General features: G+C 48.2%; 1 protein-coding gene and 1 pseudogene across 1 annotated transcript; one reads left to right on the top strand and one right to left on the bottom strand.

The window, feature by feature from the left end:
* Positions 1–15,405: 15,405 nt before the first annotated feature.
* On the bottom strand, positions 15,406–78,757 carry LOC147097016 (keratin, type II cytoskeletal 8-like). Its single transcript, XM_085972748.1, has 10 exons — positions 78,501–78,757; positions 33,895–34,215; positions 33,459–33,667; positions 30,865–30,925; positions 30,677–30,772; positions 24,125–24,289; positions 22,357–22,482; positions 17,882–18,102; positions 16,540–16,595; positions 15,406–15,701 (listed from the first exon to the last, which is right to left on the bottom strand). The coding sequence occupies exons 2-10, from the start codon at positions 34,171–34,173 to the stop codon at positions 15,541–15,543; spliced, it is 1,374 nt and encodes a 457-aa protein (XP_085828874.1). The 5' UTR covers positions 34,174–34,215; positions 78,501–78,757; the 3' UTR covers positions 15,406–15,540.
* LOC147097017 (uncharacterized) lies at positions 62,117–63,077 on the top strand (annotated as a pseudogene).
* Positions 78,758–133,035: the final 54,278 nt, after the last annotated feature.

Below are 133,035 nucleotides of genomic sequence, written 5' to 3'. Positions count from 1 at the left end.
TCACAAAATGAGCAATGCTTACATTTTAAATTTCGTCCCTGAAGCAACAGCTTCCAAATCCCGCCCAGCTGCTCCGAATAGTCAACCAGTTGGCTATGCACCGCCCATCGCAATCCCATTGGCTACCCCTCAAGACAGTCCCGCACTCGATTGGCTGATGCGGCTGTCAATCAACTGCGACATAACGGTCGCCGTTCAAATCCACTCGCGCCAGTTGACAGAGCAGCTGCTGACCTTTCAAACCGTGGTTGAAGTGAGACCGCTTGGCGATAATCAACAGAAATCACCACTCCACTTACATTTAATGCATTTTGTTACTAACCCGACGCCCAAGGGGGAGAAATTTGGTATCGCCCTGCTTGGGGCGCTAAATTTTGAAGTCGTGAAAAATTAACACCAGGCGCTAATGCATCTGAGTTTTCCCTAAATTGCAACTCGCCAAGGCTTCTTCGGCAGCACCTCCCAAACCTGCGACCTCTACCACCTAGAAGGACAAGGGCAGCAGGCGCATGGGAACACCACCACCTCCAAGTTCCCCTCCAAGTCACACACCATCCTGACTTGGAAGTATATCGCTGTTCCTTCATCGTGGCTGGGTCAAAATGCTGGAACTCCCTCCCTAACAGCACTGTGGGAGCACCTTCACCACACGGACTGCAGCGGTTCAAGAAGGCGGCTCACCACCACCTTCTCAAGGGCAACTAGGGATGGGCAATAAATGCTGGCCTTGCCAGTGACGCCCGCGTCCCATAAAAACGAATTAAAAAAAAACTCACATCCACATCTCATGCCTTGCCTATAACCACAGCTATTCAACTACGGCAGGCACATCTCCCAAACACATAGCTGGACTCTGACTCTCAGACATTCGTTTCTCTTGCAAGCCAAGATGGCTCACAATAGGAGGGCGCAGCAGAGAACAGGCAGGGGTGATGCGCAGCTCCAGCAGCTTTCAGACCTGGAGGAGCGATTGCTGCGACTCATTGGGCAGCAGGTGGTGGACGCCGTGGCCATTGGCAATGTCGACTCCCCTTGGGGGGGCAATTATGGTATGTTCATCCACTCTCCTTCTCTCATCCCACTTCCCCCTCACACCACAAGCCTTTCCCACTTTCCAGCTCCTGATACTGTCTGCATTCCTTTCTCCCTTCCTTCCCCACTTCCCTCACCTTAATGCGAGTCTTGTGCCTTTATGCTTTCAGAGAATCAGCAACCAGATGATCAGCCTGTCCCTGAGCCTACCACTGAGAGTGAGGAAGGAGAAGAGGAAGAGGAGCAAAGCACGCGTCACTGCATCTCTCACCCGCAGGCACCACCTCAGATACTGGCACTACGTGATCTTTAGAGGCAGGTTTAGTAGAGGGGTCTGCACTGGGGACTAGTGGGCTGCAGCAAGGCCAGGGGAAAAGGGTAGCTCAGGAGCCAGCTCCCCAGAGGGCGAGTTCACGCACGAGTTCACGCTGCACAGGACTCCAATGAGGACCTCGAGGGGGAGGCGTTCACAAGAAGGGTGATGGCCATGCACTCCGAAATGATAGGTGCAATGGCAAGGGTGCCCGCGAGCCTCTCGGCAATGGTAAGGAGAGTGGAGGAGTCCGCCTCCAACAATGCACAGAACTCTGCACACACCATGGAGCCCATCATTTCCACTGTGCAGAGGATGCTGGACTCCCAGAGAGACCGTGCGGCTCCAAACCTCACGACGCGTGTCATGGGCGATGTGGCAGCTTCCACTGCAGCACAGGCAGAAGCGACGCAACTTAGTGCTGTCATGCAGGCAATGGTTGGTGGGATTGAGTCTCAGACTGCTCTCATGCAGTCCCAGCTTGATGCCACGCAAGCTCTGACTGCTGCCATCGTCGCTGGGTCCACCACAGTCCACCGGGGATCTCATGGTGTCGCAGTAGGCCAGCAATCTGTGCTGCAGCAGATTGCTAGGGATGCTGAGGTGCTGCCCCGGGGAGTGGCAGTGGGTCAGTGGAGCAGGAACCTGCTGTCCTCTCTCTTAAGACAGCATTCCTGATCCCACCACTGCCACTCCGCCATTGCACTTGTCGCTGCCTGTCATCCAGCCAGCCCAGACTGCCGCCGCCCAGCCTGAGGTGGTGCAGTCTACAGCCGGGCTTTCCAGGCCCAGAGCTGGTCGAGGGCGTCCTGCAAGGCCATCTGTAGTCTCTGGCACCGACACTCAGCAGCCTTCCACCAGCCCTGCTGCAGCCACTGGGGCGACACTACGTAGGAGCAGTAGATTAGGGAAAGGCACTATAAAGAGGGGAAGTAAGGGTTTGCACAAGGGTGATTAGTTAATATTGTTGCTGCATATATGTGGTTGCCGAATTTGGATAAATTTATTATTGGAATGTTGCAGATTGGAGGCTGTGTCTCATTTTAGCTTTGGGGTGTGGTATGGAATGAGAAGTTGATGGACTGATAGGGACATGCTGAGCAACCGGGAAGTGGCCTCAAATTCATTGGAACCGTAGTCTGATGAGGCGGTCACGGACCGCACTTCCACAAGGCCGATTGAGTGGCAGCCTCGTCCTCGTCCTCCTCATCTCCTTCTTCCTGAGGTGGTGCGGCTATGCCTGGTGGCAATGGCTGGGCCCTCATGATGGGCAAGTTATGCAGCATGCAGCAGACGACGACGAAAAGGGACACCCACTCAGCCGAGTACTGGAGGGCTCCTCCCGAGCGGTCAAGGCAGCGGAACCGTTGCTTGAGCACTCCGATGGTCTGCTCAATGATGTTCCTGGTGGCAGCATGGCTCTCATTATATGAGTGCTGGGCAGGAGTGTTGGGGTTGCGGAGGGGAGTCATGAGCCAGGTGGAGAGCGGATAGCCCTTGTCTCCCAGCAGCCTGCCGCGAGTTTGATGTGGTGGCTGGGACAGAGCTGGCACACCAGTCTGGCACAGGGTGAAGGCATCGTGGCTATTGCCAGGATAGCGGGCATTGATGGTGAGGATTTGCTGTGAGCGGTCGCACACTGTGGTGATTATTCTTGTTTTATAAGAAGCATTGTAATTGGTTGCCTGTTTTCCTGCCTTGCGATATATGCTGTAAACTTATTGGTTAGTTGATTCCATGTGACCTGTGGTGGCCATCTTAAATTCAGTTCTCTACAGTTTGGTTGAGACTGGGTGCTCAACATGTACTTGCTGGTTTTTTAAGGTTAATAAAGCCTAGCTTTTGAAAGGCAATCTACTCTTTATTTCAATTTATTAACCTTTTGCTATAATGGAACGATATCTTCGACCGGAACGATTTAATGCTGACCCTAATTCTGCAGGAGTGGATGATCAATGGAAACATTGGTATCGTACATTTAAAAACTTTTTGGGTGTGTTGGATCAGCAATCTCTAAAAAAGTTGGATATACTAATCAACTACATTGCTCCGGATGTGTATAAGTATATTTTGGACTGTGAAACTTATGAATTGGCTATTGCTATGTTGGAAAAAAAATTTGTTAAACCCAAAAATGAGGTATTTACACGTCATCTTTTATCTGCCCGTAGGCAGCAGGCGAGAGAATCCTTGGATGCTTATTTACAAGCACTCCGGCGCCTTGGTGCTAACTGTAATTATAAGGCCGTGTCTGCAGAAGAACATAAGGAAGAGTCGGTACGGGATGCATTTATTAATGGATTACTGTCTAGATCAATTCGTCAGCGGTTATTAGAAAATAAGACCTTGGATCTTAAGAGTGCTTTTGAGCAAGCCTCTACATTGGATTTGGCTCAGAGAAGTTCGGATTCTTATGCTCTTTTTGATCAGCCTGCGACCGTGGTTTCGGCAGTTCCGGATGAAAGGGAGTTACGTGGATTTAATAGGAGTGGTTCACCAGATTCCGAAACAGTTTCTACTTCGGCAGCTGTTGCCTCTAGGATTCAGAAGTGTTATTTTTGCGGGAACGTCGGGCACTCCCGTCTGAAGTGCCCTGCCCGGGAGGCTGTGTGTAGTAAATGCGGCAAGGGAGGTCATTACGCACGTGTTTGTAAATCGGTTGCCTCCTCTGCGACCATTCAGCCTTTAGATAGGGCGTTTATTGCATCAGTTTCTGCCGCCTTTTCCCATGGCCTAAACAAAGCTATAGTTATGGCCCAAGTTAATGGGTTAGAAGTGAAGGCCCTTATAGATACGGGCAGTACTGAGAGCTTTATAAGTCTTCAGTTTGTGAAGGAGAAGCGTTTGAAAATTTCGCCTGTTTCCTATCAGGTGTGTATGGCTCAGACGACTCTCACCTCACAAGTAGCTGGTTGCTGCTTTGTGAAATGAATTCTCCTAGGTAATACGTATACTGATATACGTCTATCTGTTCTGCCTAATCTCTGTGCGGACATTTTGATTGGTCATGATGTGCTTCAATTACATGAGTCCCTCAGTCTTTCTTTCGGAGGAACCAAGCCACCTTTGTCTATTTGTGGATTAACTTCTTTATTCATTTCTCCATTATCACTTTTTTCCAATTTGATGCCGGACTGTAAGCCAATTGCTACCAAGTCAAGAAGGTATAGCAGTCAGGATAAAGAATTTATTAATTCTGAAGTTCAACGTCTTTTATCGGAAGGAATCATTGAACCTAGTTTTTCGCCCTAGCGGGCACAGGTAGTTGTCACCACTAATGAGAGACATAAGAAGCGAATGGTGATAGACTACTCTCAAACTATTAACAGGTATACTCAATTAGATGCGTACCCCCTGCCTAAGATTGATGAGCTTATCAATAAAGTATCTCAATATAAGGTTTTTAGCACTATTGACCTAAAGAGTGCTTATCATCAGATTCCTATCGTTAAGAGGGACAAACCATATACGGCCTTTGAAGCTGGCGGAAAGCTGTACCAGTTTTGCCGAGTACCATTCGGTGTTACTAACGGTGTCGCCTGTTTTCAACGGGCAATGGATGCTTTTATAAGTGATAACTCTCTCTCTGACACCTTCTCATATTTAGATGACATCACGGTGTGTGGCAAATCAAGGGTGGAGCATGATTTTAATCTAGAAAGATTCCTTCAAGTTGCGGAAAAAGTTGGCTTAACTTTTAATAAAGAGAAGTGTATCTTTTCGACCACCGAGGTAAATTTACTGGGGTATATTATCTCGGGAAACAAGATTAAACCAGATCCAGAATGGTTGCGACCACTGATTGATTTACCTTGCCCTACTAATCCTAAGGCCTTGCAATGAGTTGTTGGACTGTTTTCTTATTATTCTAATTGGATTGCAAACTTCTCACAGAAGATCCGGCCCCTTATTCGGGTTACGACATATCCTCTATCATGGGAGGCCAGGATGTGTTTTGATAATCTTAAAAAGGATATCCTTGGAGCAGTTGTGCATTTTCTTGATGAGCAGGTTCCCTTTGTGATTGAGACGGACGCTTCCGATTTTGCAATTGGGGCTACCCTGAACCAAAATGGAAGACCTGTGGCCTTTTTCTCACGTACTCTGAGCAATAGTGAGCAGAGACATTCATCAATAGAGAAAGAGGCGTACGCAATAGTAGAAGCACTGCGTAAATGGAGACATTATTTATCTGGGCGACATTTTACGTTAGTAACTGACCAAAAATCTGTGCCCTTCATGTTTGATGTCAAACATTTCAGAAAGATTAAGAATGATAAAATAATGAGGTGGAGGATCGAGTTGGCATGCTACCATTTCGATATAGTCTATCGTCCGGGGAAGGATAATGTTGCCGCTGATGCGCTGTCGAGGGCTTATTGTTCTGTGCTTCATGGGGATATGCTTATTAATCTTCATAATGCTTTGTGCCATCCTGGTGTTACGAGGATGATACACTTCGTACGCAGTAAGAATTTGCCCTTTTCAGTTGAAAACGTCAAGCGGATGACTTCGTCATGCTCTGTCTGCGCCCGGTGTAAACCGAATTTCTTTAAGCCTCAACGAGCTCATCTTATAAAGGCTACTTCTCCCTTTGAACGCCTGAGCGTTGATTTTAAGGGGCCCCTTCCTTCAACGACTCAGAATCGATATATATTTACTGTTGTGGATGAGTTTTCAAGGTTCCCTTTTGCTTTTCCTTGTGCAGATGTATCAGCTGCTACAGTTATTAAATGTCTGACTCAACTTTTTGTCATCTTTGGGATGCCTGCGTATATCCATTCGGATCAGGGAAGTTCTTTTATGTCTTCCCAGTTGAAGGAATACCTCCAGAGTCGGGGAATTTCTACTAGCAGAACTACCCCGTATAATCCCCAGGGTAATGGACAATGCGAATGATACAATGGGGTGATCTGGAAGGCAGTTATGTTGGCTTTGACATCCCGGAACCTTAAGAATACACAGTGGGAAATGGTACTGCCTGATGCCCTGCATTCCATTAGATCATTGCTTTCAACGGCTACTAATGTGACCCCCCATGAAAGGCTCTTCAACTATCCGCGGAGATCCACTACGGGATATTCGGTACCTTCATGGCTTACTATGCAGGGACCTGTGCTGCTCCGACGCCATGTTAGACTGTCAAAGTATGATCCTTTAGTGGAGGAGGTGGAGCTATTGGAGGCAAATTCCCAATATGCTCACATTCGATTCCAAGATGGGAAAGAAAGTACGGTTTCAGTTAAAGACTTAGCTCCTTGTGGTGGCCAGCCCTCTCCTGAGGACATTAACAATAGCCATAATTCAGATAATGTTGATGTCGTCACAGATACTACGAATATTTCCAATCCTATTGCAGACACTTACAATTCTCTTAGTCTGCCCCCGATGGATGTTCATGACCCTCCCAGTCTACCTTCTAATGGGACTTCCAATCCGGAAACCGCTGATAATCGGGATATTGATAGCCTCCCTGCAGAAGATATTTCTGTGTCTCCTAGTGTGGGAGGGCAAGGAACTCCACCAAGGCTAAGAAGGTCGACACGAACAAGATATCCGGTCGACCGATTAAAAATGGACTTGTAAAATAATTAATAATTTAATAGTAAAATTTTAAAATTGTTGAAGGCATTATACATGTATTGCTCTAGTCATAAATACTAATTGTAAACTGTAAAGGCTACCTAGGTTGAAGTATATTTTAAAAGGAGGGGTGAATGTGGTGATTATTCTTGTTTTATAAGAAGCATTGTAATTGGTTGCCTGTTTTCCTGCCTTGAGATATATGCTGTAAACTTATTGGTTAGTTGATTCCATGTGACCTGTGGTGGCCATCTTAAATTCAGTTCTCTACAGTTTGGTTGAGACTGGGTGCTCAACATGTACTTGCTGGTTTTTTAAGGTTAATAAAGCCTAGCTTTTGAAAGGCAATCTACTCTTTATTTCACACACCAACTGCACATTAAGTGAGTGGTAGCCTTTACGGTTACGGAATACCTCAGGATTGTTACGGGGTGCCCATAGAGCGACGTGGATGCAGTTAATGGCGCCCTGCACCACGAGGAAGCCCGCTACCCTGGCAAAGCCACATGCACACTGGCGCTGCTTCTCTCTGGTGATGGGGAGTGTTTCGAGAGACTGGTCTTAGCCTACATCAAAGCCAGTGTTCCTGCCTCTCTTGACCAACACCAGTTTGCCTATCGTGCAAACAGATCAACGGAGGATGCAATCACAACTGCTCTACACTCGGCACTGAATCACCTAGATGGTAAGGAGACCTACATCAGAATGCTGTTCATAGACTACAGCTAAGCATTCAACACTATCGTCCCCAACAAGCTGGCCACCAAACTCCAAACTCTTGGCCTGAACACTTCCCTCTGCAACTGGACCCTGGACTTCCTAACAAACAGACCCCAGTCTGTCAAATTAGGTAACCACACCTCCCCCCCCGACCCTGAACACGGGGGCCCCACAAGGATGTGTGCTGAGCCCCCTCCTCTACTCCCTCTTCGCCCACGACTGTGTGGCTGTTAATGGTTCCAACACCATCATCAAGTTTGCGGATGACACCACGGTAGTAGGCCAGATCACCAACAACGATGAGTCAGCCTACAGGGAGGAGGTCCAGCATCTCGTGAAGTGGTGCGCCGATAACAACCTGGCCCTTAACATCAAGAAAACCAAAGAAATCATTGTGGACTTCAAGAAGTCCAAAGGCGGAAGTCACACCCCCATCCACATCAATGGGGCTGTGGTGGAAAGGGTGGACAGCTTTAAGTTCCTCGGAGTCCACATCACGGAAGACCTCTCCTGGTCCCTCAACACCTCCTCTCTGGTGAAGAAGGCCCAGCAGCGCCTTTATTTCCTAAGGAGGCTGAAGGGATGTAACCTGTCACCCCTGATCCTCTCTAACTTCTACCGCTGCACTATAGAAAGCATCCTGACAAACTGTATCACAGTATGGTATGGCAGCTGTAGCTACTATGACCGGAAAGCCCTGCAGCGGGTAGTCAAAACTGCCCAACGAATTACCGGCACCCGGCTACCGACCATAGAGCACATATACCAGAAACGCTGTCTACGGAGGTCACGGTCCATCATCAAAGACCCTACCCACCCCAGCCACAGTCTGTTCGCCCTCCTGCCATCTGGGAGACGCTACAGATGCATTCGCACCCGTACGACCAGATTTAGGAACAGCTTCTTTCCCAGGGCTGTCATCCTACTGAACTCCACAAATAAACTCTAAAGCCTGCACATCTGCCAATGCACTTTATTATGGTTATGTTTATGTTAATATACTACAAGCCAAATGTATGTTGAATGTTTAAATGTCTTAATCCAAATGTACACTCTCGGGAGCCGCAAGCCTACATTTCGTTGTACTGCACTTGTGCACTAACAATGACAATATAAGTTGATTTGATTTGATTGATTTTGATTTGCACACTGGCGCTGCTTCTCTCTGGTGATGGGGAAGGAAATGTAGTCCCTTCCCCTTCTGCAGAGAGCATCTGTGACCTCGCGGATATAGCAATGGACAGCGAACTGCGAGATTTTCGCTATATCTCCTGTTGCACACTGGAAGGATCCGCTGGCGAAGAAATTGAGGGCGACGGTGACCTTGACTGCCACTGAAAGAGCTGTGGTGGTCCTGATGTGAGGCTCGAGGTGTGGCTGCAGAAGATGGCAGAGCTCTGTGACCACCTCCTTGCTGATGTGGAGCCTTCTAACAAACTGATCCTCAGTGAAATTGATGTTGGAGAAATGCTGTCGGAATACACTGGGAGGGCAAGGCCTCCTGTTGAGAGCCCTGTTGGCCCTCCTCCCTCTGGCCACATTTTCCAATCATTCTCTCTGCCTCCGCTGCCTCAGACGTTGACGCTGGAGGCGAGGTCCAGTGCCCGTACAGCCCCCATTGAAGTATGGAAATGTTGCACTTTCAAATCTCGCCAAAATGAAAGTGAATAATTTTTCTGAGCCAGAACACTCCTTCAACTGAAAAACGCTGAAATCGCTCAAAAGGCCTGTTTGGCTTTGTCAAACTGACAAGGCAGCAGTCTTTGCCGACTAAAAATAAACCCGATGCTGACTCCTTTTCAATAGCGCTCATCCGACGGCAAACCGCCTCCTCTACCTGTCACTGTTAACAGCAGGGGGCGAGAGTAAGTTTCTGAGCCGGGGCGCTGCGCAGCCTGATGACGTCACGATCTCCAGCCTCAGGGGAGCGTGGCGCTAGTGGGTACCGCCACCGCAAACCTCCGCTTCAATTTCGCGGGCGTCGGTACTATCGTCGCGCCAGGTTGCTAAGCCGGTGGCGTCCCGTTAGTGCCTCCCAGAGGTGCTACCGGGAGGCGCAAAGGTACCCAATTTCTCCCCCCAAGTATTTAATTTTTTTAAAGCTTTTTGGGGAATGTGGCATTTTTATAAACAATCCCTGCACCTCACTGCCAAAATTAGAATTCCGTGGAAACCCTCCAACATTTAAATCTGGCGAAAATTGATGGAGTTTTAAAATCTGCTATTGGGAGCTGGGTTTGCATTGGAGGAGCAGCCTGAGACTCACTGCCGGCACCATGAGGAAGCCCGCTACCCTGGCAAAGCCACATGCACGCTGGCACTGCTTCTCTCTGGTGATGGAGAAGGAAATATAGTCCCTTCCCCTTCTGCAGAGAGCATCTGTGACCTCGCGGATATAGCAATGGACGGCGAACTGCGAGATGTTCGCTATATCTCCTGTTGCACACTGGAAGGATCCGCTGGCATAGAAATTGAGGGCGACGGTGACCTTGACTGCCACTGAAAGAGCCGTGGTGGTCCTGATGTGAGGCTTGAGGTGTGGCTGCAGAAGGTGGCAGAGCTCTGTGACCACCTCCTTGGTGAAGCAGAGCCTTCTAACAAACTGGTCCTCAGTGAGACTGATGTTGGAGAAATGCGGTCGGAATACGCTGGGAGGGTAAGGCCTCCTGTTGAGAGCCCTGTTTTGCCGAAGCGTCTGATCTCTGGGCAGCAGTGTTCTCACTGGCAGCTCTCAGTAAAAACCTCTGGCTTTTCCCGCGCTTCCTTCACTCTGCATTTCTTACATTCGCACAAAGAGCCATTTGCTCTGAACCCATGCTTTGAGCACACCACACTCCTACCCGGCCATGGCCCAGAGCATGCTCACCTCCTCCAATCCACACACACTGACCGCACTACGTCAGAGCTGACAACCAATCAGATGAAATTCTCTCCCCGTCCCCAGCTGGACTGTATCCTGCGCTCTCTGCAGCCGCTCGCGCTTTGGCCGTTGGGCCCCTCCCCTCCCCCACTCCAGCTCGCCACTGTGCGCGGCCTGGGAATTTAACTGCGCGGAACCTTACAGATCACTGCGCGGCCGCGCACCTTCAAGGGAATATTGCTCCTGACTCCCCAAAGCCTTTCCACCACCTACAAGGCACAAGTCAGGAGTGTGACAGAATACTCTCCACTTGCCTGGATGAGTGCAGCTCCAACAACACTTAAGAAGCTCAACACCATCCAGGACAAAGCAGCCCGCTTGATTGGCACCCCATCCACCACCTTAAACATTCACTCCAGCGTACCATGGCTGCAGTGTGTACCATCTACAAGATGCACTGCAGCAACTCGCCAAGGCTTCTTCGACAGCACCTCCCAAACCCGTGACCTCTACCACCTAGAAGGACAAGGGCAGCAGGCGCATGGGAACACCACCACCTCCAAGTCACACACCACCCTGATTTGGAAATAAGAACATAAGGACATAAGAAATAGGAGCAGGAGTAGGCCATACGGCCCCTCGAGCCTGCTCCGCCATTCAATAAGATCATGGCTGATCATCGACCTCAACTCCACTTTCCTGCCCGATCTCCATATCCCTGGATTCCCCTGGAGTCCAAAATGTATCTATCTCAGCCTTGCATATACTCAACGACTGAGTAGTCGCAGCCCTCTGGTGGAGGGAATTCCAAAGATTCGCAACCATCTGAGTGAAGAAATTCCTCCTCATCTCGGTCTTTAATGATCCTATTTCTTATGTTCCTTAGATAAGGAGACAAAAACTGTGCACAGTACTCCAGGTGTGGTCTCACCAAGGCCCTGTACAATTGTAGCAAGACTCCCTTACTCTTATACTCCAACCCCCTTGCAGTAAAGGCCAACATGCCATTTGCCTTCCTAATTGCATGTTGTTCCTACATGCTAACTTTTTGTGTTTTGTGTACGAGGACCCCCAAATCTCTCTGAACACCAACAATTAATAGTTTCTCGCATTTAAAAAATATTCTGTTTTTCTACTCCTACCAAAGTGAATAACCTCACATTCCCCCACATTATACTCCATCTGCCACCTTACTGCCCACTCACTTAACCTGTCCATATCCCTTTGCAGATTTGTGTCCTCACAGCTTACTGTCCCACCTAGCTTTGTATTGTCAGCAAACTTGGATACATTGCACTCGGTCCCTTCATCAAAGTCATTTACAGTGTATAGATTGTAAACAGCTGAGGCCCCAGCATTGATCCTTGCGGCACCCTACTAGTTACAGCCTGCCAATCTGAAAATGACCTGTTTATCCCTACTCTCTGTTTTCTGCCTGTTAACCAATCCTCTATCCATGCTACTGTATTACCCCCAGCCCCATGAGCCCTTATCTTGTGTAATAAACTTTTATGTGGCACCTTATCGAATGTTTTTTGGAAATCCAAATACACTACATCCACTGGTTCCCCTTTATCTACCCTGCTAGTTACATCCTCAAAAAACTCTAATAAATTTGTCAAACACGATTTCCCTTTCATAAAACCATGTCGACTCTGCCTAATCATGTTATGATTTTCTAAGTCCCCTGATACCACGTCCTTAACAATGGATTCTAGCATTTTCCCGACGATTGATGTCAGGCTAACTGGCCTGTAGTTCCCTGTTTTCTCTCCCCCTCCTTTCTTTAATAGCGGTGTTAAATTTGCTACCTTTCAATCTGCTGGGACCATTCTAGAATCTAGGGAATTTTGGAAGATCACAACCAATGTTCCCTGTGGGCTGCGCTTTGTTCTGCGCGGCCTGTTTCTTTCAATGTGCGGTCCCTTTAAATTTCTGCGCATGCGCGGTATATAAAAGCCGGTGAGCGGCCTGCATGGGACCTTTCAGAGTACTGCACGACCTCATACCTATGTAATTGGCTTTATTTAAGTTTAAGACTCTATTTTGGGATTTATCGCTGTTCCTTCATCGTCACTGGGTCAAAATCCTGGAACTCCCTCCCTAACAGCACTGTGGGAGCACCTTCACCACACGGACTGCAGCGGTTCAAGAAGACGGCTCACCACCACCTTCTCAAGGGCAACTAGGGATGGGCAATAAATGCTGGCCTTGCCAGCGATGCCCACATCCCATGAATGAATAAATAAAAACAAATTTAAAGAAAAGTATTTCGATCAAACAGGATAAGAGGGCAGAGAATAATTAAACTGGACCAAGAAGGGGAAGGAGAAAGAATAAGATGGGAGGACAGGGGGAGACAGATGGAAAGGTAAATGAAGAGGTGGGGGTAAGGGAGGGGGTGAATGAGGAGGGGAGAGGGAGGGGAAGAGACAGAGGAGGAGAGTGGGAGGGAAAGGTTGCAATACCATTGGAATGTTGTGACCACACATCGGGGATTGGAGGTCATTTTGACTTTGGGCAATAGTGTAAAATGGCCGATATTGAATCAGCTGCCCGTTCTACATCTCTTCCCATTTTCACTTCCATTGCCTGTTATTCTTCTCTTCTTCTTCTTAGGCAGTCCCTCGGAACCGAGGATGACTTGCTTCCACATTAAAAATGAGTTCTCAGGTGACTGATGAGTCCGATGCGGGACCTACAGTCTCTGTCACAGGTGGGGCAGACGGTGGTTGAAGGGGCGGGTGGGTGGGGTGCTTGGGTTGACGTGCGCTCCTTCCGCTGTTTGCGCTTGGCTTCCGCTTGCTCCCGGCGAAGAGACTCGAGGTGTTCGGCGCCTTCCCGGATGCTTCTCCTCCACTTTGTGCGGTCTTGGGCCAGGGATTCCCAGGTGTCGGTGGGGATGTTGCACTTTTTCAAGGAGGCTTTGAGGGTGTCCTTGAAGCGTTTCCTCTGCCCACCTGGGGCTCTCTTGGCGTGCCGATGGCCGATATCGAATCAGCTGCCCGTTCTACATCTCTTCCCATTTTCACTTCCATTGCCTGTTATTATTACTTGCTTCAGAGATGACAATGTAACCTCTTTCAGCCAGTTACAACAAACACAGCTAAAGGCCATACCGGTCCCAAATTTCCTCGCGGTGTGACCGGCACATCTGGCATTAATTGGCACTGGAGTGCTGCAGAGATTCTAGTAGGACCTGAAAACAGTACTTTTAAACTTACTGCTCAGAACATAAGACTGGCATTGTGGGTCAGGTGCCAGTGATAGAAACTGCCTGATTTTCCTTTCCAGTTCTAAGTTTAAAATTACCCCCTTGGCCTCCACCCAGAAGAGGAGCTAGTGCCAGTATCCAATTGGGCATACGGTGGGTGGTGGAACTTCCATCTGCCTGAAACATGGCCCATTATGTCACAGGAGGCAGGGTTGGCAGCTGGGCCTTCACCTCATTGCTCCTGCCTCGCTTCTGCCCAGCAGTTTGGCCGCTGAGAAGAATCTGGTGTCCAGGTCATGGGACAAAAGTGGGTCCCACTAGGGTCTCCAGGCCAGCGTCATGACCTAGAAGGCCTTGGAAGTGAGTATAAACATTTGTTTTTTTTTTAACATTGGCCCTCTTCCGAAGAGGGCAGATCAAAGGTCTCTCAGGAACTTTGAGTGCGGCCAGCAGCAGCACACACACGTGGCTGACTGGCACTGCACCTGCCGCTCCCCTCTTCCAGCAGGTGTCAAAGCTGTGCCCATACTTGCATGGGCACCCGCTGAAAACATGTAAATATGATGACCCCCACCATGACACCAAATGGTTCAGTGGGTTCAGGAGGGGAGGTCAGCTCTTATGCCCTTATAATGACCCCAAAGATTTTTTGGGTGGGTCACCATTTCGGTGAGCTAAGCCAAAGGATATTCGCTAGTAAGTATATATATAGCTTCACAAAAATAAATAACTAATTGACAATTTGCTCCCCAAGTTTGCATTTATGCTGCTCTGAGCTGGTTACTGGGAGGTGAAGGAGAGTGACTTAGCGATGTGGCTGCCACTGATTTTTTTCCTCCCCTCCTGTGACAGAAGTGCCTGGGCCTCTGTACATTTTTTTTTCCATTGCGGTACGACCGAGATTGGAAAGTCAGTGGTAAGTGTGGGAGTCACAGACACAAACTCACATCCCACCATTCCAGTGCACTGCATGTTGGTGGTCCAGTGTGGGGTCCATCCTGTTCTTTCTTGTGTACAGTTGTGATTGAGTGACTGGCAGATTCGTCGTTGGTGTGAAGCTATTTATTAAATTTAATATGAAGCACAAAGTGTTACACTAGAGGTGTACCCATGTGGTAGCAATAGACAAAGTGTGGAGAACACATTTTACCCGTCTATGTCGCTTCACTACACAACAAAGCGGCAACTTTATGTAAGGTCAAACAACATGAAATTGCAAGATTACCCATGAACCATTAACACTCATGTCACTTCAAGAGCGAATATTACGGACACAAGAATTTCTATCAAGTAAAAGCCCACATCCAGCCAGTGGTTAAGTCAATGCTTTACATCATGCTTCTCATTCTTCCCCTCATGCAATGACTGCAAACTTTTTGTTTTTAATATTCTGCTCAGAGAACTCTATGCTCACTTATTTTGAACACTTGGGGTATTGACTTTGTTTTTCTGATATGATTCTTACCTACCCATGACGTGACCGTTATTACTTTGATGACTTATATCATGATGCAGGGGAAGGACTTTACGCAAGGGACTCATTTATTGACCCAGACTTCATAGCAGGAGGAAAGATGGCCTCTGGCAACTGAGATGACTTAATTAAGTAAACACAGGAAGGCTCTGAGCAAAGAAATAACTCACAGTAATTAAATGGAGAGAAGAATGAGTTGGTCTAATTAATATAATGAAAGGAAGTTTTTTTTATTGCTGTGATCAGTTTCCATTCGATACAAAAATGAAAAGAGTGAGAGATAATGAGATAGGGCACCATCAGTATTTGCCCACAGCTGTTGGCTGTTGGTTGTCAGACTCTTTTCAGCGGACATGTCTTTGAGTTGACTGGACAGTCTTGACCATGACAGCCTTCTTTGCGATCGAACCTCGAGGGGCTTCGTGAACAATGGCTCCATTCACTAAGGATTCGTGATTTTCACTTGAAATACTTCTGGAATATGAGGAACTAGAGCCTCCATAATCTAGAGGGAAAAAAGCAGAAAAGATTATACAGGCAGAAATCCATCTCCGAAGAGAAATAAAAACTTACTTTTGTTTCACTTTTATGCAGGTACTTGGGTACAGTTTCTCTTCTGTCTTTTGTACACGAATCCCCCTTTTTGTCCACCTGACACTTGAAGCTGAAAAGATGGCCCATTCCCAGACTCTCAGCAATGCCCCCTACAGCCGGCCATCAGGAGACACCAGCGACCACCTAGGTTTCACCCTCCTTGATTTTTCCTCCCTCTCCTCACAGTGTGGGAAGAGACCATAACCTCTGCTCAGCATCTTCCTGTTCAACATGGTTCAGATTGGGAACTGACCAAAATGGGATTTGGGTCTGTGTTCTCTCCAAGGCAATAAGCATTGGTGCTCCTTCAGATTTCTTCCACATACTTGAACTTTTCTGAAGACAGTAGGGCAACATCCTGCGGTACAATTCTATAACTGGTAGTGCCCCTCCAGTAACCTACCAAATTGCAAGGCTGGACAGTGAATGTTGGCTAGTCAACCTTGGGACCTATCCGACACAAGACTGATTGTTTCCTCACCCCGTACGCACTTCCATCAGGCGTAATTGGATAGAGCTCAGGAGTGGGAATTGTGGGTGATTTTTCCCACCATGCCTCAGGGACACTGAGCTCATGGTGCCAATCTGTGACACCCTAATTTAGATCAGTTATGTCAGAACAGCCTGGGGACCAAATCTGGAACCATCCTTCCTTGCGTGCTTGTTTGGCTCAGTACTACACCAGGTTTGACTTGATTTAATCAAGGAGCTGAGTGAGCTGAATTCTAATACTTGAGCAAACAACTTACCATAACTTAGTGGTGTGGTGTTAACATGAAGAATTGCCTTCTGCTGCTGACCAATCCTGCAAGTAAAAGTTTATGATATAAATAAATAGGGCCTGACAATTACTGCAGTATTCGAACTTGTTTCAAGGAGCAATGCAGTCACACAATATTTTTGCCAGCCAAAAATCTCCTGACTGCCACCAAACTGGATTTCCTAAACTTGGGCTCAATAAATTTCTGCTTTGCACACTACTTCTACAAGATGATATATTTTTTTTTTTAAGTGCTGCTGTTCTGAATATATCCTACTCGTAAAGGTACCTCAGCTCGTGAGGTATAGCTGATATGCTTGAAGTTTGTTTGACTAGGCGTATCTGCCAATTTAACCATTCTTCTGCCCCCAGTCTACTGGTACAGGCACAATAGAATATAAGACCATAAGAAATAGGAGCAGGAGTAGGCCACACGGCCCCTTGAGCCTGCTCCGCCATTCAATAAGATCATGGCTGATCTTCTACCTCAACTCCACTTTCCCGCGCCATCTCCATATCCCTTGATTCCCCTAGAGTCCAAAAATCTATCGACCTCTGTCTTGAATATACTCAACGACTGAGCCTCCACAGCCCTCTGGGGGAGAGAATTCCAACGTAGGTCCATAAGGCAGGTGAGACTATGGCTGTGCCACTTTTTGCCTACAATCGGCCTCTTATCTCAATGGGTCATGGCAACATAGGGAGGCTCTCTACTAACCTGTCCTGCCAGAAGAACAGGGTCAGAGCCCGTGTGTTATATCAGTGCGACATCAGTGTATTCTCTGCATCGCCATAACTTCACAGAATATCCCTCTGTGCCATGGAACTGCAACATCTGGATTCGATGCAAGCAACTGTACCAGGCCAGTTATGAAGAACCTGAAGGGGTAGTGGTTGCCATTCTCTGAATCCATGTCTCCACTGAATTGCAATAAAGACTTGCTAGATAGTGCGACAGATAAACACATCACTGGGTGTATGGAGTTACCTTGTGGCTTTAAACCCAAGTAGGTTTCATTTTAGGGACAATATTTGAAATTCATATAACTTGGGTAAAAAAATTGCAAAAGATAAGGTGACAGGCCTTTAGTTGAGATCAAGGCAGTTTTAGAATGTACACTATTCTAAGTTTTTTGGGGAACTGAGCTTGTAATTGAATTGTGATGCAGAATTTAATGATGGATCCCTGAAGTAATATACTATAGTGTGCAACTTAATCATAAATATGCTCTTTATAAACACGTTTATGATTTGGTTATACACAGTTTCCTGAGAGTGAAACTTTTTCAACAACCTTCATTACAAATTTTTTCCCCCAAAATGTCCTGTACCTGCTCTCCTCTCCCTCCAGCATTTTCCTGTAGGTGGCAATTTCGAAATCCAGGGCAAGCTTGACGTTCATTAGTTCCTGGTATTCGTGCATTTTCCGGGCTATGTCCTGCTTGGCTTTGAATATGTCCTTCTCTCGTTCAGTAATCTTAGACTTGATGGTTCTCAGAGTTATCTCTCCACGTTCCTCAGCTTCAGTGATTGATGCTTCCAATGCAATGCGCTAAACGGATTTTTGTTTGAAAAATAAAATGTTAGCGAGGGAAATTACGTGTTCGATGAACAATAATTGCTCATAAACTGCTCAATTTGATGCAAAAAAAGGCAAAAGCGAATCCATACTGTATTTTAATAATGTTTTACCACTGAAAAAAATAAAGCCCGTGACTCCCCTAATAGCTCAATGGGGAAGTGGACCATATGGTGTGGTACTGAGCCACACAGACCATAAAGGTTCAAGATCTGATCCCTGGTCTGTGCTGAGTTACTTGATCTCAACTGGGGCAGTGGTGGGGATAGTGCAGATGCCCTCAAATTCCCTAAATAAGGAGCAAAACATCAGCTAAGGTTGTATGTTCTCCAGTGAGCCTGTGTGTGTCGAACCTCGGTTAGACCACACTTGGAGTACTGCGTGCAGTTCTGGTCGCCATATTATAAAAAGGATATAGAGGCACTGGAGAGGGTGCAAAAAAGATTTACAAGGATGATACCAGAAATGCGAGGGTATACATATCAGGAAAGGATGAGCAGGCTGGGTCTCTTTTCTCTGGAAAAAAGGCCGAGGGGTGACCTAATAGAGGTCTTTAAAATTATGAAATGTTTTGATAGAGTGGATACAGAGAGAATCTTTCCACTTGTGGGGAAGAGCAAAACTAGAGGCCCTCAATATAAGATAGTCACCAAGAAATCCAATAGGGAATTCAGAAGAAATTACCCAGAGAGTGGTGAGAATGTGGAACTCGTTACCACAGGGAGTGGTTGAGGCAATATACTGTAGGTGCATTTAAGGGGAGGCTAGATAAGTATTCACGGGAGAAGGGAATAGAGGGTTACACTGATAGATTTAGATGAGGAAAGACGGGAGGAGGCTCGAGTGGAGCATAAACGCCGGCATGGACTGGTTGGGCCAAATGGCCTGTTTCTGTGCTGTAGATCCTATGTAATCCTGTGTAAATCAGGCATTAGAGATTGCCCTGGTCACTATGCGTGAAGGCATTCAGAAGATTTCCTTTGTTCAGTATTTATTTAGAACTCGAAATGGTGAACAGAGAAATCTTCACAAATGCATTTACAATACCAGGAGTAATTCTTGACTCCTGGTGAGGGCAAAAATCAGGCTCACCTGTAATGGACTCCATGATCTGGGCTCATATAGAATAGCCTTCAGTACATGTAAATGCCACCTTCTGTCTGCACAAAAAGGTACTGGTGGCTGGACATCATGAAAGGTGTGGGTAGCTGAGCTGAGCTTATGTAAGTGGGTGCTGAATTTGCCAGCACACCTGCTCTGAACCAGTGACATACCTGCCCATTCCCACCCACCATATAATAAGCGAGAGAGGGGCGAAGCATGAGACCGCATATGGGCATGTTCACAAATGGGACGGATATGGGCGAGCATATAATAATTAACAATAGTTAAGTTGCGTTGATGAGCCTGGGATAATGCACCATGATTCAGTATTAACAAGGACAATGATGACCATGAACCTTTTCGACCTGCAACGAGACCAATAACCTTTTAAGACCCATAGTCACTTTTGGTGTCAGTGCGCACTGCCTGTCTACCTTATTTCCTGTTGTCACACTGTGTCAACTTTTCACATTATAAATTCCACAATCATGCTGGATTTCACCCTCCCATAGAAACATAGAAGATAGGAGCAGGAGTAGGCCATTCGGCCCCTCGAGCCTGCTCCACCATTTAATGAGATCATGGCTGATCATCCAAATTTAGTACTCTGTCCCTGCCTTCTACCCATATCCCTTGATCCCTTTAGCCTTAAGAAATATATCTAACTCCTTGAATATGTTTAATGAACTGGCCTCCACCGCCTTCTGTGGTAGAGAATTCCACAGGTTCACCACTCTCTGGGTGAAGAAATTCCTCCTCATCTCTGTCCTAAATGACTCACCCCTTATCCTTAGACTGTGACCCCTGGTTCTGGACTCCCCCGCCATTGGGAACATCCTTCCTGCATCTAGTCTGTCTAGTCATGTTAGAATTTTATAAGTTTCAATGAGATCCCCTCTCATTCTTCTAAACTCCAGCGAGTATAAGCCAATCGACCCAATCTCTCCTCATTTGTCATTCCTGCCATCCCAGGTATCAATCTGGTGAATCTTCGCTGCACTCCCTCCATGGCAAGAACATCCTTCCTCAGATAAGGCGACCAAAACTGCACACAATACTCAAGGTGTGGTCTCACCAAGGCCCTGTACAACTGCAGCAAGACATCCTTGTTCCTGTACTCGAATCCTCTCGCTACGAAGGCCAACATACCATTTGCCTTCTTAACCGCCTGCCGCACCTGCATGCTTATCTTCAGCGACTGGTGCATAAGGACACCCAGGTCTCGTTGCACTTCCCCTTCTCCCAATCTATTGCCGTTCAGATAATAATCTGCCTTCCTGTTTTTGCCACCAAAGTGGATAACCTCGCATTTATCCACATTATACTGCATCTGCCATGCATCTGCCCAATCACCCAACCTGTCCAAATCATACTGGAGTTTCTCGGCATCCTCCTCACAGCACACACGCCCACCCAGCTTTGTGTCATGGTGGCACTGTAATGCTTCATTTTGGCCTCTCCCAGCTCCTCGGCCTGTACTGCAGAGAAACTCCTATGCTCCAACCAACTCTATTTCTCTGCTTATTAATTTGCCGTAAGTTTTACGTTTTAACAATGAATAATATCAAATCAAAGTATATTTATTATATAGAAAAATAAGGACAAAATGCTTGACTTTAAAATGGGAACTGAATAATTCCTGCGTGCCTTGGTCCAATTATCCTGACGACTGTACTTGGTCTTGACTCTAATCTTGACCCCTCCATAAGCGCCACCACGAAAGATCAACTGGTACTTTAGAAATGTCCAGACGTCTCCCTCCAAAACTCAGATGTCAGCTGCGGCTCATTGGGAATTTAAATCAAGCAGACGGGCATCTATTTCAGCTAACATTTTCCAGTTCTGACGACAGGTCACCGACCTGAAACGTTGACTCTGTTTCTCTCTCCACAGATGCTGCCCTGGCCTGCCGAGTGTTTACAACATTTTCTGTTTTTATTTCAGATGTCCAGCATCGGCAGTATTTTGCTTTTGCATGGGGGGTTGGAGGGGCGGAAGTGGAGAGAGAGCAAAAATGCAGCACCGTGAAGCCATGTTTCATCAAAGCCGACAGGATAGGCCAAAAAGGTAGTGGTCAAAAAGTATTGGTGGCCTTTGAATTGACCTCCTTTATGGTGCAGATGGAACTTCTGGCCCTCTCCAACTCCAGTGGGAATGAGTCATAGAGTCATAGAGTTATACAGCACAGAAAGAGGCCCTTCGGCCCATCGTGTCTGCGCCGGCCATCAAGCCCTGTCTATTCTAATCCCATTTTCCAGCACTTGGTCCGTAGCCTTGTATGCTATGGCATTTCAAGTGCTCATCTAAATGCTTCTTGAATGTTGTGAGGGTTCCTGCCTCTACCACCCTTTCAGGCAGTGAGTTCCAGATTCCAACCACCCTCTGGGTGAAAAAGTTTTTCCTCAAATCCCCTCTAAACCTCCTGCCCCTTACCTTGAATCTATGCCCCCTTGTTATTGACCCCTCTACTAAGGGGAAAAGTTCCTTTCTATCTACCCTATCCATGCCCCTCATAATTTTGTACACCTCAATCAGGTCCCCCCTCAGCCTTCTCTGCTCCAAGGAAAACAACCCCAGCCTGTCCAGTCTCTCTTCATAGCTGAAGCGCTCCAGCCCAGGTAACATCCTGGTGAATCTTCTCTGCACCCTCTCCAATGCAATCACATCCTTCCTATAGTGTGGCGACCAGAACTGCACACAGTACTCCAGCTGTGGCCTTACTAGCGTTTTGTACAGCTCCATCATAACCCTTTGCATCATCATCATCGGGGCAGAGACCTAGCATTACTGGGCCTTGCCCCATCTCTGGGGCTCCAGCAGGCAAACTACAACTGGTCACAATGCCCTTAGAGATGGGAAAATTGCCTGTGATTCCCACTCCTGATACAGTGACCCGCACTGGAAATGTGCATGTGTGGACAGAATTGGCCGTGTGTGACACTCTTTAGTTGAATAAGTTTCCAGCGCACACTGTGAACAAGAAGAATGACCACTTGGTCAAGGTACCAGAGGGTGCATGCTGCCTGTGCCATCATAAGGGAGGCAGTGCCTTCTGGAAATGAAGGCAAACAATTGGAAAAGGAGCAGCAAGTGTTTGGTAGGAATCGGTGTTGACGTAATTACCTGACCCTTAAGGGAATCTATTTCAGAGTTCAATTTCACGATTCTCCTGCTTGTTTCTGTAATGTCAGTTTTGATGAGACGCAGATCATTGTCATATTTTCCAGTGGACTGAGACAGTTGATTGAACTGAATGATAGAAATATCAAAGAACATAACAACGTAAGACAACAGGGAATCAGAAAAGGCCAGTTAGCCCGTCAGTTTTGTTACTTCTAACACACCCAAATGAGACAGCACCTCCCAAAATCCGCGACCTCCACCACCTTGAAGGACAAGGGCAGCAGGCGCATGGGAGCACCACCACCTCCAAGTTCCCCTCCAAGTCACACACCATCCTGACTTGGAAATATATCGGCCGTTCCTTCATCGTCGCTGGGTCAAAATCCTGGAACTCCTTCTCTAACAGCACTGTGGGAGCACCTTCACCACACGGACTGCAGCGGTTCAAGAAGGCGGCTCACCACCACCTTCTCAAGGGAAATTTGGGATGGGCAATAAATGCTGGCCTTGCCAGCAACGCCCACATCCCGATAATGAATAAATAAAAATAAAAGGCCGAGCACTATTTTCACTGTCACAATCTCTTGCCACCTGAGGGATGTGAATAAGCACAAGATTTCTTCGAGGAGATTAATCCAAACTGATTATAGAGATCATTTCACGCGGGTCCGTGGATAGAAGTGAGTGTGGGTCGGAGATGGGGCCCAATTTTCCAACCCTGGCTCACTGCTAGCGAGGTTCTACGCCAGCAGTGGAGCCTCGTGAAATTATCCCTCCTGACCACATATTACATGCATTTGCCTATCTTCCTTTGCAAATTCTGGGCCCACTAACTTGAGTGATGCAGTGGAATAGAACATTTTCCAAGCAGGGGCCGATAATACAGCCCCATTGCTGATTCAAGTGCTGCATTTGCCTGTGCACAACTGGGCTAATCTCGCCCGACAACCTAAGGTCAACTCATTTGCATCATTTGCCTGGCGCTCTCAGCATGTGCGCTGGGAGTGGGAGGGCCAGATTGTCAGACACCAGCAGGCAGTGGTTGCCTCTTGTGTGCTCAGCTATTTTCCGGCATTGGGGGATAGGGGACACGGGCAGGGTGGCACAGTGGCACTTGGGCACAGTGACATGGCACCCAGGAAGAGCAGCAGGCAGGGATGGCTGGTAGCTTTTCCATAATACGGCCTCCTCTTCAGCACCTGTTCCATCTGGGCTCTGTGTGGCTGTAGCGCAACTCAGACATTCCAGCTACGTTATGGGGTGGCTACCTAATTTAATAGAAAGTCCACTTTCTGCTCACCATCCCTAATGGGTCGCCCTGGGCACATTGTAGGCCTCCAGCCTCCGTATCCCAATTTCCAGGGAACCAGTGCCAGTGTGCTTCAGTGTATCGAGTGCCTGCCATCAGATTATCGGCACTCCCATAGTCCGGTACAAGTTAGGCTTATGTATTGCGTGGTTAGATGGAGAGTAGAAGCTCCCGCTATCCTATCCCAATAACGTGCCTCAGCCTCAATCTCAAAAGAGCAATGCCTACTGCATCAGTGTGGCACTTTTCCATTTCTTACAACAGCTATCCTGTCGCCTCTTTGAGTGCGAGTGCCAATTTGTTGCCAAATTAGGAACAATGCCTTAACAGCCGACAGAGAAGGCTTTCACCCCATCAATCTGAGCAGCACTGAACCCAGGTACCAGAGGTGAAAGGCCAGGGTCTAATCCACTGCACCTTCTCATACCCTCTGGATTTTACCTCCCTGTTTTATTTTACCTTGGATTTGTACGTAGCCTGAGCCTCATCACGACCCTTGAGTGCCAAATATTCGTACTGTTCTTTCATGTTAGCGACGAGCTCGTGAAGGTCCAGATCACGGGTATTATCAAGTTCAACAGTGACAGCAACATCCTTGATTTGTGCTTGCAGTTCATGGAGTTCCTTATGTATTGTTAAAAGAGAAATACATTGATTAGGAACGAAGAAATCAAACATAAGAAGCAAACTAAAATAACTACAATACCAGGTAATCATAGCGAGCATGTATCTGAGAAGTAAGGTTCCAGGTTTGATCCCTAACTCCTGATTGAGCTGATCTCAGCTTGGCCCATAGTGGGGCCACTGTATTTAGGGTCAGTTGGCCCCGATTTTAACTCCAGGCGGATTCCCCGCTCAGGCCCGAGTTAAAATTACGGTCGGGTCTCAATGATGTCATCGGGCCGCAACATGCATATGTAAGGAAGGACCCCATTGGCTCCGGGCGGGAGTCCTTGCTGCCCGCTCAGGAGAGCGGATTAAAATTGCAGATGTTGCGATCATGGCGGCTTTCGGACAGGCAAGAGCCAGGGCGATTTTAACTGCCCACCCGCCAGGTAACTGCTGAGCGAGTAGGGTTAAAATCGCCCCCAAAATGTGTCCAAGCCAGGGTTTCCGCTTCTGATCGCTATTCAGTAACCTTTACCAGAAAGTGCTGGAATGTGAATGTTAGATGAAGACCGGATTGGGCCACCCGTGAAAAATAACATGGTGCCGCTCACTCTCCAAGCCATCACATGGAGAACGGTTTTTGGTTGAGGTAACGGCAGGCTGCTATCACCTACAGAACTGCAGCCCAGCATTAGGCACTGCTTGCTGGGAGAAAGGGGAAAAAGAAGAAAAAATTGTGGGAAATTAAGATTCCAGGTCATTTCATGAAGGCAAACATGTGTAGGAGAAAGGTAGGGTGTTGAAGGTGGGGAGTGATGCACAGCTTCAGTGAAAGAATTTGGAAAGAAACATCTGAGACTTCTGCCCAGAGACAGTGAAGCAAATGTTTTTTGATTGGCTCTTGGGAAAATAAATAAATGATCATATTCCATACCCACTGTAGCTGGATAAATAAATCTTTCTATAAACTATCACTGTTTTCAAATTCTCAGGAAAAACAAAGTAAAACTTAAATTCCCCCCGCCTTGTCTCTCTTCCTCTGAGACCAGTCGGGAGCAGTGTGGTGAGACCGGTATAAAAACCGGAGAGAGGCGAGGCCCGAGACCAGTCGGGACCAGCGGGAGCAGCAAGGAGGAGCTCGGGAGAAAACCCGGCGACCAGCGAGGCCCGAGACCAGTCGGGAGCAGTGTGGTGAGACCGGTATAAAAACCGGAGAGAGGCGAGGCCCGAGACCAGTCGGGACCAGCGGGAGCAGCGAGGAGGAGCTCGGGAGAAAACCCGGCGACCAGCGAGGCCCGAGACCAGTCGGGAGCAGTGTGGTGAGACCGGTATAAAAACCGGAGAGAGGCGAGGCCCGAGACCAGTCGGGACCAGCGGGAGCAGCGAGGAGGAGCTCGGGAGAAAACCCGGCGACCAGCGAGGCCCGAGACCAGTCGGGAGCAGTGTGGTGAGACCGGTATAAAAACCGGAGAGAGGCGAGGCCCGAGACCAGTCGGGACCAGCGGGAGCAGCGAGGAGGAGCTCGGGAGAAAACCCGGCGACCAGCGAGGCCCGAGACCAGTCGGGAGCAGTGTGGTGAGACCGGTATAAAAACCGGAGAGAGGCGAGGCACACCAACTCAGCAGCGGGGAGAGAGGTAAAAAGTAATCAGTGTGTGACGTCACCAGGGAGCAGGTAGGTGATTGGTTGGTGAGTATTTCTCTTTTTTCAATACAAGCTTGAATTCTGTGGTGTTAAATTTCTGTGGTGTAGTGGGGATAGTTGGTAAATAAAGCGCCCTAGAGCATACCTGTAACTGGGGTATTGAATAAATTTTTAAAGAAATTAAAGGGGTAAGTCATGGCAGGAGAGTTCAGACCCGTGCTCTGCTCCTCCTGCTCTATGTGGGAAGTCAGGGATGCTGCCAGTGTCCCTGATGACCATGTGTGCAGGAAATGCATCCAGCTGCAGCTACTTGTAGACCGCATTGCGGCGCTCGAGCTGCGGGTGGATGAATTTTGGAGCATGCGCGATGCTGAAAGGCTCGTGGATAACACGTTTAGCGAGTTGTGCACGCCTCAGGGTAGGGCAGCACAGGGGGTGACCATCAGGCGGAGCAACAAAGGCAGGCAGGTAGTGCAGGGAACCCCTGCGGACATCCCCCTTTCAAACAAGTATACCGCTTTGGATACTGTTGAGGGGGATGACTCACCAGGGGAAGGCAGCAGCGGCCAACTTCCTGGCACTGGGGGTGCTCCTGCTGCCCAGGAAGGGGGGAAAAAGAGTGGGAGAGCAATAGTGGTAGGGGATTCTATAGTAAGGGGAACAGATAGGCGTTTCTGTGGCCGTAGACGTGAATCCAGGATGGTTTGTTGCCTCCCTGGTGCCAGGGTCAAGGATGTCACTGAGCGGCTGCAGGGCATTCTGGAGGGGGAGGGAGAACAGCCAGTGGTCGTGGTCCACATTGGTACCAACGACATAGGTAAAAAGAGGGATGAGGTCCTGCAGCAAGAATTTAGGGAGCTAGGTGAAGGATTAAGGAGCAGGACCTCAAAGGTTGTAATCTCTGGATTACTCCCGGTGCCACGTGCTAGTAAGTATAGGAATAGGAAGATAGAACAGATGAATGCGTGGCTAAAGGGATGGTGCAAGGGGGAGGGCTTTAGTTTCCTGGATCACTGGGTCTGCTTCTGGGAAAGGTGGGACTTGTACAAGTCGGACGGTTTACACCTGAACCAGGGGGGAACCAATATCCTTGCGGGGAGGTTTGCTAGCACTGCTGGGGAGGGTTTAAACTAACTTGGCAGGGGGTTGGGGTACAGAGTGGAGCTATAGTAGGGGGTGATTTACGGCCAAATACAGAGGGAAAAACAAGTCAGCTGGGAAGGCAGAGCAAATATGTGAAGGCAAAAGAGAATATGGCAGGGCTGGAAGGCATTTATTTTAATGCAAGGAGTCTTGCAAATAAGGTGGATGAACTGAAGTTGTTGTTGAACACATGGGAGTACGATATTGTTGCTATCACGGAGACATGGTTGAGGGAGGGTCAGGACTGGCAGCTCAATATTCCGGGGTATAGAATCTTCAGGCGAGACAGAGGGGGGTGTAAAAGGGGAGGGGGTGTTGCAATATTAATTAAGGAGTCAATTACTGCTGTAAGGAGGGATGATATATTAGCAGGTTCCTCTAATGAGGCCATATGGGTAGAACTTAAAAACAAAAAGGGGGCAAGCACTTTGCTGGGAGTGTACTATAGGCCCCCAAACAGTCAGGGGGAGATAGAGGAACAGATATGTAGGCAAATCTCCGAGAAGTGCGAAAATAATAGGGTAATAATAGTGGGGGATTTCAACTTCCCCAATATAAATTGGGACAGTCAGAGTGTGAAAGGCTTAGAGGGTGCAGAATTCTTAAAGTGCATCCAGGAGAGCTTTTTGAGCCAACATGTAGAAAGTCCTACAAGAGAGGGGGCGGTACTGGACCTAATTCTGGGGAATGTAGCCGGGCAAGTGGTGGAAGTGTCAGTAGGAGAGCATTTTGGCGACAGTGACCATAATTCGGTGAGATTTAAGGTGGTCATGGAAAAAGACAAAGACGGCCCGGAAATAAGGGTTCTAAATTGGGGGGAAGGCCGATTTTAATATGATAAGGCAGGATCTGACCAAAGTGGACTGGGAGCAGCTGCTTATAGGAAAATCCACATCAAAACAGTGGGAGACTTTCAGAAGGGAAATAGAGAGAGTACAACGCCAACATGTTCCTGTAAAGGTCAAGGGTGGGACCAACAAGCAAAGGGAACCTTGGATGACAAGGGATATACAAAAATGCATTAGAAATAAGAGGGGGGCTTTTGGCAGTTACAAAAGACTAAAGACAGAAGAAGCCCTAGAGGAGTATAAAAAGTGCAGGGGCATACTTAAAAAAGAAATTAGGAGGGCGAGGAGGGGCCATGAAATAACACTGGCGAGCAAAATAAAGGAAAATCCTAAGATGTTTTATAAGTATATTAAGGGCAAGAGGATAACCAGGGAAAGGGTAGGGCCCATTAGGGACCAAAGTGGCAATCTGTGTGTAGAGCCAGAGGATGTAGGCGGGGTTTTAAATGAATTTTTTGCATCTGTGTTCACTATGGAGAAAGACGATGCAGACATAGAAATCGGGCAAGGGGACTGTGACATACTTGAACATATTAGCATCGAGAGGGAGGAGGTGCTAGCGGTTTTAGCGGGCCAAAAAGTGGATAAATCCCCAGGCCCGGACGAGATGTATCCCAGGCTGCTGTGGGAGGCAAGGGAGGAGATTGCAGGGGCTCTGACACTAATTTTCAGAACCTCTCTGGCCACAGGGGATGTACCAGAGGACTGGAGAACAGCTAACGTAGTACCATTATTCAAGAAGGGTAGCAGGGATAAACCAGGGAATTACAGGCCAGTGAGTCTAACATCTGTGGTGGGGAAATTATTGGAAAAAATTCTGAGGGACAAAATTAATCTCCACTTGGAGAGGCAAGGATTAATCGGGGATAGTCAGCATGGCTTTGTCAAGGGTAAATCATGTCTAACAAATCTGATCGAATTTTTCGAGGGGGTGACTAGTGGGGTGGATGAGGGAAATGCTGTGGATGTGGTGTACATGGACTTCAGTAAAGCTTTTGACAAAGTCCCGCATAGGAGACTGGTCAAGAAGGTAAGAGCCCATGGGATCCAGGGTGCCTTGGCGCGTTGGATCCTAAACTGGCTGAGTGGCAGGAGGCAGAGGGTGATGGTCGAAGGTTGCTTTTGTGACTGGAAGCCTGTGTCCAGTGGGGTACCTCAGGGATCGGTGCTGGGTCCCTTATTGTTTGTGATCTACATAAATGATTTGGATGAAAATGTAAAAGGTATGATCAGTAAGTTCGCAGATGACACGAAAATTGGTGGGGTGGTAAATTGCGAGGAGGAAAGCCTCCGGCTACAGGACGATATAAACGGGTTGGTCAGATGGGCGGAAAAGTGGCAAATGGAATTTAACCCTGAAAAGTGCGAGGTGATGCATTTTGGACGGACAAATAAGGCAAGGGAATACACAATGAGTGGTAGGACCCTAGGAAGTACAGAGGGTCAGAGGGACCTTGGTGTACATGTACATAGATCCCTGAAGGCAGCGGAGCAGGTAGATAAGGTGGTTAAAAAGGCATATGGGATACTTGCCTTCATTAGCCGAGGCATAGAATATAAGAGCAGGGAGGTTATGATGGAGCTGTACAAAACGCTGGTGAGGCCACAGCTGGAGTACTGTGTGCAGTTCTGGTCGCCTCACTATAGGAAGGATGTGATTGCTTTGGAGAGGGTGCAGAGAAGATTCACCAGGATGTTACCTGGGATGGAGCGCCTCAGCTATGAAGAGAGGCTGGACAGGCTGGAGTTGTTTTCCTTGGAGCAGAGAAGGCTGAGGGGGGACCTGATTGAGGTGTACAAAATAATGAGGGGCATAGATAGGGTAGATAAAGAGGAACTTTTCCCCTTAGTGGGGGGGTCAATAACAAGGGGGCATAGATTCAGGGTAAGGGGCAGGAGATTTAGAGGGGATTTGAGGAGGAACTTTTTCACCCAGAGGGTGGTTGGAATGTGGAACTCAATGCCTGAAAGGGTGGTGGAGGCAGGAACCCTCACAACATTCAAGAAGCATTTGGATGAGCACTTGAAATGCCATTGCATACAAGGCTATGGACCAAATGCTGGAAAATGGGATTAGACTGGACAGGGATGGATGGGCGGCGCAGACACGATGGGCCGAAGGGCCTCTTTCTGTGCTGTAAAACTCTATGACTCTATGACTCTGACAGCATCTCTCTGAAGTGAAAAAATTAGCATGCAGTAATAATTTTCCTGTGAAACTTTACCTTAAAAAATCTTCTAAAATTTATCTCCCAGCTTGTTTTCAAATCATTTGGTAAAATAATGTCACAAATGCCTCAGGAAAAAACATGTTTTCAGTTGTTGCGCTGAAAGAATTAAACTGTTCGACCCTGCATTTTCATACTGCACGTGCTAAGACTGTTGCATCCTGGGAATTTCAGACATAACTTATTGGCAACTCCCTACAGCTGACAGAGCGATTGTTCTGGGGAAAATATCTCTGCCTAGGCTTCAAAAAGATGCTGAGGCCTCCAAGTAAAAACATTAATGAAGGTGTTCAAAGACACAAGAGGTAATTTTATAGGCAAGTTTAATCATTTTATTAAGTTAGCAATCTTATTTCGAGCCCTGGATAGTTTAGCTGGGAAAGAAAAACTCGCGGATGAAAGATTTGGGGGAAAAACATTTTCAGTGATTTGCTGGAGGAGGGACAATCCTAATTTCAGAAGCCTCACATGGCGTTATGTCTATGCTCTAATACCATTCTGTTACATTTTATCAGCAAAATGTTCCAGTATAATTTTACCTCATCATAGACGTGTCTCAAGAAATCAAGCTCGCTAACAAGTCCATCCAGTTTATCCACAAGCTGATGTTTCGTCAGGTACGAATCATCGACACCCTAAGCAAAAACAGACAGGTTATCTTCAATTCTATTGTGACAGCATAAGAATCAATTGTTCACTATCAAAGAAATGTCAATGAAAAATGTACCTTCTTCAAAGTAACAAAATCATTTTCCATTCCTGCGCGATTATTCAGCTCATCTTCGTATCTTTTTAAAAAAAAGGAACATTTATTATCCTAATAATGTGCTAATATTAATCATGCTATTATATGTACCCATCATACTGGAGGCACAATTCTTTAATCACTTCTGCCAAGGAATAGACAACTACCGAGGCTGAATAGTATAGGAGAGAAGAAACAATACATTAGGATACAATGGTCAGATGATACAAACCTTGGATTTTAAAAGTATGAGGAAAGGAGTTCCACTGTTCTGAAGTCCTGGTAAAGAATGAGTTAGAGTGGGAGATGCTGAAGTGCTGGGAATATACATACACACACATATATCCCATATTTGGTCAGTGCTAGTGGCAAATGGACCAATTACATCGGAGTGACAAAACAGCAACTGTGTGGTAGGCTATTAGCTAAAGAGGCAAAACCTTTGGTCAGGCAGCATGGGAGATGCCCAGTATCCACCCAATGGTATCCCATACTAGAATATAAAGACCAGGGTGCTCCCAATGACAGGTGTTTCCAATGCTTCAGGTCACCTCCATTATTAAAATTCAGCTGACCAGCAAAAAAATGGCAGGGTCAGCACTTGTTTTGGATTTACAGTTCAACCTTCTATTGGCTTCTGTATTACAGGGCTACGAACTTAAGGGTGAAAACATTTGTTTCTGCCCTGTAAACAAAACTCATTCAAATAATATTTTAAGAAAGAACCTGCATTTCTAAAACGCCTCTCACAATCTCAGACCATCCCAAACACTTCACAACCAATGAGGTACTATTTGAAGTGTAGTCACCATTGTAACGTAAGAAATGCACACAGAAATGAGCTAACTGACCAGATAATCTGTTGGCTGGTACTAGTTGGGGGATAAATATTGGCTCGGAAACCAGGAGAACTCACTTGCTCTTCTTCGAATAGTACCATGGGATCTTTTACATCCACCTGAGAGGGTAGACAGGGACTCGGTTTAACGACTCATACAAAAGACGGCACCTTTGACAGTGCAGCACTCCCTCAGCAGTGAGAGTATATAGGAATTTCCTGAAATTGGTAGGAGCAAAAAGGTTTGTCTTTAAACCGGTGCATAGTTACGCGCTCATGGATGTTCCTGCAGTGTTTGCTGCTTCCTGCATGTGGTAAGAATGAAGGAACTTTAAGGATGCCAGCAGATGGGGGTTTTTTTAAATTGCAATTATTATACATATTTGGATATTATAGGCTACAGTGTTCAGTTAACACAAATTGAGGAAGCTTTTGGGGCTTGTCATATCAGCTTACTCCCGAGTTCCCTGAGGACACAATATCAGTAACACCTGCATGCCTTCCTCCAACGTTGCCATTGACAGGAGCCTGCACCATGCAACAGCTCCCTCAGCAAGCACTCCGAGCTTCTGAAACACCACACAGGTAAAGTGTCCTTCTTTAAATATGACAATCTGTGTAAAAATGAATGTACGTCACAGTAAACGAAACAGAAGTCTGGGAGGTAAATGAATAAGGCAGGGGGGATAAAAATCACAACAGGTACTTTCTTCTCTTTCAGGAAACAGTGGGAGGAGAAAGTGTGCAGGTTGAAAGCTCTTCTGTTTCAACAGCACACATTTTTGCTGCCTCTCACCTTCACATTGCTCATCAATGGAATCGCCCATGCAGTAAGTATCGCAGTGTACAAGATACTTTCCAATTTTATATTGAGCTAAGTGTAATTTTGTTTCCAGAAACTATTTCTCAACGGAAACGATTTTTTTTAAATAATATAAAGAAGTGGAGTAAACCAAATTTCAGTATGATCTGACGTATTTTTACGGGTGTCAGTGTACTGCAGGGACTGCTGCCCCAAGTTACAATACTGCTCCTAATTCCCTCTCTCCACAGGGACCAGCTAAATTGTAGTATTAGAAGAGAGCGGATGGGAGATTGGCTACCCGCTAACATTCCAAACAAAGTTTTCTGAATTTGATTTTTGCATCAGGTTGCAGTTACACACAACCCCTTCAGCTCAATGCAAACATCAAGTGGTACCTGTTGTTCAACAACAGCAGACTTTAATGCACGAACTGAGCTGTGCTGACCAGAGAGTGACTTGGAGAGGTCCCAAGTCCAATCCTTGGTCTGTACTGATCTCTGATGAGGCAGTACAGTTGACCTCAGGACCATTGGGCTCGGGAAGGAGAATAATTGCAGCCAGAGTTTCCTTTCAATTTCTTTATGCAGAGAGTTGTAAGATCAGGGAATGTTTTGCCAAGTGAGTAGTTAAGGAGAGACCATTGTATCTGTTAAGGGAGAAGCAGATAACTATTTAATGCAGAGGAAGATACAGGTTGGTGAAGAGAGAGAGAGAGAATTTCTTTTTTAAGTTCGTGTATGGGATGTGGGCATCGCTGGCAAGGCCAGCATTTATTGCCCATCCCTAATTGCCCTTGAGAATGGGATTGCTCAAGCAAAGAGCCGGCACAGACACAATGGGCCGGGCGGCCTCCCTCTTTGTTTCAATGGTTTACACCTGCTGTTTAATCAAAGTAGACTTCTTAAAAGCAACAAAATTTTATTTGATACATACTGGATCTTGAGTCCGGTCACTGTGCCATGCATTTGTTCCAGTTCGCCATCCAGCCGAAACTTGTCCTGCTTAAAACACTCCAGCTGTCGGGTAAGGGCATTGGTGTATGCCTTGTACATATCCTCGTTGTTGGAACTGTAACCTCCCTGCTGCTGCAAGACGGCCCATTTGGTCTCCAACATTTTGTTTTGTTGCTCAAGGTGGCGAACCTGGAAGGGTGCAAGGGGTGTCAGGCGGGTAGAGCATAAGAAAACAATCAGAATTCCAAAGCACCGTTAACACAAGAAGAACTAAACAATTCTATGTACCAATTGGATTCAAAGCAGGCAAAAACGAATAGCTGTCACTTCCCATTGAAAATTATGGACATTTTCTTTAAACTGCAGGAAAGTATTTTACAGGCAGAGCCGACAGAAGCGCTATTTTATTTTGTTACCTTGTTGATAAAGATTGCAAAGCGGTTGTTGAGTGTCTTGATCTGGTCTTTCTCTTCCCGTCGAATCACCTGGATGAGAGGATCGACCTCCAGGCTGTTTGCATCAAAGCTTTTGATGATGGTTCGGTAAGATGGAATACTGCCTTTCTCAGCACTCTTTAAAGTTGTAACTGTGCTCCTTTTCACAGTGCTTCCTATGTCGGTGCTGCTGGACTGGCTATAGGAGCTGGTGCTGCTGCTTCTGTTGTTAGAGTGCTCGGATACCTTTATTGAATGCATTTTGGCTTTGTCTGAAAGCGGCGGTGGAAATCAGCTGGAAACCTGCAGGATCAAAGTTTGCCAAATCTGGTTAAGCTTTACAGGTCTGCGCACCCTTTATATAGAGCGAGAACCTGCACATTTGTCAGGAAGATGTTTGCTTTGGGGAGTTGTGTGGAATGTGGTTATGCCACCAGCATACTGAAGGCTTGGCCTAATACTTAATGGGCACATTCCATTATTATATTTAGAATTACTTGCCAATCAGGCCTTCCTTAGAAACAATTTGCCTGCCATAACACATCAGAGGATTTATTTTGTGACCTGCAACAAATATTTGATATATTCTATGACAATAGTGCAAAAGACAAGGCTGAAGCGTTTGCAACCATCTTCAGCCAGAAGTGCCGAGTGGATGGTCCACCTCGGCCTCCGCCTGAGGTCCCCACTATCACAGAAGCCAGTCTTCAGCCAATTCGATTCACTCCACGTGATATCAAGAAATGGCTGAGCACACTGGATACAGCAAAGGCTGTGGGCCCCGACAGCATCCCGGATATTGCGCTGAAGACTTGTGCTCCAGAACTAGCCGCGCCTCTAGCCAAGCTGTTCCAGTACAGCTACAACACTGGCATCTATCCGACAATCTGGAAAACTGCCCAGGTATGTCCTGTCCACAAAATGCAGGACAAATCCAATCCGGCCAATTACCGCCCCATCAGTCTACTCTCAATCATCAGCAAAGTGATGGAAGGTGTTGTCGACAGTGCTATCAAGTGGCACTTACTCATCAATACCCTGCTCACCAATGCTCAGTATGGGTTCCGCCAACACCACTCGGCTCCTGACCTCATTACAGCCTTGGTCCAAACATGGACAAAAGAGCTGAATTCCAGAGGTGAGGTGAGAGTGACTGCCCTTGACATCAAGGCAGCATTTGACCGAGTGTGGCATCAAGGAGCCCTAGTAAACCTGAATTCAATGAAAATCGGGGGGAAAAAGCTCCACTGGCTGGAGTCATACCTAGCACAAAGGAAGATGGTTGTGGTTGTTGGAGGCCAATCATCTCAGTCCCAGGACATCGCTGCAGGAGTTCCTCAGGGCAGTGTCCTAGGCCCAACCATCTTCAGTTGCTTCATCAATGGCCTTCCCTCCATCATAAGGTCAGAAGTGGGGATGTTCGTTGATGATTGCAGTGTTCAGTTCCACTCGCAACTCCTCAGATAATGAAGCAGTCCATGCCCGCATGCAGCAAGACCTGGATGACATTCAGGCTTGAGCTGATAAGTGGCAGGTAACATTCGCGCCACAGAAGTGCCAGGCAATTACTATCTCCAACAAGCGAGCGTCTAACCACCGCCCCTTGACATTCAACAGCATTACCATCGCCGAATCTCCCACCATCAACATCCTGGGGGTCACCATTGACCAGAAACTTAACTGGACCAGCCACATAAATACTGTGGCAATAAGAGCAGGTCAGAGGCTGGGTATTCTGCGGCGAGTGTCTCACCTCCTGACTCCCCAAAGCCTTTCCACCATCTACAAGGCACAAGTCAGGAGTGTGATGGAATACTCTCCACTTGCCTGGATGAGTGCGACTGCAACAGCACTCAAGAAGCTCGACACCATCCAGGACAAAGCAGCCTGCTTGATTGGCACCCCATCCACCACCGGCGTACCGTGGCTGCAGTGTGTACCATCTACAAGATGCACTGCAGCAACTCGCCAAGGCTTCTTCGGCAGCACCTCCCCAACCCACGACCTCTACCACCTAGAAGGACAAGGGCAGCAGGCGCATGGGAACACCACCACCTCCAAGTCACACACCATCCTGACACAGAAGTATATCGCCGATCCTTCATCGTTGCTGGGTCAAAATCCTGGAACTCCCTCCCTAACAGCACTGTGGGAGTACCTTCACCACACGGACTGCAGCGGTTCAAGAAGGCGGCTCACCACCACCTTCTCAAGGGCAACAAGGGATGGGCAATAAATGCTAACCTTGCCAGCGACGCCCACAGCCCATGAATGAATTTGAAAAAAAGCTCAGTGGGGCAGAACATCATTCACTGAGGTAGAAATTGGTCACTGTAGCAGCTGTTTAATGGGCAGAAAATGGCCAATTTTGCAGCACCGATTCTAATAAGAGGCTTAACACCTGCTTTAGGACCCCTCAGGGAAATTGGCTTGCCCTGAGCGGAGCCAGCATTATCTTGCTGGCATGAATACGGCCTAAGGAGCAGCCACCAGCAAAAAGGTGAGTACTATTTTTGGGGAGGATTTTAATATGGAGCCAGGAGGAGCAGCAGCAGTGCGCCTTCCGGCTCCACAGCATTGCTGCCGGCCACTACTGGTCACGATCGGCACCTCCTCCTGCTGGCCTCCGCGCCCCCCCACCCCTCCCAGAGTTTACCTAAGGCCACTGCCAGTGAGGCAAGTGACCCAAAATTCAATCCTCCTGAAGGACGAGCTGCCTGTGGAGGCGCGACAGGTGCTGGCAGCTCGTCCGTAATATTTACATGAGGCCCAATTTTGAGCCGACCTCGGGCCTCTCGGTTTGGGCATGCCCTGCCCACACAGCGCCAAGTCTGGGCCTGAAAATGGGCCCAGACGAATTTCCCCACCATAGAGCCGCACAAACAGACGCGGCTTCTAAAGTGATGATCGTACCTTCAAGTACAAAATGGCTGCTTTTCCTCGGCAAGCATGGTCACGAAAAGTTAATGGCCTAGAAATTCATTGACGCCACTTTTGGGGCGCTAAAGTGGGGCGTCCGCTAAAGTTTGCGGCCGCCGCCAAATCTAGGCCACTTCTCCGATATTCATTAGCTTCGCCCTACTAGTTCGGGCGAGCGCTAAAACTGCTGCTGGACGCCTCTCTTTGGGCGCTAAGCCGGAGGTGGTGATCGATAGCGCCGAGGCCGGGCGCAGCGCAGGTGCGGCCATCTCGTGACTGACAGCAGACACCCTGGCGCCGGCCAGCTCTTAAGGGGGAAGGGTCGACTGTGTCTGCTGCCACGCCCTGGATAGTGGAGCCCTCCAGCTAGGCCTGAACACTGCTGCTGGACCCAAATAGCGCCTGAAGACATGGAGAAGGCCCGTGAACGTGCGCAGCGCTTCTCAGAGCGTGATCTGAGTGTGCTGCTTGCTGCTGTGGAGAAGAGGCGCCATGTTTTGTACCCGGACAATGGCAAGAAGGCGACGGTCCGCGTCTACAGGAGAGCCTGGAGGCATGTCGCCAGCAAGCTGTCAGCCAACAGCGACGTGCCCAGGACCGGTGCCCAATGCCGCAAAAAGTTAAATGACCTCACACGCATTGTCAGGGTGAGTACCCTTTCCAATGACCTCCTCATCCTTGCATGTGCGCCTCACAATATGGGCAAAGGGACCTGAAAGCTCTAATGGCCAGCCTTCATCCAGCAGCTATGGCACAGGCATGAGCATCAATTGCACATTCTGCACTGAACACACTGGCCAGGCTATTCCACCATGGGAGGCAGTGCACACCAGATCATGGCGACACACTGGCCAGGCTATTCCACCATGGGAGGCAGTGCACACCAGATCACGGCAACACACTGGCCAGGCTATTCCACCATGGGAGGCAGTGCACACAAGATCACGGCGACACACTGTACTTAGAGGCCGTCCTTTCTCTTGCAGGCCAAGCTGGCGAATAATCGCAAGAGCCAGACTGCGACCGGGGGAGGACGACCCCATATCCAGCCACTCACCGACCTGCAACATCGCGTGGAGCGCCTCATGGGTGGCCGGGTGATTGGGCCCGTTGCATGTGGAGATGCCGACCCTGTTCTGGGCAGCAATGGTAAGGACATCACCTTTTGCACCTCTCTCGTCCCACTTGCGCATCAGATCTACATCCTTTGCCACTGTCCGACCAATGCGCTGAATGCCACCACTCATGCATCCCGCACTGATGCCCTCTCCTCACTCTAAAGCTACTCTTGTGCCTTCCTGCTTTCAGATGGTCAAGAGGAGGTCCCTCAACTTGCCAGTGACAGACCCTCCGAGGAGGAGCAGGAGGAGGAGCAAGAGGAAGGCGGCCCATCAGGGGAACCCTCAGCCGCGGCCACCCAGGCCAATGTAGGGGACACGTCTTCCCTGGAGGGCAGCGTGGCGGAAGTGTCGAAGGGGAGGGGAGCTCCTGGGACCTGCGTGCTGCAGAAAGGCGGGAGGGGGGTGGAAGCTCGGCGGCCTTCTCCCCAGAGGGGGGATGCGTCGGAGGGGAGTCCAATTGCTGGGCCCAGCGGCCTCCAGCAACGGAGGAAGGGTCGGCCAGCTCGGCGGCCTTCTCCCCAGAGGGAGAGTCCGGCCTCCAGTCAGGAGATGCTCTTCGCCGAGGAGATGGAACGCCTCGAAGATTTGTCCGCGGACTCGGAGTGCCGGCACACGGAGCTCATGGCGGCAGTGGCACGGTTGCCTGAGTCCATCGATTCGCTCTCTCGGAGTGTGGCCGAGTTCGGGCCCTTAGAGGCCACCAGTCGGGCGGAATACCGGGCAGATCTGTCAGCGACTGGCCAGGTGATTAGTGGTGCCGTCCAGTCACTGGCTGCTCTGCTGCGGTCAGTGAACAGGTCAACACGGGCACTCACTGCTGCCACACTCGCGGTGTCAGCCAGGCATCGCCAGGGCACCCGGCGCGCTGCAGCAGCACATCGGTCTGTCCCTCGGCAGATTGGTGCGAATGCTGCAGTGCTGGCCCGGGCGAGTGCCAGTGTCTCAGGCGACCAGCGAGCGCCTGCCATCCGCCAGCTTGCCGCCATTCCTCCAGCCGCCACTGCCACTCCCCCAGTGGAGCTGCCAGGAGCTGCTGCAGCGACTGATGCTGGCCAGCCACAGCTGCAGCAATCAACAGCCGGCCGCTCGACGGCCAGACCTCGACTAGGCCAACCCCCAAGGGCATCGGCCGTCACGACATGTGCCCCTCAGGAGCCTGCCCCCAGCCTTGCAGCAGCCAATGGCCTTACTTTGAGGCGGAGCAGCAGGGCGGGCAGGGGCCACCCAAAGATGGCCAAGGCATCGCCATAGCGGGCCAAATAGTCGAATGTGTGGCCATTTGTGTTTGTTTCTTGAGGCCGAGAATTGGATGTTTGTTTTTTGAAGGCCGATGATGTGATGTTTGTTTTGGACGAAGGCCGAGAATGACGGCCATTTTAGTTGCCCTATTTTGTTAATCCTCCCCAGGTTGTGGGAGCGAGTAATGTGTTTGAGTGTTTTTTGGGGGTTTCATCTGTTTTTGGTTTTCATGTGGGAAGGGCCCAGAGTTTGTACAATAAAGCATTTTATTTATTCACATTGTCCATGTTTGATCTTTGAAGTGTTTGTTGCCTTAACCGGCTGAGGGCTTGCGGAGCGGCTGCAATCATGTTCTATCATTGGCACAAGCCATTCCCTGACAGGGGGCCTAGAAGTGACGTTCAATAAGCCGACGACGGGCGGCCCTTGGACCTTGTGCGTCCCTCCTGGGCTGGTACTCCTCGTCCTCGTCGTCCTGCTCCTCCTCCTGAGGTGGTGGTCCAACGTGAGGTGGCAGTGCCTGAGTCCTGCGGATAGCCAGGTTGTGCAGCATGCAGCAAACGACGACGAATTGGGAGACTCGATCCTGCGAATACTGGAGGGCTCCCCCGGAGCGGTCGAGACAGCGGAACCGTTGCTTGAGCACGCCGATTGTTTGTTCTGTGAGGTTCCTCGTCGCTTGATGGCTCTCGTTGTATGCCTCTTCAGCAGGGGTCATGGGCGCGCGGAGCGGGGTCATGAGCCAGGTACACAAAGGATAGCCTTTGTCCCCGATAAGCCATCCTCTTGGGGGAGGCTGTGCCTGGAACATGTCAGCCACAGTTGTCTGTCGCAGGATAAAGGCATCGTGGCTGCTGCCTGGAAAGCGGGCATTGACAGCTAGGATGCGCTGCCTGTGGTCACACACCAGCTGTACATTGAGGGAATGGTAGCCCTTCCGGTTGCGGTACTCCTCGGCATGCTCAAGAGGTGCCCGCAAAGCCACATGCGTGCAGTCAATGGCGCCCTGCACCATGGGGAAGCCCGCTATTCTTGCAAACCCCACTGCACGCTGCTGCTGCTTGTCCAGGGTCATGGGGAAGGAGATGCATTGATGTCTCCTTCTGAAAAGGGCTTCGGTCACCTGGCGGATGCAGCAATGCACGGCGAACTGGGAGATGTTAGCGATGTCCCCAGTAGCGGATTGGAAGGAGCCGGAGGCATAGAAGTTGAGAGCCACCGTCACCTTCACTGCCACCGACAGAGACGTCCTGCACATCAGCTGTGGCTGCAGATCTCTCTGAAGCAGCCGGCAGATGTCTGCAACCACCTCCCTTCGGAATCGCAGCCTCCTAACACACATCGCGGCAGACATGGTCAGATAGGAGGTCTGCAGGCGGTATACCCTGCGTGGGTAAGGCCTCAGTTGGCGACGCCTGTTGCCCCCTCTGCGTCTAGCCAGGGCTGCCACTCTCTCACGGCGTCTGTAAGCCCTTCTGGCATAAGGCTGAAATTCTGCGTTGCCACCCAATGCAGCCCCCATTATATGCTGGCAAACACTGAGCTCTGAATGAAGGCTAAGATAATTGGTAAGCTCTGGCCTGAGCCAAAAATACCTGTCCAAGTGTTGGTCCAAAGCAGCAAACTCTCCTCCTTGGTCTCTGTCCAAAAAACCGTTGCACAAGAGTGAATGCTGCAAAATGGCTGGCCTTTATGCTGCTGGGTAAGTGCCCTTTAATTAGCGCTCCCCCCGGCCCGGCTGGCCTGTGTACCGTTCCACTTCACAGTCGTTCGGGACGCCCGGCGCACAATGGGCCGGCGCGAGTGAAGTTCCGGTTTGGGGCGCACAAAGGGCGTTGCACTATTAAATGACGTCATGATCTGCGCGCGCAGCAGGGCGCGCGCTAAGACTTTGCGCCGGCGCTAAATGTGTCCTGAAGTTGGGGAGAGGCGCAGATCGCGCTGCGCCCGGGCGATAAGCGCCTAGCGCTCGAGATCTACTCCCCCTAAGGCGCTAACGGCTGGCGCGCCCAACTGAATTTCTAGGCCAATATGTATTGAAGACGCTCCTTTGAAGAGAGACATATTCGTCAGCCATTTTGTGTGTTGCGACATGAGGACCATTTAGGAGACAAACACCTTTCCTGATATCTTACCAACGTTTCTGTTATTGACTGGTCAACTGCCATTGAGATTCTGATTGTATCAAAAAAATAGTTTGCCTCAAGTGGATTATAACTATAATACACATTTACTTGCCCCTACACCAAGACTGACTGTACTTGTCTTTGTAGTTCAGGTAGGTTTGTACCATGGAGCCATAAAGTTTAGATCCATGTTCCCATTAATTTGCTTCGATCTTAAGTTGCTGATAATAACAGATCTTGGTGTTCTGATTTCGGATTTATCCACCAACAGGTCAACATTACTAAGGCCACCCCGCTCCAAACCCCCAGGCCCACAAAATTCAAACAGGACAAACCGCAAATAGGACATAAAAGCACAAAGAGAATTGATTGCTTGGACTTCCTGGGCTGGATTGTCAAGGCTTGTGAGCCGCATGTGTCCCTTGGGCCACGGTTCAGACACCAGAGGAGGAATTTCATGGCAAAACACACATTTGGAGTTCGAATGTGTGTAGATCCACTTTTGCACAAGTAAACTGCATTTGGCCTTGGAATTACACCCTGTGAACGGTAGCTTAGGAACGCTTTACAAATTTGTATGAAATTCTCTTGGCCACTATTTTAAAGAGGCATTTTCCTGTTGCATTCAAATGGCTTAACCCAGCCATTAAAATAGCAGAGAAAGAAATTTCATATGACCGTGTTGCATGCTCATGCATATTTGCACAGCATAATCCCTTTGTCTAAATGTACTTGGGCAAATGGGGCCTAATGCGTTAACTTATCTTCTCTAATCCCTGAACACCAGTAATTTACTTCAATACAAACAGGTCAAATGAGATTGTTCCATGCTTAAAACTGGTTGAGTAGGATTTTTAGATAACACAAATGCAAAACATAAATGATGTGATGCATGACCTAGTTACATTTCAATTATATCATTCAACAAACTTGAGTATCCTGTTCTGATGTGGGTGGAAGAAGTTCAATTCTGAAGAAAAATTAATTACAATTTTCATAAGGATTGCATAGAATTTACAGAAACAGGCCCGAGGGATCCTAAAGCAGGTGTTTATGCACCACACGAGCTTCCTCCCACTCTCATTACCTCTTCCCACCCTGCCCCCATATCCCTCTATACCCCTTCTCCCTCATGTATGCATCAAGCCTCCCCTTAAATGTATCAAACATACATACGAGCATATCGATGCTGTCTGATTCAACCACTCCATGTGGTAGCTAGTTCCACATTTTCACCACCCTCTGTATAAAGACATTTCCCATAAATCCTTTATTTGGTCCATTAGTAACTATCTTATATTTATGCCCCCTTGTTCTGGACTCACCCACAACTGGAAACAGTTTCTCCACATCCACCCTATTAAACCACATCAACATTTTAAAAGCTCTCTATTGGACCTCCTCTTTGTCTTCTCTTCTCCAGAGAAAAGAGCCCCAGTCTGCACAATCTTTCCTGCTAGTTGTATCCTCTCAGTCTGGTATCATCCTTGTAAATCTTTTCTGTACTTTCTCCAGTGCCTCAATATACTTTTTGTAATACGGAGACCAGAACCGCGCACAGCACTCCAAGTGTGGTATAACGAAAGCTCTATATCAATTTAATATTACCACCCTGCTTTTGTATTCTATTCCTCTAGAAAGGAACCCCAGTACAGGAAACTTTGGTTTATCCGGAGGTTGAATGTCCGGAAACCTCGATCCACCGGCAGAAATCAGGAGCTGTTTTGTTAGGTTTTTTTTCTTCTCATGGCTTTTTTTTCAACAGTCAGGCTCTGCAAAGTCTCTCTGAAGCTGTTGCTAAGCTACAGAGACGCTTCCAAGGTACGGGCCGACTATTTAGAAGCTGTTGCTAAGCAACAGTGTTTGTTGCCAGATACGGAGGGTTTTTTTCTTCTCGTGGCTTTTTTTTCAACAGTCAGGCTCTGCAAAGTCTCTCTGACGCTGTTGCTAAGCTACAGAGACGCTGCCAAGGTACGGGCCGACTGTTTAGAAGCTGTTGCTAAGCAACAGTGTTTGTTGCCAGATACGGAGCTGAAAACCTCCGTATGCTTCAACATTAGCGCTGATTTGTCCGGCAGTTTTGATAGATCGGCAACAGCTCGGTCCCGTCGGTGCCGGATATCACAAAGTTTCCTGTATTTTGTTTCCACTCTTTATGGCCTTAGCAACTTGCATTGCTACTTTTAGCAATTTATGTACAGTATCTGTATTCCCCGATCTCTGTGCTCCTCTACCCCATTTAGTGTCTTACCGTCCATCTACCAAAAGAACCATCTCACACTATATTGAATTCAATTTTCCATTTATCCACCCACTCTGCAAGCCTGTTTATGTCTTCCTGTACTTTGGTGCAGTCCTCCACATTATTAGCTATACCCCCCAATTTGTTATCTTAGAATCAAGGGGCTAAAAATTGCGTATCGCCCACAGGCGCCCCGGAAAAATTAGCACCCCCGCGCCGGAAATTGAGTGGTTGCGTCCCAAGAGGGAGGCGGGGTGCTACTGGAAGTGCCCGCATCCCTCTTGGGGCGCTGTGAGTGAATATCGCAGTGCTACGTGCCGTGATATTGCAGGTCTTCCTCCCCTTCTTAAAGGGGAGGGGCCTTACGCAATGCAAACCAGGGCACAGCTGGGCCCCCAGAGATCGGGAGCACCGGCAAAAGAGCCCGGCACTCAAGAGAAGTGCCGAGCTCTTGGAGTACAGCCGGCACTCCGCGGGGGTGTGGGTCAGGAGGCCGGGGACGGGAGCGCAGGCAGGTGCTGGCAGACGGCCAGCAACAAAAATGGCTGCCCCACACCGCGCCTTTAAATAGAGCCTCCCCGGCCGCAGGTAGGCCCCCCTGACCCCGTCGGACATAGCGTCCGGCGGTAAGTCAGGGGGCGCTACCGAAGATCGTGGCCAGGGCGCTGCGCACGGCGATGACATCATCGCCGGCGGCGCAGCACCACAGGGCGCTACCGGTTAGCGCCGCCACTAACCTCCTGCTGAATTTCGTGGGAGGCGTGGGCGGCGCCGGGACCGGGCGCTAGTTGCTTTGCGCCCCGTTAGTGCCCTCTGAGGGCGCTAACGGGAAGCACAAAGCAACCCAATTTTTCCCCCATAGAATCATAGAAGACTCCACTTACCCTGACTTTTGTCATGAGTCTCTTATGTGGCACCTTATCGAAGGCCTTCTGAAAGTCCATGCATACCGCATCCACTTCATTGCCCTTGTCTACGCTTTCTGCTACTTCTTCAAATAATTCAATAAGGTTGGGGAAACATCACCTTGCTCTTAGAAATCCAAGCTGACTATAATTTATTATATTCTCCATCTTTAAATGTTTTGTTACTTCCTTTTTTAGCAAAGCTTCTGGTATCTTTCCTACCACTGACGTTAATTTAACTGGTCTGTAGTTCCTTGGGTTAGTTCTATCTCCCTTTTTGAAAATAGGAATTACATTTGGTGTTCGACAGTCCTCTGGGACAATTCCTTTTTGAGAAATCTGTGTTGGCTGTCCTTGGTTATCCCATGGATTTCAAAACAGTCACCAGTTTTATTTGGAATTACAGATTCTGAGAGTTAGCCCAGATATGACATTAGACCAACTGGTCTTTAATTATCCGATGTATCCTTCTTTCACCCCGTGAACAAAGTTGTTACATTGCCTATTCTTCAGTTCCACAATACAGTATCCACATTTAAGGAGGACTGAGAAAATGTGACCAGAACCTCTGCTATTTTTTAATATATTCATTCTTGGGATGTGGGCATCACTGGCAAAGCGGGCATTTATTGCCCATCCCTAGTTGCCCTTGAGAAGGTGGTGGTGAGCCACCTTCTTGAACCGCTGCAGTCTGTGTGGTGAAGGTACTCCCACAGTGCTGTTAGGGAGGGAGTTCCAGGATTTTGACCCAGCGACGATGAAGGAACGGCGATATATTTCTAAGTCAGGATGGTGTGTGACTCGAGGGGAACTTGGAGGTGGTGGTGTTCCAATGCGCCTGCTGCCCTTGTCCTTCTAGGTGGAAGAGGTTGCGGGTTTGGGAGGTGCTGCCGAAGAAGCCTTGGAGAGTTGCTGCAGTGCACCTTGTAGATGGTACACACTGCAGCCACGGTACGCCAGTGGTGGAGGGAGTGAATGTTTAAGGTGGTGGATGGGCTGCCAATTAAGCGGGCTGCTTTTTCCTGAAAGGTGTCGAGCTTCTTGAGTGTTGTGTAGCTGCACTCATCCAGGCAAAGTCCTCTATGACTTCCGTCAACAGGCCTAAGGTACATTCCCTCAGAGCTCAGTGACTTATCCACCTTGGGGTTTTGCTAAAATTTTTTTTTAAACAGTTCCTTTTAAAAACAGTTATCTCTAACATTTGTTATCCTCCATATCCTCCTCTAGTACACCAACATTCTCACTTCCGTCATCATTTATAAAGAAAACAATGAAAAATATTTATTTAATATATCTGCCATGCCTTCATCTTTCATAATAAGGCTCCCTCCTTCACCCCAAGTAGTGCTCCCCTCTCTCGTTCATCTTTTAATTTTATATACTTACAAAAGCCTTTACTATTTCCTTTTATGTTATCTACTAGCCTTTTTCATATTCCCTTTTGGCCCTTTCATTCTCCTTTTTCACCTCCCCAGTGCACTTCCCCGTGATTATCTTTAGTAATATTAGCCCTAATTTCATCACGTGCCTCACTTTAAGTTTCAGTTTAGATATAGGGGTAGAAATTTGCCCTGGGCAGTGGAGCAAAACTGTCAGGATCGGATCGGCCGCCCGTTATACGCAGCGCCTGAGATTCAGGGCTGGATTTTGATACTGGAGGCGTGTAGGAGGCGGGACTACAACTTTCGGGGTTGTAGTCCCGCCTCCATCGAGTTGTGGCCAACCCACTCGATTTTCACTTGATTGACCTTGTTGAGCCCGCCCAGCGAGCTCAGCAGGCCAATTAAGGGCCACCCAGCAACAGGTGATGTCACAGACTGAAATTTCATCTGTCAAAAGCTTTTGACAAATGAAATATCAGCGTTTCACAGCTGTTTGAAGCTGTCAAACACTGACAATCTGTACACTAAGTTAATTCCTTCCTCTCAGGCTGATTTAGAGATCTCTCCAGAACAGAAAGCTGAATGCTGCAATTTTTGACAGCTCGCAGCCATTCTGCTTTCTGTGCCGGTGAGACGAGGGACTCTCGAGACCTGAAGAAAGGAAGGCTGTAAAGGTAAGTAAAGGTAAATAAAACTTCTTTAAACACTTTACACACAACAAACACACTTACCTCTGCACTCATGCACCCATCACTCACCTGAACACCGGACATCTCGAACCCTCCAAGCCCTTCAGCCCGACGGTCCGCCTCGCTAACTTGGCGTGGTTTGGAGCCGTCGGGAATCCCACACTTCAGGAATAAAAATAGGGATTAGGCTAAAAACTGCCTGTTAACAGGCAGTTAATTGGCACTAATCCCCTTCCTGCCTCGGGGAGGCGGGTCCCAGCATAGGTCGGGTATCCGCCTCTTTTGAAACTGGCATGGAGGCGGGTTGGGGGCGGGATGGGTTCATGCCCCCCGATTACGGGATTTTAAACCCCCCCACACGCCTCCAATCCCGCCTCCATGGCCCAATGAAAATCCTGCCCTCAGTGTCGTTGCAGTAAATGCAACTGAATATCCGGCACTGCTTATAACAGACGGCCGATCCGATCCGATACCGCCCCTTTCGTGCCAATGCCCGAGGCAAATTTCTAATCTCTCTATTTCGCTTGGTGAAGATAAGCAGCAGCGATAGATGGGCCTCAGGAAAGGGATGAAGATGAGAATGAAAAAAATGGTCCAGCAGAGGACCAGGAATTGGAAAAGGCTTAACAGCTAAGATGGATTCCTAATATTTAATTTTTCTATTGAGGTTTGCCAATAGTTCTTTTTAAAAACAAAGGCACCAACATCTCCAGTGGCATTGCTCATGGATAGCCTAGGATCTGGAGTACAGTTTTTAAAATTTTCATCACAGACCCGCTGCAGACTAAGTATGTCAGGTGTTTGGGCATCTCTGCAATGAAGCAGATTTATTGAACAATGGCTAACATTTAAGGAACGAATGCATGAATTGCAACAGTTATACATTCCTTTCTGGTGCAAAAACACAAAAGGAAAAGCGAACCAACCATGGCTAACAAAAGAAATTAAGGATAGTATTAGATCCAAAGAGGAGCCATATAAAGTTGCCAGAAAAAGTAGCAAGCCTGAGGATTGGGAGCAGTTTAGAGTTCAGCAAAAAAGGACCAAGAGATTGATTAAGAGGGGAAAAATAGAGTATGAGAGTAAACTTGCAAGGAACATAAAAGCGGATTGTAAAAGCTTCTACAAGTATGTAAAAAGAAAAAGATTAGTGAAGACAAATGTAGGTCCCTTACAGTCAGAAACGGGAGAATTTATAATGGGGAACAAGGAAATGGCAGAGCAATTAAACAAATACTTTGGTTCTGTCTTCACGGAAGAGGACACAAATAACTTCCCAGAAATGCTAGGGAACCAAGGGTCTAGTGAGAAGGAGGAATTCAAGGAAATTAGTATTAGTAAAAAAATAGTGCTGGAGAAATTAATGGGACTGAAAGCTGATAAATCCCCAGGGCCTGATAATCTGCATCCCAGAGTACTAAAAGAGGTAGCCATGGAAATAGTGGATGCATTGGTTGTCATCTTCCAAAATTCTATAGATTATGGAACAGTTCCTGCAGATTGGAGGGTGGCAAATGTAACCCCACTATTTAAAAAAGGAGGGAGAGAGAAAACAGGGAACTACAGACTGGTTAGCCTAACATCAGTAGTAGGGAAAATGCTAGAGGCTATTTTAAAGGATGTGATAATAGGACACTTAGAAAATATCAACGGGATTAGACAAAGTCAACATGGATTTATGAAAGGCAAATCGTGTTTGACAAACCTACTGGAGTTTTTTGAAGATGTAACTGATAGAATAGATACGAGAGAACCAGTGGATGTGGTGTATTCGGATTTTCAGAAGGCCTTTGATAAAGTCCCACATAAGCGGTTAGTGTGCAAAATTAAAGCACATGGGATTGGGGGTAATATACTGGCATGGATTGAAAATTGGTTAACAGACAGGAAACAGAGAGTAGGAATAAATGGGTCTTTTTCGGGGTGGCAGGCGGTGACTAGTGAGGTACCGCAGGGATCAGTGCTTGGGTCCCAGCTATTCACAATATATATCAATGATTTGGATGAGGGAACCAAATGTAATATTTCCAAGTTTGCTGACGACACGAAACTAGGTGGGATTGTGAGTTGTGAGGAGGATACAAAGAAGCTTCAAGGCGATTTAGACAAGTTGAGTGAGTGGGCAAATACATGGCAGATGCAGTATAACGTGGATAAATGTGAAGTTATCCAATTCGGTAGGAAAAACAGAAAGGTAGAGTATTATTTAAATGGTGATAGATTGGGAAATGCTGATGTACAAAGGGACCTGGGTGTCCTTGTACACCAGTCACTGAAAGCAAACATGCAGGTGCAGCAAGCAGTTAGGAATGCAAATGGTATGTTGGCCTTCATTGCAAGAGGATTTGAGTACAGGAGCAAGGATGTCTTACTACAGTTATACAGGGCCTTGGTGAGCAGTTTTGGTCTCCTTACCTAAGAAAGGATATACTTGCCATAGAGGGAGTGCAGCGAAGGTTCACCAGACTGATTCCTGGGATGGCAGGACTGTCTTATGAGGAGAGATTGGGTCGACTAGGCCTGTATTCAATAGAGTTTAGAAGAATGAGAGGGGAACTCATTGAAAATTCTGACAGGGCTAGACAGACTGGATGCAGGGAGGATGTCTCCCCTGGCTGGGGGGTTCTAGAACGAGGGGTCACAGTCTCAGGATAGGGGGTAGAACATTTAGGACTGAGAAGAGGAGAAATTTCTTCACTCAGAGGGTGGTGAACCTGTGGAATTCTCTACCACAGAAGGCTGTGGAGGCCAAGTCACTGAATATATTTAAGAAGGAGATAGACAGATTTCTAGACACAAAAGGCATCAAGGGGTATGGGGAGAGAGCGGGAATATGGTATTGAGATAGAGGATCAGCCATGATCATATTGAATGGCGGAGCAGGCTCAAAGGGCTGAATGGCCTACTCCTGCTCCTGTTTTTCTAGGTTTCTAATGTAACACACGACTGTCTCAATGTAAAATATTATGGCCTAGAAATTGGGTTGTGGGTTCGCCAGGGCTGTAGTGCCAGAAATTTTGCGCCAGTGTTAATGCGGCAGCGCCCGCCGAAAATTCGGTTGCGCCGGGCCCAGACGGCGGCGGGCGCTAAAGGAGGGTTTTAGCGCCTCAAAACGGGCGTTCAATTGGGTTTTCCGGCGCTAATCCCCCGCTGCGGCACCCGATGCGGTGCGGCAGGCTGGGGAACTGTAGGCCTCCTCCTTCTGTTAAGGAGGAGCTGCCTGCAGCCGACAACTGACCGGCGGATTCCCCCGACATCTGAGCCCGGCACCTCGGGGAAGTGCCGGGCTCGCAGCACACACACATCAGGGCCGCGGGGGGGGGTGATGCAGGAGTCCGGGAAGGGAGGTGCGGGCAGGCGGCCGCCGGGAACGCGGCCGGCCGCCGCTCCACCTTTATGCGCCGGCGCAAAGGCGTGTAAGAACCCTTTCCACAATCGTTGGTTGCGCCTGCCACGGGCGAGGCGGGCGCAACTGAATTTGGGCTTGGGGCCGGGTTACCACGGCAACCGGGACGCTGCGCACACCGATGACGTCATCGGTGCTGGTGCAGCGCTACCGGCTAACGCCGATGGTAAGGCCCAAGTCAATTTCAGAAATGGCTATAATTCCAGCGCAATGCCCTCCAGCGCCGCTAATTGGGCGCTAACCCCACTCAATTTCTAGGCCTATGTATCTTACTGATACTGAAAGATACAGGCCTCACGGCTGCACTATTCCTAAGATAATTTTCTGAAAACTTGCTTGAGATGCAAGCGACTTTGTTCTTCCCTCCTCAAAACCTCCTATTCCCAGTTATTTGCATTATGAAAGGTATTTTGCTCCGCCTTCCACAGTGGATTTGCAATAATTGCTTCAGGATCGAGTGATTTATTTATTTGTTTATTCTATCCGCCTCCCTCCCTTTTCTCAGTTATTCCCATGATTACAAAGGACATCTTCTTCTGGCCCCTTATTCCCTCAGTAGATGTGTAGTTCTTCCTGAAGCTGCCATAAATGTCACCGTTACAATAGCGGAGAGGGCAATTACATAGAATTACACAGCACAGAAACAGGCTCAACGTAAGCTCGAGGAACAGCACCTCATCTTTCGATTGGGCACTTCACAGCCTTCCGGACTCAACAGCAAGTTCAACAATTTCAGATCATAATCCCTGCCCCCATTTTTCATGCTGTATTATTTTGCCACTCCCATTTGCAACATTTTATCTTTCCTGCCTCTTACAAAAGTACAGTATATTCCTTCAATTCCTTCCTCCCCTCCTAAACCCCCCCCCCCGTCTCTGCACCTGCTTAATATCTGTTACATCTCCAACTTTTTCCAGTTCTGACGAAGGGTCCCAGACCTGAAACGTTAACTCTGTTTCTCTCTCCACGGATGCTGCCTGACCTGCTGAGTATTTCCAGCATTTTCTGTTGTTATTTCAGATTTCCAGCATCCGCAATATTTTCACAGAAATCACAGAAACCCCACAGTACAGATAGAGGCCATTTCGGCCCATCGAGCCTGCACCGACACATATCCCACCCGATCCCCATAACCCCTACACCAACACATATCCCACCCTATCCCCGTAACCCCACGTATTTAATCCCCCTAACACTAAGGGTCAATTTTTATCATGGCCAATCAACCTAACCCGCACATCTTTGGACTGTGGGAGGAAACCGGAGCACCCGGAGAAAACCCACGCAAACACGGGGAGAATGTGCAAACTCCACACAGACAGTCACCCGAGGCCGGATTCGAACCCGGGTCCCTGGCGCTGTGAGGCAACAGTGCTAACCACTATGCCACCGTGCTACTGCATTCTGTGCAACTGGTCTATGCCGGTGTTTATGCTCCACACCAGCCTCCTCTCACCCTATCAGCTGATCCTTCTATTCCTTTCTCTTTCATGTGTTTATCCAGCTCCTCCTTAACTGCATCAAAGGTTGATACAAACACCTTAAGTGCTCATATGATAACATCGCTGGCAGCAATGGCTACCATATTGTCTTTTGTGGCATTATCTACAATACAACTTTACGTTGCGCTCCTCACGTAGAGGAGCATCTTAGTCGCCTTTATAAGGGCCAAGGTGGGCACTGTGCAGGAGGTGAAAGAATTTGGCAGGGAAAACAAAAAGCAGCGTTTTCAAAGCATCTCTTACAAGCTTCAAAACAATGGGGCAGATTTTCAACAGCAGCGGATTGGTCCCCCTGATAAACAAACCACACGATTTTCATTTCCATTTATTTCAAATCAAGCGGCTTCTTATAAAGGGCGGCTGATCCGCAATCCCAGTTTTATGCCTGGGCTGGCAAGTTGAAAATCTACCCCAATGTCTGATCTGTGGGAACTGGTGGACCTATTTTCTACTAATCCAAGGGTAAAGCTGGCAAAGGCACATGTGCTGGCTAAGCACTGATGTACAGACCCCATTTCTCTGCAGTAGAAGTCTCTTAAGTGTCAACCCTCCAGGATTGCCCTGGAGTCTCCAGGAATGAAAGATTAAAATAAAAACATAAGAAATAGGAGCAGGATTGGCCATTCGGCCCTTCGAGCCTGCTCCGCCATTCAATGAGATCATGGCTGATGTTCTGCCTCAATTCCATTCACTGGCCCTATCGCCATATCCCTTGATGCCCTTACTAGTCAGAAATCTATCGATCTCTGTTTTGAATATACCCAATGACGGAGCCTCCACAGCCCTCTGGGGTAGAGAATTCCAAAGATTCACCACCCTCTGTGTGAAGAAATTTCTTCTCATCTCAGTCCTGAATGGCCTACCCTTTATCTTGAGGTTGTGGCCCCTGGTTCTAGACTCCCCAGCCAAGGAAAACATTCTCCCAGCATCCACCCTATCAAGCCCTGTAATAATTTTGTATGCTTCAATGGGATCCGCTCTCATTCTACTGAATTCAAGAGACTGGTCAAGAAGGTAAGAGCCCATGGGATCCAGGGTGCCTTGGCGCGTTGGATCCTAAACTGGCTGAGTGGCAGGAGGCAGAGGGTGATGGTCGAAGGTTGCTTTTGTGACTGGAAGCCTGTGTCCAGTGGGGTACCTCAGGGATCGGTGCTGGGTCCCTTGTTGTTTGTGATCTACATAAATGATTTGGATGAGAATGTAAAAGGTATGATCAGTAAGTTCGCAGATGACACGAAAATTGGTGGGGTGGTAAATTGCGAGGAGGAAAGCCTCAGGCTACAGGACGATATAAACGGGTTGGTCAGATGGGCGGAAAAGTGGCAAATGGAATTTAACCCTGAAAAGTGCGAGGTGATGCATTTTGGACGGACAAATAAGGCAAGGGAATACACAATGAGTGGTAGGACCCTAGGAAGTACAGAGGGTCAGAGGGACCTTGGTGTACATGTACATAGATCCCTGAAGGCAGCGGAACAGGTAGATAAGGTGGTTAAAAAGGCATATGGGATACTTGCCTTCATTAGCCGAGGCATAGAATATAAGAGCAGGGAGGTTATGATGGAGCTGTACAAAACGCTGGTGAGGCCACAGCTGGAGTACTGTGTGCAGTTCTGGTCACCTCACTATAGGAAGGATGTGATTGCTTTGGAGAGGGTGCAGAGAAGATTCACCAGGATGTTACCTGGGATGGAGCGCCTCAGCTATGAAGAAAGACTAAACAGGCTGGGGTTGTTTTCCTTGGAGCAAAGAAGGCTGAGGGGGGACCTGATTGAGGTGTACAAAATGATGAGGGGCATAGATAGGGTAGACAAAGAGGAACTTTTCCCCTTAGTAGGGGGGTCAATAACAAGGGGGCATAGATTCAGGGTAAGGGGCAGGAGATTTAGAGGGGATTTGAGGAGGAACTTTTTCACCCAGAGGGTGGTTGGAATGTGGAACTCAATGCCTAAAAGGGTGGTAGAGGCAGGAACCCTCACAACATTCAAGAAGCATTTGGATGAGCACTTGAAATGCCATTGCATACAAGGCTATGGACCAAATGCTGGAAAATGGGATTAGACTGGACAGGGATGGATGGGCGGCGCAGACACGATGGGCCGAAGGGCCTCTTTCTGTGCTGTAAAACTCTATGACTCTATGACTCTAATACAGGCCTAGTTTACTCAATCTCTTCTCATACGACAGTCCCGCCATCCCAGGAATTAATCTCGTGAACCTTCGTTGCACTCCCTCTATGGCAAGTATATCCTTCCTTAGGTAAATAGACCAAAGTTGTACACAGTACTCGAGGACACTGCTGCGAGCAACCCAGGAGAAAAATCACTGGCGCAATCAAAAACATTCACCCTGAAATTGCCGAAGCCTCGAGCGAAAACTTGCTTTGAAACGCTGCGGAGTTGTGCGCAGCGTAGTGGCCTACGGGTCCCAGGGGGCGCACCGCTGTGCGTAAGCGTACCTGGGATCACGTGGGGCGGTGCTCCTTTCACTAGCCAATCAGGAAGCACAGAAAGCCTGTGTATTATTATGTAGTTACAACTTGCAAATCAAATGGTGTGAGTACAGTACAGGAAACTCTTTGGTATCCGGCACCAACGGGACCGGCATGGTGCCGGTTGATTAAAAATTCCGGATGACGGAGTGGGTTATCTAACAAACAAAAATAAAAAAAATCAAGAAATGTGCAGTATACAGTAATTGGGTACTCCTGGCTGCGCGGGAGAGTCAGACTCCTGTTATTGAGGTGTTCCGACTTCTGACAGCACCAAGAAGCCAAGTAGTGGCAGTTTGGAGAACTACCCCCACTGACTAACTCGGCCACTGCGGGAGACTCGGACTCGGCAACATTTCCGGTTATTGAGGTGTTGTTTTCGGAGTATGAATTTTGCCGGTTAACAGAGAATTCCGGATATTTCGGTGCCGTTTAAACGAGAGTTTCCTGTACTTGGCTTCAAAAAGCACAGGGAATACTTTGGAGTAAGTATTTATTTACTGGAAGACTCTGCAAAAAAATTTTTAAAAGATTAAAACGATCTCATCCCTCAAACCAAACCTTTACACTGGCCTACTCCTGCTCCTATTTCTTAGGTTCTTATGTTCTCATGATAGGTTCTTTTATGTGTTCCTTTTTAATTATTATACAATTTTCTCTCAAAGGTACTACCTCAAAGGTAGTAATCTCAGGATTACTCCCAGTGCCACGTGCTAGCGAGAGCAGAAATAGGAGAATAGACCAGATGAATGCGTGGCTGGAGAAATGGTGTAGGAGGGAGGTATTTAAATTCCTGAGGCATTGGGACCGATTCTGGGGAAAGTGGGACCTGTACAAGCTGGACGGATTACACCTCGGCAGAAACGGGACCAACATCCTCGCAGGGGGGTTTGCTAGTGCTGTTGGGAAGGATTTAAACTAGTTTGTCAGGGGGCTGGGAACCTAAGTGTGGGCCCAAAACGGAGAGAAACAAAGCTGGAAGTGCAAGTTAGAAAAGTAGTCAGCAAAACTAGTAGTGAGCAGAAACAAAGGCCAACAGTAAAGAGGGTCAAAGTGCAGAAAAATATTAAACAGGCAAAGTTGAAGGCACTTTATCTAAATGCACGTAGCATTCGCAACAAGGTGGATGAATTAATGGCACTAATAGAAGTAAATGGGTATGATGTAATTGCCATTACAGAGACATGGTTGCAGGGTAACCAAAGCTGGGAACTGAATGTTCCAGGGTACTCAACATTTAGGAAGGACAGACAAAAAGGAAAAGGAGGAGGCGTAGCGCTGTTAATAAGGGATGAGATCGGTACGGTAGAGATAAAAGATCTTGGCTTGGCAGATCGTGATGTAGAACTGGAATCAGTTTGGGTGGAGCTAAGAAACAGCAAAGGGCGGAAAACATTGGTGGGAGTTTTGTATAGGCCACCAAACAGCAGCCAGAAAAAGCAGTAAACCTGAGGATTGGGAGCAGTTTAGGATTCAACAAAGGAGGACAAAGGGATTAATTAAGAAGGGGAAAATAGAGTATGAGAGTTAGCTTGCAGGGAACATAAAAACTGACTGTAAAAGCTTTTATAGATATGTGAAGAGAAAAAGATTGGTGAAGTCAAGCGTATGTCCCTTGCAGTCAGAATCAGGGGAATTTATAATGGGGAACAAAGAAATGGCGGACCAATTCAATACATATTTTGGTTCTGTCTTCACAAAGGAGGACACAAATAACCTCCCAGAGATGTCGGGGAACATAGGGTCTGATGAAAGGGAGGAACTGAAAGAAATCAGTATTTGTAGGAAAATGGTGTTAGGGAAATTGACGGGATTGAAGGCCGATAAATCCCCAGGGCCTGATAATCTACATCCTAGGGTACTTAAGGAAGTGGCCCTAGAAATAGTAGATGCATTGCTAATCATCTTCCAACATTCGATGGAATCTGGAACAGTACCCATGGATTGGAGGGTAGCTAATGTTACCCCACTATTCAAAAAAGGTGGTAGAGAGAAAACGGGGAATTACAGACTGGTAAGCCTGACATCGGTAGTGGGGAAAATGCTAGAGTCCATTGTAAAAGATGTAATAGCAGAGCACTTGGAAAACAGTGACAGGATCGGACAAAGTCAACATGGATTTACAAAAGGTAAATCGTGCTTGACTAATCTACTGGAATTTTTTGAGGATGTAACTGGTAAAATAGATAAGGGAGAACCAGTGGATGTGGTGTATTTGGACTTTCAAAAGGCTTTCGATAAGGTCCCGCATAAGAGATTAGCGTGTAAAGTTAAGGCACATGGGATTGGGGGCAAGGTATTGACTTGGATAGAGAACTGGTTGGCAGACAGAAAGCAAAGAGTTGGAATAAACAGGTCTTTTTCTGAGTGGCAGGCAGTGACTAGTGGGGTACCGCAGGGATCGGTCCTTGGACCCCAGCTATTCACAATATATATTAATGATCTAGATGAGGGAACTAGATGTAATATCTCCAAGTTTGCAGACGACACAAAGCTGGGTGGGCGTGTGTGCTGTGAGGAGGATGCCGAGAAACTCTAGGATGATTTGGACAGGTTGGGTGATTGGGCAGAAGCATGGCAGATGCAATATAACGTGGGTAAATGCGAGGTTATCCACTTTGGTGTCAAAAACAGGAAGGCAGATTATTATCTGAACTGCAATAGATTGGGAGAAGGGGAAGTGCAACAAGACCTGGGTGTCCTTGTGCATCAGTCGCTGAAGGTAAGCATGCAGGTGCAGCAGGCGGTTAAGAAGGCAAATGATATGTTGGCCTTCGTAGCGAGAGGGTTTGAGTACAGGAACAAGGATGTCTTGCTGCAGTTGTACAGCGCCTTGGTGAGACCACATCTTGAATATTGTATGCAGTTTTGGTCGCCTTATCTGAGGAAGGATGTTCTTGCCATGGAGGGAGTTCAGCGAAGATTCACCAGACTGATACCTGGGATGGCAGGAATGACGTATGAGGAGAGATTGGGTCGATTGGGCTTGTACTCACTGGAGTTTAGAAGAATGAGAGGGGCTCTCATTGAAACTTATAAAATTCTAACAGGACTAGAAAGACTAGATGCAGGAAGGATGTTCCCAATGGTCAGGGAGTCCAGAACCAGGGGTCACAGTCTAAGGATAAGGGGTAAGCCATTTAGGACAGAGATGAGGAGGAATTTCTTCACCCAGACAGTGGTGAACCTGTGGAATTCTCTACCACAGAAGGCAGTTGAGGCCAATTCATTAAATATATTCAAGAAGGAGTTGGATATAATTCTTAAGGCTAAAGGGATCAAGGGATATGGGGCGAAAGCAGGGACAGGGTACTGAATTTGGATGATCAGCCATGATCTCATTGAATGGCGGAGCAGGCTCAAGGGGCCGAATGGCCTACTCCTGCTCCTATCTTCTATGTTTCTATGTAACAGTAATGGTAATGTAGGGCACAGTATCAATCAAGAAATTAGAAGTGCATGTAACAAGGGCAATATGATAATCATGGGGGACTTTAATCTACATATTGACTGGGCAAATCAAATTACCATTAATGGAGTGGAGGATGAATTCTTGGAATGCATGCAAGATGGTTTCCTGGATCAGTATGTGGAGGAACCAACCAGGGAACAGGCTATTCTGGATCTGGTACTGTGTAATTAGAAAGGGCTAATCAATAATCTTGTGGTAAAGGGGCCTTTAGGGATAAGTAACCATAATATGATTGAATTTTACATTAAGTTTGAGAGTGATGTAGTCCAATCTGAAACTAAGGTCTTCAATCTAAACAGAGGAAACTACAAGGGTATGAGGGACAAGTTGGCCATGGTAGTTTGGGAGACTACACTAAAAGGTATGAAGGTGGACATACAATGGCTAAAATTCAAGGAAATAATACATATTTTGCAACAAACATATATTCCTCTAGGGCATAAAAACCCAAAAGGAAAAGTGATCCAACCATGGCTAACAAAAGAAATTAAAGCTAATATTAAGTCAAAGGAGGAAGCTTATAAAGTTGCCTGAAAAAGCGGTCAGCCTGAGGATTGTGATCTTTTTAGAAATCAGCAAAGGGGGACCAAGAAATTGATAAAGAAAGGGAAAATGGAATATGAGCACAAACTAGTGAAAAATATAAAAACGGATTGTAAAAGCTTCTATAGGTATGTGAAAAGGAAAAGACTGGCGAAGGTAAATGTAGGTCCTTTACAGTCAGAGACGGGAGAATTTATAATGGGGAATGAAGAAATGGCAGGGAAATTAAATAAATACTTTGTTTCTGTCTTCACGGAGGAAGACACAAAAAACCTCCCAGAAATACGAGAAAACCAAGGGTGTGATGAGAATGAGGAACTTAAAGAAATTATTATTAGTAAAAAAACAGTACTAGCAAAATTAATGGGACTAAAAGTCGATAAATCCCAAAGACTGGATGACCTACATCATAGGGTTTTGAAAGAGGTGGCCATTGGAATAGTGGACACATTGGTTGTCATCTTCCAAAATTCTATAGATTCTGGAACGGTTCCTGCAGATTGGAGGATAGCAAATGTAACCCTGCTATTTAAGAAAGGAGGGAGAGAGAAAACGGGGAACTACAGACCTGTTAGCTTCATATCAGTAGTTGGGAAAATACTGGAATCTATTATAAAGGATGCAATAACTGGGTACTTAGAAACTAATAGTAAGATTGGGCAGAGTCAACATGGATTTATGAAAGGGAAATCCTGTTTGACAAACCTATTGGAGTTCTTTGAGGATGTAACTAGTGGAGTAGACAAAGGGGAACCGGTAGATGTGGTGTATCTGGATTTTCAGAAGGCCTTCGATAAGGTCCCACACAAGAGGTTGGTGAACAAAATTAGGGCACATGGAATTGGGGGCAATATACTAGCATGGATTGAGAATTGGTTAACAGACAGAAAACAAAGAGTAGGGATAAACGGGTCTTTTTCAGGATGGCAGGCTGTGACTAGTGGGGTACCGCAAGGATCGGTGCTTGGGCTCCAACTATTCACAATCTATATCAATGATTTGGATGAGGGGACTAAATGTAACATTTCCAAATTTGCCGATGATACAAAGCTAGGTGGCAGTGTCAGTTGCGAAGAGGATGTGAAGAGGCTTCAAGGGGATCTCGACAGGCTCAGTGAGTGGGCGAGAACATGGCAGATGGACTATAATGTGAATAAATGTGAAGTTATCCACTTTGGTAGAAAAAACAGAAAGGCAGAGTATTTCCTAAATGGTGAAAGATTGGGGAATGCAGATGCTCAAAGGGACCTGGGTGTCCTTGTACACCAGTCACTGAAAGTGAATGTGCAGGTGCAGCAAGCCATTGGGAAGGCAAATGGTATGCTGGCCTTGGGTATATTCACAACAGAAGTCAATAGATTTCTGACTAGTAAGGGCATCAAGGGATATGGGGATAATGTGGGCAAATGGAGTTGAGGCAGAAGATCAGCCATGATCTCATTGAATGGCGCAGCAGGCTCGAGGGGCTGAATGGCCGACTACTGCTCCTATTTCTTATGTTCTAATGTTCTCAGCCCCCTCCCCATGCACAGTGCAAACAGGCTCCGATGCCTTTTTGCACCAGCCGTAAAAGTTTCCAGTGTAATTGATATGCAGTTGATGGGCAATTAGCCCAACTTTTCGCCAGCAATGAGGATTTGAAAGTTGCAGCGGATCATCTTTCTATTCAGAACTTGACTTTAATAGAAGTGTTCAAAACGATGAGGGGGGAAACTGTTTCCAGTGGCAGGAGGGTCGGTAACCAGAGGACACAGATTTAAGATAATTGGCAAAAGAACCAGAGGGGAGATGAGGAGATTTTCTTTTACGCAGCGAGTTGTTGTGATCTGGAATGCGCTGCCTGAAAGGACAATGGAAGCAGATTCAATAGTAACTTTCAAAAGGGAATTGGATATATACTTGAAAGGGAAAAAAAATAGCAGGGCTACAGGGAAAGAGCAGGGGAGTGGGACTAATTGGATCGCTCTTTCAAAGAGCCGGCACAGGCACAATGGGCCGAATGACCTTCTTCTGTGCTGTATGATTCTATGTACGAGTATATACGGTATTGATAAAAATCAGTCAAATTTCTGTTCAAGGGGAAGGAAAGTCTAGGGGAGCACTATCTGTCCAAAGGATCCCTCTCCCCGCCACCCCCCCCCCCCCTCTCCTTCAGTTTTATAAAAGAAAATCTCTTCTCCAATTTCTTTTTGAAGGTTTTGGCAAAATCAAATGTAATCTGCTTGCTGCTGTGGAGCCCCTCCATTAGTAGGTAGCCCATTTACTGCATTACAACAGTGACTACACTTCAAAAGTACTTCATTGGCTGTAAAGTGCTTTGGGATGTCCCAAGTTCATGAAAGGCGCTATATAAATGCAAGTTCTTTCTTTCTTCCTACCCCAGTGACATAAGTTACCAGCAATGTCTTCGAGCAGAGAGCAGTGGCTTTCAAGAAACGTTTGAAGTCTGCTCCAGAGCTGGCCAGCTATAGGAAAACAGGTTGGAGACATTTAAGATCACGTTAATATTCTGGCCAAGATTTGTCTTCAACCAGCTCCAACAAAAAACAGACTCAGTGCTCAGTTACCTCATTTGCTGTTTGTGGGACCTTGCTGGGCGTCAATTGGCTGCCCTGTTTCCCTGCATTACAACAGTGACTGCACTTCAAAAGTACTTCATTGGCTGTGAAGCGCTTTGGGACGTCCTGTAACAAATTTGCAAAATGTGCCCCTGTTATTGGTGGCTGAGGTGATTTTTAAAGATCTTCAGCATTTTTAACTCTACCTCACCCCAAGGTAGCAGGGATTTCCATTACTTTCTGGAAAGTTTTTTAATTTTTTTTGATTACATTAGCAGGAAGCATTAGGGCAGAAAATGTCCTATAGGCTGTGTTGTGACACGGTGAAGATATGATGGGCTCGATGTATCCATGCGATGAGTTGTGCCTAAGGTTGGAAACTTTGATTGGACGTATTCCTGGAGGTTGCATCACATGACCTGCTGCTGCAAACCACCACGCCCCCACACTCCCGCCATTGGTCCATCCTCCAGGCGCACTGCCTTCCAATGGCCAATTGGAAAGGGAACACACATTTGTTATCCAATTGGATTAATGTTGACTGTTTTTCTCATTTCTAATGTTTTTTAAATTAATAAATTAAGTAACATTCGTGCCACACAAGTGCCAGGCAATGACTATCTCCAACAAGCGAGAGTCTAACCACCTCCCCTTGACATTCAACGGCATTACCATCGCCGAATCCTCCACCATCAACATCCTGGGGGTCACCATTGACCAGAAACTTAACTGGACCAGCCACATAAATACTGTGGCAACAAGAGCAGGTCAGAGGCTGGGTATTCTGCGGCGAGTGTCTCACCTCCTGACTCCCCAGAGCCTTTCCACCATCTACAAGGCACAAGTAAGGAGTGTGATGGAATACTCTCCACTTGCCTGGATGAGTGCAGCTCCAACAACACTCAAGAAGCTCGACACCATCCAGAACAAAGCAGCCCGTTTGATTGGCACCCCATCCACCACCTTAAACATTCACTTCCTGCACTATTTTGTTTATCCACTGATGATTTTTCTCCCAGGTTTGCTTGCAGCAGTGTCCTGGAGATGAATCTTCATTTCCTGGAGACTCCAGGGCAATGCTGGAGAGTTGGCAACCCTCGTTGTGCCAGATGTTTGCTGAGGAATTCTGAGTTGCACCCACTAATAATCTGTAAAACTGAATCCTCATTAATTTTGCGGGTCAGCCCGTTGGCATATCAGTTGGAGGATCCATTGGTAAAATGGGAGTAATGTGCTGGGGGTGCTTGAAAATGAGAGTGCAGCCTTTAAAAAGCCGATTCTGGCTGAAGATTACCTCACTAGGCTGCGGGGAGCAACAGATCAGTAGCAAAGTGTTTGGATCGCTCCGCTCACTGTCAGCGAGTCACACTAGATAGCTCATGTATGTCTTTGTGCCACTTTTCAAGAATGGCTACCACTGCAGGATCTGCCACTGACAACCGAAAGAGGACCATTCTTATCTTGTCCAATTCTTTCCTGTAGATCTACCACAGCCATGGGCAGACAATGAGGAAGACGAGGAAAATGATGAGGAGCAGAGGTGGAATTTCTTCCTCGTAGATGGTCAGGTAGGTGATGAGGATGATGACGATGAGGGAGAGGGATTGAGATGAAGCCTACCTATAAGTGTCTGCACCAACATCCTGCCCCATGTTTCTCTGCCACAACTGCCTCAATCTCAACTCCTGCGTCTCTTGCCTTTTCACTGCCATGCACCAGTTCAGATACTTTCATCCTGAGGGATTTGGATAGTGTTAGTGAGGATGTGGCACCAGATAGTCCACAGAACACAAGGGAGTTGGAGGAGTGGGAAATGGGTGAGAATGTGGTACCTTCTTAGTAAAGGCTGAGCAGTAGGCTGCCCATGCCTTCGGAGTCATGGGACCCAGAACCCATGGGTACTCGCCTGAAAGAAAGATGCTTGAGGAACATCACATCTATGCGCAGGCTCTGAGGTCACTCTCTGAGGATGTGGGCAGCTGACAGGTGTGACTCTAGAGTCTACAGCTCTCACTTGCGACAACATCAGGGAAGCTTTCTCTTCATCGCGGACATCAACGGCCATCAATGGAGCAAAAGCCGCCCACCTAAGAAGTGACCCTGGACCTGTCGGTGCCTCCACCTCTACAGGAGCACAGACTGTTGCCCTGCTGGTATCTGGGGAAGAATAGACAACACTTTGCATCCCAACTTCCAGACCCTGGCGCCCACAATGGATGCTGCCGTCTCTCAGGGTTTTCAGGTTCTGATAGCTACTACTAGACGAGCCACCACTGATCAGTAGATCCAGAGCAAATTGGAGACAACCTGCCTGATAGTGCCATCTCGCAGGACAGCAGCAAATGCCAGGCCTCTGGCCTTCCCCCTCAGAACATCGAAGACAACACCAAGCTGCTCTGGAACAAGCTCCAGCGAAGGAGCCAGCAGCACCGCCCTCCCAGGAGCGAGCTGCCATGAGAGGAGAGCCATCTCAGTCCCAAGAGCATTTTGTAGCATAAGATCAGCCAACCACCTCTCGTGATGCTGGTCCTCCGGTTATACCTCGGAGAAGCACGATAGTCGGACAATAAAAGCCACGTTTAGCCACCACGGGGTAGCAATGTGTGAGGAAAGAATAAGTTGACTTGTGTTCACTATGGAGTTTGCTGTATTAAAACAGAACATGCACTTATGTTATGGTTTGTTATTCATCGGCATTAGTGTCATAGAGGAAAGGGTGCACTTGAATAATTCATGCTGACTTATTCAATCCGATCATGCAGGGACAAAAAGGGCTGATGTGTTGTCATGTTCTAGGACGGGTACTGGATTGAAGAAGTGGTCCTTTATTTGAAAGTGGGGGAGGAGCTAAGGCAGTTGTGACAAAGCTACACCAGTAAACAGAAAAGAAAGAAAGACTTGCATTCATATAGTGCCTTTCACAACCTCAGGATGCACAGCAATGTCCCGCAAACAGCAATGTGGTAATGACCAGGTAATTTGTTTTACGTGTTGGTTGTGGGATAATATTGGCCAGGACACTGGGACGAACTCCCCTGTTTTTCTTCGAATAGTGCTGTCCACCCGAGAGAAAATATCTCTGAGAGTCTCATCTGAAAGACACTGCCGCCGACAGTACTACAGGAAACTCTTTTTTATCCGGCACCGACGGGACCGGCGTGGTGCCGGTTGATCAAAAAGTCCGGATTACAGAGAGGTATACTTACTAAGGTACGAAAGCCCCGTACACGGCCACAGATCCAGGCGTCCCTGTTGCATGGCAACAGGTGCAGGAACCCCGGTTACACGGCCACAGATCTAGGAACTCCGGTTACACGGCCACAGATCCAGGCGTCCCTGTTGCATGGCAACAGGTGCAGGAACCCCGGTTACACGGCCACAGATCCAGGTGTCCCTGTTGCATGGCAACAGGTGCAGGAACCCCGGTTACACGGCCACAGATCCAGGTGTCCCTGTTGCATGGCAACAGGTGCAGGAACCCCGGTTACACGGCCACAGGTGCAGGAACCCCGGTTACACGGCCACAGGTGCAGGAACCCCGGTTACACGGCCACAGGTCCAGGAACCCCGGTTACACGGCCACAGGTCCAGGAACCCCGGTTACACGGCCACTAATATGAAGTAAAACTTACCTGAACCTACTCCTGAATTTTGCCGTTAAGAGAGATTTCCGGTTATTTAGGTGCCGGTAAAAAGAGAGTTTCCTGGTATTAAGCAGGTGACAAGAAGCAGTAGGATAGGGCTCTGGGGTTCACTGAGGTTGCAAGATTCCCCCAAATCCAGTCCATCATTGACTGCATGCACATCGCCCCTGTGTACACCTGCCCACAATGCTGCCACCTTCATGAATCGCAAAAGGTTTCACTCGATAAATGTACAATTGGTGTGTGATCACGAGCACTGCCCCATGAGGGTCTGTGCCCACTTTCCTGGTGCATCTGCATTGTGTCGGTCATCCATTCCCCGATTGTTTGACCATGAACAGCAAATTCAAAGCTATCTCCTGCACATCTGGCTTATGACAATCCTTACACATCCACGTTCAGCAACACAACTCCAAATCTATCAGATCTGTGCTTCAGCTAAAGCCTTCATTGAGCAGAACACTGGAGTTCTGAAACAACGATTCAGGTGGATGAGTTAAATTTGAGTGAGCACCTCGGGAGTAGTGGCCATAATACGATCAGGTTTAAGGTCCAAATACAAAAGGGAAAAACTTAGTACAAACACAAGGGCAGCAGATTGGAATAGGGCAGATTTTAGAAAAGGGGAGGAGTGAGCTAGCTGAGGCGAGGCGGAAACTGATATCGGCACTCTGGGCTGTAGATCAACAATGGGATATTTTTAAAGAGGAGATTGGAAAGTTGCAGAATAAATATATGCCATTTAAAATAGGGGACAAGTTCAAGTTTCAGAATGCTGTGGATAAATAGATTAGAAACAAACTAAAAGGGGAAAGGGCATATGGGCTTGATAAAAAAAGAGAGAATCCAAGAAAATAAGAAAATAGGTTAAGAAAGGGATAAGAGAAGGAAGGAGGGACGATGAGGACAGAATCTCGAAAATATTTAAAACAGTAAAGTATTGTACAAATATATCAGTAAAAAGAGAATTGTTAAATGCAAGGGGAGGGGAGCGAGTCAGTAGAAGATAAGCAGAAATTGACAGGGATTCTGAACAAGTCCTTCAATTCAGTGTTTACAAAAGAGAAGGATATTGGGGAGGAGGCAAATCCTGAATTGGTTAAAGGTGAGATGAGATATTATGATAAATAAAAGGAAAGTATTGGAGAAGTTCGTTGGCTGAAGGAGGACAAAGTGCCAGGGGCTGGTGGGGTACATCCCAGGATCCTGCGGGAGATAGGGGAAGAAATAGTGGAGGCGCCAGAAATTGAATTTCAGGGTTCCGTGGAGATAGATGTGTACTGAAGGACTGAAGAGTGGCTAATGTAATATCCATTGTCAAAAAGGGAGACAGCGCTAACCTGTGTAATTACAGACCAGTTTAACGCCTGTAGTTGGCAACATTTTGGAATCTTTGATTGAAGATCAAAATGCTAAATATCTAGATGAAGAGAAAATAGTTAGAAGCAGCCAACGCGGATTTCAGAGAGGAAAATCCTGCTTCACAAACCTGATCGAATTCTTTGAGGAGGTGACAGATATGGTGATGGGGGAAATGCAGTGGATGTGGTGTACAGGGACTTTCAGAAAGCCTTTGACAAGGTACCATGGAGACTACTGGAGAAGATTAAGGGGCATGGAATTAGTGGGAGGCTAGCAAATTAGATTAAAAATAACAAAGGGGAATACAGGGTGATTTGATAGAGGTGTTTAAATTATGAAGGGATGGGACAGAGTAGATAGAAACAAACTGCTTCCAGTGATTGAGGAGTCTAGAACAAGGGCCATAGATATAAGAAGAAAGAACTGGCATTATACAGCACCTTTCATGACCTCAGGACGTCCCAAAGCGCCTCACAGCCAATGAACTGCTTTTGAAGTGTAGTCACTGTTGTAATGTAGGCAAACACGGCAACCAATTTGCGCACAGCCAGCTCCCACAAACAGCAATGTGATAAATGACCAGATAATCTGTTTTAGTGATGTTGGTTGAGGGATAAATATTGGCCAGGACACCGGGGATAACTCCCCTGCTCTTCTTCAAAATAGTGCCACGGTGTGGCGGTTCCACTGGGTGTCCCTTACACATATAATGTATATAATTACAGAAGGTAAGTACTGTAGAAAATATAGGGACAGAGTGATCTCCTGGAAGAATTTCGATTGCCTAGATGGGTCGGAGAGGAATTTCCCAGATTTTTTTCTCCCAAATTGGCCATTGGGTCTTTATCTGGTTTTTCGCCTCTCCCGGGAGATCACATGGGTTCGGGTGGATGCAGAGTGATAGAAGATTTGAGGTTAGGATCAGATCAGCCATGATCTTACTGAATGGTGGAGCAGGCTCGAGGGGCCGATTGGCCTACTCCTGCTCCTATTTCTTATGTTCTTATGTTCTTATGTTAACCTAACTGTACGTGTATTACTTACCTGTTTGGGCCATTGCCCCTTTAACTTACCTGTGGGGGCCGTTGCCCCTTTAAGACACGCCCTAGCGCGCTGATGTCACGTCACGCATTGCGTGACGTACGTGCGACAGCCGCCGGCACAGCCCGGCCTACCACGACTTCGGCCTCAACGGCCAGCCTCCGCACCGGGTGAACGCGCCGACATATCGGCGCGGGTCACGTGACCGCCCCAAGCGCAGGCCAACGCGCTAGCGTCAGGACGCGGTCACATGACATCCGAAGAGCGGGAAAACGCGACTAATCGTGATGACGTCATCACGCTCTCCCGAGGACTATGGACTCAGTCCTCGTGGAGTCCCCGTCGGGGTAAGACCTATCTCGCATTGCTCCTGTGTAAAGCCAGCTTACCTGTTGTATTTCGTCAGTTCCAGTTAATAAACAACTTAGTGATTATTCATCCGAACTCGAACTAAATTATTTAGTAGGCATTCGTCCCGAGAGGTCAACACGAATACCTACAATGGGATCTTTTACATCCACCTGAGAGAGCAGACGGGGCCTCGGTTTAATGTCTCATCAGAAAGCCGGCACCTCCGACAGTGCAGCACTCCCTCAGCACTGCACTGGACTATCAGCCGAGAAATGTCAAGGCAGCAAATTGTGCTTTTTGCTACAGAGATAGGAAAGTCAGTGGTAAATTGAGCCATTCAAACGTTACAGATATACAAATTGACCAAGTTAAAAATTTCGTAAGCTAGAAATGAGTCGCTTGACCTTGAGTGAATCTAGCGGTAACACTGACAAAACATCTGTATAACCAAGGCTTAGCATAAGCTTGTGTTTTACTTGTTCTCAGGGTGTGGGTAATCCTGCGCTTACAACTGAGTGGCTTGCTAGGCCACTTCAGAGGGTATTAAGAGTCAACCACAAGGGGTGAGACTGAAGTCAGGTATAAGCCGGGCCGGGTAGGGGTGACAGGCTCCATTCCCTGAAGAACATCAGCGAATCAGTTGGGTTTCTATGACAACCCATCAACTTTCACATTCGATTTTTTTCCTATTGTCAACCAACAATTTAGCAGATTTATTAAATGCAAGTTCACAACATGCTATAGTAGAATTTAGAGTTCACAACCTAGTACCACACTACGCTACCATACTTGGGCGGAAGCACAATATATTGCTCAAGAATTACTGAAACACTGAGGGCCAATGCACCTGCTTTGGAATAAATGCCCAATTTGATAAATGCCTCCCATTTAAAAATAATCTGAGAAGTCAGTGGAAAATATTTTCTAGAAGTTGGTTATGGGAATGAACTGTGGGCAGGCATGTACGCAGACTGCCTTAACAGAAGTGCAAGAGTCATGCAAACTGATTTGGTAGATAGCATGGATATATGAATCAGTCTGGTATGCTTTATCTGACAGTTTCTGTGCAAATCAGCCTCTCCCAGTTGAACAACTATTAGCAACTGTAGAAGCTGGTTTTGAACAAATTACTGAGAAGGTGGATTCTTTCGTTATCCTTCCCATTGATCGCATTTCAAACCAGGCAAGCATCTCCACCCAACTCAGCAATGGTCCCAGCTAGACCCACCTTGAGGTGGCCAGCTGCCAAACTACAGGGAATCTCAAATCAACTTCTAGTCTTGCTATAGTAAGGGGATCTCTCTGCCGCGCAGGCCAACCTAATCTAGATGAGGGTTGACATCTGTCTGATTCAAGTCCCACTCCAGAGATTTGAGCACAATATCTAGGCTGACACTCCCAGTGCAGTGCTGAGGGAGTGCTGCACTGTCGGAGGTGCCGTCTTTTGGATGAGATGTTAAACCGCAGCCCCGTCTGCTCTCTCAGGTGGACGTAAAAGATCCCATGGCACTATTTCGAAGAAGAGCAGGGGAGTTCTCCCCGGTGTCGCGGCCAATATTTATCCCTCAATCAACATCACTAAAACAGATGATCTGGTCATTATCACATTGCTGTTTGTGGGAGCTTGCTGTGCGCAAATTGGCTGCTGCGTTTCCTACATTACAACAGTGAGTACACTTCAAAAGTACTTCATTGGCTGTAAAGCGCTTTGGGATGTCCAGAGATCGTGAAAGGTGCTACATAAATGCAAGACTTTCTATCATATTGGATGAAAAAATGAGGAACATAAGTAAAGATGAAAGGAATAGAGTTATCATAAGGAGACTTAAAAAGGGATCTGGGAGTGACAGGAGAGCTGCCACTTTCAGTGTTGAGATGTTGTAGAAAAGCAAAATAAAAAACAACAAATAGATCGTTAAGACAAACAGCCTGAACAGAATCTGATAGTGAGGTGGTTCATGAGTTAACATCATGACAATGTTGCTTCGTGATATAAGGACACTGATGTGCTGAACTCGCTCAGTGAGTTTATAGGAGCTGATTCCTGGATCAGGGGCTCCTGGTGAGGCACAACACTCACAGGGATCACAAGTCAGGAAATTGCAGGCGGGCAGCTCCTGATTTCACATTTTACACAAGTCGGCACGATAAAGGGGCCTTACCGTGCCACCTTGACCGGCCTGTACTACAGAACTCCTGATTGGTCTACACATCTGAACCTTTGCTTCACGATGGTCAACTCCACTCTGACCTTGGTAGCAACCTGCGCCTCATCATATTGCTCTACAGGTCTTGTCCTCGGTGTCTCAATGGAGTAAGCAACCTTTGTACGATATTCTGATGTGTGCTTCCAGCCTGTGATGCTCTGCATTGGGAGCGCAAAAACAGAAAACTTACCCTTAAACGCCCTTATGCTAAAATAACAAAACAGCAAAGCAGCTATCCTTGGCCCTCTCCTCTTCTTCATCTGCATGCTGCCCCTTGGTGACATCATCCGTAAACATGGACCTGATTTTTATCGGGGGGTGGAACGCACCCAGCCAGGTCTAGGATGTGGAGATCCTGCCAATCTTAACGTCAGGGCCTTACATGACTAAAACTTTTCCCAGACTCCCGCCCAACACCTGGCCAGATTGACTACCTAGCCCGTGGGTGGTAGCGGAAATATGGCCGCAAGGGGCCGCAGCCAGGAACGGTCCCCGGCAGTCAGTGGGTGAAGAGGTTTCACTGCAATTGCATTGGGATCGGGGCGAGGCCTGGGGATTCCCTGTTTGCAATGGGGGATTGCGGAGCTGGCCATTACGTGAAGATCAGGGCCATGTCTGAGGATTTCCCAAAGATATGTCGGGTGGCCAAGGCCGGGGAGGCCCAAGGGCTCCTAGAGGGGCCTGGGTGGAGGGGTGGGGCACGCCTGCTCCTTCTGGCCCACAAGGAGTTCAAAGAGAGGGAAAGTTTTAAAACTTACCTGGGCCTCTTCTGGCCAGTCGGCTCCTCCCGCCGTGCTGCTGTTGCCGGGCAACAGACAGAGCGGGACTCCCCCTACATTGTCGTTAAAATTGCGTCATGGCACCAATGACATCATCAGGCCACGACTTTTCAATCTCAAGTATGGCCCTGCCTGCTGGCCTCTCATCCAGGCCCTGACTGGATTGACCAAACTAACTCCCATGTTTTGCAGTAGCTGGTACCTTGAGCTTCCTGACGGTTTTGAAGCAAATTCAGTCAAAAATGCAATAGTTTCCAAGCCACTTTCAAAAGAGATTCCAATGATCTGAGTAGGTGCAGGTGAGTACTGTTAAATCTGTGAGTTGTTCAAGTAATTAATACTCAGACTTAATCAGTAACAATAAAACAGGTCTTTACTGGTTGGAGGTAGGGACTATACGTAGGTCTTTACTTCATGCCCACAGGCGGGAACTGAGGGGAGATCAGTACCCACAGTACTATTTATACCCCTATGGCCAGGAGTGGTACTGCGTATCACTACGCCCAACAAGTAGTGCAGTCCTGTCCATAGGTTCAAAGTAGCACACATATTACATACACAACATTCCTCCCTTCCTAGCTTTACAGTCATCTCCCCATTTAACATAACGTAATAACATATATACATATATAACTTCAGGTTTACATAACAGAATAACATAGATACATAGATAACTTCATGTCAAAACAGATCACAGATTCAGTCTCTGCGGAAAACAGTTCACAGATTCAATCTCTGTGGTGGAGTCGGTTCACGTTGCTGGAGTGACTCATTCAATAGTCCTTCCATGGATTTAACAGTTTGAACTTCCGAACTGAATTGGCTCCGTTCGGAGGGACCACGTGTGTGATCTGGTAGAGGTAATAATGGTTCAGATGGGTCATCTTCTGTTTCGACTTTTCCTTTTCTGCTTCTTGGAGACTCTCTGGGCTCCACTGTCAGCTGCCAGCTGCATGCGCAGTTCCTCCTTCTCTCCCTCCTTTTTCCGTAGTAGAGCCACCTTCTCCCGATGTTCCGTAGACTTTCGGTGCTCCTCCATGATTTCTGTATGGTGGGAGTCGAAGTTACAAGTTGGGCAGGACAGGACATAGTAATATTCGGTGTCGTCCTGATCTAGGCCAGCGAGAGGGTCTTCTATTTCCTCCATACCCAGCTGGGCGTTAGCCAGCTTTTGTTCCAAGTCCAGACATCTTTCCTGAAGAGACTTCTTCATGCGTACCTCTTCATCCAGCTTTTTCTGGGCTTTCAGCAAGTCGTTTACTAATGACCTCATTTGAGATTTTACTACTTCAACTTCTTTTGGAGATTGATTGATCGGACTATTCAATCCCTCTACCGGAGCAGCTGTTTCAGCGGTCTGTTGTTCTACGTTGACGTGAGTCAGCGTACTTTTGGCATCCAAGGGCTGCTCTGTTGCAGTCATCTCAGTCAGTGTTGCCACCTCAGCTCTTCCAATAACCTTTGAGAGCTCCGAACCCCTTTCGTTTGAATATTGAAGTTCGTGTTCAAGTTTTTCCCATTTCAGAGTCCTGTCCTTCAGCATATGCAGGAGTTGGCTGACCGTTAACTCCTCTGACATCAGACGTTTTGTGTGCTCCTGCTCCATTTTCTCCATCAGCTGCTTCTGTTGTCTTTCCAGATTCTCCAACTCTATATCAAAGAACTCTTTCGTTGCATTCAACTCTTGCTCACAACGGCGAAGCATTTGTTCTAATTGCTGTTGTAGTTTGAAATGGAGTTGAGTTCGAGCCCGGTGTCCCTCAGAAATGGGCACATCAGTAGACTTGCCAGACTCAGAATCCACAGTTAAACTATGTTGTTGTTGCTCAGTGGAATTCTGTGCTGAAACTTTGTCTTTTGCACCTGAGTTGGGCTTACTATCATCCGTTCCAGAGTCTGGGCCGACTATCTTCACCGAGTTCTCACTCGTTATTGTTTGTAGGAAATGCCAGTCCATATTCATTTTCCTAATCCACTCCCGTCCTAGTAGTGGAGAACCTCCTTCAGATATCACATATAAGTCCATTATTTGACTGTCTTCGCCCTTGTGGACCACTGCAACCTCTATTTTCCCGATGGGGTACACTCTTTGCCCCGTGTATGTTTTCAATATAATCCCCGTATCCTGTAGGGGAATATGTTGGAATAACTTTCCGTAATCTTTCTTATTTATGACCGTCAATGCCGATCCAGTGTCCAATTCCAGTTTTACTTGGACTCCTTCTATCTGAAGAGTGACCCAAATTGTCTGGAGGTCTGCACCCTTACCAGCGTTGAGTACTCTTAAGCTAGCCAGTTCATTACAGCTTAAGCTAGCCAGTTCATTACTGCTAGCGTCTGAATCGGACTCCTGTTCGGTCACCTTGTGTACCTTTGCGTATTTTCCTTGCGGTGACTTCTTGTTGCTGGTCTTCTTCCCTGACCTGCATACTCTAGCTATATGTCCAAGCCTACCACAAGTTCTACATTCTTGGTTTTTAAACCAACACTGGTTCTGATCATGCGTTGTCTTTCCACAACGATAACATTTGCCAGAACTCACACCCAATTTGTGTGCACTGAGCTCCGGTGACCGTAGCTGCATTACTGCCGTGCCTCTCGCTGCGGCTTCGTGTGCTGCTGCCATAGTGACCGCCTTCTCAAGCGTCAGCTCATTCTCCTCGAGCAGTCGCTTTTGTGTATCCTGTTTAAATAAACCACACACAAATTTGTCTCGAAGTGCCTCTGTCAGTCCCGTTCCAAACTGGCAATATTTCGCTAATTTACGCAATTCCAGCAAATAATCAGCATTGCTTTCATGCTGTAGCTGCCTTCTGTCGTAAAATTTAAATCGTTCCGCTAGCATCAGCGGCGTGGGGTTTAGATGATCTTTCAGGACAGTAACAATCTCATCGAACGTCTTATCCGCCGGTTCATCTGGTGATAACAGGTGTTTCAATTGCCCGTATGTCTTCGCACCCATTAAATTTAATAATGTTAGAGCTTTATCTTGGTCACGAATTTTATTGGCCTTCCAATAATTTTTTACTCTTTCAACATATATGGCCCAATCTTCGAGGTCACCATCAAAGGTGCTAATATTCCCGTGTTTAGGCATTGTAGATTTGCAATTTCTCAGATTTTTTTTTTTACTGCTATCCAAGATGGCGGCTTCCCGCTCTTGCCGTCGTCCTCCGCCCACAAAATGGCGGTTTTCCCGCGCTTGGCGGTCTTCACCCGTCCCCCAACGCCGTCTCCCTTCAGCCCCCGAGTGCGGCCCTTATCTTCGCCGCGATCGCCCGAGTGCGGCCCTTATCAACGGATGCGATCGCTGGATCGCGAAGCGGCTCTCGGCTCTTATCAGGAGATGCGATCGCTCTGTTGAAACGCCTCCCGCTCGAAGCGGCTCTCGCGCCCTATTCCTCCAGCTCCCCCAGCCCCGTTCGTGCGGCCAACGCGGTCGACTGCCTGTCGCGTCGCTGCCCGGCTCAGACAACGGCTTACCCACCACCAAGCTGGAGAAGAAGCTGACGGTCGCCGATGGAGGCTCCGAGGTCAGGATGTCTTCCAGTGGGGTGGAGAGGGTGGAAACCTCTCTGCAACGTCCTGGCTGTGGACGAAGCTGCCGTGGAGTGACTGCCGCAGGGTCCGAATCAGACTCGTCGCCAGTGTTAAATCTGTGAGTTGTTCAAGTAATTAATACTCAGACTTAATCAGTAACAATAAAACAGGTCTTTACTGGTTGGAGGTAGGGACTATACGTAGGTCTTTACTTCATGCCCACAGGCGGGAACTGAGGGGAGATCAGTACCCACAGTACTATTTATACCCCTATGGCCAGGAGTGGTACTGCGTATCACTACGCCCAACAAGTAGTGCAGTCCTGTCCATAGGTTCAAAGTAGCACACATATTACATACACAAGTACCACTTTAAAAAGCGCTAGAAATGGCCGCTTGTGGCCTGTACTGCCCAGCACTACTGGGCGGGTCCAGCACGGTGTGTTCCTCACACTAATTCGTCTTATTAACGCCATCGGACCCTGATTTGCTTACTGGAATGAGGCTTCAGGCAGCTGCCTAGGCCGCCCATCTCAAGGACCCAGCCAAAATGGCAGCGGCTGGAGCGGCCGCGTGAACAGGGTGGCACGTGCTGCGTCACGATTTTCCGCGCGCTGCCGCCCAAAAGTGGGGACGAAAATTGGCCCCAGTGAGGGACACATGGGCCAGTGCATTGCGTGAGTGAATTGGCAGCTTTTATAGTTTTGCATGGGAGATAATTAAGCAGAAAGAAAACACAGTTCCATGTTATGCAAATAACACTGCTTCAGTGAAACAGTGTCACTTCAGCAGTTAAACGCACAGGCCCGTACAATGTACCACACCGAAGGAAAACATCAAGACTTGTATTTCCAGTGGTATGGCAGCGGCCTATCCCTTAATATGACAGAAATAGAAACATGAGACTTGGCACTGTGGCTCAAACAACATTATCTCTTGGGTTGGCTGCCTGTGTGGCAAAGTGAGTCAGCACACTGCCCTTTCACCTGTGGGACTTGGGTTTGAACCAAGTCCAGACTGGTGGGAAGAAAGTATTCTCTCTCTCTCGACTAACAATTAGGGTGTTTGGACAGCCACAGCCCAGCTCCTGGTGCACACACATCCAAAGCACACAGCTGCGCATTGTTTGTTCCTCAATTGTCAGTTTCACTCCGTGACAGCCATTAGAATGACCAGTGAGATCGAAATGTCATGTTGCTGCGGTAATGGGTGCTCTTTGGAGGCTGGGGTTCAGGCACAATGTTAGGGCAGATGAGAGGGAGCTTTATTTTTCAGCCAGCTTGGCTCAATTGGTAGCACTCGCACCCCACGCTTGTTGAAATGCAATAACTTGAGTACGTAACCCAAGCTGACACGTCAGTGCATTATTGAGGGAGTGCTGCACTGTCAGTCTAAGCACACGTGGCAGTCCCAGGGCCATCTGCAATGTAGCCTCTCATGTCAGAGGCCATTATGAATGCCAAGAATGTTGCCATACAGGCCTTGGGTTGTAATGCCACCACCCATTGAGCAGGACAACTAATGGGTTTGGCCAAATAAGGCCAACAACAACAGCTTGTATTTATATAGCACCTTTAACATAGTAAAACGTCCCAAGGCGCTGCACAGGAGCGATTATCAAACAAAAGTTGACACCGAGCCACATAAGGAGATATTAGGGCAGATGGCCAAAAGCTTGGTCAAAGAGGCAGGTTTTAAGGAGCGTCTTAAAGGAGGAAAGAGAGGCGGAGAGGTTTAGGGAGGGAATTCCAGAGCTTAGGGCCCAGGCAGCTGAAGGCACGGCCGCCAATGGTGGGGTGATTAAAATCAGAGATACGCAAGAGGCCAGAATTGGAGGAGCGCCGAGATCTAGGGAGGGGCGAGGCTATGGAGGGATTTGAACACGAGGATGAAAATTTTGAAATCGAGGCGTTGCCGGACCGGGAGCCAGTGTAGGTCAGCGAGCAACAGGGGTGATGGGTGAACGGGACTCGGTGCGAGTTAGGATACGGGCAGCAGAGTTTTGGATGAGCACGAATTTACGGAGTCAGTCATAGATTATTACAGACTTCTGCAATGTTACTGCTGCGATGGGTTCGGTTTCAGATCAGGGGGCCACAATGGCCTGGAAGCTGGGAGCAGGGCCCAGTTGGACCTGACGACAGATGATGTTGCTGTCGCTCCCAATAGCAGCACAGCCCCCACCAACCTGACGCCCGCTCCCCCCCCCCCCAAAAGACTGCACAAGAGCCTAGGGGCAGGCTGCGCCCGCACCAGCGGTCATGCAGCTGCCTGAAGCAGGCCCCTCGGGGTCCCACACTCACAGAGGTCGAGAGTCATCCCAATCCCACGCGCTTCTCAGTGACACTCAGCTGCCAGACACCTCCCATGCTCCCACCAGTGGGACTGCATTGAAAAGAAGCACCAGATTCGGGTGGCGAGCTCAACAAACAGTCACTGATAGGAAGGGAAAGCACCGTGAGAAGCCCACACTTGGTTCAGGGGCAAGTGTTGTTCTCTAATAAAAGAATTTGGCACAATTGAGCCAATGTTCTTCTGCGAGTCCACCGTGAGTAATGTGCTGGGGAGAAGAATGTTGAAGTAGGTTGGTTTTGGTCCTCTTGAACATGCTGTTTAATAAGGAAGATGGTGGGATGAGTGGCAATAGGGCAGTTTCTTGTGGTATTCAGGTGAATGTTTCCTGCATCGAGGTCTGCCAAATGGCTCTAGCAGCTGGCAACTCTAGAGAGAGAGACTGGACAGGCTGGGGTTGTTTTCCTTAGAGCAGAGAAGGCCGAGGGGGGACCTGATTAAGGTGTACAAAATTATGAGGGGCATAGATAGGGTAGATAGAAAGGAACTTTTCCCCTTAGTAGAGGGGTCAATAACAAGGGGACATAGTTTCAAGTTAAGGGGCAGGAGGTTTAGAGGGGATTTGAGGGAAAAAAAATTCACCCAGAGGGTGGTTGGAATCTGGAACTCACTGCCTGAAAGGGTGGTGGAGGCAGGAACCCTCACAACATTCAAGAAGCATTTAGATGAGCACTTGAAACGCCACAGCATACAAGGCTACGGACCAAGTGCTGGAAAATGGGATTAGAATAGACAGGGCTTGATGGCCGGCGCAGACACGATGGGCCGAAGGGCCTCTTTCTGTGCTGTATAACTCTATGACTCTAAGGAAACACTGCCTCCTCTGCCGCTTCACTTACATCCTCCAGTTCCTTTTCTGGATTGCCAGTCCATAACCATTAGGCTGCTGTACCTCACGGGCTTTGCTATGCTCGTGCTCCACTGGGGTTTCTGGATGGCTCAGAGGGGGTCATGAGCCACGGCAACGTGGGCCATTCCTGCTCGGCCCAGGGACCACCCTTTCACACACTAGATGCCAGAGAATGAAGGTGCCACAGTTGACTACCTCAGAATGAGTAGAAGCCCTTGCGATTCATATATGGAGCACTCATCTGGACAAGAGCAGAAAAGCAACATAGGGAGCGTAACAGGGCCCAGGGGGTTGCAGGAAACGTCAATCCCCAGCAATGGCTTCAAACTCAAAATTTACAACTCGAGGCAGCTCCTTTGCCTCCAGGCCCCACAAAAATAGCTCCAAACTTAGCTGAGCCTCTTCCGCTTCATCACTCGTGGAACTGGTCGGAGTGTGCACGGCACAGACTCTGACCAGTTCGGACCGAAAATGGCAGTCGGGGTCCTAGGACCCCAATTTGCATATCAAAAGGGGCCTACTGCCTGAGACAGACCGGCATTTTGGGTGCCCAGAGGTGGGCCCCTTTCAAAATGTCTCCGGCCTCTTCGTCGGTGTTAACGGGGCTGTAAAGCTACCAATCTCATCTTGAGGCCATTACTAACCCCATTTTCAGCCCATTACTAACCCTGTTTTCAGCCCATTACTAACCCCATTTTACGTGCTGACCTACATTTTGTCCAGGGATCAGGAAATGAAATGAGAAAAGATTGATGGTTTTATAAGCTTAACAAAAAGCTGACACATCCTTTATCTTTGCATTGTTGAAATGGGTGGAACTCGCTCTGCAGGTGTGGCATCCAAATGCCTAAAGCAAATCTCACCTATCTACCATATCAAAATGTTTATCTCCCCAACAAACATATATGAACCATATTTCAGACTTATGATCTTCAAGGGGTTATTCTGTATGACTTTCAAATGATTTAATCAATGTTTTTTGGCAGACAAAATGTGCATCTTTTTCTCAATATTAATCTAAGAACCATAGGAACCTTCAAGTAAATACAGAAGTGTAACGGCCTTCAGATAGCAAGCAGTCGGCTTCAGAGCTGAATATAGCCGTTTAAGGTCTGCTCCACCCTGACTCAATCCCAAACATTTTGCAAGTAATAAAAATGTAATGTATTGTAGGAATAGGTGTATTCCTAACCAAATCATTGAGGTCGACTCAGGAGAAACAATCCAACAGGTCTTTAATGAAGGATTTGACGAAGTACAGAAAACAACAAGGATCGATGCAGGAGAGCCTTGGAACAGGTCTTACCCGAACGGGAACGCCACGAGGACTCACTAGGCAGTCCGGAGGTTTGCGCGATGACATCATTGCGTTTGCGTCGTGACGTCATCGCGTTGCCTGAGTTTTCCCACGCTTGGGTAGTCACGTGATGTGCGACGTGACGCCATCGCGTTTGCCCGCGCTTAGGGCGGTCACGTGATGCGCGACGTGACGTCATCGTTTTTACCCAGCACCCGGCATTGCAGCTGGCCGTTGTGGCCGAAGTCGCAGGAGCGGGAGGCCGAGCTGGGCCGGCGATTGCCGCGGGAGTGGGAGGCCGAGCTGGGCCGGCGATTGCCACGGGAGCGGGAGGCCGAGCTGGGCCGGCTCGGGTTTACCTGCGTCATCGCGTTAGGTCGCGTTCTTAAAGGGGCAACGGCCTGAACATGCAAACTCTATACAAACGTAGTTGAAGGGAATTATGTACAATAAGTAAGAGACACTCAGTGGTACCGCTACAGTATAATGATTCTCCTTCCACTAAATGTATCTAAACATGCAGTAGGCTACGTTATTCTTTATAACAGACAAGTAGCTGGTGATTGCTTACCTTTCTACCTTTCTGTTTTTGTCTTTTTGCCATCGGGTTTCCAACTCTGGTTGGAGGTATTCCTGAAGGTTTGATTGTGTGACATCTGACCATGTGACACCTGACTACGTGACGGATGACCACACGACGCCTGACCACGTGACGTTCGACCACGTGGCACCTGATTACGTGACGTCCGACCGCGTGACGTCCGATCATGTGACATTCAGCCGCGTGACATCTGATCACATAGGAGGAAAAAAAAACGAGGGGAAAGATTACCAAATTAATTTACCAAAAATATGTTTTTTTTAAGGTTACCAAATTTATCTTTTTTTCCCTGCTTGGGAATGGGACTGGTGATTACAGGGATAGGTAGAGACTGAGATGCTCAAATATGCCATGGGACACAATAGTTCTTGTGCTGCTTACAGCAGGGGAGGAGCGAGATGGGGGTATCTCTGGAGAGCAACAGGCTAAGGTTGAACAGTGGAAATGTAAAGATGGAGAAACAATTGTTGTTTTGCTTGATTATCATTCGGGAATATTTATGCAGAATTTCCACTCAGGCGATTAAATAGGTGTGGTAGGGCTCCATGATTGGGTAGATGGTAGCCCTGCAGCGGGTAGTCAAAACTGCCCAACGCATCACCGGCACCCGGCTACCGACCATAGAACATATATATCAGAAACGCTGCCTACGGAGGGCACGGTCCATCATCAAAGACCCTACCCACCCCAGCCACAGTCTGTTCGCCCTCCTACCATCTGGAAGACGCTACAGATGCATTCGCACCCATACGACCAGATTTAGGAACAGCTTCTTTCCCAGGGCTGTCATCCTATTGAACTCCACAAATAAACACTAAAGCCTGCACATCTGCCGATGCACTTTATTATGGTCATATTTATGCTAATATATATGTACAAATGTATGTTGAAATGTTTAAGTGTCCTAATCCAAATTGTACACTCTCGGGAGCCGCAAGCCTACATTTCGTTGTACTGCACTTGTGCACTAACAATGACAATAAAAGTTGATTTGATTTGATTTGATTTGATGGTATGTGGTCTATGGAAAGAGTGGCTTTGATAGGTTCAGTAGCCCTTTTCTCATTCTATATCTTTATGTTCTGGTTCAAGTCCCACTCCAGAGACTTGAGCATAAAATCCAGGCTGACACTCCAGTGCAGTGCTGAGGAAGTGCTGCACTGTCAGAGGTGCCGTCTTTCAGATGAGATGTTAAACCGAGGCCCCGTCTGCTCTCTCCGGTGGACGTAAAAGCTCCCATGACACTATTTCAAAGAAGAGCAGGAGAGAGTTCTCCCCGGTGCCCTGGCCAATATTTATCCCTCAACCAACATAACAAAAACAGATTATCTGGTCATTATCACATTGCTGTTTGTGGGAGCTTGCTGTGCGCAAATTGGCTGCCGCGTTTCCCACATTACAACAGTGACTACACTTCAAAAAAGTACTTCATTGGCTGTAAAGCGCTTTGAGACGTCCGGTGGTCGTGAAAGGCGCTATATAAATGTAAGTCTTTCTTTCTTCCTTTGTTCTTGTGTGGTCTTTGGCTTTCTCAGGGTGCATTTACACGACAGCTGCAATGTTGGTGTTGAGCAGTTTGGCGTATTAGCCACACGGCAGCAACTACTGAATGCATGCCAGTGAGCTTCCACAACAGGTCAGAGAGTGCGGAGGAGTCCACTACCAACTTCTGGGGGGTTCTGTCTCATGGCATCGATACTCTGCAGTCAACCACGGATAGGGTGACCACCTCAATGGGCACTGTGGCCGGGCCGTCTATGCAGGAGTCTGTGGCACCAGTAATAGCATCTCTCAGGGATGTTCATACTGTGGCCATGCAAGCTCTGGATTCCACCATCTCCCCTGCCTTGGGCATACTGGGAGAGCGAACGGACAGGGGCTTCAGTCGGATCATGGCTGTCCTACCGTCCCTTCTCCTGCGGGTCAGGAGGCGTGCTGAGCCATAGCTTGCTAGCAGGGACAGCCGTGCAATGGAGAGTTAATGTGTTGCCACCTCTCAGGATGACAGCGCGTTTAGACCCTCGCAATCCCCGCAGGTTAATAAGGCCATAAATAAAGTAAAACAAGCACTAGGGTTTATTTCTAGAGGGATAGAATTGAAAAGTAGTGAAGTTATGCTAAACCTGTATCGAACCTTGGTTAGACCACACTTGGAGTACTGCGTACAGTTCTGGTCGCCATATTATAAAAAGGTTATAGAGGCATTGGAGAGGGTGCAGAGAAGATTTACAAGGATGATACCAGAAATGCGAGGGTATACATATCTGGAAAGGATGAACAGGCTGGGTCTCTTTTCTCTTGAAAAAAGGCTGAGGGGTGACCTAATAGAGGTCTTTAAAATTATGTAAAATGTTGATAGAGTGGATAGAGAGAGAATGTTTCCACTTGTGGGGAAGAGCATAACTCGACGCCATCGATATAAGATAGTCACCAAGAAATCCAATAGGGAATTCAGAAGCAACTTCTTTACCCAGAGAGTGGTGAGAATGTGGAACTCGCTCCCACAGGGAGCGGTTGAGGCGAATAGTATCGATGCATTCAAGGGGAGGCTGGACAAGCATCTGAGGGAGAAGGGAATAGATGGGTACACTGGAGTGTCATGGGATCTTTTACGTCCACCTGAGAGGGCAGACGGGGCCTCGGTTTAATGTCTCATCCGAAAGACGGCACCCCTGACAGTGCAGCACTCCCTCAGTACTGCACTGGGAGTATCAGCCTAACTTTTTGGAAAAGTTTGCTATTTTTTGTCCCCCCCATTACTAGATAATCTCCCATGGCATTGCACATGGCAAGTCAAGAACAAGTGTAAATCTTCAGGTGAAGCAGTGTTGGAGGGTGTGTGGGGGGGGGAGGGGGAGAATAAGTGGACCAGGGCACGCAGACATAATTCAGGCTCCGTTTTAAAGTCAAACATTCTGTCCATATTTTTATATAATATCTTGATTTTACATTATTATCAATCGTTAAATAGCAAACTTAAGGCAATTTGAAAAGTAGAGATGAAAAGTTGGTTGTGGCAAAAGAGTTTCTCTGCAGTACAGACCAGTTAGCCTGACATCAGTAGTAGGGAAAATGCTACAATCTATTATTAAGGACGTGGTGACAGGGCACTTAGAAAGTAATAATAGGATTGGGCAAAGACAACACGGATTTATGAAAGGGAAACCATGTTTGACAAATCTGTTAGAGTTTTTTGAGGTTGTAACTAGCAGAAGCATTCGATAAGGTGCCACACAAGAGGTTATTAAACAAAATTAGGGCTCATGGGATTGGGGGTAATATACTAGCATGGATTGACGATTGGTTAACAGACAGAAAACAGAGAGTAGGAATAAACGGGTCATTTTCGGGTTGGCAGGCTGTAACTAGTGGGGTACCGCAAGGATCAGTGCTTGGGCCTCAGCTATTCACAATCTATATCAATGATTTGGATGAGGGGACCAAATGTAATATATCCAAGTTTGCTGATGAAACAAAGCTAGGAATGTAATTTGTGAGGAGGATGCAAGGAGGCTTCAAGGGGATATAGACAGGCTAAGTGAATGGGCAAGAACATGGCAAATGGAATATAATGTGGAGAAATGTGAAGTTATCCACTTTGGTAGGAAAAATAGAAAAGCAGAGTATTTTTTAAATGGTGAGAGATTGGGAAATGTTGGTGTTCAGAGGGACCTGGGTGTCCTTGTACATGAATCACTGAAAGTTAACACGCAGGTACAGCAAGCAATTAGGAAAGAAAATGGTATGTTGGCCTTTATTACAAGAGGATTTGAGTATAAGAATAAAGACGTCTTACTCCAATTATATAGGGCCCTGGTGAGACCACACCTGGAGTATTGTGTACAGTTTTAGTCTCCTTACCTAAGGAAGGATATACTTGCCATAGAGGGAGTGCAATGAAGGTTCACCAGACTGATTCCTGGGATGGGGGATTGTCCTATGAGGAGAGATTGAGTCGACTAGGCCTATATTCTCTAGAGTTTAGAAGAATGAGAGGTGATCTCTTTGAAACATATAAAATTCTTACAGGGCTTGACAGGGTAGATGCAGGGAGGATGTTTCCCCTGGCTGGAGAGTCTAGAACCAGGGGTCACAGTCTCAGGATAAGGGGTCAGCCATTTAGGACTGAGATGAGGAGAAATTTCTTCACTCAGAGGGTGGTGAATCTTTGGAATTCTCTGCCCCAGAGGGCTGTGGATGCTCAGTCACTGAGTATATTCAAGACAGAGATCGATAGATTTTTGAATATTAATGGAATCAAGGGATATGGGGATAGTGCAGGAAAGTGGAAATGAGGTAGACGATGGCCGACTCCTGCTCCTAGTTCTTATGAGATGCCAATTTGAGGCAGCACGCTGACGTCACTGGTGGGAGAGTGTAACTGCAGTGTGGCACACTTACAGCGGCAGTTTCCATTATTTTAAAATTATGGACAAAGGCAGGGGTTAAGCATCTGCCCACTTATAAGCACACAGCATAATTTCACGGTCGCAGCACTTTTCCCTTGCAAGGATTTAGTTTTGTGCCTCTGTGGGTGGGTTTGGAAATGTCAGTAAGAAGCTGGCAAAGTCGCAGCAGCCTTGCTCCGAGGCAATTTCTACTGAATTCAAAGCACATATAGGTGTTGCCAAAAGTGGGGTTTTGCTGTAGCTAAACAATGGACACACCTTGCAGAAAATATGCTGCCAACCTACGCAGATCTATTTGCGGGTAGTGGCCCGTGGTATGTAAAATGTTTTGTTCGAAGCATTTGAAACTAAACAAAGTGATGATTATTTCCATTTGCTACTCTTCGGGAAAATGTCGGTCTGAGTATAAAATGGAAGACCCAATTTACCCACACTAAGGGGGGCGATTTTCTCAGCCCTGGGGAGGCGGGTATGGAGGCGGGACTGCCGGGAAAATGGCAGAATTTGGGGGCGGGTGCCAAACCTGCCTCCGTGCCATCTTCCCAGGAGGTGGGTAGCCGTCCCGCGCCGGGTCCCGTCTCCTTGGAGGCGGGAAGGGATTAAAGCCTATTAACTGCCTGTTAACAGGTAGTTAACAGGCAGATAAGAGGATGATCCCCTTTTTGCCCTCACAAGTGCGGGCTTCCCGAAGGCTCCGAAACCCGCCAGCTCAGCGAGGCGAGTACTGGGTCTGCGGGGGTCGGGGGGGGGTGCAAAAGTGTGATGTGAAGGTAAGTGATGGCTGCAAGAGTGTAGAGGTGAGTATCTGAGGTAAGTGGAAAGTGTTAGTAAAAGTGTACTTACCTTTGTTTCTTCCTGCAGGCTTCAGTCGGTTTATATGCAGAGACTCTGACCTCTGTGTTACAGATGAGAGATGGCCGTTGCATTCTCAGATGCAACAACCATCTCAATTCTGTAAAAGAAAGAAGTTTGGTGAGGTCTTGATGCAAGACCTCATCAAACTACAGAGAATGTCACTGTTTGACAGCCTCACAGAGCTGTCAAATGATGACAATTCATCTGTCAAAAATGTTTGACAGATGAAACGTCATACGTTGACGTGCTCTGCAACCAGCTTTCCCTTAATTGGCCTGCTAAGCCCGCTGGGTGGGCTTAACATGGTCAATCAAGGGAAAATAGCGTGGGTTGGCCAAAGTACACCTGGATGGAGGTGAGATCTGAGCTGGGCAACAAGAAGCAGGGTGGCCAACCCTCCAGGGTTGCCCTGGAGTCTCCAGGAATTGAAGATTAATCCAGGACACTGCTGGGAGCGAACCCGGGAGAAAAATCATCAGGGCAGTAGTAAACATGTGTGTTTTTTCCTCATTTTCTTGGAATCCTTGTTTATTAGTTACAAAAATATTGGAGATGGGGGAAAAAGGCTGTTTGACTGACGGTCATGAATCATCTAATTGAGTAACAAAGCACCTGTTCATTTTGTAATTGATGTGTGAATGCGGTGCCCAGTGAGCGTGGGCCTGCCGGGCGAATAGACCAATAGCAGGAGTGTGGGAGCAGAGTGGTTTGCGGTCATGTGATGAAGCCTACATGGACTATGTCGAACTAGAGTTGGCAATCCTAGGAAGAAGGCAAGGGAGTGTCTGAGGAGTTGGCAGCCTGGGGGAGGGTGTTGTAACATGAATGGGAAAGTGTAAGAAAAAATGGGGCATAAGGGACAGGGCTGAGAGGAATTGAAGTGCTCAGGTCAGGAGCAAGATGGGGGCTGAGGCCTAGGGTGGGAGGGAATGCAGTGTGTCAGGGTTTGAGCCTGGGAAGCAGCAGTGGATCCAGAGTCACAGCCTGTTGTCCAGATGGTCTTTCTGTTAATGTTGTAGTGGATTGGAGGTCAGGATCACTGACTGGCACTGATACCTCTTTGTGATGCTGGTCTCTTTGTGTTTGAAGATTAGGAGAACTTTGTCGGCCTCTGACAGTTGGCTGCCTCTGTAAACCATGAGCACCAGTTTTGAGTGGGTGCATAGGCTCACCAGCTCCGATCCCACCTCCATCCAGGTGTACTTTGGCCCTCATTGAGTGTCAGCTGTGGCTCAGTGGGTAGCACTCTCGCTCCGAGTCAGATGGTCGTGGCTTCAAGCCCCATTCAAGAGACTTAAGCACATAACATAGGCTGACAATCCGTCGGAGGTGCCGTCTTTCGGATGAGACATTAAACTGAGGCCCCGTCTGCTCTCAGGTGGACGTAAAAGATCCCACGGCACTATTTCGAAGAAGAGCAGGGGAGTTATCCCCGGTGTACTGGCCAATATTTATCCCTCAATCAACACCACTAAAACAGTCATCATCACACTGCTGTTTGTGGGAGCTTGCTGTGCGCAAATTGGCTGCCGCGTTTCCTACATTACAACGGTTCAAAAAGTACAGGACACTGGGGAGAACTCCCCTGCTCTTCTTCAAAATAGTGCCATGGGATCTTTAACATCCACCTGAGAGAGCAGACCAGGCCTTGGTTTAATGCATCATCCGAAAGACGACACCTCCAACAGTGCAGCACTCCCTCAGTACTGCCCTGGAGTGTCAACCTAGAATGCCCCAGAAATTCGGGTCGGGGGCTTCCCGCGGGTGCAAGCCTCCGACCTGCACTTAACTAGCGCGCCGGCCGTTGAGCTGTGGGCCCGCGTGGGATTCCGATCCTGGGCCTGTTCCAACTGCCGGCGCGCAGTGCTTGCGTGTCCCGGGGGCGCAGTTAGTTCAAAGCGTCCCCTGGGATCACGTGGGCCATGGAGAGCCAATGGTAGCAGGGAATGCTTCATTCATAAATTTGACAGGAAGAGCTGTCAAAACTATAAATACTATAAGCCCCAAAACATAACTAAAACTTCAAATAATTTTTTTTTTATCACATTTTTAAAATAACTATAAATTACATAAAATAACTATTTTAAACAATAATTTAAATTTTTGAAAAAATTAATTACAGTTTCTAAGGGCTAAGAATAAACTTACCTTTCTTTAAAGTATTTAAAAATAATAAACCTGTGGAAAAAATGTTTTAATTTTACTTAATTAATCACTTACCTTGTTAAAAGCAGGCCTTGCAACTGCTTTTTAAAAGTGTAACTCCTGGAGACTTACCCTCCTGGAAAAACACGTAAGTTCTAGGCATACGCGCTGCCTCTCCGGCGCACGCGTTCGACCTGTGAACCCCTTCATTTAAGGGAACGGAAGTTCCGGTTTCCCGCACATGCGCAGTGCATGCACAAAACCGGCACTTCCGTTGGGCCTACACGTGAGTACTCACCCACGGAGACCCGAATTTCTGGGCCATTATGTGCTCAAGTCTCTGTTGGGACTTGAACCCACAACCTTCTGACTCAGAGGAGAGGGTGCTGCCCACTGAGCCACAGCTGGTCAGAGCTTAATTATTGTTTGGTCAAAGATTGCAATGTGCTGTTAGTGTCGATTTGGAAGTTAGAAGTGCAGATTAGCAGCAACCAGCATTTTGAGATTGTTTTACGCCTGTAACAAAGTGTGACACCTCTACATGGCACAGCCCCCAGCCCCGTTCCCTTGGCTCGTCTCTCAGGGCAACCAACCCCAGGCCTGACATCCCCTTCTCACCTGTCGGCTCCTCGCTCGGGATCTCGCGGAGTTTACAGGCCGAGATTGAGCTTCAGTCAGCGGCAAGGGGAACAACTGAGGGGATTCGAGGGGGAGACCGGCTCTCCTGGTGGCAAGGATAATCTTTCTAATGATTATTGAGCAACATATCTGTCCTCATTTTTTGAAGCGCACCTCACTCCTCCAGGTATTCTTTTGCATTTAAATGTTTGTAACGACAGCGAGATGGGTTGAATTATCTTTTTTAAAGATGTAACGTGGTGAATGGAATTGGTTTTTATCTCGTGTGTACATCAATCCTACACAGCCTGCTTAGAAAGTCAAATTAGCCTTGCTTCTGGGTTGTTAGGTCCAGGGCTAAAAAAAAATTGGATTAGGTAATACAATTCTGTATCCCACAGTACAGTAAAGTAGCAAGGTGTTGTATAGTATGTCGGATTAGAGCCTAGACCCTTCCCTTGTTTGATTTGGAGGAGTAAGATAAGGAAAAGGCGAGTTTGTAAAGTGGGACCATCCAGAACAGGCCGAGCTAAATTAACTTGGGCCTAGTAGTCCAAAAAGCCCACTCTTTGAAACAGAATCCAGAGAGATGGACACAGAGACCGCAGCAAGTAATTAATATACAAGAATGCTGGAGTTTGAAATAAAAATGCTGATTTATCGGTTATTTCGTTCCAACTATTACAATCATTATGACTCCATGACTGTGGTGTAGGGTCTGACAAAGAGGAACAGCTGAAAGATGGGATTGGAAGGGAAGACTGTCCTGGTGGCTGGGGTTTTAATGATACAACTCCATAACGCTTGGAGTAGCAGATGTGTGCATGCGCATCCATTCATGTTTTAGTTCCACCATTCACTTCACGAATGGTGCTGATGAATCTAACAATTCAACGATTTAATTTAAAACTAAAGTCATTATTTTTCCTCAGCCGAACCCATGCTGCCGATTCACTTGAGGAAAAACAATTCCAACCAGCTTCAGTGCCTTTGTTGACAAAAAAAATCCAGCTTTACAAAAAAAAGCAAAACATATCGGGGGCTAAATTCGGTTGAATTGCGCCTCCCGTTACTGCCCTAAGCGCTAACGGGGCGCAAATCAACTAGCGCCTGGGCACAGTGCTGCCAACGCCTCCCGTGAAATTCAGCGGGAGGTTAGCGGCGGCGCTAACCGTTACCGCCGCGCGGCGCTGCGCTGCTGGCGATGACATCATCGCCGTGCACAGCGCCCCGGCTGTAACATTGGATGGCGCCCCCCCGACTTACCGCCGGACGCTATGTCCGCCGGGGTCAGGGGGGCCTACCCGCGGCCGGGGCGACGCTAGTTAAAGGGGAGGTGGTGGGCGGCCACTTTTGTTGCTGGCCGCCTGCCAGCACCTGCCCCCGTTGCTGTCCCCGGCCCCGGTGAAGCCCCCCCCCCCGCGGGGTGCCAGCTGCTCTCAAAAGGGGCGCTACCCAACTTTAAAGGGACTGCCGGAGCCCACTGACGAATTTTTCCCCATTGTTTTTTTTAAGCTCTTGACAATAGCTTTTGCTGTAGCTTTTGTATTCTCGCTCTTCAACTGTGCCACTTGTAACCCAGAACATGTGTGGTTCCAATTAGGTAAATGACCAGAACATTCACATGAATTATGAAATTAATTTTTGTATTTCTTTGTGGGCGTGAATGGAAAGCCCGCATCTTTGGTCTGTAGGAGCTGTAACAAGTAGCTGTGGTGAAAGATACAACATTCGCAGACACTATGAAGCAACCCATGGTGAGAATTAAGTGCACAGGAGAATTACGTAAAGATAAATTTGCTGAGTTAGCACCGTTGTTTAAGACAAAGCAATGAAAGTTTGCAAAGGCTCCCCATGTAAGCGATGCTGCTGCTAAGAGGCAGCTATGCGACTGTCCAGGGAAGAGCTGTGTCATGGAAACCAATTTCTGAGGGAGAATTTTTGTAGAACTGCTAAAACCACCAGAAATAGCGGGGTGTGGAAATTCAAGCTCGTGCCGGAAGCCTGGGCCTGAGGCTGAGGCTGGTCCGAAATTGGGCCTCAGGCCTCATTTTAATAATAGAGGCGAGTTGCCGACGCCTGTCACGTCTCCAGAGGCATTTCGCCCGATGGCGGGTGTCAGATTTGGGCCTGCTGCATCACCGGTAAGTCCTGAAAGGTAGGGTGAGGGAAAATGTAGGCGGGGGCCATGTGTGGGTCGGCAGCAGCCCACAGTAGAACTGTCCAGCTGGGAGGAGTACTCCTGCTCTTCCCGGCTCCACAGAACGGGAAGTACAGAAAACTTCCCCTATCATTTCATCAGTGGGCTCCGGCAGTCCCTGAAAAAAAAAACCACGTCCGTTAGGCCCCTGTAGTACTGGAAATACGAGTCGGCGCTTGCACGGTGCAGGCTCCACCTCGTTTTTCACACATTTTGTAGAAGGGTCCTGAAACAGACCCCTGACCCTTCTTTACATATTTAATTGGATCCAACGCTGATTTCAGGCGGCCACCAGGGACGCCTAAAAACAACGAGGACCAATAAGGCAGTGGCCATGCCACCGGCGCAGATTAGGTGGAGGACCTCATGCCCAGAAACTGGTATACGCTGCACCTGTTTAAAGCCCCAGAAAAATGAGCGAAAGGCATACCAATTTCTACCCGAATGTGTCCAAATACATTTTGCTGAATGCGGCCTCCGTCAAGTGCCAGGATATCGGATCAGGCCCCACCATGTAAATTGAGATGCCATCTTGCCGTCCGGCGGAGGCGGAGGTCCCCAATGGAGGGCTCTCTTCGCGGGAGTCCTCCCCTTTTCTATTGGGGACTTGGCCTGGAGGGTGTTGCACGGAGCAGTCCCGTGCAATAAAATGTTAAGTAGGTTCATGGACTCCCAGGCCGCCTGCCTTTTCTGCAGCCTAGAGGAGTCCGTGTTCCATGTTTATGTTCAGTGTGAGAGGTTGCAGCCCCTGTTCCATTATTTAAAGGGGCTGCTCCTCGATTTTTGGCTGCACTTCAGTCCCACGCTCCTGATCTTCGGTCACCCGGTGCGGAGGGGAGCGGGCGGGTTGGAGGACCTCCCCGTGGGACTGCTCCTGGGTCTGGTCAAAGTGGCCATTAGCAGGTCCAGGCAGCGGGCGGTCGAAGGGGTCGTCCGGCCAGATTGCCTGCCTCTCTTCCGCGGCTACGTTCGCGCCCGGGTGGCCCTGGAGATGGAGCACGCGGTGTCCCCCGGCACGCTCGAGGCCTTCCGCGACCGGTGGTCGCCGCGGGGACTGGAGTGCATCATCACCCCGGCAAACCAAATTTTAGTTTAATTGAAAATAACAACAGAAAATGCTGGAAAAACTCAGCAGGCCAGGCAGCATCCGTGGAGAGAGAAATAGAGTCAGCGTTTCAGGTCGAAACCCTTCGTCAGGACTGCTTTAATTTGTTAAGTTTTATTAAGTTACAGTTCATTTACAGTTAACCGGTTCTAACAAAAGAGGACCATGTAAATTGAGTTCAACACCCTCTGATTTAGAGAGTGAATAATCTGCAGCGACTAATCATCGTGGGCTCTACAAGAGAGACACTGAAGCTTGTGAGGCAGATTCCAGTCATTAGCACGCAATGCGGAGCTCTGATCACAAAAGTCATCGAGATTCATATAAACCGTCCAGCGCCAACACGCCCGCGGTAAGTGACGGGGCCCGTAATTAAAATATTTGAGGTACGATTGCTCTTCCTTTGCGAGGAAGAAGTGAGAAATTCCAGCCATAGCATGTACTTTTTCTCACGAGTTTTGTGGTTTGAAGAATGACTAGAACTCATCATTTACCGGCTGTTCCACATTCCTGGCTTGAAAGGTTTTGTGAAGAACACAATTAAGCAAAAGTGGTCTTCGGAGAAGTAAATTCACATAGTTGCACAAATACCTGCATCTCTTCAGATTTCAGATTTGACTGAAAGGAAATCCAGCAAACAGGCCTAAATACAACTGTTAAGTGCTCTCAATAGTGCACTCAATGTGAAAAGGAATGTAAGCATTATTCTCTGGGGGAAAGAAAACATGGAAAGCTACTTCCTCATGCCTGTTCGATGCCCAGTGAATGTCCACAGAGGAAAAGCCACCCCACTGTGTTGGGGCACAAGATGAGCAGAGTTCCAGTGAGGCATTCCACTTAAGTACTAATTTGGGGAGTTGATGTTGGTCTTTCACACCATTTCCCTCCGTTTTGGCATGCAGGTCATCAAATGGTCAGGTGACATGGTCAACCAGGGCCGTTAAGCACCAACACAATAAGAAGACGACTTGCATTTATACAGCACCTTTCATGCCCTCACGACATCCTAAAGGTGCTTTAAGAACATAAGAACATAAGAGATAGGAGCAGGAACACTTGGCCCCTCGAACCTGCTCCGCCATTCAATAAGATCATGGCTGATCTTGGGCTCAAAGCCACTTCCCAGCCTGCTCCCCATAACCCTTCACTCCCTTATCTTGCAAAAATCTGTCTATCACCACCTTAAATGTATTTAATGACCCAGCCTCCACAGCCCTCTGGGCAGAGAATTCCACAGATTCTTTACAGCCAATGAAGTACTTTTGAAGTGTGGTCACTGTTGTAATGTCAGAAACACGGCAGACAATTTGCACACAGCAAGCTCCCACAAACAGCAATGTGATAATGACCAGATAATCTGTTTTTGTTATGTTGGTTGAGGGATAAATATTGGCCAGGACACCGGGGATAACACCCCTGCTCTTCTTCGAAATAGTGCCACGGAATCTTTTATGTCCACCTGAGAGAGCAGACGGGGCCTCAGTTTATCGTCTCATACAAGAGACGGCACCTCCGACAGTGCAGCACTCCCTCAGCACCGCACTGGAGTGTCAGCCTTGATTTTGAACCCACAACCTTCTGACTCAGAGACGAGAGAGTGCTTCCCACTGAGCCCCGGCTGACACCGTAATGTTAAGATAAGTGACTTTCTGCCTATTTTCGGCTGCGGGCCAACAGTTTACTGCCCATAATCAAGTGGAGTGCAAGGGGCAATCCAGGCTGTCTTGTCTTAAGGTCAACAATAGCAACAGTATTCAATAGTACCTATAACTGTTTGTGTTTAGTGTAAATGGGGAATTCCATATGCTGCTCCAGTGATCACAGTCGTTGTTTAATGGAGGCACAAGTCCTATTGCTTTTTTTGATGTGTGCATGCGGACATCCTTATCACTAGCATGAATATTCCCATTACACAAAAGTACACCAAACCAGGGATAAGCACGGAGTAAGTTATACCTGGAGCGCCTTCTTGGAGCATTAAATAACATGGGGTTCGGACAACCTTTGGGGTTTGAAATGCTATTTCGGACAAAGAGCTTTCCAGATCCTTAAGGAACTGATTGGGTCATGGATATAAACACAACAACGTGCATTTATATAGCGCCTTTACCGTAGTAAAACATCCCAAGGCGCTTCACAGAATCATAATCAGATCAAAATGGACACCAAGAAGGAGATATTTGGAGGGGTGACCAAAAGCTTGGTCAAAGATGAGGGTTTTCAGGAGGACGTTAAAGGAAGAAAGGGAGGCGGAGAGGCAGAAAGGTTCAGGGAGGGAATTCCAGAGCCTAGATGGCTGCAAGCACAGCCACCAATGGTGGGGCGAAGGAAGTGGGGGATGCACACCGGGCCAAAGTCTGAGGAATGGAGTGTTTGGGAAGGGCGGATTTTAGGGCTGGAGGAGGTTGCAGAGATAGGGAGGGACGAGGCCAGGAAGGGATTTAAACCCGAGGATGAGAATTTTAAGTTGGAGTTGTTGGGGGACCGCGAGCCAATGTAGGCCAGCGAGGAGAGGGGCGATAGGTTTGCGGGACTTTGTACAGGATAGGACACGGGCAGCAGAGTTCTGGGTGAGCTGACGTTTACAGAAGGCGGAGCATGGGAGGCCAGCCAGGGGAGCGTTGGAATAGTCCAGTCTGGAGGTGACAAAGGCATGAATGAGGGTTTCAGTAGCAGATGGGCTGAGGCAGGGGCGGAGGCTGGTGATGTATCAGAGGTGGAAGTAGGCGGTCTTTGTGATGTAGTGAATTAAGAGACAATGGTAGAAGGAAGACGTAGGGCCTATAAGAAAGAAAGACTTGCATTTGTATAGCGCCTTTCACAACCACCGGACGTCTCAAAGCGCTTTACAGCCAATGAAGTACATTTGAAATGTAGTCACTGTTGTACTGTGGGAAACACGGCAGCCAATTTGCGCACAGCAAGCTCCCACAAACAGCAACGTGCAAATGATCAGATAATCTGTTTTTGTTATGTTGGTTGAGGGATAAATATTGACCAGGACACTGGGGATAACTCTTCGAAATAGTGCCGTGGGATCTTTTACGTCCACCTGAGCGAGCAGACGGGGCCTCAGTTTAACGTCTCATCCGAAAGACGGCACCTCCGACAGTGCAGCACTCCCTCAGCACTGCACTGGAGTGTCAGCCTAGATTTATGTGCTCAAGTCTCTGGAGTGGGACTTGAACCCACGACCTTCTGACTCAGAGGCGAGGGTGCTGCCCACTGAGCCACAGCTGACCCAATAGGTTATGTTTGATGACTACTGTGCTTGGGTTGGGAAAATGGATATTAGCGGCTTATATAACCTTGTAGATCTGTAGATAAAGGAGGTGAAAGCTCAGTTGTGGCATTGAATTAGAAGGGCTTTTATTTGAACTGAACAGAGCTACCAGCCTAACAGAGGATAGAGTTAAGGATTGTCACTGACCTATTTAAATTAGTGAGATATGCATACAAAAATTCTACACAAAAAGACACCTGACTGGCAACCATGAATAACCCTTCTTAGATATAGGACAGCTTTTCTCAGCTTTCACTATCAGTTTCTAATCTATCTCCAGCTTAACTTTATGGCACAGAACAGCTTTGTGTGATTGGAACATTATTGCCTTGAAATGAGCAGCAAACAATGCTCTCCTGCCCACGGGAAGTAACTAAAATGGTTAGTGCGAAGCAGCATGTCAAGGAGGGAACTGTGCAATATTTCACTCACTCTCCACATTCTGGAATCTAAGCTGCAAATTGCCTCTTGTGAAATCTGATATACAATGTATAACACAAAACCATTCAGCTGCACCAGAACTAATAATTATAAAATATGCAGTTATGAACCTCTTGTCAGAACAAACCTGTCCTTTGTTCTTGACAGGAGCTCCATTACAGCCCACAGAGCAGCTCAAACATCGATAAAATGGATGCCATGTAGCCCAGAGTGACTCAAACATCGATAAAATGGACTCCATGTAGTCCAGAGTGACTCAAACTGTAATAAAATGGACTCCATGTAGTCCAGAGTGACTCAAATGGCAATAAAATGGACTCCATGTGTTCCAGAGTGACTCACACTGTAATAAAATGGACTCCATGTAGTCCAGAGTGACTCAAACTGTAATAAAATGGAGTCCATGTAGTCCAGTGACTCAAACTGTAATAAAATGGACTCCATGTAGTCCAGAGTGACTCAAACATCAATAAAATGGACTCCATGTAGTCCAGAGTGACTCAAACTGTAATAAAATGGACTCCATGTAGTCCAGAGTGACTCAAATGGCAATAAAATGGACTCCATGTGTTCCAGAGTGACTCACACTGTAATAAAATGGACTCCATGTAGTCCAGAGTGACTCAAACTGTAATAAAATGGAGTCCATGTAGTCCAGTGACTCAAACTGTAATAAAATGGACTCCATGTAGTCCAGAGTGACTCAAACTGCAATAAAATGGACTCCATGTAGTCCAGAGTGACTCAAACATCAATAAAATGGACTCCATGTAGTCCAGAGTGACTCAAACCACAATAAAATGGACTCCATGTAGTCCAGAGTGACTCAAACATCAATAAAATGGACTCCATGTAGTCCAGAGTGACTCAAACATCAATAAAATGGACTCCATGTAGTCCAGAGTGACTCAAACCACAATAAAATGGACTCCATGTAGTCCAGTGACTCAAACATCAATAAAATGGACTCCATGTAGTCCAGAGTGACTCAAACTGTAATAAAATGGACTCCATGTAGTCCAGAGTGACTCAAACTGTAATAAAATGGACTCCATGTAGTCCAGAGTGAATCAAACTGTAATAAAATGGACTCCATGTAGTCCAGAGTGACTCAAACTGTAATAAAATGGACTCCATGTAGTCCAGAGTGACTCAAACCACAATAGAATGGACTCCATGTAGTCCAGAGTGACTCAAATATCAATAAAATGGACTCCATGTAGTCCAGAGTGACTCAAACCACAATAAAATGGACTCCATGTAGTCCAGAGTGACTCAAACTGTAATAAAATGGACTCCATGTAGTCCAGAGTGACTCAAACCACAATAAAATGGACTCCATGTAGTCCAGAGTGACTCAAATATCAATAAAATGGACTCCATGTAGTCCAGAGTGACTCAAACTGTAATAAAATGGACTCCATGTAGTCCAGAGTGACTCAAACATCAATAAAGTTGACTGAGTGCAATCGGCGCCTTAAAAGGACCGCCTGTTAGGTCGCAACCAACTACGTAAGATCTTAAAATAAACTTACGTGAATGTAGAGCCGGAAGGAGCAAAGGTGAATACGTGTTGCTGCCAGACATTGATCATCCCCCCGATCGCCGCCACTACTATCCCGCCCCCCGGACCACCACGTCATTCCCAACTGGATCACCCCCCTTGTCCCAGTCGCAGCCCATTCCTGATCACCCTCCCATCCGAGTCACCCAACCCTTTCGCCCCTCTTCATCACTTACCTACGATCCGCTGCTGCTGTCCAAGCGACCCAACCTCCAATCCCGGTTCGCCGGCGAGCTGCCTGTTGCTCTCCGCAGTTCACCAGCCCGGTGGAAATGAGGCCCGAGGCCCAATATCGGGGGCGCCCCGGGCCTCACCATTCAGGCATGGGGATCGATCGCTACCCACCCACCCCCGCACGCATCCAGAAATTAGCTCGCCCAAATTTCTAGGCCAAGGTGTCTGGGAGTGAATTTCCTCGGAGCTTCTCCTCCTGCATCGCTGTAACTTCGACGGGAGCTCAGGCGGAATTCACTCCCGCCCGCCCTTTGTCTAAAATAAGACCATTAAAACAATTATAACCATCGCTTTTATTTGCAAATCGTCTTATCTCCTCCTCTGCTGTTCCTGGAATTGACTGGTGTAATAACCGACCTGCAAACTGGCAGTAATGTGGAGAACTCACACGGGCTGTGGTCAGGCTTATCTACAGTAAATTCAGTCATAATCAAGGAACTCTGGGGGTGAGATTGGGCGTGGGGCGGAGGGGACGCAACACCGGCGATATTGCATTGGTCGCTTGTTGTACGCCCCGTCCAATATTCAGTTGTATTGACTTCAGTAGAACGGAAAATTCAATGTGTTGTATAATGGTCGGCCAATGCGATACCGCCTGTCTCATGTCCCTCGCCCGCGTCCCATTTCACCCCCTATTTCTCTTTAGATACTGTGGTAACCCAACAGTATTGTTACTTCATAATTTCCACTTCACTTTTCTTTTTAAATTCTGTAACATTTTTAACATTTCCAAGTTCAAATCCCTTGATCCCCAGTCCTGGTATTCAAAGCACAAACACCCTTCAAGTCCCTCCGCCCCCCACCCTCCCAACCCCCGCCGTCTCTAGTTCTGGTGTGCTCGACTTATTCTCTGGTACTGAGCTGGTGTCCTGGGATGCTGCACAGGTGATGCGACCCATGGCTACGAAGGGTGGCATCGACAGCCGAGAAACCATCCTGAAGCTTGCCTGTGTGGGTCAAATAGTGGTGAGATGGTTGACAGCCTTAAAATAAAGATTCACCAGACTGATACCTGGGATGGCAGGAATGACGTATGAGGAGAGATTGGGTCTGTAGTGTATGTGCCTTTAAGTCAGAACTACTTTTTACAGCTCCTGTATACTGTAGTACCGGCAGTGACCACACCGGTATATAAGCTTTGCGCATGCCTCTGTACCCCAGTCTAGAGATTACCCTCCTCCAGTAAAGACCTGTTATTTGTTAATGTACCGCATCCGTGTGATTATTTATCCATTGAACCACGGATCCAACAGTGGTGACGAGTGTCGATTCGAATCTACCTGCAACATAAAAGAAAAAAAAAAGTTGAGGCCAGGAACACGGGCGTCGACCACGAGCAACCACCCAGCAGTCAGGCAGAGATCCAACTTCGCTGGGGAGGCTGTGGAGAGCCGGGCTTGGTTCCCCAGCCACAACGAGCAGTAAGAGACCGACGACAGGTCCGGAGCAGACCCTTCCCGAGCAGCGGCGGCTGGAGCCGACCGACGGCAGAGAGCCGAGCAGCGTCGACGGGGTAAGACAGAGGGTGAAGAGCGCAGGGCGCAGCCGGGGGTTGAACACCGAGTGGCGTCGAGGAAAAATAAAGCAACCGGAGAGAGAGAGGGTAAGAAACAGCTGGGTTCTAGACTGAGCGGCGTCGAAAAATATCAAAAGAAGAACGCGCAGAGCACAGCCAGGGATCACGAGCTGATCAGGGTGCAAGAGGAGACGCCATTGAGCCGCGGAGAAGAAGGAAGAGCGCGGGAGGCGCCATTGAGCCGCGGAGAAGCAGGGAGAGCGCGGGAGACGCCATTGAGCCGCGGAGAAGCAGGGAGAGCGCGGGAGACGCCATTGAGCCGCGGAGAAGAAGGAAGAGCGCGGGAGACGCCATTTTGCAAAGCCGCAGCGGAGAAGAAGGGCGAGCGCGGGAAGGAAGGAAAGCGCGGGAGATGCCATTTTGTGCTAGCGGAGAAGAAGGGGAAGCGCAGGAGGTGCCATTGGTGATAGTTAACGCACAACCAAGGATGCCAAAGAGTGGCAGTATCTCTACGTTCGACAATGAAGTCGAAGATTGGGCGACATATGTGGAACGTATTGAGGTGTACTGCAGGGCGAATGAAGTGCCAGATGCTAATAAAGCACTGGTTCTGTTAAATTCCATGGGTGCAAAAACTTATGGGTTACTGCGAAATCTAATAACCCCAGAGAAGCCGGTAAACAAGAATTTTGAAAGCATAGTAGAAATCCTACAGGGCCACTTAAACCCCACACCGCTGCTGATAGCAGAACGATTTAAGTTCCATAAAAGGAACCAACACAAAGACGAAAGCAATGCTGAGTACCTAACGGAACTGCGCAAGCTATCGAAATACTGCCAGTTTGGAGCGGGACTAGCAGACACGTTAAGGGACAAGTTTGTGTGTGGGCTACAAAGTGAAGGAACCCAGAAACGGCTTCTATCAGAAAAGGACCTTACGCTGGACAAAGCTTTCAGTATGGCAGTATCACACGAAGCAGCCGCAAGGGGCGCTGCAGAGATACAACGGAGACCGCAAGAATATGGCACCAACGAAATGACCTATGGAACAGGGAAGTGCTATCGCTGTGGCAGAACAACACATGACCAGAAAGATTGTTGGTTCAAGGACCAAGTGTGCAGACAGTGTGGGAAAACAGGACACATAGCAAGAGTCTGCAGGTCTGGGAAGAAAACCAACAGTAAGAAATCTCCACAGGAGAAGTACAAAAAGGTACACCAGGTGATGGACAGTGGTTCAGACGAACAGAAAAGTGACACAGACTCCGGAAGCAAGGAGCTGGGTTGTCTGAAACTACATAACGTAACCGAAATGGAGGATCACCAGACTATCTGGGTTACACTCAAGATAGACGGAGTCCAAGTGGAAATGGAATTGGACACAGGGTCAGCTCTAACAGTCATAAATCAAAGAGACTACAAGCGGCTATTTTCACACATACCCTTGAAAGCTACAGAGATTGTCTTGAAGACGTATACGGGGCAAAAAGTCTACCCCAAATGAAAAATAAGGGTGAAAGTGACATATAAAGGCCAGGAAATACCTAAAATGGATATATATGTATTGCCAAATGGAGGACCACCACTGCTAGGACGTGAATGGATCCGGAAGATACAATTAGATTGGCATTCCATACAGGCACTGAAGGTTGAGGCCAAAAAGGATGACGACGTCACACCTGGACGACTGTCAAAAATGCTAACTGACGCAAAAAAAGTGTTCCAGGAGGGACTAGGAACACTAAAAGGAATAACAGCAACAATTAAAATAGAGGAAAATGCAAGCCCAAAGTTTCTGAAGGCCAGACCAGTGCCTTATGCGATCAGACCAGCTGTTGAAGCAGAGCTGGAAGGGTTGGAACGTTCAGGAGTACTGTCCAAAGTGGACTGGAGCGAGTGGGCTACACCCATCGTTCCTGTAATGAAGAGGTCGTTGAGTAATACGCCTGGGGAACCAAAGAAGGTCCGCATCTGTGGGGATTTTAAGGTGACAGTGAACCCAGTCCTTCACACGGTGCAATATCCGCTTCCACATATTGAGGATATTTTCGCCTCGCTATCTGGTGGTAAACGCTTCACCAAAATTGATCTAGCCCAGGCGTACTTGCAAATGGAGGTAGAAGAAGCTTCGAAACATTACCTTACGATCAACACTCATAAAGGTCTCTATCAATACAACCGGCTGGTGTTTGGAGTAGCCTCGGCTCCGGCTATCTGGCAAAGGGCGATGGATCAGGTCCTGCAAGGGATTCCAGGGACCCAGTGTTATTTGGACGACATCTTGGTCACGGGCGAAAATGACGGTGATCACCTCGCCAACTTGGAGAAGGTGCTCACCAGATTAAAGGAGTATGGGCTACGAGCTAATCGCCACAAGTGCGAGTTTTTCCAGAAACAGATCTCGTATTGTGGCCACGTCATCGATGAAGAGGGGTTACATAAGTCCCCTGACAAGATTGAGGCAGTAGTCAAGGCTCCAGCACCGGAAAATGTGTCACAACTGAGGTCGTTCCTCAGGCTGATAAACTATTACCACAAGTTCTTACCAAATCTGTCTACGGTATTACACCCGCTGAACACCCTACTGCAAATAGGGGTACCATGGAAGTGGGATGACGAACGTAGATGAGCTTTCCAGAAGTGTAAAGAATTGATCACATCAAAAGAGGTGTTGGCCCATTTCAACCCAGCACTACCAATTCGTTTGGCATGTGATGCATCACCCTACGGCATTGGAGCGGTGCTGTCGCACAAATTCCCAGACGGGTTGGAGAGGCCAGTAGCCTTTGCGTCTCAGTCACTAACCTCAGCCGAGCGCAACTACGCTCAGATTGACAGGGAGGCCCTCAGCCTAGTATGGGGAGTAAAAAAATTCAACCACTCTCTGCATGGGCAGAAGTTCACCTTGCTGACTGACCACCAACCACTTGTCTCCATCTTTAATCCTAAGAAGGGCGTGCCAGTAATGACTGCATAGCGGTTACAAAGATGGTCCCTGTTTCTAGGGGCGAATCAATATGAAATAGAATATAAAGGCACGAAACAGCATGGGAACGCTGATGGGCTATCGCGCCTGCCACTGCCTACGGTGGAGGAAGCACCAACAGTGGACCCTATCGAGATATTTTATTCGTCGATAATTGAACGATTGCCAGTAACAAACGCGGATATAGAGAAGGAGACCCGCAATGATCCGACGCTGTCACGGGTATATGAATTGACGGTGAGGGGATGGCCAACACATGGCGACTCACTGTTGCCTGCATTCTCATCCAGAAGAGAACAGCTGTCAGTATGCCAGGGGACAGTGATGTGTGGATCCAGAGTGGTGATTCCACCCAAGTTAAGGGAGAGAGTGCTAAATGAGCTACATGAAGGTCATCTGGGGGGAGTGAAAATGAAAAGCCTTGCTAGGGCTTATGTGTGGTGGCCGGGAATCGATCAACAAATCAAAGACCTAACCAAGAGCTGCTTAGGATGCCAGAAGGTCCAAAATGCACCACCACATGCCCCTCTACACCCATGGGAGTGGCCATCCTCTCCATGGCAACGGGTGCACATTGATTTCGCTGGTCCATTCATGGACTCAATGTTCTTAATAGCAGTGGATGCTCATTCAAAGTGGCCTGAGGTGATAAAGAAATAATAACAGAAAATGCTGGAAATACTCAGCAGGCCAGGCAGCATCCGTGGAAAGAGAAACAGAGTTAACGTTTCAGGTCTGGAACCTTTCATCAGAACTGGAAAAAGCTGGAGATGTAACAAATATTAAGCAGGTGCAGAGACAGGGGGGTGGCAGGGGGTTAGGAGGGGAGGAAGAAATAGAAAGAATATCCTGTACTTTTGTAAGAGGCAGGAAAGATAAAATGTTGCAAATGGGAATGGCAGAAATCATACTGCATGAAAAATGGGGGCAGGGATAATTATCTGAAATTGTTGAACTCAATGTTGAGTCCAGAAGGCTGTAAAGTGCCCAATCGAAAGATGAGGTGCTGTTCCTCGAGCTTACGTTGAGCTTCATTGGAACAATGCAATAGCCCGAGGACAGAGAGATCAGAGTGGGAGTGAAGCGGTGAATTAAAGTGACAGGCGACCGGAAGCTCAGGGTCACCCGTACGGACTGAATGGAGGTGTTCCGCAAAGCGGTCGCCCAATCTGCGTTTGGTCTCCCCAATGTAGAGGAGACCGCATCGTGAGCAGCGAATACAGTATACTAGATTGCAAGAAGTACAAGTAAATCGCTGTTTCACCTGGAAGGGGTGTTTGGGGCCCTGGACAGTGGGAAGGGAGGAGGTAAAAGGGCATGCGTTGCATCTCCTGCGCTTGCACGGGAAGGTGCCAGGTGAAGGAGCAGGGCTGTTGGGGGTGATTGAGGAGTGGACCAGGGTGTTGCGGAGGGAGCGGTCCCTTCGGAATGCTGAAAGGGGAGGTGAGGGGAAGATGTGTTTGGTGGTGGGATCACGTTGGAGGTGGCGGAAATGGCGGAGGATGATCCGTTGAATGTGGAGGCTGGTGGGGTGAAAGGTGAGGACAAGGGGAACCCTATCGTGGTTCTGGGAGGAAGGGGCAGGGGTGAGAGCAGAAGTGCGGGAAATAGAACGGACACGGTCAAGGGCCGTGTCAACCACGGTAGAGGGGAATCCTCGGTTGAGGAAAAAGGAAGACATGTCAGAAGCACTAGTATGGAAGGTGGCATCGTCAGAACAGACGCGGCGGAGACGGAGATGTCTTCAACCACTACAGAGAAAACGATTGCAGTCCTACGGACCATATTTGCCAGAAACGGTTTGCCAGAGCAGATCTGCTCTGATAATGGACCACAGTTTGTGTCCGACGAGTTCCAAAAATTCATGAAAAGGAATGGGGTAAGGCATTACACATCCGCCCCGTATCATCCAGCCACCAATGGATTGGCTGAGAGGTTCGTACAAACCTTTAAGAAGGCGATAAAGGCCATGTGCGACGAGGGAATTCCACTACAGCATAAGATGGACAATTTCTTATTAGCCTACCGAAACGCGACACATGCAGTTACCAACCAGACCCCGGCCATGATGTTCTTTAACCGAAGGTTGAGATCTCGTCTGGACTTGCTCAGACTAAATGTGCGAAGAAATGTTGAGGACAAACAATTCCAGCACATCAACGAGAAGCCGACAAGGAGCTTCAATGTAGGGCAACCAGTCTTGGCCCGTGACTATCGAACAGAGAAGTGGCAACCCGGAACGATATGTACAAGGCAGGGGCCATTAATGTACACAGTGGATGTCGGGGAGAACATTGTGAGACGCCACGTCGATCAGATCTTAGCGTCACAGGAACGCGTCAACCCCATGTCTCGAGTACCTGGGGATGAACCCGACATACCGGTAGCAGTGGAACCCGATGAACTACCTGATGAAAAGGGGTCAGAATCGCCTCTGCACCAAGAACAAGAACCTCTGGAAAGGCGCTATCCCGAAAGGGTCAGGAAGCCGCCCCAAAGACTGAATCTATAAATGGACTTTTGTTATTTAATGTACATGTAAAAATGTAATTGTTATTTGAATATTAAGGGGGTTATGATTAATCTAAGAGGGGAGGAATTGTAGTGTATGTGCCTTTAAGTCAGAACTACATTTTACAGCTCTTGTATACTGTAGTACCGGCAGTGACCACACCGGTATATAAGCTTTGTGCATGCCTCTGTACCCCAGTCTAGAGATTACCCTCCTCCAGTAAAGACCTGTTATTTGTTAATGTACCGCATCCGTGTGATTATTTATCCACTGAACCACGGATCCAACAGGGTCGATTGGGCTTATACTCGCTGGAGTTTAGAAGATTGAGAGGGGATCTCATTGAAACTTATAAAATTCTAACAGGACTAGACAGACTAGATGCAGGAAGGATGTTCCCGATGGCAGTGGAGTCCAGAACCAGGGGTCACAGTCTAAAGATAAGGGGTAAGCCATTTAGGACTGAGATGAGGAGGAATTTCTTCACCCAGAGAGTGGTGAACCTCTGGAATTCTCTACCACACAAGGCAGTGGAGGCCAATTCATTAAATATATTCAAGAAGGAGTTGGATATATTTCTTAAGGCTAAAGGGATCAAGGGATATGGGGAGAAGGCAGGGACAGGGTACTGAATTTGGATGATCAGCCATGATCTCATTAAATGGCGGAGCAGGCTCGAGGGGCCGAATGGCCTACTCCTGCTCCTATCTTCTATGTTTCTATGTAAAGGGATTGCAACAGCTCCCGGACAAGTGAGCATTGACGTGCACAACTGATTGCTGATGTCTGCAAGCAAGCTGCAGGTTGAGAGAGCAAAATCCGCTCCCAGTCATGTCAGGAGTTAGATACGATGAGGGACAGGTAAAGACCCTCTAGTCCATCCAGCCTGTCCCGCACAATTGTGATACCGTGGGTGTCATAATGAATACACTCCCCACCAATGTTCCCGTTAAGGTGCGCGTACAGTCGTGCAGTACTCTGAAAGGTCCCGCGCAGGCCGCTCACCGGCTTTCACGTTGTAAATACCGCGCATGCGCAGAAATTTAAAGGGACCGCGCATTGAAAGAAACAGGCCGCACAGAACAAAGCGCAGCCCACGGGGAACATTGCTCCCCACCCCACCCAATAGCCATATGATCTCCCGGGAGAGGCAAAAAAAAAACAGATGAAAACCCAGGCCAATTTGGGGGGGGGGGGGCTGGGGGGGGAATCTGGGCAATTCCTCTCCGACCCATCTCGGCGATCGAAACAAGTCCTTTCGAAACAAGATCTTTCTGGCCCCGAGTTCCTAACTTTTGCAATGGTTGGCATCGTGCAATGGAGCAGGCAGATCCACACGGGCGCAACCTGTAACCCCCCCCTCTCAGGATCCCTGCCACAGTCTAAAATGCCACAGCCTTCTCGTGCTGCTGTCGGCTGTCCGCGGGGCAGTTGAAATTGCTTCCTCAAGCGAAAACCAGTTACCGGCATCCCCATGGAAGCAGCTTGAGTATAACATTTGCAAGGTGCTTGTGGCTCGGACAGCAATGTCAGGCCCATGGCAGGAGCATGGCTGCAGGTGTGGGGAGAGCGGGCATTATAACATAGTCACGGTGGGCCTTGTAACTTGCAGCGACTGTAGCCATTGCTCTTCGGATGAGTGGAGCTTTGTGCGCCTCTGTATATTCTGCTGGGGGGCGGAGGCGGGGTAAGAAGCACGTCTGACCAATGATAGAGCAAGATCCCAATTTCAGCTCGGTCACTTGGGGAAGGAATCAACCGGGCATTTCCTGCTGGGAGCAGGAGGTGAAGGGACTGGAGAAGGGGTTGCCCCAGAGCGCACCGGCAGCAAGTACCGGCAGGTGCCCGTCTGCCTTCTTGGCTGGAGAGTGCGATGCCAGCCATGGAGAACCGAAGCGAGGGGGGAGGAAATCTTCGAAGCTCCGGCAGGTTGGCACCTTGGGAGAACAGGATGGGGCTCGCCTGCCATACCCGCAAAGGCGACCAGCCTGCTCACACATTCGCCGACACCTGCTCCTACCTCCACCTGGACCATGACCCCACTACCGAACATCAAACCACCGTTTCCAAGACTGTCACTGACCTCATCTCCTCTGGAGATCTTCCCCCCGCTGCCACCAACCTCATAGTTCCCCAACCCCGCACAGCCCGCTTCTACCTCCTTCCCAAGATCCACAAACAGGACTGCCCTGGTAGACCCATCGTTTCAGCCTGTTCTTGCCCTACGGAACTTATCTCTTCCTATCTTGACTCTATCTTTTCTCCCCTTGTCCAGTCTCTTCCCACCTACATCCGCGACTCTTCGGACGCCCTCCGCCACTTTAACAGTTTCCAGTTTCCTGGCCCCAACCGCTTCCTTTTCACCATGGACGTACAATCCCTCTACACCTCCATCCCCCACCCGGATGGCCTGAGGGCACTCCGCTTCTTCCTCGAACAGAGGCCCGACCAGTCCCCATCCACCACCACCCTCCTCCGCTTGGCTGAACTTGTTCTCACATTGAACAACTTCTCCTTTAACTCCACTCATTTCCTCCAAATCAAAGGTGTTGCCATGGGTACCCGCATGGGTCCTAGCTCTGCCTGCCTTTTCGTGGGCTATGTGGAACAATCTTTGTTCCAGTCCTACTCAGGTCCCCTCCCTCACCTCTTTTTCCGATACATTGATGACTGTATCGGTGCAGTTTCCTGCTCTCGCCCTGAACTTGACAATTTCATTCACTTTGCCTCCAATTTCCACCCTTCCCTCACCTTCACATGGTCCATCTCTGACTCTTCCCTTCCCTTCCTCGACTTCTCCGTCTCCATCTCTGGGGATAGGTTATCGACCAATATTTACTACAAGCCCACTGACTCCCACAGCTACCTGGACTACACTTCCTCCCACCCCGCCTCCTGTAAGGACTCTATTCCATTCTCCCAGTTTCTCCGCCTCCGCCGTATCTGCTCCGACGATGCCACCTTCCACACCGGTGCTTCAGACATGTCTTCCTTTTTCCGCAACCGAGGATTCCCCTCTACCGTAGTTGACACTGCCCTCGACCGTGTCAGTTCTATCTCCCGCACCTCTGCCCTCACCCCTGCCCCTCCCTCCCGGAACCACGATAGGGTTCCCCTTGTCCTCACCTTTCACCCCACCAGCCTCCACATTCAACGGATCATCCTCCGGCATTTCCGCTACCTCCAAAGTGATCCCACCACCAAACGTATCTTCCCCTCCCCTCCCCTTTCAGCATTCCGCAGGGACCGCTCTCTCCGAGACACCCTAGTCCACTCCTCTATCACCCCAAACAGCCCTTCCCCTTCGCCTGGCACCTTCCCGTGCAAGCGGAGGAGATGTAACACCTGCCCCTATACCTCCCCCCTCCCCACTGTCCAGGGCCCCAAACACCCCTTCCAGGTGAAACAGCGATTTACTTGTACTTCTCGCAATCTAGTATACTGTATTCGCTGCTCACGATGCGGTCTCCTCTACATTGGGGAGACCAAACGCAGATTGGGTGACCGCTTTGCGGAACACCTCCGTTCAGTCCGTAAGGGTGACCCCGAGCTTCCGGTCGCCTGTCATTTCAATTCACCGCTCCATTCCCACTCGGACCTCACCGTCCTTGGCATCTTGTACTGTTCCACGGAAGCTCAACGTAAACTCGAGGAACAGCACCTCATCTTCCGATTAGGCAGTCTGCAGCCTTCCGGTCTCAATATCGAGTTCAACAATTTCAGATCATAACCTCGGCCCCTATTTCATTTTCACTTATATTTTTCCACTCCTTTCCTTTCCCCCCCCCCCCCTTTCCTTTTGTTTCTCTCTCACACCTGGCAGCTATCTTTTGCCCTGCCAGTACACTTTACACCTAATCACAGCCTATTACCATCTCGTCTAGCTTCTAATCTCTTTTACTTCTTTTGGTTCTTTTATTCTTTTGTCCGATCGCAGCCCTGCCTTCGATCTAGTTCCTTTTCTCTCCAGTTTTGAAGAAGGGTCAAACCCGAAACGTCAACTCAAATTTCTCTCCACGGATGTTGCCTGACTTGCTGAGTTTTTCCAGCATTTTCTGTTGTTATTTCGCAGACACTACGCTGGCTCAGACATAGAGAATGGCCAATTATGTGAGGGTGTGTGTGTAGGGGGTGGGGGGGGACTACTCCCATGCCTTCAGGAGAGGAGAGAAAATTGGAGGAGTGGGGAACAAAAATAAAATTGCAAAAGTCAATACGGTGACCGATATACCAACTGCTGCAGGACACACCCAAAATGGCTTTCCTGGTGTACTACTCCCCCTTGTGTTCAGTTGTTGACTAGCTTCTCACTCTTCACCTGCCCATCAGCAGTCAGTTTGGAGCCCTCTGTGCAAGGTTACACTGTGCTGTCAGGTGACATCATCCAGCTTCCAAAGGACAAGCGCACGGTTTTTCTGGAATCTACTTATATGTGATTGGTTTTTTTTGGCACAATTTGAAACGAATATCTGTTTTTTGCTCGTTTATTTTCCAATTGCCTTCCCTTCTCTCCCGAAGGTGCAAGGTGCCGGGATGCAATGCCACAGGTACCAGCCGCACTCCCACACCTCACCCAAAAATCCATTCTTCGCGTAGGAGCCAAGGCAGCGGGGTCTTTCACCGCACAGGTCGCTACAATCGAGCCCAATTCTGTTCCTAGCCAACAGCCGCACTCAAGCAATTAGCAAGGGAGGCAATCAGTGGAAACCCTCGGTGATTCCCCCTCCCGCCCCCCCTCAAACTGAGGCTAATCTCGCCGTTCCTTCAGGACAAGCTCCAGGAACTTCCTACCTGACAAATTTGTGGGAGTACCTTCACCACACAGATTGCTGTGGTTCAAGACAAGAGAAAGAAAAGAAAGACTTGCATTTCTATAGCGCCTTTCACGACCACCGGACATCCCAAAGTGCATTACAGCCAATGAAGTACTTTTTGAAGTGTAGTCACTGTTGCAATGTGGGAAACGTGGCAGCCAATTTGCGCTCAGCAAGATCCCACAAACAGCAATGTGATAAATGACCAGATAATCTGTTTTAGTGATGTTGATTGAGGGATAAATATTGGCCAGGAGACCCGGGATAACTCCCCTGCTCTTCTTCGAAATAGTGTCATGGGATCTTTTACGTCCACCTGAGAGAGTAAACAGGGCCTCAGTTTAATGTCTCATCCGAAAGACGGCACCTCCAACAGTGCAGCACTCCCACAGCACTGCACTGGAGTGTCAGCCTAGATTGTTGTGCTCAAGTCTCTGGGGTGGAACTTGAACCCACGACCTTCTGGGGGAAAAATTTGGTTGCTTAGCGCCTCCCATTAGTGCCCTAAGAGGGCGCTAACGGGGTGCAAAGCAACTAGCGCCCGGGCACGGCGCCGCCAACGCCTCCCGCGAAATTCAGCGTGCGGTTAGCGGCGGCGGTAACCATTAGCGCCCTGCAGTGCTGCCGTCATCGGCGTGCGCAGCACCCCGGCCGTGATCTTTGGTAGCGCCCCCTGACTTACCGCCGGATGCTATATCCGACGGGGTCAGGGGGGCCTACCTGCAGCCGGGGCGGCGCTATTTAAAGGCGAGGTGCCGGGCGGCCATTTTTGTTGCTGGCCGCCTGCCAGCATCTACCCGCTTTGCCGTCTCCGGCCCTGCCCCCCCCAACCCCCGCGGAGTGCCAGCTGCGCACCATGAGCCCAGCACTTCTCTTGAGTGCCGGGCTCTTTTGTCGGCACTCCGATCCCTGGTGACCCAGCTGGGCCCCGGGTCGCGCTGCGCAAGGCCCCTCCCCTTTAAGAAGGGGAGGAAGGCCTGCAGTACCGCGGCGCGACATGCCGCAGCGCGTGACGCTGCAGCACGTAGCGCCACGATATTGCCTCGCAGCGCCCCAGGAGGGAGGCGGGGCGCTTCCAGTAGCCTTGCCAGCGACGCCCACATCCAGAGAATGAATATTTTTAAAAATTAAAGCGCCCTTGTCGCTGTCTTGGCTGCGATTAAACAACTCAGCACAGTACAGAGATCAAACCTGGGACATCCTCATCTGGGTGGTTCAGTACCACACCATGTGGTGCATTGACCCACTACCCATCCACTATTACCGTGTGTTATAAGTAGGGAACCTATTTTAGTGCGTGGGTGGGTAAACATTTTGTTATTTGCTTTCTCCTTTGCTGGTTCAAAACCCACCAATCGAGGGTGGCACAATGGCACAGTACATCGGTGTGTCAACCCACACCATCATGGAGTGCTGGGCATCGTACCCATAGTCTCCCGTGGCACTGAGTTCCCTATCTCAACCGTGTCATTGTGGGGGAAGCATGGAACCAGCTGCTTTGCCCAAAGAGGGAGGCAGGGACAACAGAAGAAGAATGATCTCATGCCCATCCGGCAAAATTCCTGTCAGTTGGGTCAGAGCGGAATTCGCAGTAGGCCATCTATTTGACCTCTTGGCTGCCAGAGATTGTGCGGTCAATGACCAGAGTAAAAGTGGGGGAGGGGGGAAAGAGGGGGAAATGACTCTCAAAATCCGATTGTGATGCCCTCGCAAAGAGAGAACCTGGATTTTTCCACACACCAATCCCAATGGTGCACCTCCCTCCTTTCACTGGTCAATGTGTTAATGTTCAGGAGGTATTGGTGGATTAGTCTGAGAAAATGGGAATAACTGCCCGTGGGTGTCACCGTGGAACTGTTAGCAGTCACAATGCAAGAGGGAAGGGATGAAGTTATCCTTGCAATATTTTCATCCATCCGCCATTTTGATCTCTTTTCCATCAGGCATTGCTACTTTCAGTTGTAGCTCTGTTGGCCTAAGCTAGTGAATGGCCTGCAGAAAAAGCTCTTCAAACACTGGTTCCACTGGTCACGTGATGTGACATCGTGTATTTGCTGACATCACCAACGCTTGTAATAGACACCAACTGCCAACATCCCAAAGGGAGCTGAGGAACGTAAAACCTTCCGTGATAAAAGTTCTCCTTATATGTCATTTAAATAGGTAGGAGGAAGTTAAAGCAGTGAGAATGTCACAAGATTCCAAAAGCACGTTAAAAAAAAACCGCTTCAACTTCACCCTTGCAACTTATTAGATCATTTCAGGCCCTCATCTGGGTTACTACCCACTCCTACCTGTCTATTACTCTCGGGTTCTGTGACACAGGGCAGTTGCTGAACATACATACCATAGTTTGCATCCGTGCACTATGTCATCTTATTTTTGTTTAAATCTGTTGTCAGGATTACTGCATTGGAAATGATCTAAATGGGTGGACGCACACTGCGGGGTGTCATGGCAACGCAGGTCTGAATGTGATACCACCTGGAATCATTTGCAATGGTGTCATTCTCATCTGCTTGGGCCTGCAAGGCGAAGGGGTTATGAAAAAAAAACCACGAAAGAGAAGGTTTCTGGGAGCTGAACTGCCGCAGAGCGGAGAATCTGTCTAAAATACATTCACTGTTCTTTTTGACTCTGTAAAACCGACAGTTCCAAGCTACCTTGCTCAAAATAATGTGGAACAGTAAAAGAGAAAGGAGCAGCCCAGCGTAATTTTGACCATCTTTAGTAGATTAAGTCATAGAAGATAGGAGCAGGAGTAGGCCATTCGGCCCCTCGAGCCTGCTCCGCCATTCAATGAGATCATGGCTGATCATCCAAATTCAGTACCCTGTCCCTGCTTTCTCCCCATATCCCTTGATCCCTTTAGCTCTAAGAAATATATCTAACTCCTTCTTGAATATATTTAAAGACTTGGCCTCAACCGCCTTCTGTGGTAGAGAATTCCACAGGTTCACCACTCTCTGGGTGAAGAAATTCCTCCTCATCTCTGTCCTAAATGGCTTATCCCTTATCCTTAGACTGTGACCCCTGGTTCTGGACTCCCCCGCCATCAGGAACATCCTTCCTGCATCTAGTCTGTCTAGTCCTGTTAGAATTTTATAAGTTTCAATGAGATCCCCTCTCAATCTTCTAAACTCCAGCGAGTATAAGCCCAATCGACCCAATCTCTCCTCATACGTCATTCCTGCCATCCCAGGGATCAGCCTTGTGAATCTTCGCTGCACTCCCTCCATGGCAAGAACATCCTTCCTCAGATAAGGAAGTCAAAAGAGAATCCATGAAAGATTGGTGTAGGGCATAAAGGAGTGAAAAAGGCTCACTCATTCTTCACTGGGCTTGGTATGCTTTACACCATGTTGACATTGCATAACCAACACTGCCTTCAGTGTGCCAGTGCAGCCTTCGGTCGCCTGAGGAAGAGAATGTTTGAAGACCAGGACCTCAAACCCGGCACCAAGCTCATGGTCTACAGAGCAGCAGTGATACCCGCCCTGCTGTATGCCTCAGAGACATGGACCATGCACAGCAGACACCTCAAAGCACTGGAGAGGTACCACCAACGCTGCCTCCGCAAGATCCTGCAAATCCATTGGCAGGATAGGCACACCAACATCAGTGTTCTCGCTCAGGCCAACATCCCCAGCATCGAAGCTTTGACCACGCTCGATCAGCGCCGATGGATGGGTCACATTGTCCGCATACCCGATACAAGACTCCCAAAACAAGCGCTCTACTCGGAGCTCCGGCACGGCAAGAGAGCCCCAGGTGGGCAGAGGAAACACTTCAAGGACACTCTCAAAGCCTCCTTGAAAAAGTGTAACATTCCCACCGACACCCGGGAATCCCTGGCCCAAGACCACACAAAGTGGAGGAGAAGCATCCGGGAAGGCGCCGAACACCTCGAGTCTCTTCGCCCGGAGCAAGCGGAAGCCAAGCGCAAGGAGCGCAAGGAGCGCACGTCAACCCAAGCACCCCACCCACCCGCCCCTTCAACCACTGTCTGCCCCACCTGTGACAGAGACTGTAGGTCCCGCATTGGACTCATCAGTCACCTGCAAACTCATTTTTAATGTGGAAGCAAGTCATCCTCGGTCCCGAGGGACTGCCTAAGAAGAAGAGAGCCTAAGATTGCATAGAATTCCATCGAGTCTAAAGCACAGAAACTGGTCCGTGCCGGTGTTTATGTTCCACACCAGCCTCCTCCCACCCCTCTTCATCTCACCCTATCAACATATCCTTCTATTCCTTTCTCCTTCATGTGTTTATCGAGCTTCCCCTTAAATACATCTCTGCTATTCGCCTCAACCACTCTCTGTGGTAGTGAGTTCCACATTCTCACCACTCTCTGCGGAAAGAAATTCAATTCTCCGCCAATAATGGAGTGCGACTATGTTCTGCCATCTGGGCTCAAACTAGATCTGAGCGGATGTGGAGCCACAGCAGACCAACTACCCACAACGCATCGCACATTGGCAGTCTCACTCGGAGAGGTTGTTAAGATGGCTGTTATTTCAGTTGAGCAAGTACGGAGTGCTGCTCTCTTGACGCTGCAGTTAAGGCAGGTTGCTGGGGCAGAGCAGAGGGAGCTTTAGTCTGTGCCTCCGTTTGCTATACTTGATGCGGGCACAAAAGGGGACGTTCACCGCTCCTGCACTCCCAGTGGGGAGCCGTGTTCAAAGGGAGTACGGGTCAGAGAATCGGCGCGCCGTTGCAGGCCAGCTCCAGCTCGCACTCCCTGCTGATGGCCGCTTCCCGCAAGGGAGTTCAGGCTCGCTGAGCTTGGCTGCGGTGCTCAGCTTTCCATTCCCCAGCGCTGGGGATCCCTTGTCACGGCGAGCGTGGAAGCTCACCAAAGCCCCCCCTGAGAAAGTTGAAACGTTGCCACGGAAACGCTACGACTGCGTCTGCGCTGCTCCAGCTCTCCAGTTTCCCGGCTGTGGAGACAAAGTGCTCAGGGCGGCCTGTTCCTGGCTCTTCCCGTGACCGGAACCTGGCCGAAAAGACGTCCCGAATGCGAGGCATTGCCTCATTTAACATTCACAGAAATCACAGAAACCCCACAATGCAGATAGAGGCCATTTCGGCCCATCGAGCCTGCACCGACACATATCCCACCCGATCCCCGTAACCCCACGTATTTAATCCCCCTAACACTAAGGGTCAATTTATCATAGTCAATCAACCTAACCCGCACATCTTTGGACTGTGGGAGGAAACCGGAGCACCCGGAGGAAACCCACGCAAACACGGGGAGAGTGTGCAAACTCCACACAGACAGTCACCCGAGGCCGGATTCGAACCCGGGTCCCTGGCGCTGTGAGGCAACAGTGCTAACCACTATGCCACCGTGCTGCCCACAACATTATCAGCAGCTTGCAGCCCCACCCTTTTTGTCCCAACTCGCCCAGTGCCTGTCCTGACAAAACAAATTTGAGATCTGAATTGAAATGCTTTGGCCAAACGGGTGACGTGCAATGATCAGGTTTGAGGACACGAAGCCGCCCACTGCTTAGCAAGTCCCCGACCCGACCTCTTTGCTTGTTCCAAGCTCGGCTGCATCAGGGAAAAATAAAAATCCCTGACTGTCTCGAACCTCAATATTTAGTGCAAATGCAATGTACAAGCTCTTCAATATATGCAGCTATACTACGCAACTGTAAGCTCGCGGTAATGTAACCTGTAATTATGTTGCACGCCAAGGAAGCTTTGCTGGATTCATTAAAAAGAAGCCTTAAAAAAGAAATTACATTGCAGCAGTGACTGCAGTTCAAGATGTGCATTTGCCTAATAATCCTCACATGGAGGAATGTCTCAACTACATGTAATCTTATCTCCCCCAAAAAATCCACAATTCTGTCATCAAGGGGGCGATTTTGCCAGTCCTGGGGAGGCGGGACTGCTGGGAAAATGGCAGATTTTGGGGACGGGTGCCCAACCCGCCTCCGTGTCATCTTGCCAGGAGGCACGGGTAGCCGTCCCGTGCCGGGTCCCGTCTCCTTGGAGGCGGGAAGGGATTAAAGCTTATTAACTGCCTGCTAACAGGTAGATAACAGGCAGAAAATAGGATTATCCCGTTTTTGCCTTCACAAGTGCGGGCTTCCCGACAGCACCAAAACCCGTCAGGTCAGCGAGGCGAGTACTGGGTCTGCGGGGGTCGGTGCAAAAGTGTGGTGTGAAGGTAAGTGATGGGTGCAAGAGTGTAGAGGTGAGTATCTGAGGTAAGTGGAAAGTGTTTGTAAAAGTGTACTTATCTGTGTTTCTTCCTGCAGGCTTCGGTCGGTTTGTATGCGGAGAGTCTCGCACCTCTGCGTTGGGGATTGACAGGTGGCTGTTGCAGTCACAGATGCAACAACCATCTCAATTCTGTTAAAGAAAGAAGTTTGATGGGGTCTTGTATGCAAGACCTCATCAAACTGCAGAGAATGTCAGCTTCACAGAGCTGTCAAATGATGACAATTCATCTGTCAAAAATTTTTGACAGATGACTTGTCATACGTTGACGTGCTCTGCAACGGGCTTCCCCTTAATTGGCCTGCTAAGCCCACTGGGCGGGCTTAACGAGGTCAATCAAGGGAAAATAATGTGGGTTGGCCACAACTCAATGAAGGCGGGACATCGACCCGCCAAGCAGCAGTCCCGCCTCCAACGCGCCCCCAGTCACAAAATCACCCCCCCAAATGTATAAAAGTGATCAGCACCTTGAGAATGAGATTAGGGGGAGGGATGACATTCCAGCTCAGAATAATCTCATTATACGCATGGGAGGAGAAAGATGCCCCTCACTGCCTTGGTACCTCACTCTTTCCCTTCAAAAGTATCTCTTTAATTATTACATAGTATTTACAGCACAGAAACAGGCCATTCGGCCCAACTGGTCTATGCCGGTGTTTATGCTCCACATGAGCCTCCTCCCACCCCTCTTCATCTCACCCCATCAACATAACCTTCTATTCCTTTCTCCCTCATGTGTTTATCTAGCTGCCCGTTACATCTATGCTATTCAACCACTCCTTGTTGTCGCGAGTTGCACATTCTAACCACTCTCTGGGCCCCATCCCTAGGGTTACTAACTCTGGGTGGGCATATTCCTGGCGGTTTCATCACATGACACTTGAAACATATAACATTCTGACAGGGCTAGACAGACTGGATGCAGGGAGGATGTTTTCCCCTGGCTGGGGGGTCTAGAACGAGGGGTCACAGTCTCAGGATACGGGGTAGGACATTTAGGACTGAGTTGAGGAGAAATGTCTTCGCTCAGAGGGTGGTGAACCTGTGGAATTCTCTACCACAGAAGGCTGTGGAGGCCAAGTCACTGAATATATTTAAGAAGGAGATAGATCGATTTTGAGACACAAAAGGCATCAAGGGGTATGGGGAGAGAGCGGGAATATGGTATTGAGATAGAGGATCAGCCATGATCATATTGAATGGCGGAGCAGGCTCGAGGGGCCGAATGGCCGACTCCTGCCCCTATGTTTCTATGTTTCTGTGACCTCCCGCACCCAACTACCCCACCCAGTCAGATAGCCTTTCTCCCCCATCTCCAATATTTTAATAAACAAAAGTGTTCGAAGAAAACGAAAAAATTAACAATTTCTCTTTTTTTCTCTCCCAGGTTTGCTCACAAGTGCCCAGGAGATCAATCTCTCGTTCCTGACGACTCCAGGACGGTTGGCAACCCTTCCCATCCCTCATCTGTATTAAGAAGGTGCATTGCACTCTTCAGGATCGCTCCTCGAGCGTGCAATAGTTCTTCAGTGAGCTATGTTCAGTTCCCACTCCCCAGCAACCATCTCCATCTCCTGCCCAACATCACCTCTCCCCTAAGAAAGCACTCCAAGACGTTTTTATTTTTATTGTTCCAGAAATGCAAGATGTTGTTGCGAGTTGAGTGAAACCTCATTACCCTCAACATATTGCAGTCCAATTGGTCAAGTATTTCAGTAGGTTTACATAGAAGCATAGAAGATAGGAAGAGTTAGCACTGTTGCTTCACAGCGCCAGGGACCCGGGTTCGAATCCGGCCTCGGGTGACTGTCTGTGTGGAGTTTGCACATTCTCCCCGTGTTTGCGTGGGTTTTCTCCGGGTGCTCCGGTTTCCTCCCACAGTCCAAAGATGTGCGGGTTAGGTTGATTGGCTATGATAAAATTGACCCTTAGTGTTAGGGGGATTAAATACGTGGGGTTACGGGGAGAGGGTGGGATATGTGTTGGTGTAGAGGTTACGGGGATTGGGTGGGACATGTGTCGGTGCAGGCTCGATGGGCCGAAATGGCCTCTATCTGCACTGTGGGGTTTCTGTGATTTCTGTGATTGCTGAGGAGTAGGCCATTCGGCCCCTCGAGCCTGCTCCGCCATTCAATGAGATCATGGCTGATCATCCAAACTCAGTACCCTGTCCCTGCCTTCTCCCCATATCCCTTGATCCCTTTAGCCTTAAGAAATATATCTAACTCCTTCTTGAATATATTTAATGAATTGGCCTCAACTGTCTTCTGTGGTAGAGAATTCCACAGGTTCACCACTCTCTGGGTGAAGAAATTCCTCCTCATCTCAGTCCTAAATGGCTTACCCCTTATCCTTAGACTGTGACCCCTGGTTCTGGACTCAGTGGGCAGCACCCTCGCCTCTGAGTCAGAAGGTTGTGGGTTTAAGTCCAACTCCAGGGACTTGAGCACAAAAATCTAGGCTGACACTCCAGGGAGTGCTGCACTGTCGGAGGTGCCGTCTTTCGGATGAGACGTTAAACCGAGGCTCCGTCTGCTTTCTAAGGTGGAGATCCCATGGCACTATTTTGAAGAAGAGCAGGGGAGTTCTCCTGGCCAATATTTATCCCTCAATCAACATCACTAAAAACAGATTATCTGGTCATTATCACATTGCTGTTTGTGGGAGCTTGCTGTGCGCAAATTGGCTGCTGCATTTCCTACATTACAACAGTGACTCCACTTCAAAAAGCACTTCATTGGCTGTAAAGCGCTTTGGGATGTCTGGTGGATGAAAGGCGCTATAGAAATGCAGGTCTTTCTTTCAGGCTGGAGGTAGGCACCATTGTGAATATCCATTTCTCGTTGATACCTTTAGTTATAGTGTTCGAGAACACCTTTTGAAGTGGATCGGTATCGATTCACTTGGGCAGTCTGGTACTGTATTGTTTAACACTCCTTTCCACTTTCCCCTGCAGGTCTGAACCATGGAAGGCGGGTTCTGACCTGTCAGCTGCATGCACTATAAACTCACCGTTGACAAGTTCCCAAACTAAACTTCAGCTGACTTAAGGGGAGCCGGTAAATCAGCCTGAGCCCCTATCCGAGCTCCACAAAGTCTTTCTGAGCTGCTCGCTGTCAAAATGGCTCTTCCCCACATTTTGTGAGAGATTTTTAACTTGTTTTTGTAACTTTTTATGGATTTGCTGTAAAAATGCAAAGCTAAACATTACAAAATGTAAAAGCAAGTAAGATTTTGGATAATTTCAGTGAGGCAGAGCAATAATAAATAATATTGGCATTGTGATGTCTTAAAGCACTTTGCGCAATGGATGACAGCATCTGTTGTATGCAGCCGCATTCAGCAGCCATTTTGTGTCAGCAACCATCTCACGCCTAATCACGAAATAAATAAGCAGTCTGTCTGTCTGTTTTTAGGAGGAATTGGTTGAGGGAATGGTGAGGCTCATTCGGAAACAAGATCAGCACGTTTGTGCACTTTGGCCGTTGGCGGTCACAAAGTCAGGTGTCACACGACCAGAATGTCTCGGCTTGCGTGGGAGAACATCTGGAGTCCTTTCTCCCCACACCGCCCACCCCAACCCCCCACCGCTCACGCTGCATGGCCAGCTGCTGGACATTTGCGGGATATTTGCCGTCAGCCCACACTTCCCAAAGAGATTGTTTTGGGTGATGCCACGGCGGGGGGGAGGGGGGGGTTCATGCTGTGGTCTGATTCGCTGTGGGAAACTGGGGGTTCGATTTTAATTCCCGAGGCGGGTTGGAGTCGGGTTGCGTGGTGGGCGGGTTCGGGAGCCGCTTCCGGCGGGATCAGCTGCTGATGTCCGATTTTGATGAAACGAGCTTTTTGATTTCAATGGGGCGCGCTGGCCGATCCAATGAGTGCGATCGGGTCGGCTGGCCGCCTCTGATGTTGTCATCATAGCAGCTGCTTTTAAATCTGCCATCCAGCCTGCGCCTTTCCATTGTGGATTCTGAGACTCATTGATATCAGGTCACACTGCAGGTGGGTGTCAGCTTGAACAGTCAGAAGGTCAGTAGATGTGTAAAATCTTATCCCAAACCTACGACCGCAAAGTTGTTGCATTTGAATATCAGCCATGTTTCAGGGGCGCTTTTAAAGCGCTGCACCAATGCATACAAACCATGTCCTCCAGCAACTCGTCTCCTTGAACCTGGCCTGTTTCTGACAAGACGGAAAACAGGAGCCCGAAGCATGAAAATGGGAAACCACTATCAAAATAGGATTAGCAAGGCAGTTAACAGGCTGCCTTAACTACTTGTCCCACCGGTTCCAGTCGGGTCAGTTTAGGAGCAGCTAAATAGACACTCACGAAAATCGGGTGGGGGCGGGATGGAGGCGGGTTGGGTGTCTGAAGCCATTTTTTCTGATTTTCGCTACAGACCCGCCTCCAAACCCGCCTCCTCAGGGCTATTAAAGTCGAGCCCTGGATATACAACTCCTGACCCTTGCCTACCAGGGAAATAACTTGAGCTGAGAAATGTTGTGCTCATTTTAGTCCAATCTTTAATTTTTGCCACTGGTCATTTTTGTCCTCATTTGCGTTTAAGGGCACGTACACACGCGCCCACTCATCGGTGCTTTGCTGCCCTTTGATCACGACAGGTCACCCAAAATGGTTCGTCCTGTGTCCCAAACGAAAGAAGGCAACCGAAATGTGCACTGCCTCGCGACGTGAGACAGCAAGGTGGGCACAATTAACAGAGGCTCCATCTCGGGTTCAGCAATGCCTCAAATTACAATGTTGCCAACCGTTACCTTTCAACAAGTTCCTTCAGTACAGCGCAATGTACAGTTCAAGAACATTAAGAACATAAGAATTAGGAGCAGGAGTCGGCCATTTGGCCCCTCAAGCCTGCTCCGCCATTCAATAAGATCATGGCTGATCTTCTACCTCATCTCCACCTTCCTGCACTATCCCCATATCCCTTGATTCCCTTAATATCCAAAAATCTATCGATCTCTGTCTTGAATATACTCAACGACTGAGCCTCCACTGCTCTCTGGGATAGATAATTCCACAGATTCGCCACCCTCTGAGTGAAGAAAGAGGAACAATTCACAATTGTTGCTTTCCCAGCACTTGAAACTATGGAAAGTGCAAGCAAATTGAATGTTGGAGGAACGGCGAAAGGTCTGCACAAAACCGATCCTGCCGAACCCTTCAGAGGTAAGAAGCAGAGGCGAGACCTTCAACCCAGGCCTGATACTCACACCCACCACTCAAAGTAAACTGCAGTGTTTCACAGCTTTGGATAGGTGTCATTTTGAACAGCGCAAAGATGTTGGACAATGAGACAGGATAGGTATCCGAGAGGCCACGCCCTCCCTTAATGCTGCTGAAGCACTCCGGTGACAGAAAGCTAGCGTGTATCAGCTGCAACTCATAAAAGGGAAGAGAAACCAACAGGTCTAGTTATGTTGCTAAAGAAAACCCAAAATCACAACAACAACTTGTATTTATATAGCGCCTTTAACGTAGTAAAACGTCCCAAGGTACTTCACAGGAGTGTTATAAGACAAAATATTTGACACCGAGCTACATAAGGAGAAATTAGGACAGGCAACCAAAAGCTTGGTCAAAAAGGTAGGTTTTAAGGAGCGTCTTAAAGGAGGAGAGAGAGGTAGCAAGGCGGAGAGATTTAGGCAGGGAATTCCAGAGCTCAGGGCCTAGGCAACAGAAGGCACGGCCACCAATGGTTGAGCGATTATAATCAGGGATGCTCAAGAGGGCAGAATTAGAGGAGCGCTGATATCTCGGGGGGTTGTGGGGCTGGAGGAGATTACAGAGATAGGGAGGGGCGAGGCCATGGAGGGATTTGAAAACAAGGATGAGAATTGTGAAATCGAGGCGCTGCTTAACCAGGAGCCAATGTAGGTCAGCGAGCACAGGGGTGATGGGTGAACGGGACTTGGTGCGAGTTAGGACACGGGCAGCCGAGTTTTGGATGACCTCAAGTTTACGTAGGGTGGAATGTGGGAGGCCAGCCTGGAGTGCGCTGGAATAGTTAAGTCTAGAGGTAACAAAGGCATGGATGAGGGTTGTTACATAGTTATGTTGGGACTACATTGTACAAGTGTACTAACACTCAAATCAAGTGTAGCAGCACTACGATGCTGGGAATGTAGTGCGCAGGCGCCGCACAGGCACTTGGAAATATCACCCTGCACCATGCGGCAGGCAGCCATTACAACTCAAATAAAGCAGTAGTTTATAATTACAAACTACCAAGTCCAGAGGCATCTTTACAAAGCACTATGAACGCTAGAAGACATAACAAGGGTTTCAGCAGCGGATGAGCTGAGGCAGGGGCGGAGACGGGCGATGTTACGGAGGTGTAAATAGGCGGTCTTAGTTATGCTGCGGATATGTGGTCGGAAGCTCATTTCAGGGTCAAATATGACACCAAGGTAGCGAACAGTGTGGTTCAGCCTCAGACAGATGTTAGGGAGAGGGATGGAGTCAGTGGCTAGGGAACGGAGTTTGTGGCGGGAACCGAAAACAATGGCTTCGGTCTTCCCAATATTTAATTGGTGAAAATTTTTGCTCATCCAGAACTGTATGTCGGACAAGCAGTCTGACAATTTAGAGACTGTGGAGGGGTCGAGAGAAGAGGTAGTGAGGTAGAGCTGGGTGTCGTCAGCGTACATGTGGAAACTGACGCTGTGTTTTCGGATGATGTCGCCAAGGGGCAGCATGTAGATGAGAAATAGGAGGGGGCCAAGGATAGATCCTTGGGGGACACCAGAGGTAACGATGCGGGAGCAGGAAGAGAAGCTGTTGCAGGTGATTCTCTGGCTACGATTAGATAAGAATGGAACCAGGCGAGTGCAGTCCCACCCAGCTGGACGACGGTGGAGAGGCGTTGGAGGAGGATGGAGTGGTCAACCGTGTCAAAGGCTGCAGACAAGTCAAGAAGGACGAGGAGGGATAGTTTACCTTTGTCACAGTCACAAAGGATGTCATTTGTGACTTTGATGAGAGCAGTTTCAGTACTGTGGCAGGAGCAGAAACCTGATTGGAGGGATTCAAACATGGAATTGCGGGAAAGATGGGCACGGATTTGGGAGGCGGCAACACGTTCAAGGACTTTGGAGAGGAAAGGGAGGTTGGAGATGGGGCAGTAGTTGGCGAGGACGGAGGGGTCAAGGGTTGGTGTTTTGAGGAGAGGGGTGATGACGGCAGATTTGAGGGAAAGGGGGACAGTGTAGGATTTGCAAAATTGAACTTTATATTATAAAGGGTCGAATGGCAGAAGAGGCCATGATTTTAAAGACTATTTTAAAAGAAACCCAGAAAAAGGGGCATACAAAATGGCCACCAGACCCCGTGATCAACTTATTGGGACACTTTAAAATGGTTCCTGCAAATCCTCAGACAGCTTTGTGGATTCAGTCCAAAGTAAGTTCTGGAAGCCGTTTCTGAGAGAACGAAACCAGACACCCACATATACATATAGATTGGATGCAGATCCAGTCAAGATCGGCCTGTTGATAAAGGCCATCTAAATGTTGACCCAGACAAAAGGGAACAGTTTCATATTCATGAGAAGAGCATCAAGGGCCCGTTAAGGACATCACCAGGACATTAAAAACAATGAAGGTCATTCCAGACCAGAGATGGCCCGTTACCGGCCATCCAAGAACAGTTTAAAATATAATAACTACCCCGTTGTGCAACAAGCCCGCCAAAAGTTAAACAAAGACTAACCTGATTTGGCGCAAGATAAGGGCTTCTGGAAAAGAAGTATAATTGAGAGACACACGGGTAGGGGTTATCGTCAGCTTTCCAGCTTGCAGGCCTGTCCAGTTTTTGAGCTGGGTAAAGAGGAGTTGCTTTGGGAGAAGATCAGCGTGACTCCTCTCCATCGTCGGAGAGGAAGAAGAAGAAGACTAAGCCACCATCAAGAAGGTCGTTCGAGCCGGCGTCCCGCCCCGGGGTAAAACATCGGGAGATCATCGACCAACCCCGGGCCGTTGACGAAACGAGAGGCCGTCTCCAGTCTCGGGTGAAGAGACAATAATAAACTACAGAAAGAACCTTGGAGACGATGGGGGCCAGCCCAAGGCTCCTCTGACCGGGGTCGAGCCGACGATCCCCGTCCCTGCCGACATCCAGGCCAGCCGGTGTCCAGACGCCCCCGACCACCACCTCAGGAGAGAGGTGTGGCGCAGCTCGCTGGGGCTCCACGATCCACGTGGAGACGGGACGCCTGAAAGGATCAAACGCAGACCAGTTTCAAAACCTTGCACTTCCTAGTTGGATTGGTGAGCATGCTTCTGACCCTCCATAATCAGATCTAGATAGGTTTAAGGGGGTGGATATTTAAGGGTATAATTAACATGAGTTGTTATCCCTCGATGTTCCATGTGTTTCCCTATTTCATGATGATTTTTGTAGAGTACAATATGCCCATATTTGCCTTAGTTAGTATTGTGTCGTTATGATTTGTTTGTGTTTTTCCCTCCCATGTACCCTCTTATTTGCTTGCATTTGTGTTACCATTTGCAATAAAATTTCATTTTGTTTCATCAAACTTGGTCTATAAGAGTTTTCTCTACATTCTAGTTCCTGCCCCAAAGTCCAGAGTATAGAATCTAAGGGGTGAGTGGGTCGAACCACTCAAGGTTTTACTGTGCAAGAGAGAGAGGCCTCTAGAGAGAGAAACCTCTGCGATCTAAAACCCCTTACAACAGTACCTGAGGAGCGAGAACCGTTAACAATTTCAGCTAATATGGGAGCCAAAAAAGGAAGTTGGGAAATCCCCTTCCAAGAGCATTTAAAATTGAAGAAAAATGTCCCTTCATTTTATTAACAAAACAAAGACGCTGTCGGCTTAGAAGATGCTAAGCAGATGAGAATGATCATGAGAAATTGGATCTGACAAGCTATGGCTGAAGGTAATCACTCCCACACTGCACACCACACCCAACATAGAGGATTGAGTTTCCCTAGAGGCATGTTACACCTTTTGTCAGTTTGAGTCAGCTCGGTTTCGTTGATACCATATATGGTTATTCTCAGGTACACTGGCTGCAAGCTTCTGTCTTCATTATGTTTGTAACACAGAGGCGTATAATAGCAGCTTCAATTAAAATAGTTTTCTTTTTCTGCCAAAAATATCTTTCTTGAGGCAAAATATGTAACCTTCCTTTTCAATGCTCGATCATATTATACCTTTTTCAACCAGCTGAAATACATATTTTTCAAATTCCTGACTGAGTCCAAATACTGCTTATAAGGATTTAATTTTCAACTGCACTTGTCCCGTACAATATGGTACCTCATCTTTCCTTCCCCCGCCCCCCCCAACTTATAAAAGCAAAAATACAGGATTAATACTGCTCAGTCTTAAAGGGGCACTGTCATCAGTTTTCAGCTCGGCAGAGTTCCGAGACAGGTAGGAATAGCCCATTGAAAAAAATCAGTTGACAACCCATCGAGGGTAATTTTGAACGTGGGCAATTGTGTAAAGCGCGCGATATCAGATCAGCTTCCCGTTATACATCTCTCCCAGTCAGCTTTTGGTCACCTGTCCTAATAGCTCCTCATGTGGCTCGGTGTCAAATTTTGTTTGATCACGCTCCTGTGAAGCATCTTGGGACGTTTTACAACGTTAAAGGCGCTAGATAAATGCAACTTGTTGTCAATGGAAATAAAAATCGGGAGAGGTGTATAATGGGCGCCTGCTTTCAACTCTCACCCAAAGTCACAATTGGCCCCCTTATGTTTGCTTTGCAGTACACACTGAGCCTGCTCAAACAGAACCTTTTGTGAAGTTTTCTTTAAACGTCGTTTTTTAATCAATCAATGTAGAAGCAAACAGTGCTGTTGCACACAACCAGGGTTTATAGATATGGCAAATAAGGTTCCAACATATTTGTTCAGGATTAACAGTATCTCCTTGAAGTGTTCACAGAATCACAGAATCACAGAAACCCCACAGTGCAGATAGAGGCCATTTCGGCCCATCGAGCCTGCACCGACACATATCCCACCCGATCCCCGTAACCCCTACACCAACACATATCCCACCCTATCCCCACGTATTTAATCCCCCCAACACTAAGGGTCAATTTATCATAGCCAATCAACCTAACCCGCACATCTTTGGACTGTGGGAGGAAACCGGAGCACCCGGAGGAAACCCACGCAAACACGGGGAGAATGTGCAAACTCCACACAGACAGTCACCCGAGGCCGGATTCGAACCCGGGTCCCTGGCGCTGTGAGGCAACAGTGCTAACCACTATGTCACCGTGTTGATCATTTAAAGAAAAACTTGTATTCATATAGGGGGAAAAATTCGGTTGCTTTGCGCCTCCCGTTAGCGCCATAAGAGGGCGCTAATGGGGCGCAAAGCAACTGGTGCCCGGGCGTGGCGCCGCCAACGCCTCCCGCGAAATTCCGCGGGAGGTTAGCGGCGGCGGTAACCGTTAGTGTCCTGCGGCGCTGTGCCACCGGCGAGGATGTCATCAGCATGCGCAGTGCCCCGGCCGCGATCTTCGGTAGCGCCCCCTGACTTACCACCGGATGCTATGTCCGACGGGGTCAAGGGGGCCTACCTGCGGCAGGGCCAGCGCTATTTAAAGGCGAGGTGCCAGGCGGCCATTTTTGTTGCTGGCCGCCTGCCAGTACCTGCCTCTGCTCCTGTCCCCGGCCGCCTCTGTAGCTCTGTGAGCCCGGCACTTCTCGAGTGCCGGGCTCTTTTGTCGGCACTCCCGATCCCGGTGGCCCAGCTGGGCCCCGGGTCGCGCTGCGCAAGGCCCCTCCCCTTTAAGAAAGGGAGGAAGGCCTGCAGTACTGCGGCGCGACGCGCTGCACATAGCGCCGCGATATTCCCTCGCAGCGCCCCCAGAGGGAGGCGGGGCGCTTCCAGTAGAGCCCCGCTTCCCTCTTGGGGTGCTGCCACTCAATTTCGACCGCAAGGGTGCTAATTTTTTTGAGGCGATAAAAGTAGCGCCCCCGTGAAGTTAGCGCCCCAAAGGGGCGCGACCCAATTTTTCCGTGCCTTATTGTGTCTCTCAGAAACGTCTTAAAGCACTTCACATCTAGTGAATTACTTTAAAGTGCAGTAATTGTTGTAATGTAGAGAAATATGGCAACTATCTTGCACACAAGATCCCACAAACAGCAATAACATGAAGGCCTAGTTAATCTGTTCTTGGTGGTATTGTTTGAAGGTTGAGGATTGGTCCAGGACACCGGGAGAACTCCTTGTTCTTTGTTTCCTTGTCCACCCCCTGCTGAAACCCTCATCCATGCCATTGTTACCTCCAGCCTCAACTATTCCAACGCTCTCCTGGCCGGTTTCCCCCCTTGCACCCTCCGTAAACTTGAGTTCATCCAAAACTCTTGTTGCGAGTTAGGATACGGCAGCAGAGGAGATATTAGGACAGGTAACCAAAAGCTTGGTCAAAGAGATAGATTTTAAGGAGCGTATTATAAATCTCATCATTCATCAAGAAACTACTCGTGAAATAACACTGGACGGCCAGCTGGTGGCGCCGTCCAAGGAGTATAAATACTCGAGCGTGGGCCCAGCTTGCTCAGGGACATTTTGTAAGACAAGGAACTAGTGAAGTACAACTAGACCTCCATGTTCTGAAACAAGTTGATTAAAATCGGGGAGGCGCAGGTGGCCAGAATTGGAGGAGTGCAGAGATCTTGGAGAATTGTAGGGCTGGAGGAGGTTACAGAGATAGGAGGGGCGAGGCCATGGAGGGATTTGAAAACAAGGATGGGAATTTTAAATTCGAGGCGTTGCCAGACTGGGAGCCAATGAAAGCTCCGCATAATTGGAAAGACCCATTTTTAGTCTTGCCGATTGAAAGACTGCACAAACCAAAGTAGCCACGGTGTGCTCCGACCTTCCCCAATGTTTCCCACAGGCCTTTTAAATTTACCATGACTTTCACATCGTCTGCAGTTTGACTGCAAAGAATAGTTGCTGATCTGACTTCTGTGAGGGCCACACTACAGAATAGAGGGCACACACCTCGGCTTCACTTCATGTAGGTTTCAGAGATAAAGCAGCTACTTGGGTGACCGCTTTGCGGAACACCTCCGTTCAGTCCGTAAGGGGGACCCCGAGCTTCCGGTCGCCTGTCACTTTAATTCACCGCTTCACTCCCACTCAGACCACACCGTCCTCGGCCTCTTGCATTGTTCCACGGAAGCTCAGCGTAAGCTCGAGGAACAGCACCTCATCTTCCGATTAGGCACTTTACAGCCTTCTGGACTCAGAGTTCAACAATTTCAGATCATAACATATATATATTATTTTATCCACACTTTTGTTCTGTTCCTCTCTCCCACATGGCAGCTGTCTTTCATTCTGCCAGCGCAATTTACACTTCATCTTGAGCCATCCTTTGTTTCTTAACCTGTCCCATTACCATCTCCTCTCGCCTTGAATATCTCTCAATGTCTCTTAATCTCTTCCTCCTTCCATCCTATCACGGACCTTCCCTTTTGTTCTTTCCTCCCCTCCCCCCTTTCCCAGGCTCTACTCTTGCTTAAAAATCTGTTCCGTTTCCAGCTTTTTTCCAGTTCTGACGAAAGGTCATCGACCTGAAACGTTAACTCTGTTTCTCTCTTCACAGATGCTGCCTGACCTGCTGAGTATCTCCAGCATTTTCTGTTTTTACTTCGGTACTGCTTGCTTTGCCCAAGAAAAGAACAGAATTGTTCACTTCCATGCCAGAAATTTCCAACACACCGAATGGCCTTTGCTTATGTGGTAAAAGAGATTTGCTTTCGATTCCATAGAATCTACAGCACAGATTCGGCCCTAACTGCTCCGTGCCGGTGTTTGTGCTCCAGACCAGCCTCCTCCCACCCTTCTTCATCTCACCCTATCTGCATATCCTTCTAACCATTGCGAAACTCTACCTAATATTGTGTGAACAAAAAGATATACCTGCCACCACTATTACTCCTGGCGGAATAGCCTCCTTGCATCTTGCAGGCGGCAGGCACGATGGTAACGTCATCGCTAGACATACCTGAAGGATCACAGCAGCTTTAGACACAGTCCCTACTTGTACCTGTGTTGCACTCACACACAAAGCACTCTTTGTTCTCTCCACTACCTTCCCCCTCTCTCTCAGCCTCTAAACCTGCACTCGCTGTTTTGGATTATCTGTCACTTCAAAGTGGCCAACCTCAAACAATTAATTTCAAGGAGGTTGCTGGATCAGATGAGTGAAGCCTGATTTCAACCCCACCCGACAAGCCTGTTTGCTACTCAGACAAATGCCGGCATGTTTTTTGGGAGTGATTTAAGCGGTGAAACGGTTGTGTACCTGTCTGTTAACACTTCGGTCAGGATAACATTTCACAAGACAAATCTTCACATCCGAGCTCAAAATTAGTGCAGGGTTTACAACATTAAAAAAGAACATCTGTGAGAGTTTGCCTACTTTCTGTCAGAAGCGCTGAAAGATCGCAAGGCTTGATGAAAACGTGCCCCGCCTAGCTCTTGATCGAGTCAACGGCCATTTTGTGGAACTTGGTACAGTGCCCACTCTGATCCATCTACAGACTGCAACGGCCACCGCTCTTGAAACTGAAGCTTTGCTTGCTCTGCGGAACTTTCAAACCGGTTTCAGCAACAACAACTCACATTTACACAGCGCCTTTAACACAGTAAAACGCCCCAAGGCACCTCACAGGAGCGATTATCAGGCAAAAATTGGCAAAAAGGGAGACTTTAAGACAGGTGACCAAAAGTTGGGTCAAAGAGGCTGGTTGTAAGCAGCTTCTTAAAGGAGGAGAGAGAGGCGGAGAGGTTTAGGGAGGGAATTCCAGAGTTTAGGGCCTCGGCAGCTGAAGGCACGGCCGCCAATGGTGGGGCGATTCAAATCGGGGATGCACAAGAGGTCGGAACTGGAGGAACGCAGAGTTCTCGGAGGGTTGTAGAGCTGGAGGAGGTTACAGAGATAAAGGGGGCAATTTAACCCCCACCCTGGCCCGGAAACTGATGGGATTGGGTGCAATGTCAATTTTACTCTCCATTGAGAGTCAGAGTTTTGAGAATGAGAAATACAAGAGCTTTAAAGTACCAGAGGGTATATTTTGCCAGGCTCTGTTCCTGGCATGAAGCTGCGCCCATCAGGAGCACAGATCGGAGAATTGCACGTGGAAACCGGCACGGTGCTCCCGACTTTCTGGTGATTATTAATCACCAATACTGCTCCGGTAAAAGCACTGTACCACGCGAACACAACCCTTTAACTGAAGTCATGCAGCCAATGTGGAAAAAATGGCTGCCCCCCTCCTCATGCATAACAGGCTTAGGAACTGTAGGTTAGACGAGGTAGAACAAAAGACAACAGAGAGAGCAGGGTGAACAGAATCTAAAAGGCTTTATTTGAATTAACTATGTGTACTTGTGTACTTTAGTTCTGTAAGATCAATATTGCCATAATAAAGCTATTGTTGATCTTTCAGTGGTTTTACTATTGTAATATTTTATAGGTTTAAGTCCCACTCCAGAGACTTCAACTCGCAATCCAGGCTGGCACTCTAGCGCCGTACTGAGGGAGTGCTGCACTATCGGAGGTGCCGTCTGTTGGATAAGACGTTAAAGCGAGGCCCAGTCTGCCCTCTTAGGTGGATGTTACCTCTAGACTTGACTATTCCAACGCACTCCTGGCCGGCCTCCCACATTCTACCCTGCGTAAACTTGAGGTGATCCAAAACTCGGCTGCCCGTGTCTTAACTCGCACCAAGTCCCGTTCGCCCATCACCCCTGTGCTCGCTGACCTACATTGGCTCCCGGTTAAGCAGCACCTCGATTTCAAAATTCTCATCCTTGTTTTCAAATCCCTCCATGGCCTCGCCCCTCCCCTATCTCTGTAATCTCCTTCAGCCCCACAAACCACCACCCCCCCCCCCCCCCCGAGATATCTGCGCTCCTCTGATTCTGCCCTCTAATGATCCTGATTATAATCGCTCAACCATTGGTGGCCGTGTCTTCTGTTGCCTGGGCCCTAAGCTCTGGAACTCCCTCCGTAATCCTCTCCGTCTCTCTACCTCTCTCTCCTCCTTCAAGATGCTCCTTAAAACCTACCTCTTTGACCAAGCTTTTGGTCACCTGTCCTAATATCTCCTTATGTGGCTTGGTGTCAAATTTTTGTCTGATAATCGCTCCTGTGAAGCGCCTTGGGACGTTTTACTACATTAAAGGCACTATATAAATACAAATTGTTGTTGTTGAGATCCACAAAAATTTACATCTACAGGGCAGATCATACACAGCTAGGGCCTACAGTTCAAAAATTAATTGACTATTCAGACAGTTTCTGTATACAACGACCAGCAAATCGAACACGTATGACAAAATAAGAGTAAAAGTGGACCACTTTAATAGATCACTTGAGTAAACACTTCACTTGCTCACCATTTCCAAAATCCATTCTTTAATCAGTAATATTTGCACATCATCAGAAAATGGAAATACTCCACAGTAAATACTCAGTACTTTTATAAATGCCACCACAGACGTTAAAATAACTGGGTTATCTAAGGCAAACAGAATTTGCATATAAGCTGCAATCAGGAAATGCCGCCTCTTCAGTTAACACTTTCTCCGACTATGGCCTCTTGCACATCCTTCTCTAAGTCCCACACTCTGGAGTGCCGTAGAGAGGTGGAGAGGTTTAGGAAGGGAATTCCAGAGCTTCGGGACTTGGCAGCTGAAGGCACGGCTGCCAATGGTGGGACAAAGAAAGTGGGGGATGCACAAGAGGTCGGAACTGGAGGAGCGCAGAGTTCTCGGAGGGTTGTAGAGCTGGAGGAGGTTACAGAGAAAAAAGGGGGCAATTTAACCTACCTGCCCATCTCTCCACCTCCGTCTCTTCCTTTAAGACCATCCTTAAAACCTACCTCTTTGATCAAGTTAGTGTTGAGAGACAAATCATTCCTTCTCCCTGTCTGTACCACTATTTCCCTGCTCTTTCATTTCCATATGTAGAGGAATCTTTTGTGCTGTTGTGCGTGTGAATAGTGATACTTTTTTTTATTTGTTCATGGGATGTGGGCATCTCTGGCAATGCCAGCATTTAATGCCCATCCCTAATTGTCCTTGAGAAGGTGGCGGTGAGCCACCTTCTTGAACCGCTGCAGTCCGTGTGGTGAAGGGAAGTGCTGTTAGGGAGGGAGTTCCAGGATTTTGACCCAGTGATGATGAAGGATCAGCAATATGTTTCCAAGTCAGGATGGTGGGGAATTTGGAGGTGGTGGTGTTCCCATGCGCCTGCTGCCCTTGTCCTTCTAGGCGGTAGAGGTCGTGGGTTTGGAAGGTGCTGCCGAAGAATCCTTGGCGAGTTGCTGCAGTGCATCTTGTAGATGATACACACTGCAGCCACGGTGCGCCGGTGGTCGAGGGAGTGAATGTTTAAGGTGGTGGATGGGGTGCCAATCAAGCGGGCTGCTTTGCCCTGGATGGTGTCGAGCTTCTTGAGTGTTGTTGGAGCTGCACTCATCCAGGCAAGTGGAGAGTATTCCATCACACTCCTGACTTACATACTGCACATGATGCCATCTGTTTGAGAATATCATGATGGCAAATGACTTTTGTTTGAAGATGGAATCACAGCAGCAAATGTTCTTGCCTTTTCCACTTCTTAGGAGAAAAAAAAGATATAATTCTTTGGGGGAGCGTGCAACATTTGACAACCCAGTCCTTGATGGTCCAATCCTTGGTACCCTGTTTAAAGAGGTCTAACTCTTACAGTCCAGTGGTTCCATTATCTGTTGCCGTCTAGTAGATGAAATACATCTGTTTTCTCTAGGGGCAGGTGAAGAAACTAAGCGGGAGTGGATGTTCTGGTGCTTGGTCAGTGGACATCTGCATTTGATTCCTGGTGGTGTCTTTGTCCAACCTCAACCAGTGCAGAATTCAGTCTCTATCTGTCTTCCCCAACATTGTCGTGGGGGGATGCATCCATGTTTTCCGATAACTTGGGAATGTTTCCGCAGCCGGCGGTGATAGCAGAAATTAATTTTCAGATTCACAATTGCCCATATTTCGCAGGCCCCAAATAGAGCATCTGAAACCTCCAAACACTCGTCCTCAGGTGCTATTGCTAGCAGATGTGAAGGCAATAACTGCGCCTTGAAATCTGGCTTTTCATAGAAAGTTACAGCGCAGAAGGAGGCCATTTCGGCCCATCGTGTCCGCGCCGGCCAACAAAGAGCTATCCAGCCTAATCCCACTTCCCAGCTCTTGGTCCGTAGCCCTGCAGGTTACAGCATCCCAAGGGCATTGTTCTTGGGATGTGGGCAACACTCCCAAGGCTGCATTTATTGCCCATCCCTAATTGCCCTCGGCACTTCATAGACGTTTTTTGTACAACTGAGGGGCTTGCTTGGCCACTCCTCTTTTGAAATAGACCACTAGGTTGGCACCCAATGCCACCAAAACAATAAACACACTCTCCGAGTGCGCTCCCCAAGAAGAGGGCACCAGTAATATAAATAATTTAATACTTTTATGCACGCTACAAGTGCCCTGGCCACCACTAATTCATATGGTCTATTGAAACTAAAATAAACATCATTAAGCCACATAAATACTGTGGCAACAAGAGCAGGTCAGAGGCTAGGTATTCTGCGGCGAGTGTCTCACCTCCTGACTCACCTTTCCACCATCTGCAAGGCACAAGTCAGGAGTGTGATGGAATACTCTCCACTTACCCGAATGAGTGCAGCTCCAACAACACTCAAGAAGCTCAACACCATCCAGGACAAAGCAGCCCGCTTCATTGGCACCCCATCTACCACCTTCAACATTCACTCCCTCCACCACCAGCGCACTGTGGCTGCAGTGTGTACCATCTACAAGATGCACTGCAGCAACTCGCCAAGGCTTCTTCGGCAGCACGTCCCAAACCCACGACCTCTTCCACCTAGAAGGACAAAGGCAGCAGGCACATGGGAACACCACCACCTCCAAGTTCCCCTCCAAGTCACACACCATCCTGACTTAGAAATATATCGCCAATCCTTCATCATCGCTGGGTCAAAATCCTGGAACTCCCTCCCTAACAGCACTGTGGGAGTACCTTCCTTCTTGGGCAGTCCCTCGGAACTGAGGATGACTTGCTTCCACATTAAAAATGGGTTCTCAGGTGACTGATGAGTCCAATGCGGGACCTACAGTCTCTGTCACAGGTGGGGCAGATGGTGGTTGAAGGGGCGGGTGGGTGGGGTGCTTGGGTTGACGTGCGCTCCTTCCGCTGCCTGCGCTTGGCTTCCGCTTGCTCTCGGCGAAGAGACTCGAGGTGTTCGGTGCCTTCCCGGGTGCTTCTCCTCCACTTTGTGCGGTCTTGGGCCAGGGATTCCCAGGTGTCGGTGAGGATGTTACACTTTTTCAAGGACCCTTTGAGGGTGTCCTTGAAGTGTTTCCTCTGCCCACCTGGGGCTCTCTTGCCGTGCCGGAGCTCCAAGTAGAGCGCTTGTTTTGGGAGTCTCGTATCGGGCATGCGGACAATAAAGGAGTACCTTCACCACACGGACTGCAGCGGTTTAAGTAGGCGGCTCACCACCACCTTCTCAAGGGCAACTAGGGATGGGCAATAAATGGTGGGCTTGCCAACGACGCCCACAACCCATAAACGAATTTTAAAAAATTATACTATGATCTGATTTCCCAGAGTTGTAAAACAGTCAATAACCTGTGGTGCCCACTGGTGGTGGAAGGCCTCAGGCATACTGGTGGGCACTGCACAATCTCCCTCCAAGGGCCACCCTGGTGCTCACAGGGCCTCAAAAGACTGGCAAGAATCAGAACGACCATTCCCACTAATCCTATCTGTTCTGGAGAGCATAAAGAGTCAAGCGAGTCATGTGAACTAGAGTCTGGGTAAGGGTGTGGCATGGCAGGTTCAATCCAGCAGCTTTCACAGTCACTTTTCTGCTGTTAGCCCACAAGCTTCCAGCTTTATTGAATGCAATTTAATAACTTATCATTGTGGGATTTAAATTCACTATGTCTACGTTGCTAGACCAGTACCATAATTACTGCACTACCATATATATTAGCATATACAATGAAATTCCTCTCTCCACTATTTTAATGGGGATGTTAACCTACTTATTTTGAACAGCTGAGTGATTCTATTACAATGGCAGAGAGTGGAATTTCAGACGGATATATTTAAAGTTCATATGTTAATATTCAAAGAGCTGAACTGCAAGGCATAAGGGATATTTAAAGAGCAGACTAAGGTGAGCTTAAACATCCTCTTCAAATGCTGACTTGTTCAACAGTATAGTTTACATTCCTTTGACTTAGAGTTTACACACGCTGTGGAGCAGCCCTAAAGCAGGTGAAGAAAACAATTACAAAATAAACATTACTTTTATTAAACCAAACTTACATAAAAGACTCAGGGCTTGACATTAAATGCTTTATGAAAACATCCCTGGAAGGGGCGCAGTTTGCAGGTGAGGTTAAGGCTCAGTAAATGACGAACCAATATTTTTCATGACAAGAAAACTGTCCAGATGGACTTTTCTGGTCCTGCACATTGCTACATTCTTAATGAGAAAGTCT

This window comes from Somniosus microcephalus, chromosome 33, assembly GCF_052327205.1.
Source record: "Somniosus microcephalus isolate GS21.2 chromosome 33, FLI_Smic_1.0, whole genome shotgun sequence".
Classification (NCBI taxonomy): Eukaryota; Metazoa; Chordata; class Chondrichthyes; order Squaliformes; family Somniosidae; genus Somniosus; species Somniosus microcephalus.
The sequence above is the reverse complement of the archived record's forward strand: the minus strand, read 5'-3'. Positions and strand labels throughout refer to the sequence as shown.

Excerpts from the sequence above, each read along its gene's own strand:
- LOC147097016 (XM_085972748.1), bottom strand. The coding sequence starts at position 34,173 with ATGCATTCAATAAAGGTATCCGAGCACTCTAACAACAGAAGCAGCAGC. Across the intron at positions 30,773-30,864 it reads ATTTTGTTACTTTGAAGAAG|GGTGTCGATGATTCGTACCT; the intron begins GTACATTTTTCA and ends GTTTTTGCTTAG. Across the intron at positions 18,103-22,356 it reads TAGATTCCCTTAAGGGTCAG|CGCATTGCATTGGAAGCATC; the intron begins GTAATTACGTCA and ends AAATCCGTTTAG.